At 43.4% G+C, this 133,386-nt stretch overlaps 3 protein-coding genes across 9 annotated transcripts; all 3 read left to right on the plus strand.

Moving 5' to 3' along the window:
* Positions 1–3,270: 3,270 nt before the first annotated feature.
* Positions 3,271–73,908, plus strand: ADARB1 (adenosine deaminase RNA specific B1). Of its 3 annotated transcripts, none has more exons than XM_072341729.1 (12): positions 3,342–3,420; positions 4,427–4,490; positions 27,177–27,213; positions 30,118–30,192; positions 35,026–35,960; positions 44,041–44,155; positions 47,690–47,858; positions 48,273–48,421; positions 49,353–49,521; positions 59,533–59,714; positions 66,158–66,336; positions 66,839–73,908. In XM_072341729.1, the coding sequence occupies exons 4-12, from the start codon at positions 30,165–30,167 to the stop codon at positions 67,013–67,015; spliced, it is 2,103 nt and encodes a 700-aa protein (XP_072197830.1). In that variant the 5' UTR covers positions 3,342–3,420; positions 4,427–4,490; positions 27,177–27,213; positions 30,118–30,164; the 3' UTR covers positions 67,016–73,908. The 3 variants fall into 3 exon arrangements, with proteins under 3 accessions (XP_072197829.1, XP_072197830.1, XP_072197831.1); XM_072341730.1 differs by having other exon boundaries at positions 3,343–3,420; positions 30,118–30,191; positions 34,978–35,960; XM_072341728.1 differs by lacking the exon at positions 4,427–4,490 and having other exon boundaries at positions 3,271–3,420.
* Positions 73,909–80,438: 6,530 nt separating this feature from the next.
* Positions 80,439–84,286, plus strand: LOC140255003 (uncharacterized). The gene is made up of 9 exons (XM_072342229.1): positions 80,439–80,541; positions 80,699–80,760; positions 81,063–81,216; positions 81,395–81,651; positions 81,852–81,937; positions 82,429–82,553; positions 83,017–83,128; positions 83,428–83,741; positions 83,940–84,286. The coding sequence occupies exons 1-9, from the start codon at positions 80,439–80,441 to the stop codon at positions 84,104–84,106; spliced, it is 1,380 nt and encodes a 459-aa protein (XP_072198330.1). The 3' UTR covers positions 84,107–84,286.
* A 2,443-nt stretch (positions 84,287–86,729) lies between these two features.
* LOC140254924 (ciliary microtubule associated protein 1A-like) lies at positions 86,730–92,452 on the plus strand. 5 transcript variants are annotated; one of them, XM_072342081.1, is made up of 10 exons: positions 86,730–86,991; positions 88,026–88,163; positions 88,574–88,711; positions 89,333–89,638; positions 89,804–89,933; positions 90,184–90,384; positions 90,764–90,865; positions 91,207–91,328; positions 91,496–91,636; positions 92,174–92,452. In XM_072342081.1, exons 5-10 carry the CDS (start codon positions 89,816–89,818, stop codon positions 92,255–92,257), a joined length of 768 nt encoding a protein of 255 aa, XP_072198182.1. In that variant the 5' UTR covers positions 86,730–86,991; positions 88,026–88,163; positions 88,574–88,711; positions 89,333–89,638; positions 89,804–89,815; the 3' UTR covers positions 92,258–92,452. The 5 variants fall into 5 exon arrangements, with proteins under 5 accessions (XP_072198182.1, XP_072198181.1, XP_072198183.1 ...); XM_072342080.1 differs by having other exon boundaries at positions 88,574–88,699; XM_072342082.1 differs by lacking the exon at positions 89,333–89,638.
* The last annotated feature ends 40,934 nt before the right edge of the window (positions 92,453–133,386 follow it).

Raw genomic sequence — 133,386 nt, forward strand, 5'->3', positions numbered from 1 at the left:
AACCTTACTGCTGATCCTGAAAAAATAAATACATAAATTGAAAAATATCCTCCAATAGGAGCTAGTGTTAAATTTCTTCAGTTGAAAATTAAATACAGTAAGAAAGGTGAAGGTTTCTTGGAGGTGAAGGTTCCCCTAACCAAGAACTGCCTGTCTACAGCCTGCAGGTGATGCTGCTCCCAGGCAGGGCAGGTGCATAGGACTCTCTTTCTGAAGGAGGATGTACAAAAACAGGTTGTTGTTTCCAGCCCAGCCTTTCATGCTGGCCTGTTTCGTCCTCCCCATAAATCTGTGCACGAGTCCTTACCCTGCCAGGAGCACATGGGGTGAGGGAACAAGCCAAGCGCAAGCAGAGCAGCTGCTTGATGCTGGCGCGTGTGCTTGGAACGAGTAGGGAGGAAGCTCAATGCAATGCAGTAGCACACATGCTACCACCTTAGTGCTCTACAGAAATGGGTGAGAAAGCAGAGTAAGCATTTAGTGTGAGGTCTTAATAATACTGAGGTGTCTGATACAGCAGTACAAATCATTTTTATCTGAAAGATGTATGTAAGACACTCCTCTGACAGCCAGGTGGTCATGCTTCTCCCTGACACAGGGCATGTAGCTTGCAGTCCAGGTGCACACTGCAGCAAGATTGCTGACAACTTTCCTTTGCTGTTCCTTATGTGCCCACTTGCCAGCTTGTCCAAAAGTACAAAACAACAGGGCTCAAAAAACATAGAAAACCACTGTTAAAAGCATAATCAAGTTCTGTTCTTCAAATATTTGCTCTTTTTTGTTCCTCACTACCTTAATGAACAGTTTATTTTTCTGGTGGCTGGGTTGTGGGCAGCTCTCTTGCAGTTGGAGGACGTATGTGAGCAGTGGTGGCTCCAGGAGGGCCTCTCACCCCATAGCATTTTGGTCTCAGGTGTTGGCTATTGCATTATTTTATATTCTTTACTGTAATGTTTTGTGGCTCCCGGGTTTGCTTATGTCTTGGCATCAACAGCAGCTCAGATTTCATTTCAGGTGAGGAAACTGTTTCCTGTGGTGGCTGTGTTTGCAGGACAGCTCTACTGTGGAGAGCAGGCAGGCTGCAAAGCTCTGCAGCCATCCTCTCCACTCCATCTGTCTAGTACTTTCTGTGGTTTGGGTCTATTTCACCCTTTTCAGAGAAGCCTGGTGCTGGTGCACGTGATGGATGCTCCCCTGGTAGAAGCATCTTCTATTTCCAGTATATATTCTGCATTTCACCGAATTGACACCTAGCATCTTTTCTCTAGAAATACTGGCATGCAGAACAGCTATTACTTTTTTACAGTGTTGAGGGCAGCGTTGACTCCTGGACTTCCTACAAATGGATGTACACAGTGTCTTTCCTTCCTTCCTCTAGTCTGCCAGCTCTCACTTTGCTTCTGGGCACAGAGCTGCTGCTTTTGCAGAGGGGTCTACCTTCACCGTGAGCTCTCTGTGAATACATGCTGCTGAGGCTGGGCTCCTCATGTACTGGAGTTCTTCCCTATCACTTGGGGGGGGCAGTCTGGCCTGCAGAGAGGTGCTGTGCTGGGCAGCTTGGTGACTCCCGGGCTCTGAAGCAGCGCACCAGGCAAAAAGGCTGCAGTTGGTAGTGTTTAATGTGGCTTCTTGGATGAAAAAAATATGATCTGAGGGCAAATTAAATAAGCTCATAGCTTATTTAATACATTTTGATGTTCATTTGGTAGCCTCAAAGGGATAAAAAGCTGGGAAATTAAGATTTCTGCCTGACAAATCAGTGTCTGTGGTCAGCTGTGGCTGGGAATGAGATGATGGGGCCTGATGAAGTGCTCAGATAGATGTGAGGAAAGGAAGTCTTTGGGGCTGAGAAGCTGCAGAATTTGGAAGAGTGAGGCCAAAGATGTGTGGAGCTGCACCACTACTTTCTGTTGTGTCCTGTTGGGCTTGTTTTGAGATCTGCAAACACTGACAGTAAAACAGAAGTCACACTTCAGAAACCTCACAGCCCCAGATGAAGACATACTTCCCTTAGAAGCTTGCTTTTGCAGGCAGACTGTACAAGAACCCATTTTTCAGCTCATTATTTAAAAATTTTCCAATTCTATTCAGCTTGAGCACCCGAGCAACAATTTGCACAGCGAGCCATGAAATGCTCATGCTACAAATACAGCTGAAACTGATGGCTGTCTGTGTGGAGGTACTTGGACACAAAACACTTTGGAGCTGCGTGTTGCTGGATGCACTTATCTGTTTCTGAGGTGGTCTTGGAAACAAAGAGCACCGACCTCCTGACGCTACTGACCCTCTGAGGTCAGCCGCAGCCCCAGGGCCAAAGGTGGGAGGGTTTGGGTGGTTTGCAGCCTTTTTAGATTTAGAATTGCTATTTCTGTGGCTCTCAACAACAACAACAGAACCTTGCTGAAAAATAAAATGGAGGCTTTCGAAGGCATTACGGTATGGAAGGTAAAAGAAGCCGTGATCTCCTACTGCCCTACAGATGCTTGGAGACTGAGACAGGCTCAGCAGGTCTCTTGGCGCTTCTGATAACTGCAGGGGCCTGATGCAAGCCAGGCATCCGATGCAGAATCAGCAGGGTCCCGGTGGGATTACTGCAGCGTTAAACTGTGAAGTCACCTTCCACCTGCTAAAAGCACCTTCCTGCATCTGAGGCGCGTTTTGTTTCTCGCTTTCCTCCGAAGGCTGCTTTCAACCATTTCACCAGCGGCCGTCCCCGCACTCGGGCTCCCATCGGCTTCTTTGTCCGCTGCTTCCTCCTGCCGCCTGCCTGGGATTTCTGCCGGGCAGCAGGGAGGGGAAAGAAAGGGAAGGGAAATAGAGCAGATGGTGGCTCCGTCAGGGGATCGGGCGGGCGGACGCGTACCTTAGCGAAGAGGCCAGGCACGCTACGCCCTGCCCTGCCGTGCCCGAGCTCCCACTGGAAGATGACTTCTCCTCACGTTCCCGCGTCACACAGCCTAGATCCGACGCGGTGCCAACACATACACATATACACACACATACACACACACATATACACAAACACAACACACACACATATACACACACACACACACACACATATAAATATACACACACACTCTCCCTCTCTCTCTTTCTCTCTCTCACACCCCGCAGAAGCACCGAACCACCATCAGCACCGCCCCCCGCAGCGCCGCGCAACCCTGCGGGCCCCGCCCCTTCGCGGCACCGCATCGCGCCCCGCCCCGCCGCCTTCAGCCAATCCGCGTCGCCTTCCGCCTGCGGGGTTCGCGCCGCCGCCAGGCCGGGCGCGGTTTTGCACGTTGGCAAGGGCGCGCGCGCGCGGCCATCGTCCCGGTCGCGCGCGGGCACGCACGGATCGCGGCGGAGGCGGCGGCGGCGTTGGTGTTCGGCAGGGGCCGCGCATGGCGGAACGGCGGCGGCGCGGCTGTGAAAGAGGTGAGGCGAGGCTGAGGCGAGACGGGGGGAGGCGGCGGGAGCGCTCCGCGGGACCTGTCCAGGTCCTAACGTGGCGGCAGGTGCCGGGGCCGAGCGCGGCGGACCCTCACCTGTGGAGCGCGGTGTGGCGGGCGCAGTGAGGCGCGCCCGGCGTGGGGGGGGGGACGGGCACGGGCGGCCCTGCCTGGCGAGGGGCCGCGGCGGTGGCGAAGCCATTTTGAGGGGGTGGTGGCGCGGCGGCAGCTCCTGCCCCGGAGCCCCCTGGTGCGGCCGGGCTCGTAGCCCCCTCTCTCGGACGACCGGAGCTCGGCCGCCCGGCATCGCTGTCCGCGGCCCCTTCGAAGCGGCGGAGCCCGCGGTCGGGGCCCGCGGCGGCCGGTACTGGGCTTGGGGTCCAGAGGGGCGGCTTCGGCGTTCCGGGAGGGCAGGAGCCGCGATGAGGGCCAGCTCAGCCCGCACAACGCCTGGCGTATCTCCGGCCGGCGCTTTTCCTCAGCCCTCACAGCAGACGCGTCTGCGTGCGGGCGCCTTGACCCTTCCATTTCCCGCAGGTTCTTTCGGGCAGAGCCCTGGCGGTGTTTCTGCGCTGCGCCGCCTGAGCGCGATCCTCTTGCACCGCTGCGGCGCTGGGTTCTGCAGTGGCGCTTGGGGCGCTTTTATTCCTCGGAAAACCTTGCAGCGATCAATTAGAACTTGCTTGTTCTGTAGCACGACCAAGAATGTGGCCTTGTGTCTTGGTGCGTGTGCTGTGGCAACAGCCCTGGCCGTCTCTGTTCTGCCAGCTGTCTGCCACGGAGGCTGGAGCACCACGCAGCAGCAGCGAGGCAGCCCACAGGGAACTGGAGATGTTGATAATAATTGGTAACGGAACACCTTTTTAGTGTAGTTGTTTAGGTTTATCTATCACTCAACTGTAGTGATATCTATCTAAAAGTAGGCAAGCCTCCTGTGTAATGAGTCTTGTAGTGTAAACAGTCGTGTCTTGAACGAGTGTTGTTACTTTTAGGATGTCTGTGATATTTCTTTGAGGGCTTTGCCAAACCTTCTGCCTGCTTCACTTTCTTCCTACGGTGAGTAATGTACTCTTGGCCACTCGTGCACGTACACTTGTGATGATCGGAGGAAAAGCTTAGTAATGCCTGCAGCTGAGGTGGCACAATAGCATGGAAAAATCCCACCAGCCCTTTAGCAGCCCATCATCTTCCCCACTGACTGCATACTGCCATGTTCGCTGGAATTCTGCTTGGAGGCACTGCCCTCAGTTAGTTGAAGGGAGGTCTGCAGGCTGCTGTTTGCCTGTGCTGCAGCTCCCTGCACCTTGTGTGGAGAGCTGCCTGGAGCCAGCCCGTGCTCGGGGTCCATTGTCACAGTGCTCAGTTTTGTCAGGCAGACCTTCTGCTATGGCTTCCCACTGCTGTGTGGGACAATCCTTGGGTTTCAGGAATTAAGGGAAAGGGGGAAAGGGGTTGTGTGAGGTGATTTCATGTTTTCCCACACAGTTATCAGTACACAACAGACCCTGGCACAGAAGTACTTTACAAGTTTCTTGTTTGGTGTGCTTGCTGAAGCTTCTCCCTGTGTGCTGAAGCAGCAGCTCCTCAGCTCCAGGGAGTGCAGCATAGCTGTGCTAACTCTATTCTTGTTTCGTCCTTTTGCAAGAGGCTTGTGTGGTCACATGCAGTAGGAGAATTTGATTTCTGAGAACTTGTGTTCTGAGAAGGTCCTGAGGATGTTGTTCTTGACGTTTGAAGAGGAACGTGTTGCGCAGCTCATGAGCACAGTTTGCCCTTGGTTTATTCTGAATTATCTGCTCTAGTGAAAGCTCTATGGCCTTTCTGTGCTAATTGGTTTGTGAACAGAAGTACAGAGCCACAGCTTCTGATGGTACGCCTCTCTTGCTATAAGCACGTAAGTCTTCCCTGGTGGGTTTAACTTGTCATGATAAGTGGGAGTTCATTTTTTTTCTCTTTTAAAAGCGAAGTCTGTTTTGACTGAAGTTGGTAAAATCTTTGAGGTGACTGTGTTTATTAGCTCTGACCTGGCGTCATCACAGCATGAAGGCACTAGAATCAGTTTGGGCACTCCTGCTTTTGGGCAAACTCATCTCTGCACACAGTCTGCCCTTTGCTGAGACCTGGCTTGTTTGTAGTCTGGTCAGACATCCTACCTAGAAATGGCAGACTTCTGTTAGGTAAGGAGACATCAAGTGTTTGTACTGGGGAGCCATCTAAGAAGCTTGCACTGATGTTTTTGAGGCATGATCTGTGTCTTCAGAAGTTTGGGATCAGCTTGTCAGTGATGGATATGCCCTCAGAGAGACATGGTGAATCAGGTGGATTGGTGGCTTGGTGCTTCTCTCTGCCACGGTGTTGTGATGGAAACAGACTGGCATTGGGTGCTAACAGTGGGTGTTGCTTCTCAGGATAGTACCACCCATCAGATTTGAAACATTGGAGGCCGTGGTCTGATAAAGGAGTATAATGCACACTGTTTCTGCAGCTTCTGAAACCAGTGCTTAGCATTCTGGCCATCCAGCTGCCATGCTGTGGATTTCAGTTTAAGTACCAAAGATTAACCGTTCTTTGAATTGTATTTATTAGTAGAGGCTGTTGCTTATGTACCTCAGTTTTATAGGAAATGCCTTTATGATATAAATGCTGCATGACACAAAAAAACAACAACAAACCACAAAAATACACCAACAATGTGTGATGAATAGATTATGCAAGCAAGCAAAGTTATGCTTTTTAGCAAGCTTCTTTCCTGTTTGCACGCAATGTGGCTGTTTTTGGGGGGAGTCTTGCTACTATCTTAACACCAGAGTGATTTTTCTTTTGTTCTATCCTTTCATTGAATCTTGCTTACATGATAGGAATGAGAAACGCTTGTTTTTGCAGCCTGAGTCCTTGCAGAGGCCGTTAGTAATCTTACGACTCTCATGGGAATCGACTGAGTGTTGGGGTCTGTAGGTGAGCAGCAGGACATGTGAACATTAAAAAGAAACAAAACAAGCAGCCATTTAAACAATAGGAAAATGAACAAATAAATAAAAACAACCCAGCAAGCCACAGAGGTAAGAGATATTAAATTGCTTGAGTACAAAACCTGACTGAGACCACATCCTTCTGAAGGGCATCTGGCTGCAGAGGGAACTGGGATCTTTCTGCTTTCCCTGCGGTTGGGCAGTTCCCATGCAAAGGGAGCTTGGTGCAGTGACTGGAGAGGTTACCTTGAGCTGTGCACTGGAGCCCTGTGTCGGTGGCTGTGGCGGTTAGTTGGGGCTGGCTGCCAGTACTGTGACTCAGTGCTGTCACCTCGGCTACATGTCCAGCCTCTGCCAATGAGCTGAAACAAGAAGCTGACTGCAGGGGCGTCTCCTGGTTGTCTGCTGGCTGCAGATGTTGGGCTGCTCTCAGCATGTGAAGTATCTGCTGGTGGAACTGTAAGCACTGATTTTTTGTATGTGTGATACAGAGCATCTAAAGCACTGGGAAGTGTGGAGACTGCAAGCTTCTTTCCTTTATACTTGATGAATTTACTTACAGTTTTGTATCTTTGTGGCTTGTGATTTTTTTAAATTATTTCCACTTTAAAATTTATTTATTTATATGCCTGAAGTGGAGTGATGATAAGTTAGCCATGTGTGGGAACAAATTTATTCTCTAATGCGGTAGGATTAATAGCTTAAAGGGGCGAATACTTGAAGGAGCCGGGGTGCAGATGATCTTTTCTTCTACGCCCGTGGTGTCAGGAAAAAGTACAGGGAGGATCCATAAAACCCATCTCTTAAATAGATGGCTTAAGAGCTGGTGCAGACACAAGAATTTCGGTTTTTTTGACCATGGGGCAATCTACACTGCACCTGGCATGATGACTGCTGATGCACGCAGCCTGTCCCTGAGGGGTAAGAGGGTATTAGCTGAAGAATTAGCGGGACTCATTGACAGGTCTTTAAACTAGAAACGAAGGGGGAAGGGGGCAAAACAAGGGCTGCTGGGGTTGAACGGTTCATTCGAGGGATTGTACTGAACTCTGCGGGCAATGATTGCAAAGTGCAAAAGGAGGGAGTAGGGCAGGGGGATGCTGGGGATGCTGCTGTTCTAGCAGATCCTGGATCGCTTATGAAGGTGGTGAGACAGACAGTCCGGCTGAAGTGCCTTTATACTAATGCACGGAGCCTGAGTAACAAGCAGGAGGAACTGGAAACTGTGATGCACTCTGAAAGTTATGACATTGTTGCTATCACAGAAACATGGTGGGATGACTCCCACAATTGGGATACTGCCATCGATGGCTATAGACTCTTTAGGAGAGACAGGCGAGGTAGGAAGGGTGGGGGAGTCGCTCTCTATGTCAGAGATTGGATAAACTGTGAGGAGCTCCCCATGAAAAACAGTCAAGAACAGGTTGAGAACCTGTGGGTTAGGATTAGAGATGGGACTAATAAAGGTCAGCTGGTATTAGGGGTATACTACCGGCCACCTGATCAAGGGGAGGCTGCTGATGAGGCTTTCTTGCTCCAGATGCGTGAGCCGTCTGGCTCACGGGCTCTTGTCCTGGTGGGGGACTTCAACCATCCGGACATTTGTTGGAAAAACCACACGGCGAGCTGCAAGAGCTCCAGAAGGCTCTTGGAATCCATTGATGATAGCTTTCTGGTTCAGGTATTGGACAGACCGACCAGAGGTCAAGCGTTGCTGGACCTGCTGCTCACCAACGCTGAGGAGATCATCAGAGGCGTCAAGGTTGGAGGATGCCTGGGCTCCAGCGATCATGCCCTGATTGAGTTTGTGATCTCAAGTGATGTGGGCCTGGCAAAGAGCAGGACCAGGACGCTGAACTTTAGAAGAGCAGACTTCAAGCTACTCAATGGAATGCTGGCCAAGATCCCCTGGCGCGCTGCCCTCAAAGACAAGGACGTTGAGGAGAGCTGGCTGCTCTTCAAGGATGCCCTCCTGGCAGCACAAGAGATCTCCATTCCCCTGATTAAGAAAGTGGGCAGGAGAGGTGGAAAACCGGCATGGCTCAGCAAGGACCTGCTGAGAGAACTGAGGGTGAAGAAAGGGGTGTACAAGCTCTGGAAACAAGGCTGTGTCACCTGGGAAGAATACAGGGATGCCGTCCGGATTTGCAGACGTGGGATCAGGAAAGCCAAGGCGCAGGCAGAACTGAACTTGGCGAGGGACGTGAAAAACAATAAGAAAACCTTCTACAGGTACATTGGCCAGAAGAGACAGGCCAAAACGGACATACCTACTTTGGTAAATTTAAAAGGAAAAATGGCTTCAACAGATGAAGAGAAAGCTGAGGTGCTGAATGAGTTCTTCACCTCGGTCTTTACTGGTGGCCAGGATTCTAGTCTTTTTCACGTCCCTAAGTCTTGCACCCCCATACCTCTATGTGGGGACCAAGGAGGTAAATCCCTCCCCACTGTAATGGTAGAGCAAGTCCGAGATTGCCTCCTTAGACTGAATGAGTATAAGTCTATGGGGCCAGATGGCGTGCATCCCAGAGTCCTGAAGGAGCTGGCTGAGGTGGTTGCTGAGCCGCTCTCCATCATATTTGAGAAGTCGTGGCTGTCAGGTGAGGTCCCGGATGATTGGAGGAAGGGTCACGTCACTCCCATTTACAAGAAGGGGAGCAGGGAGGACCCGGGTAACTACAGGCCAGTGAGTCTCACCTCCGTGCCTGGGAAGATTATGGAACAGATCCTCCTGGACAACATGCTTGATCACATAAAGAACGAGCACGTGATCCTAGACAGCCAGCATGGCTTCACCAGGGGAAGGTCATGCTTAACTAATCTTGTGGCCTTCTATGATGGAGTGACGGCGTTGGTGGATGAAGGGAAGGCGACTGATGTCATTTACCTGGACCTGAGCAAGGCCTTTGACATGGTCCCCCATCACATCCTCATCTCCAAATTGGAGGGAAGTGGATTTGATGGGTGGACAACTAGATGGATAAGCAATTGGTTGAAAGGCCGCAGACAGAGGGTGGTGGTCAATGGCTCTATGTCCAGGTGGAGGCCGGTAACGAGCGGTGTCCCTCAAGGGTCTGTCTTGGGACCGGTGCTCTTTAACATCTTTATTAATGACATCGATGAGGGAATGGAGTGCACCCTCAGCAAGTTTGCTGATGACACCAAGCTGAGTGGTGCAGTCGATACGGTGGAGGGAACGGATGCCATTCAGAGGGACCTTGACAGGCTGGAAAGCTGGGCTCGGGTGAACCTAATGAGGTTCAACACGGCAAAGTGCAAGGTTTTGCACTTGGGCCGGAAGAACCCCAGGCACTTGTACAGGCTGGGAGGAGTTGTCCTTGAGAGCAGCTCGGCAGAGAAAGACCTAGGGGTCCTAATAGATGAGAAACTTAACATGAGCCAGCAGTGCGCTCTGGCAGCCCGGAAGGCAAATGGGATCCTGGGCTCCATCAGGAGAGGGGTGGTCAGCAGGGATAGGGAGGTGATTGTCCCTCTCTACTCTGCTCTTGTGAGGCCCCATCTGGAGTACTGTGTCCAGGTGTGGAGCCCTCAGTACAAAAAAGATATGGAGATTTTGGAAAGGGTCCAGAGGAGGGCCACGAAGATGATCAGGGGGCTGGAGCACCTCCCCTATGAGGACAGGCTGAGGGAGTTGGGTTTGTTCAGCCTGGAGAAGAGAAGGTTGCGGGGTGACCTCATTGCAGCCTTTCAATACCTGAAGGGAACTCACTCCCAGGAGGGGAGCAAACTCTTCGAAAGGGCTGATAATAGCAGGACTAGGGGAAATGGTTTTAAGTTAAAAGAGGGAAGATTTAGGTTGGATGTTAGGGGGAAGTTCTTTACTAGGAGAGTGGTTAGGCCCTGGAACAGGCTGCCCAGGGAGGTTGTGGATGCCCCGTCCTTGGAGGTGTTCAAGACCAGGTTGGACGGGGCTCTGGGCACCCTGATCTAGTAAAGACGTATGTTTGGTGGCCCTGCTAGGCAGGGGGGTTGGAACTACATGATCCTTGAGGTCCCTTCCAACCCGGGTCATTCTGTGATTCTGTGATTAGGTCTCTTTATGTTTCTACTTCACACTGAGGATACCGCCTGTGCTTTTAAAGCAGAATTGCCTCTGTGAACAAATGCTTTTCTTTCCCTATCACCCCCATATATTTCTTAGGTTGATTTCCTGCTGCATAAAGCTTCATGCTATCAATATTCCTGAAGGAAATTGGTCAACAGGCTGAGGAGGTGATGATGTCTGACAAGAGGGTAGAGGTTTCAAAAGTAAATGACAAGGCTTTGTGTGGGGTGGAGGAAATTATCTGATTTGCTCCAGTGAGAGGAAGAGCTGTTGGCTGAGTGCAAAGATACTGTCAGACATCAGAGGATCTTGGTGGTAGAAAGCCAAACAGGAAAACACATTTCACAAGGCGATCCAAGAGAAGCCAGTTTCCTTGTTTTCTTTCATGGGGATAGGGAGGAGCAGCCTGCCAGCAGTCTTGCATTGCCATGGGTTATGAGGAAACAGACCAGCTCTGGCCACCTTCTCTTTCCTTTTGGCCTTGGGGGGTGAAGGCAGAGGGGATGGGAGCAAGCGTGCTTGTGTGTGGGAAACAAGGGAAAATTTAAAGTATCGCTGTAAAGATTTCTGCAGTTGTCCAGGAAAGTGGTCTTCTGTAGCCATCGTGTAACCCTGTGGATTAGAGTTTTTCTGCATGGAGTGCTTTTTAGCAAAGATGCAAAAGGAAAGTTTGCTCTGGGGATTGAAGAGGATTGTCTCTTTCCTATTTTCATTAGCACAGATTTAAGATGTTTATCTGGATGTTCTTTTCCAGTTTCATTTCTGAAGCTTTTCTCTTATTGTGGTATACTGGAACAAGAAATCCAACTTTTGCATTTAGTTGTCTTTTTCTTTTAAAGAGATTCTGGCACAGTGGAGCTTTTGGTCCTGTGTTTCGAGCCTTGTGGCTAAGATACTGAATATCTAAAGTGTTCTCATTTTGAGAAAGTGGAGGAGAAATATACTAGAAAGAAAAGTAGATGTCCTCATTTGGTGAGGAGCTTGAATTTGCAGCAGCACGCCCAGATGTACTGTCTAATCATTTGCTTTGCTGTCTGTTACTTTTGTTGTTATAATACTATCAGTTTTATGAGGGGGACTTTGGTAATGCAGGGTGCCAGAACTATACCAATGCCAACTTACAATTGCTCCAAACTGCATATACCAGTTCTCTTGGTTTCCCAGTGACTCTCCATACTCCTTTCTGCTGTTAAATTTGTCGCATCAGCCCTGGGAAGAGATGAACTTTTAAAAACTTGATCAAAAAGAGAAGAAGAAAGCATGGGAAACATCTTATTTCTTTCATTTGTTAACCGTAGCACATGAAAGTGAAGTTTTTACATGAGGGTTTTGAGGCAACCTCAGCTAGAAGTTGAGGCTCCTGTTCTGTCTGTTTGAAATAATTATTGCCTTCCTCTTCCATTCAGGAAGACTTCTGCTATTCAGTAGCACAGTACATCTAAAATTAGGTAGATTTTTATTTAGGACATTAGGTTTATTCTGCTTTTCATCTTTATTAACAAGTGAGTCTTTAAATTTGAATGCTCACTAACTTTTTTTTCCCTAGTTTAATTTACTGTAATATTTGGGCATAGTTTGGGAAACAAACTATTAGAGGGGAAAATTATCTTTGACTTCTTTAAATGCAGATTTTTATAAAAACTTGCTTATGAAGTCCAAACTCTGAATTAAAATGAGCTTTATTTTTTTTTTCAGCTCAAATATTGAATGTACTTAATGAAAAATATAATCTTTATGTGAATCCTAGTAAGAGCATAATAGGATCTAGGATTCAAAGGTGCTAGTGACCCTGTCTTTTTATTGATACAATTTTACACACACATGCAGATTAGCTGGAACATAAATGTGGATGGTCTGGTAGAGGAATCCAGATGGGGGCAATACAAACACCAGGGTACAAGCAATAAATTAGGAGGTTTGTGAAGCAGCTATTGCTGTGGAGTGGGAAGGAAAATGTCTCTGCAGAATTTCCCTATTCCTTGTGAAGCAAAAGTGTAGCCCTCCCCAACAGGCAGGAGGTGGCCTGGCTCACTGTAGGTGCTATTAAAGGGTAATAAGGAAAAAATGCGTGCATGTTCCTAGACTTGCTGCATTTAGGTATCTGAAAAAATGGGAGTTATGAGCTTATGCACTGGGTGTTAGATGGCTGAGCTCTGCTTTGCTTGTGGGAAACTTTTAAAATGCTAGCTTGGTAGGGAAACCTGATTTATAATCTTTCTCTGCTACCCAGGCTTTCTAGCTTGCTCCTGGTTCATAGATGTAGTTCACAGTGGGAAACTGAAGGAAACTGTTTTGCTGGGCATTTGCCTTTTTTGTTTAGTCCTGGTAGTTGGTTGAACATCCCATTTCAGATACTAATCCTTGGAGGTTTTCAGCCCTTTGAACCTATTGTGTCTGTAGTCTGTGCAGATGTGGCAGGTGTGGAGGCACAGACAGGAGGGAAGGCTGTGCATTTGCTCTGAATTATGATCATATTCCATGGTAAACCAAATAATAATTCTTTCCAAGTAGGAAATTCCTTTTTTATTTATTTATTTTTATTTATTCTTTATTTATTATTTATTTATTCTTTATTTTTCTTCCCCGCAAAGGTTTTTGGCACTACATTTCCATTTCCCTACAAGAGCTGGCTTTGTTGTCTGCTCTTGAAATGCAGCCTGTCTCTGGGTTAAGGAGCATTCTTACATTCAATAAGTTCATTTCTCAGGCGCAGAGAGCAGGTGAGCTTTCCTCTTATTTAATGTATGTAGACATTCCTGTAGCAGTATCTTTACAGATGCTACCTATCTAGGGGAATTGGAACTTGATGATCCTTGGGGTCCTTCCAACCCACCCATTCTGCCACTGACCAATGCCAAACAATATTCTGGAGTTTGATGTGATGTAATACTGTGTTTTGATAACAAAGAGGAACTGGAAATTAATGCTTAACTAGAAACAGTGATTCTGGCACTTTGGGTGCCAACAAGCACAGAGGTGAGCTCTGGGGGCTACATCTGCGATCTGTAAGTTTATGATAGTCTTGTAACACCATCACTAATAAGCCTGTGAGAAATCAGAAGCTGACTTGGGACTGTTTGTTTGTTTGCAGCTCTGAAGAATGTGAAACAGGAGAATGTGACTGAGTTGAGCAAAGGCATGGAGGTCCAGTTTGAGAGCTAGTAAAAGCTTTTAATAAAGTGCAGTCAAAGTGAAAAAATCACCCAGGCTAAAGAGCTTCCAAGAAAGTTCAGAAAATCCTATTTTGACCCTGTTGCCTTCCCTTATAGGCTTGGTCCAATGGCAATGTTGTAATGTCAAGAACTGTGTGAAGGCAGCTTTTCCAGTGCGTTTGAGTCTTCTTGCAAAAATCTGGGAAGTTATGTGAAACCCAGCTCTGTTTTTCTACAGTGATGTAAAGTTGGAAATAAATCTTAGAACGTGTACTGCTATGCCTGTGCAAAGTGATCGTTAGCATGAAAGCCTTTGTGTTGTTTATCCTGTTGTATCAAAATTGATTTCCGTAGACTCCAGCACTGATGAATGCAAGTAATGAGAGGTAGTGAATACTACTGTAGCTGTGTCTGTTTTTTCTGGTGCAAACTAGTTTTTCTTCTGTTATCCCCTGAAAGCTATTATTGGTAACTGAGTGGTTTTGTTTTGTTTTGTTTTGTTTTCCTTTTTTGAATGGAATGTATAATCAGAATTTCATTTACTGTCCTTACATATGCTTAAATGTAGCATTAACTTAATCTTCTTACTTGCTTTTCCTCCTGCTTCTGAGTTTACAAAAGAAGGAAGCTCACAGTTAAGATGTTGTATAGACTTTATTGCCTGGAGGTAAAATAATTCTGGTCTTCAGCTCATTTTTATTGCCAAGGCGATACTTTGTTTATATTTTTGAAAGACAGTGTAATTGTACTTGCATGAAGGGTTTTCTGATACGTTTATTTTGCTTTTTTATTTTTTCTTTTGTGCTTCAAGAGTAATTTTTCTGTGAAAAAAAAATTCCGTAGATAAAGCATGAAATATTTTTCACGACTTTGTCATTACATTTGTTTTTCTTTCCCGGGAGGGTCGATTGGCTTGAGAAGATCAAGACGACTGACTTATGCCTGTCTCTCAGTACAGGCGGTTATCACATATCCTCTGCTGTGTAAAACCCTGCCGAGAGGTTCAGGAAGAGCTGTGGAAAGGAAAGGTTGCTCCTCTTCTGTACTGCTTTTGCAGCGTGGCAGGAGCTGCGCAGTCGGGCAGTGGTGCTACGTGACACGCGGGAGCGCGCCCCAGCCGTGGTCGCTAGTGGGATGCTCGCGGTCGTGCTAGACCTCGGGAGGGCTGGGAGCGCTCCATGTTGCTGCTGCTCCGGAACCGGAGCTATCCGTGGTGCTGAAGAGTCGTTGCGGGAGTTCTGCAACGTGCTCAAGCACATTTTCCTGCTATGTGTCGTCTAATACTAAACCTCTTGAAAGAGAGCAGGAAGGAGTCTCTATTTCATGTCAGCATGGGTAGTTTCTTGGCAGTCCAGGCACTACTCAGCATTTTTAGACGGTATCCCCAACTTTGATATTCCTTTTCAATTTCCTTTTACTTCCTTGTTTCTGTTGGCAAAGCAACCTGTGTTTCATGTAGAGTTCAATTTTTTTTTTTAACAGTCATCATGCAAGATCTCGGTCTTGTATGGACCATGGTACATGATACTTCTGAGGCCCATTTTGCTGTTACTGTTACAAATGTATATGGCTTCCCTCAGCATTAGTGTTTTTGCTGTCTCTTTAAGCACAAGCCCACTTTACCATAGAATTCTCAGAGTTGGAAGGGACCTCTGAGGGATATCTATTAAAAAAATCCACAAAACCGAAAAACTTTTTTTATTACCTTTTATCTCCTTTGCTAGCTTTAGGTGGGCCTTAGCATTCCTTGATGTGTCCCTGTAGGCCCTGACAACACTCCTATACTCCTCCAGAGAGGACAGGCCCTATTCTTCCATTTCATAGACCACCTTCTTCCCTTCAATCCTATCTGTGAGTTCCTTGTTTATCTGTACAGGTCTCCTGCATCCCTTCCCTAATTTCCTACTCTTGGGGGTGTGTCAATCTTGAGCTTGGAAGAAGTGCAGTTTAAATGTTGCCCAGCTCTCACTGGCTCCCTTATCTTCTAGCATGCTAGCCCATGAGACACCTCCCAGTTAGTCCTGGAAAAGGTGAAAGTTGGCTCTCTGATAGTTCACAGTAGCAATCCTACTTTTTGCCTTACTTCTTCCATTCAGGATATTGAACTCCACTATCACACAATCATTGCATCCCAAGCTGCCTCCAGCCTTCATATCCATAACAAGCCCATCCTTGTAGGTAGGAACGAGATTCAGAAGCACCCCCCCACACCTTGTTAGCTTCTCCTCCGCCTGAGTAGAAAACTGTCTATAATGCACTGCAGGAACTGCGTGTGCCTGGCTTTGTTGCTTACCCAGCAGATGTCTGGATAATTAAAGACCTCTATGAGAACCAGTGTTCTGGATTGTGAGGTTACTTCCAGCTTCTTATAGCAGGCTTAATCGATTTCATGCTGGTCTGGTGACCTGTAGTATACTCCACAATAGTGTCACTCATACCAGCCCACCCCTTAATTCTCACCCACAAGCTCTCCACACGTTCTTCATGGTCCCCCAGGTGGAGCTTGATACATTCAGGGCAACTTTCCCACATTGCTTCCCCAGCCTGTCTTTCCTAAAAAGGATATAGCCCCCCATGACAGCATTCCAGTCATGCAAGCTGGATTGTGTGATTGCAATGAGATAATGGCTCTGTGACCATACACAGATCTCCAGCTCATCCTGTTTATTTCCCATGCTGTGTGCACTGGAATACAGGCACCTTAGGGAAGCAGCAGGTGCAGTTACCCCTAGGGGATGCAAGAAGATTTTAGACAGGGTATTGGCAACATGACCTTCTTTAAGGCCCTCCCATGATCCTGTGGGACAACTTGAGAGGTTTTTTCCCTGCAGTCACCCACAGTGACAACATCCCTCAGCCCTTCCATGTCATATCTATCTCCTCCTCCTTTCCCTGTTGTACCTAGTCTGAAGCTCTGGTAATCAATCCAGAGACTTTGTTCCCCAGAACACATGTGCCCCACTTGCTCAATTGGAGTCCATCAGAAGCCCACTTACCCAGTTTCTCAAATGTCTGCCCAAGGTCAAAATACCCAAAGCCTTGATCAAGATACCGCTTCTTCAGCCAGTCATTTACCTGACATCTTCTTTCTGGGTCCCAGCTACCCATCAGGAGGACAGAGGAGAACTGTACCTGCACTGCTGATCCCTTCAACATCTATCCAAGGAATGCAAAGTCCCTTTTAACATTCCTTAGTTTCCTTGCCATAGCATCCTGAGACCCAGCCTGAATTGTGATAAAAGGATGGTAATCTTCTGGTTTAATGAAGGTAACATCATTGCATCACCAGGTAACCTGTTCCGATGCCTTACCACCCTCACTGTAAAAGGTTTTTTCCTTACATATAACCTAAGTCTACTCTTTTTAAGCTTGAAGCCATTTTTCTTTGTTCTGTTACCACAGGCCCTGCTAAAGACTCTGTCCCCTGCTTTTCTGTTCCATTTTTCCTTTAGGTGCTAACAGGATACTATCAGGTCATCTCATAGCCTTCTCCTCTCCAGGCTTAAGAGTCCCAGCTCTCAGCCTGTACTTGTTCTATTCTGTGGATCATTTCTGTGGCCTTTCTCTGGATGCGCTCCAACAGGTCTATGTTTCTCAGCGTTCTGGCTTTGTTGGTAGTGAATACTATTTTAGTATCTGTGGGATGGGTAGTTTTGAACAGATGACTTCTGGGGACCTGTATTAGGAGACTGCTGGCATCCTTAGTTGAGTTTTTTGTCCCTCAGAGCTGAAGTCTTGGTTTCTTGGTTCAGCGTGTGTTCAGATTGTTTTGGTTATCATTCAGAGAGTAGCTAGCTGCCTGAATTTCTTAGTGAATGGCTTGCTCCCTACTTCAGAGAACGTGCATGCATATATATGAAATCACACATTTGTAGAAGTTTTTAAGTTCAGTATTAGAATAAAAGTTAGTCAGAAAAATAATTTACATACAGTGAAATGTCTCCAAGGCATGTGCATAATCTTAAGTCCTACTTGATAAGTACAGTTTCTTCATATATGAATTGCTGTACTCCTTGTTTTCATTGTTAGTCTTGGTTTCATGAACTTACTGTGTTTTCCACTCTGTAGTTCTGTTGTAGTGAACTTCAGTCAAATTTTATGTCTTTTTTGCTCACCTGCAAGCAATGGCAATGGGGAATTTCCCCAGTGTTTCAGGAGTGTTGGGTATTGGGTAGATGGTGCCTGCATGCACCAGGGGTGGAGTCAGGGAGGTCATGGGTATCTGGTAGGGGCGGTCACCTGTATCACTATATAGGGTTTGTTGCGAGGCATTAAACTGGTACTTTTGGTGTTATGCACTGTGTGTGAGTCCCATCTGTTCCCCGTGCGCTGAGGCACGGTACTTTCACTAGGCAGCCTTAACTTGTCGCCGGATCGGGAGGCGACACAGGAGCAGATGTAACATTATCTGTACAATATCTATACAGGAAGCTGTGTTTGATTCTGTAAACCATTCACTAATTCTTGAGGATTCATGGTTAAATCTGGTATGTGTTCACGTATGCCTGGGAAGTGGCAGAGGCAGAGGAGAGAGATTGTAGTCATGCATAAGTTTGTGTGTCCTGTTAGGTGGGAGGGATAGTTTAGGCACCCTTACTCACTGCAGGCAGTCGAGACAGCACTGCAGTACTTTGGCTTTGAACAGAGTGGTGTGGGCATGGAAGGAGAGAGAGGGACAGCTGTCCTGGTTTTCAACAGAGTCATGGGAGATGCTTCTCCATGCTCAGGCTGCTCTCAGCTTCTTTCTCTGGTGCACATTGGTGCACAGAGCAGGCTTGCCATATTTCTCCAAGCTGGCTTGGTGGCATAGTGCAGCAGCCACCCAGCTGCTGACTGTCATGCTACATGTGGGAAGCTGATGCTGCTCTTCCTTTGGGATCTCTTGGAAATGCTTTCCAGAAGGCTGTGGGAAGATAAAGGAACTCCTGGCTCATCCAGTGTAATCCTTGCTGTACCATCATCTTCTGCCCTTATCACTTCTGCCTGAAAAGCATTGCTTATTGCTTGCCTTTGTACAAAAAGCTTTGTATTGCTCTCCTTCAAGTCAGATAATTGCTTTTGTTTTTCCTCCCCATTTCAATTTGGCATGGCTGTGTTCTAGTTTGTTCTCTTAGAACATACAACTCTTGGGATGCTTTCCTGAAACTCCCTGCACTGCATATCACCCTGTATTTATTCCATATTTGCATTGTGCTTTGAAACAATGCCAATTTGATTGAGGTGGAAAGTTGTGCAGGATCCTCTGTAAGACTTTGCTATGCCTTATGCAATGATAAGTTCCTGATAGGGCTGTATCCAGTACTACTGCTTCCTTGCTGTGTCTGTATGATGACCTGCACACCGGCTGAGAGAGCTGATTGGTATGCTAGTGCTCTTTCTAGTCTGCTCTGGTTCTGAGCTACCAGTTCATGACAAAAGTCTGGTCATATATGTTCCAGTGCAACAACAGAGAACAGCTTTGGGAAAAATCTTTGGCGATCTGTCATTCAGCCTCCTGCTCAAAGCAGGAATAACGTCAAAGTTGGATTAAGCTGCTCAGGGCCTTCTGCGATTGGATTTGGAAAATCCCTGCTCTGAGGAACTCTATTAATAAAGTTTCCTCCAAACGGAAAGTCCCCCTTGGCACAACTCTGTCCTCTCTTTCTAGCTCCTTCATTCTATCTGCAGAACTAGTTAATGGAGTTCTATCAGATTCCATATTGATTTATAAATGCAAGTTATTAATTCCAATTCTGTTACTTCCTCAGCTGACTGATAATAGTGACCATTTTGAAAAATAAGTCATCTCTTGAGAGAGGGATGCTGGCAAAGGCCATGTGAAAATCTAGTGCTACTTCTTCTAACTAATGCTCCTCCAATACACTCAAAGCAAACTGACAATGCACAACTTTTTTTGAAGCCAAAGGCAGCACTTCTTCTTAGAAGTCCAGCAGCTGGTTCTTTCAGAAATGTTTCAGTGATGAGACAGCAAACAAATCCTGAATCTGCCAATATGTAAGTAGATTCTGCCAACAAGACTCATTTAGAGATGTTGAATGTTTCCAGTTTGGATTGCTTAGCTGTGCGCTCTCCCTGCATGCAATGCTGACCTGGTGGCAGCCTCACAGGAGAGCAAAACCCATTTTAAAATCGGATGCAGGTTTCTGAGCATGTACAGGCTTGAGGCAGTTCCTGCAATGCCTTTTTTCCCTTGTGCCTCTGCCCAATCTCATGTGGTGAGGCAGGCACAGGACCTTCAGGTAGGCTGGGGTCCCTGTCCTCACTCTGTCCCACTCCACCACTTGGACTGGGAAGACACTTGCAGCCAATCTGGAAGAACTGCTTTGGGCTGGTGTTTGGGTGCATGATAGAAGGGGATAAGTTGGGCTCAGTTGGCCCCTTGAGCCTCATGCAAAATGGACTGAGGCCTTGCTGGTTTTCAGTTCCCCAGTAGTTCAGCTTGTCATCTTTCACTGTGCCAGTCCCCATGATCCCTAGCTGTGTTCAGAGCACAAAAGCAGTGTTTGCGTAAGTAGGGAAGCAGAGGAAGAAAAATCTGACCGAGAAAGGTGATCTCTAGCTAATTGCACCCCAGTCCTTTGTTCAGCATAATAGTGTGATTCATGCACCTTTCTTTAGTGGTATTTTAGCTTCCTTATGCAGTCTAGGGCTATTGTTATGTGTGTGCAAAAACCGAGAGATTAAAGAACTCTGAAACCTTCCCACATTAAAAGCATAACATTTATTTCAGGAAGAAATCTAAAAATAAAGCATACCACATGCCTTCAGTGACCGAGTGATGTCCTCTCTGTCTGCCTGCTTGAGCAGTTTGCTCTGACAGCAGAAGGCTGACTGCTGTTGTTGGGTGCTTGGGCTTTTGGGATATGACTGCAATCCAGATTTTTTCTTTCGTGCACTTAGCTTGTGCTTCCTTGCTTTTTGTGCTCAGTGGATGCAGTTTTTGTGCTGCTTTTCTCCCATGGGAGAAAATGTTGTCTGGCTGCAGACTGATGGAAGATGGTTAGCATCATTATTTGTATCAAAGGATGCTTTCTGAATGTACAGATACAACACCTGTAGGTAAACTCCGTTTCCAGCCTCTACATTTTATCTTATATCAAAAGATAAAAAACACTGAAGCTGCAGCACTCTTTACTGCTGTTTTATTCACGTGCATATTGTAAACTTCAATCAAGTTGCCTTCTAATCTTCTCACTGATAAAATGATTTAAGTTCTTAGGTTGGGCTACCTAAGATGTCTTTCCTGCAGTTGTTTGAGGGGGAGATGCATTCATACCCTTTGGATCTTGTCACTAGGCAGGGTTTTTTGATCTTCTCTGTTGTAGGTGGAGAACCCTGTATTCACACAGTGCTCTGCTTTTAAATCAGGCACTAAATAGTGTTTGTTCCTGAAGCTACAGAAACATCCCAGGAGCTCCCAGCCTATTGTGCCTTGTACTAAGTGCTAGCAGTTGACACTTGACACACTCTATTTGTCTGATCCCTGCTAGTCAGGGGCTGTGTCTCGGCTTTACCAGGAGCTGCCATTGCAGTCTCGGTTTCAGAGTAGAAACCTGTGACTGAGATGTTGCTCCAGCAGTCCTGATGCCCCAGGTACACAGTGAGAAGGACAAATGCACCAGTATGAGTGGAAAATGTTGTGGTTGTACACTTTATTTAGGTTCTGCAGGGTCTGCCTGTGGTTGGCTTTCTGCTCCCTTGATACAGAGGATGGAGGAGACAATCATATGTTCTAAGTGCAGGATGTCACCTGCTGCTTTTGAATGTTGTGTGTTAAATATTTTGCATCCTATTACTGAACTTGCATTTTTGAACCATTTTAATGAAACCTAATATTAGGGTGTAAAACATCCCTGTGGCTCACATGAATCACCTCTTCCTTAACAGAGGAAGTAAGATTGAAAGTAATGAGTCTGGCTTGTTCTGAAGACACCAGTATTGTTCAAACAAAGAATGATTTCCACTTCACTACTGTGTGTTAAAAATACACTAAACATATTCTGGAAGTTTTCTAGGTGTCTGTTTCAGGATGTTTTGAGCAGAACCTCTCAGTCACTCACTGTAGCAAGGACAGCCACTTCAGCAGCTTTCTTGGTTGGTACAGTAACATTGATGTCCTGATGGAGGATCTCTACCACCAGAACTAGCTGGTTAACCTGGACAAGTGGATTGTCCTCTCCCCATGGGTCCTCTAGCCTGTGCTGTCACCCACGGACCGTAGTCCAGACTCATTTATTTTTGTAGCTCTTTTCTCTGAAGCACTGGTAAAGAAGAGGTAAATTATTTTCAAATTATTTTTTGAATTCTTTTGTATTTCCAAAGTTTCTGCTTATTCTTGAGGTTGTACTATTGTACTGTTTCAATTTGGCTACTGTCTAAAACAGCAAAATGAAGAAGTCAATGTTTAATCATCAGCTATAGTGAAATCAGACAAAAAAAAAAAAAGTGAGATTAAAGCTGTTGAAGATGTTTTGCTAACATGAATAGCTCTTGACTTCAATCGCATTCTCTTCTGAAGTAGCTGTTCTTAGAAATGGAATGTTGTGATCCCATGGAAAGTAAGAAAGTTCCTTTTACTGTAAGTCTGCAAAACTGTTTTTGGTGATGGAATGCTTGAAAAAACAGTTATCTGTATTTGTTCCCGAACAGTTTAGTATCTTTGAATGTTCACTCCTGTTTGATATCTGTAGTTAAAGCAGTGCTATCAGTAGCTTGGATATTACTGGATATTTACAGAAAAACATCCTTATTTCTTTTTTTTCTCTTCTTGTGGAAGAGAACCCAATTCCCGTTGTATAATGGTTGCACTGAACTTTTGGGTGCAACTTGTTCTTGGACAGTCAGTATATCAAAACATGTCATGCCTTCAATTCTAGGCTAATGCTATAGTCTAAGGGTTCAGAAACAAAATCTGCCATGAAGGCATCTCTTTCCTGGGAGAAAGTGGGAGAAAGCATGGGGACCAAAGCCTTGGTAGTTGTTCAGTTTGCATCAAACTGAAGGCAGGCTCTGTAACCTATCTCTTTGGAAACTGGTGATGGGAATCTGAAGTGGGAAGAGTTCCTTCTTTATTCCTCCTTGAAGGAGAAAACGGTGTATAAAATGCCCAGTGGGCACATTCTAGAAGTTAAATCCAGCCAACATAAAATCTCAGTCAGCTGCATTGGCCTAGCAGCTGGTGTGTGCTTGTACTTGCATGTGTTCAATCAGGGGAATGAATGTGTGTATAGTTGTCTTCATTTCAGCTGTGGCAGAATTGTTTTCTTCCGATTGCCTGGTATGATGCTGTTTTTTGGTTCTAGGAGAAAAGCAATGTTGATTACACAGTGATGTTTATAGTTGCCTGCTAAGCAATGCTGTATGGAACCAAGGCCATTTGTAATGAAAAACCCAAGGAGCTGGGAGGAAACAGAATTAGGACAGTGGACTTAAACTGGAAGAGGGCATATTTCCTACCATATGACATCGTGTGGAAGGAGTTTTGAGGGGAGTGGGAGTTAATCTTGCTCTCTTCTGCTGGTTGGGGGCCTGCTGGGCATCAGCTGGGGGGTGGAAAGCAGTTACTTGTGCATTGCTTCTTATACACATTTATATATGTAGGATATAGGAGGATGTAGATCAGTAGAAAAAGTTGTATCTGCATGAAAAATACACCATCTTCTGAGCTTGTTGTTTGATCTCCCTGATAAACTTTTTGAAATAGCTTGGGTCAAGATGTAAGCTGGGCAAAAACTGAGTGGTGGAGCTGGCTGTCTGCCTCTCAGCTGTGTTACTTCCCGAACCAACAGATGATGGTAGATTTAACATAGTTGTGAGATGTTTATGCTTAACCTGTACTTTTCAAACGAGAAGGTGAATGCGTAAAGATAGGAACTGTCATTTTTGTCCTGTCTATTCACATGGCTTGTGGCGAGTGTGTCCAGGCACTCACCTTGCATTTGTGTGGTCTTTGCAAATAGTTTTATTTCTTGATATAGGAGTCCCCTGCTTTTGTGTGTGGGCATTTAAGAGGTCTGTGTAGTTGGACATCCTTTTTTCTTCCAGAAAATGTGTTTTCCGACAAATAACAAGAGGCAAGATCACTTTTTATTTCTCTTAAGTGGTATCCACCATGGTTATGGGTACCGATGTAACATTCACTAATGAAACTGATTTCAGATCTTACCATATGGTTAAAGGCTTGAAATGTTTTCTGCTGAGCAGTAAGATGTCCTAAATCCCTTTGAAGTATCCTTTGCTACACTGTACACATCTCCTAATTCTGTGAATAAACTGACCAGCTGTCCTTTGTTTTAGACATGAAGCTGTTTGGAAGTCTCTTGATTTCCATCTTCTTGTACTGGAGTGTTTGGCGCTGATGAATAAAGTTGAAGTTGAGTGAGTGGAGGAGGTGGTGGGGAGACAGACTGGATAAAACACTTTTCCCAGTTCTTTTATTTGTGTGGTTTCTCTGAAAACCTGTTCGTTTGGCAGAAGTTGAACATGTGCTAGCGTATCACAGATCTGTGTTTGATAGTCAAACAGCTGCGGTGAGTGCTGCCTAGCTGCTATCCCCAGCCTTGTTTGCTTTTGCTGGTGATTGCTTTGCCTTTTAGTTGTTATTCTAGCCATGTGATGAAAAAGAGTGCTTTGGCTTCTGTTTTCAAATCTGCTCTACGGCTCTGTAACTGTAGGTATGAAAATGGCAATCATATTTCCATTAAGAAAGCAAGTGCCAACATCTGTCTTCAGGGCATTTCCAGCCATCTATCGGGAACTAGGAATTTATTTACTGCTTTTTGGGAAGTAGCAGTGTGGATGGAGCTGCTGCTTGGAGGAGTCCCTTCTGGCAAACAGATGCCAGGCTCTGCCTGCAAAAGGCAGTGGAGGCAAATCCTGGAGTGTGCAGCTGCTACCAGGCAGAGCCAGGTAAGGAGTGTGGAGTATGAGAAGTTTGCTTTTATAACCAAAGGGTGTTTTCCTCTCTTTCCTATTCAGAGTGTTTACAGGTTTGAAGTGTTACAAGTCTGATTTTTCCTTCCACCTCTCTTTATAACTTACATTCCTATGGCAGAAAATTTCTGCCTCACCAAACCCAGCACTTGCTGCAGAGATGGATTTGTACAAGGCTTCAGGATTAGTGCTGGAGGCTGAACTTCAGGTGCATATTTGTGCTGCTGACCTTGGTGTGGGAGCCATAACGTCTCAAAACAGGGCTATCCCTTGCTGAGAGAATGCACCCAGAGTCCTGAGCTGGTGTCTGAACACATGGCTCTGCTGGGAGAATATTAAAGGAAAACTGAGAGAACTAGGGCTCTTCAGTCTGAACAGTAGGCTTCAGGGGAACCTTAGGGTGGCTTCCCAGTACCTTAAGGGGGCCTGCAGGAAAGCTGAGGAGGGACTTTTTATAAGGGCAGGTAGTGACAGGATAAAGGGAAATGGTTTAAAACTGGAAGAGGGGTGATTTAGATTAGATATTGGGAAGAAATTATTTACCGTGAGGATGGTGAGACACTGGAACAGGTTGCCCAGCAAGACTGTGGATGCCCCCTCCCTGGAAGCATTCAAGGCCAGTTTGGAAGTGGGTTTGGGCAAACCTGGAGGTGTCCCTGCCTATAGCAGTTGAAACTAGGTGATCTTTAGGGTCCCTTCCAACCCAAACCATTTTGTGATTCTATAAAATGTAGATGCAGTATTCAAAGAAAGTTGATTCACAGTTTGGTGTGCTCATTGCTATAGACCATTTCCTCTTCAGCAAAGCAGAACAGGCATTTTCTTCAGTATTCCATCTTGCCCGGTCCTGTCTGCTGGTGTGGTCTGTAATAGCAGAGCAGGCAACAGTGCCCACCCCACTGTTCCATTTATCCTTTCACTCCTTTCATAGATTTGAGCTGTTGCCTTTAGCCACAGAGCTATAATAAACATTGGAATTATTTTACATTCTTTGTTAGGCTCTTAAATAAGGTAAGGACTGTATAATCACTCTGTACGTGTCATGCCCTTGGGATTATTCTTATGCTGTAAAATTGTCTACAGCTGTCAATATATATATGGGTTTTTTGCACTTAGTTGTAAACCCAATTGAAATCCTGGCTCTCCTGAATTATGCTTGTTTAGTTTATTTGAAACTCATGAAATTACAAGCTGGGGTGATTTGGCACATACGGAGTATGATTTGTGGAACAGCTCCAGTTCATGTTAATGTAAAAACTGGACTCCTAGTTAACAATTAATAACAATTTTGTCTACAGATAAATTATAAGTTTATTTAAATAAATGCTTATGTAGAATAAGATTTGTTAAAGTCTTTTAAAAATACTATTGGATCATCAGTGGATGATGCAATAAAACATACAGCAATTTCATGTAGCTTATAGCTCATATTCTTAGCATTACCGGTGAAGGAGTTCTTGTAGGTATGGGGCTACTAGTTTGAGGGGATATTAAAGGGGGTATAAATGCAGCATTGATAGCATGTCGATTTACTTCCTTGTGATTGAATATACCCTGTTGCAGCGTGGAAACCAACTTCAGCTGACACTGAATTCAGCTTTTGAATGTTTTTTAGTACTTCATGGTATGACCAAATGATTTTTGCTTCATTTTTCTTGGTAACTGATATTACTGGAAAATGCTGCCATGCAGTGTTGGGAAATTGAAATGCTGTGCTATTTAAGGTGTATAACTTGGATTTAGTTTGCTTACTGAAAAGATGTGTGCCAGCACCCTCTTGTGGGCAGTGGAATAGAGTGGAATTTTGACTTGCATGGAGGAAATAGCAAAATGCTTTACCAGGTACAGGTTGTGTCCCCCACCCTAAAGAACTAGTGGACTGCAAGTGTGTTTACACAGAACATTGCCACTTGACTGAAAAGCTCTATTGCTTTGAAAATGACTTCTGTAATTTACTGAATGTCAGGACTATTTTAGAATTGTGCATCCTCATATTGATAAATTCACATAAATGCTTTTTTTGTACCTAGGAGTTCATCTGTAATAGCAAAATCATTCTGCTTCTGATTGAGAAAGAATGCAATTTAATGTGTATGTGTGTGGAAATAAGGGCAGTTTTTTTTCCAGAGCTAGTCCATTCTGTTACCCCGTGTCTTTCTTTCCCGAAGCCTGCCTTTTGTTTCCCTTTCCAGTGCTGGTAGCTGAAGGGTTTTTCAGTCTTACAGGGGCTTCAGGAGAACACAAGATGGTGTCTATAGTATCAAGAGACTGATGATTTTCAAAAAGGGTGTGTAATGTGAGGTGTTGTTCATATGGGTTAAAATCAGCCACTGTAAATAAAATTTAGTATAGAAATAATAAGAATCAACCTGGGATGTTTTCCTTGGCCCAAATACTAAACAACTTGAGTCCTTTGTTTTTCTTTTGCCCCAACCAGGAATATCCAGAATGGTGTTTCTTCTGCTCTCTTTGCTGGATTTGCTCTGAGACTGTTGTACTGCTTATTATTGTTTATGTGCAGATTTTTACTGTTTGTTCTCACAAATCAGAAATTCGTCCCTTTTAAGGTCAGGAGTTGCCATCTGTGAAAGATAAAATTGCTGTATGTTCTTTCTTTTTGCAGGTTTCAGACTCAGCACGTGTCTCTAATAGTTAAAAAGGTAAGTGGGTCACATTTATAAGTATATGGCAAGGTGCTTTGTATTTTAATTGATGCATGCATATCATGACAGTGAGGAGATATTTCAACTTCATGTGTGAATGTAGTTGTTCAATACCAAACAAGTTGGTGCACTAAACCATTTCAAGAATAACCAATCAAAAGAATTTGAAAGCATAAAAATATTAAGAAATATCCAAATATATCAAGTCGATGCTTATCTTATGTAAAAGTTCTTACCCATTTAACAAAAAAATTGTATCCAGTTTGTATCAATAAAATCAATACGTAAAGATGACGTACAATCATGGAACTATTAAGGTTGGAAAAGACCACTAAGATCACTTAGTCCAACCATCAACCCATACCCACTAATTATGTCCCTCAAGTAAAGTACAACAGAAAAGAGTGAACTGTGTAACTCAGAAATGTTGAGTTTTGTTCAGCGCTGCTGCCATTTTATCTTCATTCCTGATTTTTTAAAACCCACACATCTTCTTCACACTGGGAGAAGGCTCCAGGGGAGACATTCTTTCTGTTTGCTTTTTACCATGCCAGGCATGTTCTTGTTGCTGTAGAATCACAAGTAATGTGAAGGATATTGAGCACAAATTTGATGGGGAGTGGCTGAGGGAGCTGGGATTGTTCAGTGTGGGGAGGAGGATGTTCAGGGGAGACCTTATTGTTCTCTATAACTGCCTGAAAGGAGGTTGTGGTGAGGTGGGGATTTGTCTCTTCTCCCAGGTAACAGCAGTAGGTCGTGAAGTAATGGCTTTAGTTCTGCTAAAGGTTGAGGTTACTAACTAGGAAGAATTTTTTTTCTCTCCAAATGAGTAAGACATTGGAGCAGGCTGCCCAGGGAGATGGTAGAGTCACCATTTTTGGAGGAATTTAAGGAAAGAGAGTGTGTTTTAAAGTCCTGAAGATCATTAACAGGTACATAATTTACAGGATGTACTGTCTACACGTGTGCAGTATATTCTGTAGGCAGGGTTAGGAAAGGGAGATTAATTAGTTTCCATCTGAATTTAACACTGTGTGCTTCATGCCTGTAACATTTTGGAGGTGGTAGAATTTAATTCTTATTCCAAAATAGCTGGTGCGTCCATGAGCTGATTTGTCGTTAAATAAGCACTGCCATGATAAAACACCTGGGCTTTCACAGTCATTTTAAATATTTTCCTTTGCCTGAAAAAAAAAATAATAAATTGACTTTCCATTGATGATTATACTTTGTGGTACCTGAGCTGTGTGTCTTCACAGAATCAGTGTTACTTCTTCTGTTACTATAGGTAAGTTTTTCCTGTTAATTACTGTATGTAACAGTATGTAATGCTGTACATGTTTTATGCAATTGGTATTAGTATGCCAGGGGTTTTAACCTTACTAGTAGCACATAACGTTTAATAAAAAAATCTGCAATTTCTTGTTTAGCATAATTTTCTAGTTGCCCCATTAACACAGTGGGGGTGTTTTCCAGTATATGCATGTAATCCAGAGGCAACTGAAGTCCAAAAGACACAGTTTTCTATGGGGATGAGCACATGGAGGGAAGAAAACAAGTGTGTAGAGCACAAGTATACAGATTTGTGCATGGCTCTATACCAGGCTTGAGCAATGGGCTTTTGAATTACACACATTAAATGGAAAACAGGATTTGTTACAGGCCAGTGGAAAGATTGTAGTATGCAGTGTGAATGACTACAGGGGCACGGAAAGAGAGATTGTCAGTCGGAAACCCTATTATGTCTGCAAAATAGAGTTTATATAGTCCTTTTGTACATACTGCCTTTGAATTGGGGGGGGGGAAAGTGGAGGAAATTCTGTAATTTGTTTTAGGTGCTCCTGGGAATCTTGAGAGAAACTGTGTGTGTAAGCCTAGTATTTTAACTTCGTGCCACTTGAAAGCTTGCGTTGCCCCTAACAAATGCATGGAGGAGTTTTACTGCTGGCCTTATTTGTCACGCTCTTTTTCATGAAGGAAAAATAAACAAACAACAACAACAGCAATACAACAGAACAAATCACCCCATAACTAGTGCTTTTGATTAGGGTAAAAGTGTTGTTTTCTTTCAAGAAAAATGCTGAACATATTATGTTCTTATGTCAGGTGCTAACATTCACCTTTAGATCTGTCTCTCTTGAGCGCAGGAGCAGAAGTTTCAGTCATTAACAAAACTGTTTTCCCATAGCCAGATAATCTATATGTAATTTAGTATGAATGTTTTGATTAAAAATAAGAAATGAGCACAATTCATATGTAGGAGAGAAGGTAATATCACTCACTCAGTACTTCAGCTGATGTTGGGCTTATGTCTTTTGTTTGCTGAATATCATCTCAGTTTAGCAGCTCTAGATTTAACCAAGACAACCAAATAAATGTACATCAGTATGGTGCTGGGTAAGCAACTGTATCTTCAGTGTCTTAACTGCTTGAATTGCTTGTGTGTCAACCTGCAGAATGGATTTGACATAAATTTGATGTTGAGACATATTGCTGTTTCCCCATGGGAAAAGCATTGCTTCATTTAACTGCTATGAAAATTGTCATCCTTAAAAATACAAACAACAGAAAAAGAAACAACAGCAACAACAAAAAACAAACCCACCACCACTAACTGATAGTGAGATCAAATATTTTATATACTCTTTCAGATTAAAAAAAAAAAAATTGCTGTATGCAAGAAATAAATATATATACAAAATATAAAATACTATACAAAAAACAAATGCTTGCAAACTGCAGAATTTGTAGTTCTGCAACATATACCTCAGCTTACAGAAGTAGCCATGGACAGCCCAATTCAAAATTAGTGCCCAGACCTCTGGTTTTAAAGGAGATCTAATGCTTCGTCTTGTATGTAGGTTATGTTAAACCTTAAATATCCCACTTCCTGTTTTTCAGACAGAAGCAGTCTCTGCCAGCCAAAAAACCAGCAAAAGTATTTCACAATGGATGTAGACGATGAAGAAAACATGAGTAAGATGTGTTTGTTTACTCTACTGAACTATGCAGTCATTTCGAAGGTGACTTTTTCTCATAAGCCACAGAGATGACTGAAGGAACTGAAGCATGAATTAAAATGATTTTTGTATGTTTTTAAGTATAGGATATAAGTGTAATTCAGAGCTTTTGAGCCAAAAGTGTTATTGAAATATACATCATGTGCTAGTCTAGTTATAATTTATGTCTACAAAATATTTGCCTGTTTTGATAAATAGTTTGGTATACTGCATTGACACTGTGTGTCCCACCCTGAGTGGCACATAAGACCTGTTCTGGGTTGCAGGTGTACTGTGTCTCAGCTGCTTTTCTGCAAATTCCTTTACCTCACTGAACAGCTGGCAACAGAGTTGCAGGTTACCCAAGGTAGGCTGTGTTAACCTGAGAGCAGACTCGTGCAAAACTCTCAGGATGAGAGCCTTCCGTGCAATTCTTGTAGGCAGATCATTGTGAGACTTGATGGAAATAAAGATCGTTATGACATGAGAGAGCCAGATGATTAGAAAGGTTGAAGGCCAAGACTGTACCATGTGTCAAGTGAGTATTTTTAACAGAAGACATTTCATGTAGCTGGTAGTATACAAGCCATTTTAGTGTTGGCTAATGCGATACCGGGTTCCATGAGCTTTTTCAATTGAATAATCTGGTATTATGTGAGGTTTGATTGTCTGCCAATGGTGCTTTTTGTGCAGGATATCTCAGCATCCTGCCATCAGGATATTTGTACTGAGTTCTAGGAGGCTAGTATTAGGAAAAAATGTCTTATTTTTAAATCATAGGTATCTGTCCTGTTTAATAAAACAAGATGCTCTTGTTAGATGTTTGTATCTATATTGATGCTGCTTCAAAGAGCTGAATACACAATTGTGATCAACTTGAAAAGGCTGCCTAAGGTGTTCAGTACTAGAGAACCTGAAGACTGGAAAATGTATAGACTTGAATATACATACATATGTAGAATCATAGAATATGCCATGTTGGAATGGATCCATAAAGATAGATGAGTCCAACTCATGGCTCCATGTGGGACCACCCAAAAATCAAACTGTATGTCTGAGAATGTTGTCCAGATGCTTCTTGAACTCCAGCATGCATATATAAAATATAGCATTAGTTTCTTTTCAATGTCTGTTACTGAATGGAGAGGGTTTTGGTTTTTTTTTAATAGTTCAGATGGTAATCTTTTTTCCTATCTGCCCTCTCCTAAGTACTGTACTTGCTTGACAGTACCTGCCTTGTATTAGCTGTGATACTGGCAGCTAATCAGACACATGAAGTGAGCTAAGCTGTGTTTTAGAAAGCTCATGGAGTGATGGTCAGTGCCTTCTGTGTACTCTCCTTTAGAGCAGCAAAATTTTGTTTTGAGTACTGCTGCTCCTAGCTTGAGCTTTGATGATATCTGGACTCAGACAGAGATCTCAGGGTTTCTCATTCCCTTCAGAGTGTGTGGGAGACATCTCAGAGTCTTATGGTCTCTAAAACATTGTGTTAGCAGAACAAAAAAAAGTGCAAAATAGAGCAAAAAAAGTAAATCTATAGTGTGTCCTTCTCCTTAACACCTGATGGATGTCCACTCAAAAAGTGGTGGATGGGGGGGTGACAAGGTTGAAACGCTTCATATACATGTAAAATCAGGGGCATTATTATTTTTAGAATAATAAAATCAAGAAATCAACAAATTAAAAATGACATATTAGGTGAGATTAGCAGATGGGGATTCAAAGTAAGCAGTGGGATATGTTTTCATTCAGTGTATAATGAAACTCAGAAGTGATACCAAGTGTGTATGGTCATGAAAAGCAATTGGCAAAAATGTGAGAAAGACATCTGCAGCTCTCCATCATGCCCCCTCAGAACACCTCAAGAGATGCAGCTCCCTGAAGGCCTGGAGGTTTCTCTGGGGCTATCCCATGGTCTTTGTTCTAGTTTAACCCTTCTTTTGCGGTCTACAGGCAGTCAGCTGTTGGGCTAGATGAGGTAGTAAGCCCATTCTGAAGTCCTCCACCAGGGTAAGTCCCTGCAATAGAGGCCTGCTGGAATGAGAGCCCTACCTGAGCAGCAGGGAGGAGCTGGGTTGGAGGAAGTTTAGGATATCTAAATATGGGAAAGATTGTGAAATATGATTTCTTTGATTTTAGCAGGTGGTGCTAGCAAATCCTACTTTTTGACTAACCTTTCAGTTCTTTTTTCAACCCAAAGGTAATTAGGGGAATTCACAGCTGCTGAGCAGGATGGACTAAAGGAAAGATCTGAAAGGAAATCTTCAACCTTGTCCTGAAAGACAGATTTTCTTTTTTCCAGTTCAGTATTTAATGGGATGAAACAAACCAGAGCTCTCTGGTTTACAGAGAAGGAATTTTTCTTTCTGCCATGTGCAGGGTTTTGATTTGGCTCACCTTAATGATGTGAATATTTGCCTACTTTCATGGTGTCTGGGGTTTGACACCAGCTGCGAGCTCCCTACTTGATCTCTTTCCTGATTTCTTCCACCCTACAGATTCTCTAAAGTTAACATGCGTAGTGATTTGCAGGCAAGCAGTAGTTTTCTTCCCTTCTTTTTCTTTTTTAAACCAAGGTAAGCATGCGAGTTTCTTTCATGCTTCCTGCATGAAATCCTCCCTCTTTGACAGGACATCGTTTCCAGTACTTTTGTAATGAAATTGACTAAATAGGTCCTCCATTTATTTGGAAATAAAACTTTTTTTTTTTTTTTATGTTCAGTTGCATTCTGTTCATCTTCCTTATGTGGCTTCCAGAAGACACTGATTATAAAGAGGAAAATACAAACAGAAGCTGTTTTTTTGGTTTTAACTGAATGAAGAAATCTGTTTAGCTGAAAAGTTATCTTGTTCTGTAGCAAATTTATGTTGCTACTAGTAAGAACAATGTTTGAAAAGCACTGCTTTAGATCATTCTAGATAACTTTTGGAGGTTACAACTTCAGGTGAGAAGACCAACGTAAGGAAGTTTGAACATGTGTTCTGTTTTCTTTAAATTCTTTCACTGTAGTGAGTTGAGTGATAAGCATGAACTCTGTGTATTGACTGTTGTGTCTCTACAATCATGTGTTCTGCAGACAGTGTAATTTGTGGCTGAATATTACAAGAGATTCTTTATTAAATTTAGCAGATTTCTAGCTCTGAAATACTCCCAAAGGTTTCATGTTTCTGTACAGTATTTGACTGGAATTCAGTGTTAAATACTGTACAATTCCTTGTTATGCTATTGAAATTTAACAAAATATGTTTTACTTTAGGATTTTTCTTTTGATCTTTATTTTTTCTTCTTCTTTTTATTTCTTTCTGAGCACCGAAAGGAGTAACCTATCGAGCTTTTGCTGAAGGATGTTATAAATGAAAATTTAGTAACCATTCCATCGGCTTTGTAAGCTGGGCAAAGTGATGTGTGCATGGTAGGGAATACTTAAGAAAGCATGTTTGAAATTTGTTGAGATCTTCCATCTTCATTTGCTCTGGTTTCAATAAATATTTCTTACTTATTATCAGTGTGAATTTAATATAGTACTAGATATTCTAAAGTCTTGGAATGGAAGAGTTAAAAACATTTGACCGAATAAAGTTGCCTTTTCATTCATGAATGTTGCTATGAAGCACAAGTAAGTCATTTCATTCGTTTGTTTTTTTGTTTTTTTGTTTTTTTTTTTTTTAATCAGAGTGATCAGAGTGAAAATGAGATCTTTCCAGTTACAGCAAATATAATTCTTGGAATATATATCTAACTTTATCATTGCCCCAATTTTCTAATAGAAAATAAATAACAAAATTAATCATTAATACTGCAGTACCACATTGTGGTGTTTTTTTCCCCATTGTGACTGTGCAGATTTAGTCACACATTTTGTGTTCTTAAAAGAGACAGTTTTCATTATTTGTTTTTGAACCTGAGAAAGCGGTTTTTTTACTTTGCAAGAAATTTAAAAACTGCATATAAATGGCAAATAAAAGGTTTCTCAATCAAAGGCTGTGTGAAAACGAGTATATAGTAGTTTTCTGGTGCAGCCTAAGTTAAGATTTTTTTACAGCTGTGTTCAGTGTATTCTGCTAAAGGGTCAGAGCTGCTGTGAGAAAGGCTTTGCTCTATTCTGGCCTCTGTTGTATGAGCCCATCCTTGAAGCTGCTGGGTGTTGGGTAGGTAGTCATCCCAGGGCAGATAAATCTTGAGCAAATTGAGTTGAGGTGAAATGAAGACTGGGAAGAACATAAAAAAAGGATTGAATTTGGAGAATATGGCATAGCTATAGAGAAGCAAAACATACAGTTTTCAGCCAAGGTGCCTAACTAACAAAGAATTGCTTGGTTTTCCATGACTCAGATTTTGTTTATGTTATTTCTTGAATTGAGCAAGTAAAATCACATGGGACAGAAATGCAATATGAATAAAATAAGGCATAATTAAATATAAATCTCCTAGTATTGGTCTGAAGTATCCATTTTTATTTTGCTATTGTTAGTTTATCCTACAAGTAACACAATTTGTTTTTCTGTTCTACATTTTCACTTCAAATGTAATTTCACAGTAAGAAATTTGTTTCAGCATTAGTTTGTTGGAAAAAAAAAGCTGCAATGTTTTATTGTCATATGAAAGTATTAAGAGCAAGTTTGAAAGTCTTGAATGTGTTCTTTCTTGAGTTATTAAGAGATATTGCTCTTCATTTACGTCACAAAAGCTTTAATCTGTGAGCACACATCACTTAACCAATTACAAAGAGAGATAAAGGAATCTATAAATTTTGCATTTACAAGATCCTGCAACAAAGGCATTGTAAGTTACTCTTTCTGGGCACCGCAGGTTCAAGCAGCACTGATGTTAAAGAAAACCGCAACATGGACAACGTTCCCCCCAAGGATGGCAGTATGCAAAGCACCGGGGAGGGGGCTCAGCTCTCCAATGGTGGCAGCAGCAGCAGCAGCAGAAAGCGGCCTTTGGAGGAAGGCAACAATGGCCACTCCAAATTTCGCCCTAAGAAGAGGAAGAAAACACCAGGTCCTGTTTTGCCAAAGAATGCCCTGATGCAACTTAACGAGATCAAGCCTGGTTTACAGTACAAGCTGCTGTCCCAGACAGGGCCAGTTCACGCCCCAATGTTTGTGATGGCTGTTGAGGTTAATGGACAGGTGTTTGAGGGTTCTGGCCCCACAAAGAAGAAAGCCAAGCTCCATGCTGCTGAGAAGGCTCTGCGATCATTTGTCCAGTTCCCAAATGCATCAGAAGCACACCTGGCCATGGGGAGGACTCTCTCGGTCAACACGGACTTCACCTCTGACCAGGCAGACTTTCCTGACACGCTTTTCAACGGATTTGAAACTCCGGTTCCTTCTGATGCTTCCTTTTACCTAGGGTCCAATGGGGATGGCTCCTTTGGCTCCAGCAGGGAGTATGGCCTGTCATCAGCTGCTGTGGCAAGTAGCCTTACCCAGTTGCCTCTCCCTGCATCGCTGCCATACCCGACTGCAAGTGGGAAGAATCCTGTAATGATCCTGAATGAGCTGCGACCAGGCCTGAAGTATGAGTTTCTGTCAGAGAGCGGGGAGAGCCATGCAAAAAACTTTGTCATGGCTGTTGCTGTGGATGGGCAAACATTTGAAGGATCGGGAAGGAATAAAAAGCTTGCAAAAGCTCGGGCTGCTCAGTCAGCCCTGGCATCCTTGTTTAACATGCAGCTGGACCAGACTCCATCTAGACAGCCCATTCCTAGTGAGGGGCTCCAGTTACATTTGCCGCAGGTGAGAAACCCTTTAATGTTTGTCAGCATGTTTAGATAATTACCAAAAATAGCCAAAATGAATTGTTTTGAATCAGCTTCAACATTTCTGCATATTCTGCTTGTGTGAATGGGAGTGTATGTGTGCATGTTTGTGTGGACATACATGTATTTGTAAATACGCACACTACATTAGCTGATTGTGGCTTCTGACAGTTGTGTGCAACATTCCTATTCCTTTGGGTGGAGATGAGGCTTTGTTGCTGATGCTTACAGCCTTTATAATCTAATGTAATAGGGCACAAAGCACAACATGGCATCAGTTTACATTACTGTTTGTGCCGAGCAAAGATTGAGCCATGGTTTACTTGCCATAGGCAGCTGTGGAGAGGTGGAGTTCAAGTCAGGATTAATGCTTGAAGTGGTATTGTTTTCTGACACAATAATTTTTCAGGGCAGAAAATCATTATCTTCTTCAAAGTGAAATTGTTGATGTTAGTAGAGCTAAATCATAGAAGTCAAGGGCAGGTTAGATGACACTAATGAAGCCATCACTCGTTTCCAGGGTCTGAATGAAAAGCAGACTGGCAATGCTCATATCTTGAGCATCCTAACCTGTGGTTACGTAACTGTCATCTTAAAGACTGTGCTCTAATAAAATTAGATAATAACTATATGCAGATTAGTTAATAACTATATGCAGATTACTTAGGCAAATAAATCTGAGTGAGAAATAATTTAAATCAAATAAATAATAAATAAGTAGAGAAGGTAACAAACATACCAGACAGAGACCAAAAAATGTAAAGAAGTTAGAATGGTATAATTCTTACGTTCTTCAGGAAGAAAAATTTCTCACTTGTTTGCTTTTGCTTCACTCTGTATAAGTGTAGTAATAAATATTTTACCACCCTCTTCCTACTATATCCATATGGTCTTTTTAAGGATGTTATATGCCTGCATAAATTCATATACTTTCCCATGAATTCCCTGCAACTTTCTGTTTGCCTTAAAGATAGCTTCGAGGCCTTGACCTTTTCTATCTTTAAAATATCATTTTAAATTTCATTTAAAATATTGTATTTGTTTGATTCATTGTTATTCAGTAATGTCAAGTTAAAGAATAGATGAATAAATGAATAGATGTTGACTGTTTTAAGTGAGTTGTTTCCTCGAATTGCATGGACAATATGCATTGTTAAGCAATTCCTAAATGCTCTCTCTCTCTTTTTTTCTTGTTTTTTAATTAATAATGTTGCACAGTATTGCATTATTGATAAATGTTTCCTCCTTTTTGAAATCTGAGATTATGCTGTTCCAGGGAGTAGTGATTTCTTCAGCTACTTCAGACTGCTTTTAAAACAGAGCTTTTATAGGTGGATTTGGCATCAGACACCAAAAATATCACTGCCATGAATCATTAAAATGGTTAAAATTTGAACTGCAATAGGAAGGAGAACAGAATAAGAGGTGATACGTACCACAATTGTTCAGGGCAACAACAAATGTTAAGTCCAAAATGAGGATAAGTCATTATATTCTCTCTCAGCTCACTCTTTCATCATTCTAAGGGCTTTAAGATGTTTTTCTGTCTGGCAGATCAATGTATAACTTAATAAGGGACTTTAATGGACCTTGGGACACTGCTCGGTACTTCTGATTTTCTTGTTCATTGAGGTTTTGTCCTGCAGGTGGGCTGTTGCTGTAGGTAGGTTGTGCAAGATATGTGGGAATCATTTGCCCTGACAGGGATGGTCTGTGGGTCTAAATAATAAAAAAAACAACACATGCAAACAATTTACTACCCCCAGCTATCATAAACTGACCTTGATACCCATACTGTGTATGCCAAATCATAACTTAGGGCCAGCTTACATTTTACCTCTCTTATGGCACCTTCAAAAAGGCTGCTCCAGTATGAAACAGAGATCGGTAGCGTCTATAGGAGTAATTTGGATTAAGCAGGTTGCTGGTGCTCTGTCATGTAGACCCCATTCAAAGCCAGTTATTGATTTTGAGTCTTTTGGTCAGTTTATGATTAGGATGTTGTTGACTTCTTGCCATGTCACTGTGTTTTATTATCTTACTTTTACTTATAATTAACTGTGAAGTTATTGGAATTGCATCATGGTCTGTTACAAGTGGTCTGGTACATTATAGAGAATAATCAAGGATTTAAGCATTTGTGATTTTTCAGGGGCTGATGTTATGTTGTAGAATCATAGAATAATAGAATGGGTTGAAAAGGACCTCAAAGATCACCTGGTTTCTAGAAACCCCCCTGCTATGTGCAGGGTTGCCAACCACCAGACCAGGCTGCCCAGAGCCACATCCAGCCTGGCCTTGAATGCCTACAGGGATGGGGCATCCACAGCCTCCTTGGGCAACCTGTTCCAGTGCGTCAGCACCCTCTGGGTGAAAAACTTCCTCCTAATATCTAACCTAAACCTCTCCTGTCTCAGTTTAAATCCATTCCCCCTTGTCCTATCACTATCAACCCTCATAAACAGTCTTTCCCCGTCCTGTGTATATGCTCCTTTCAGATACTGGAAGGCTACTTTGAGGTCCTACTTCATTTATGGGTTTTTTTGTTTGTTTTTTAACAGTGATTGCTCTTATTTTTTAAACTGTGTTTGGTGAGTATGCGTATGGACATTAAATTCAGATATTGTCTTGAAGTGGATGGAGTCGTAAACATTGGAGCGTACAGGAGCGATGTAAATGAGGGTGGGATTTGTGATAACTCTCAGACCAAATAAAAATAAAGTAGATATGACTATCCCTTTTTGGTCAGTACAGTGGATTAATCAACATCCTGTGATTTATAACATTTACAACCATTCTGTGTAAAGCAATCTTGTTTACAGTTTGACCTTTTGTGAGTGGTGAAACACTTGTCTGCAATGAGGAAAATGTCTTTGTTAAAAAAATGACTTAAACCCAGCAAGAATCTTGGCATGTACCATGGAGCAGACGAAGGCAACCCGCTGAAAATCAGGCCTTGAGCTTTTATTACCTTTTCAGCTAGTGTGCTAAAGTGGGAGAAACTCAGTCCTGCATGGTAGGGCTTCACCTCTCCAAAACAAAGAAAAAATTTTTATAGCCAGCTACATTTTGTAAACTGATAGCCATCCTCACTTTCCTCTCACTCCACTCCAGCAAGCTGTCCTGTATTGTGCCATAAGTCACAGCAAGTACTAAAGGGTCTTAAAATGTGTGCTTTGGGTTTTATTCTTTTCTGTGAATGACAGCTGTATCTTTCAACATACTCAGGTTAATATCATTAGAACATTTAAGTGTCTGGTTTGGCATTAGATCAGACTTGCTGGACCTGTGGCCCAGCACAGCTTGCAATGTAGCCTGCCTCACACTATAAAGGTGGTAGCTTTTCCCTGCCAAGTGGCACAACCTGGCCCCAGGTGTGCATTCAGCAGCAACTAGACACTGGTGTGCAATCAACATTGTCTTAGCTGAAACCAGAACACAGGAAGAGCACAGTGCATTGTCAGCTGTAGTTACGGCAAATGATTGTATGCATTGGCTAAACACAGTCAGTGTCTCTGCGATCAGAGAAAAATATGAGGATTGCAAAAAAAAATTGTCAATTTATATTTGCAACTCCATTTTCTGTCAGTATAAATACATTATGTGAAAATTTTCAGATGGAGTCTATATCTGCAGTCATATATTCAACTAAAAAAAATTGGTATGTCCCTTTAATAGACTTCCATAAGACCTCTCTTAATAGAGAAAATATCTCTCACTTCACAGTAACACCTTATTCATGTCATTGCTTTTGGGCAGTTCATACATTTGTGAACAGCTGACAAGGATGAAGTGCAGAATGAGTAATATTTCATCAGAAATCTTTGATGAACTCTTTATACCTCACTAAGAATTGCAGCCACTGCCACTGAACCAGATTTGTGTTAGTTTCATAAAAACAAGGTCAAACATCTCACTTTTTTTTTTTTCTTTTTCATTTTGTTGCTTTCCTTTTTAAAACATTTCAATAAAAATACTAACAATTAAAATGTTTTGTTACTTATGTATTAAATATATTGTGTGAGGGTTGCTTTGAAAGTAATGCCTCCTGTTTTATTATGTTTGCTTATGATCATAGAATCTTTAGAGTTGGAAGGGCCTCTGAAGGCCATCTGGTCCAACTCCCTTGCAGTGCACAGGGACACCACAGCTAGATCAGGTTGCCCAGGGCCTTTTCCAACCTTGTGTTGGAAGTCTCCAGGGATGGGGTGTCATCCAAATCACTAGGCTACCTGTTCCAGTGCTTCACCACCCTCACTGTAATCCTTATATCTACCCTCCCTGTGCTTGAAGCCATTTACCCTTCTTCTGTCACCACAGACCCTGTTAAAGAGTCTGTCCCCTTCTTTCCTGCAGCTCCCCTCACAGGCTACTTACCCTGACACTTTGCAACCTTCTCCAGGCTGAACATTTGCTCTCTGCTTGTCCTCACAGGAGAACTGTTCCATTCAGTGGATCATTTTTGTGGCCTTTCTCTGGACATACTCCAACAGGTCTGAGTCTGTCCTGTACTGAGAAATCCCCATCTGAGGTCTCACCAACACAGAGCAGAGGGACAGGATCACCTCTCTAACCCTGCTGTCTTCACTGCTTTTGATGCAGCCCAGGATACGGTTGGCTTTCTGGGCTGGGAGGGCACACTGCTGACTCATGTACAGCTTCCCATACACCAGTGCTTACAGATTTCTTTCGGAAGGACTGCTCACAATCCTTTCATTCTCCAGTTTGTATTGGTCATGAGGGTTGTCTTGACCCCAGGTGCAAGACCTTGCCTGTGGATTTGTTGAACCTCATGAGGTTCATCCAGGCCCACTGCTCAAGCGTGTCTAGGTCTGTCTGGATGGCATCCCATCCCTCTGGTGTGTTGACCACACCCCACAGCTTGGTGTTATCTGCAAACTTGCTGAGGATGCACTCAAACCCACTGTCAATATCATTGATGAAGATACTGATGAGCATTGGTACCAGCACCAACCCTTGAACCATTGACCACCACTCTCTTGGTACAATCTTGCAACCAGTTCTTCATCCATTGAACAGTACACCCATCAGATCTATATCCTTTATTCCAATTTGGAAAAAAGGATGTTGTGTGGTACTATGTCAAAGGCCTTACTGAAGTCAAGATAGATGATGTCATTGGCTCTTCCCTTGTCCATTGATGCAGTGACACCATCATAGAAGGCCAGTAGGTTGGGCAAGCATGATTTGCTCTTGGTGAAGCCATGCTGTTTCTTTCATATCACCTTGATGCCTTCCATGTGCCTTAGCACAGCTTCCAGGAGGATCAGTTCTATAATCTTCCCTGGCACAGAGATGAGACTGACATGTTGGTAGTTCCCAGGCTCATCCTTTTCACCCCTTTAAAAAATGAGTGTGATGTTGCCCTTTTTCCAGTCACCACAGATTTCACCTGATTGCCATGTCTTTTCAAATATCATTGAGAGTGGCTTTGCAGCTACATCAGCCAATTCCCACACAACTCTGAGATGCATCACATTGGGACCCATAGACTTGTGGATGTTCAAGTTCCTCAGGTGCAATCACATACTGTGATTTATTTCTGGATACTCTTAGTCCATGCTTTCCTAAGAAATTCAGGTGTTCAGTTGTAGTCTCTTTTACTTTCGATTTTTCTGTTCCAAATAGTAACAAGTGATCTACATGTTGTAACAATATCATTGTTTCTTGAGCCTGAAATGATTCTAAAATTTTTTCCAATACTCTTCCAGACAAGTTAGGTGATTCAGTAAATCCTTGGGGTAAAACAGTCCTATCTGTATTGTTGCTAAAGACCTGTTGAAAAAACTAATGTATCCACCCTATATACAAGCATCCTACCCAGTTACTGTCTTAGTTTCTTTCCAGAAAAACCTTTCTGTTTTGATTCTACCTCTTGTCAAGAAGTTTCTTAAGCAAACTCTGGTTCCCACAGGGTGTGGGGGGTTATGTGCCTCTGTAAATCTGCCTTCATTTAGCCAGATAGATTGAGGGTCGGTGCAGCATATGATCTATGTTCAGGGAGATGCACTTGTGTATGTTCACCTTTTGCAACAGGTTGGTTTTGGTTCAGAATTTCAAATTGCAATTTCTGATATGGATTGCTCAACAGAGTTTTAGTGTAATTCAGTGTTGGAGAAGACTCCTCAGATCTTCACACTCATGTTTTCTCTATTCATTCTCTATTCACTCTATTCATTTCCTATCCCTGCAGTGATTTGCAGTAGTGACTGTAATAAAGTAATTACGTGATGCTAAATCAGACTGACAGTCTTCAAGTCTGCTCTTTTTACTTTTCATTTGACCACGATAGTCTGATTTTGGAGCTGACTGTGTTCAAATTCATCAGTACTGCAGATTTGCCTTGGGCTGCCTTTGGAGGTGTGTGTGGGGGGTGATTTTCTTTCCATATGGAAAGGGCATGAATAGTTTGTAAACAGAAGCTTCTCAGCCCCCAGTTGGGCTTGATTTTGTTGCCTCTGTGTGTGTTTAGCAACACATTAGTAGCTTGGGTATCTAAGATATTCACATGGCACTGGCGGATCTGACAGAGAGCCTGTGCCCTTTGGAGGTGGACCAGGCTGTAACTCTAGAGTGTCTCAGATACCACAGGCAGGCAGCAGAATCCAGTCATATACCTGGTACTCCGGTGATGGGATTTGGCTGCAGGGAGCTTCACAGAAAGGCTTTTAAACACAGTTTTTCCTGTGCATAATGGAAGTCTGAGTTCTTGATATGATCAGTTCTGTTCATGTCTGATGGTTGTGGTGGTGACTGAAAGAGCCATTGGTCTTAAAGGGCCTCAGGGATATGATTTAGCAGAGGTTTTTTTGTTTGTTTTTTTTTTTAGAGATGGGGTACTGGTTAGGCTGCAGTTGGACTTGATGATCTTCAAGGTCTTTTCCAACCTGGGTAATTCTATGATTCTATGATTCTTTTATAAACACTGAATATCTCTAAAAGGAACTGTGAGAGGGTTTTCCTGCATTGCAACTGTTTCTGCGTTACATTTAACTTTCCTTTGGAACTATCTGGCTGTGCTGCTGGGTGCACCACTGAGGTGATGAACTTTGCACAGTACATGTGGAAGCCAGCTAGTACCAAGTGTTGTTTACACAGTGGCTTTTAGTCAAAAGTAATATTATTGCATAGATTGCTCTAGTTTTCAGTTTCTTTGGAGGCGAAAATTCAAGAATTTGATTTTGATTAATCTCCAGCTCTTATGGTTTCAACTACCTTAAAAGCAGCAGTTGAGATTAACTGAACACAGTTCATTGTTGGAATTCAGCAGGAGCTTGAAGTTGTCGTCAATATCAGAGGTTAGTCCCCCCTGCAGTCTGATGGATGTTGCTTGTCAGCCCTGCCAGCAGGTTACAAGGCTATGACTATTGTTCAAGTTTTCCTTAAGGTGAAAGAGATAAGTCTTCCCAATTTTGGAATAGGTATGCTATACATGTGCCACTCTTAAATTTGCACTATCTTCTTTTTTGGAAAAGAGAAGAAAATTTAACTACTGTTGAAAACAAATTAATTCTTAATATGTAGTAACCAATTCGTTCATATGACTGTTATAAAAGGTTTTCAGTTGCCATGTTGGTTTGAAGAGGCTGGTTTTTTGCACTTCATTCTTCCTGCCAGGTCCAGTGTTGATGCTGAAATGATGTATTTTGAGGTTTGAGAGTGAAAATATTGACTCATTTGTTTATTCAGGTGTTCTCCTAAGCCTCAGTTGTGCATACTATCTTGAACATCAGGTACTTTGATGCTTGTCCTAGGTCTGTGTGACCCTGTTTTAAAAGGCATAAAGCACACAGAACTCTACTCCATATTAAGAGCTGTGAGTGTTCTGCGTGCCTGAAAATTAGACCTGGCTGCCTCCTTGACATACTGAAGATACATCAAAATCTTGGCCTAGTTTCAAAATGAACGATTCAAGCAGTTTTAATATGTTGTGTTGAATCATTCAAAAATGCAAATCTTTATAACATAGCGCTGTTTTTTTTTTTTTTTTTAAAGTTGTTTAATTTTCTAATGTGCATTTCTGTGTGATCCAACAGGTTTTAGCTGATGCTGTTGCACGCTTGGTTGTAGATAAATTCAGTGATTTGACAGAAAATTTCACATCTCCACATGCACGTAGAAAAGTCCTTGCTGGAATTGTCATGACAACAGGTAAAGAAAAAAATGCTGTTTTAACTGTCTAAATACCAAAGCTTTGTTTGTATTCTAAGTCAACCAGTACTGAAGTATATGCTACTGTTTAATCTGGAATGTGCACTAAATATAGAAATTAAATATTGGCTACAGATGATTAGTCTGTTTCTGGAGTTGCTATCTTCTGCATAGTTGATACTTCTGAGGTAACTCAGTCTACAAAACAGATCTTTTTGAAGTATTTTTTAAAATGAAGTATGGAACTTTTTGAAAGTAAGTCTAAAATACATTTCGTCACATTGTTCACAAAGATGGCATTCTTGTTTTTGGCATATTATGTAAGATACTATGCTTGTTTTCCAAGTCCTTAAAATTCTGCACTTTGTTTAATTAGTTGTGCTGTATTTTATTCTTAGTGCTTTGTGTCTCGGTTGTTCTAGTAAAAAAGAAAGCAACTTGTGTTTCAGCAGCTGCATCTACTGTGCATGTCTGTGCATGTGCAAACAGCAATACTGTCACAGGTCTCTGACTGCTGTCCTGAGACAGCTCTGCCAGAACACTGAGAACAGTGAATCTTCATCCTAAACTGACTGATGTTCATTCTTTTTCTTCAGTCCAGCTCATCCTTGACTGGACATTCATTTTGTGCCTGTCGCCAATTGGCAATTCATTTTGTGCCTGTCATGAGGTGCCTCCACTTAGTTAGTTGTACAAGTCAGACCAAGATCACTGATAAATGTGCAGCCACAATTCATTTGGATGGCCTTTATGCAGCCATGTGCTGTGAGCTTTTTTCTCGTTCTTTTGGTTTACATGTTGACTTCTATTTTCTTGGATAGTAGCATCCCTTTCCTATTCTGGGGATATTTATAGGGACCTTTCAATTTCATTTCTGAGGTGTGAGGGTGCTAGTTAAAGTAGAAAGTAATGCATACTCTAGAACAGGGAGTGTGACTTGGGGACCTTTGGCCCAAGCCATGTTGCCAGATATCTCTGGCTGGGTTGACCCTGTCCAGCAGCCAAACACCCACCCAGCTTCTCACTCAACACCCTCTCTCAGGGAATGGAGAGAAGATGTAAGGAAGGTGAGAAGTCTTGAGGGCTGAGATAATGATAGCTTAGTAGGGAAGCAAAAGCTGCTTCTAGAAGCAAAGCAAGATAAGGAAACCACAAAATTACAAAATGGTTCTGCAACATTGACTGTTGTAGAAGTCTGATAAGTATGACTGGAGTAAATGCTATAGTTCTGACCATTTTTGATCAACTGCACCACTCAGCTTGCAGATGAAACCAAGCTGAGTGATACAGTTGACATGCTAGAGGGAAAAGATGCTATCTAGAGGGACATGGACAGGCTTGACGGGTGGGTCTGTTACAACCTCATGCAGTTCAAAGCCAAGTGCAAGGTCCTGCATCTGGGTAGGGGCACTCCCAAGCCCAAATACAGAGTGGGTGGAGAGCAGCCCTGAGAAGAAGGATTGTCCATTGATGAAAGCCTCAACAGGACCCAGCCATGTGCACTTGCAGCCCAGAAGGCCAACTGTGTGCTAGATTGCATCAAGAGAAGCATGACCAAGGAGGTGATTTTGCCACTCTGCTCTGTGCTCATGAGACCTCACCTGGAGTATTGCATCCAGTTCTGGAGCTCTCAGTGCAAGAAGGGCATGGAGCTGTTGGAGCAGGTCCAGAAGAGGGCCACGATGATGATCAGAGGGCTGGAGCCCTGAATTCAGAGGACTGAAGCTTACTTCTCTAACATCCCTAGTTTTCATGAAGTATAATATGACCCATAAAAGCAAGTGGTGTGTTTTTAATACAGGTCCTTAAATGTAAGCTTGTAAAAAATTCTGCTGTCTTCTGGATGATTTAAAAGAAGCCCTGACTGTGGATGTGATTGTTTTCTATCGCTGCCTTTATACTCCAGGTAAATTCCAAGTGTATGTGGAGTAAGAAACCAAAATACTTCCTGAACCTCATTTGATGAGAAACTGCTAGAGAGGAAATGGCTCTGGGAGATGTTATAGCAGCAGCCTACAGGAAAACTGGGAAGGGTTCTTTATCAGGGAGTGTAATGATAGGACAAGAGGTAACAGTTTTACTCTATAAGAAGTGAGCTTTAAATTGGGTATAAGGAAGAAATTATTCACAGTGAAGTTGGTGAGGCACTGGAACAGTCTGCTTAGAAGTTATGGGTACCGTATCCCTGGCAATATTTGAGGCCAGACTGGATAGGGTTGGGCAACCTGGGCTGGTGGGTGGTGCCCCACAGGTAGGGTTCCCACCCCATGACGGGTTGGGGGCTGGGACTGGGTGAACTTTTAAGGTCCATTCCAACCCAAGTCATTCTGTGATTCTATGGTTCTGTGATTCATAACAATGACCTATCTGTGAAGAACATGCTGTAAAACTGTATTTCTTTTCTCTTTTTGTAAAAAATTTCATTGTACTTAGCAGGGTTTTATTGTATCTGTGTCCAAAATTATCAGAAAGTATGTTTGCCCAAAGAATCAAGACTTACTTAGCTTACATGCAAGCACATTTTAATTAACTGAAGAACGAGCTTTACATGGAGTTAGAAACGGGCTTCTCATAAATAAGTTCAATACCTGGAGGATGCCTGGACTCCCTTAAACAGCTGTTCTGTGTTGTAGCAATGAAATGGCTCCCCACTTCTCCTCTGCCTGAAGGAGATGGGGCAGCTGGCCTCATACATTTTTGTCAAGGCTGTACTTTGATGAATATTTATTTCATAAGCAGTGAGAGCTGGTAGGGCTGTCCATTTTATGGTGTTATTTACTTTATTTAGGTGGATGCAAGGTGGATGTAAGGCTCTGATCTATCTTTCTGAATTCTTAATGGAGCTGACTTTTTTTTTTAGTTTAATGAAGATAGTTGTTTGTATAGAAAACACAGAAAACATTTTTAAATTCTATTGTGCTGAATTATTTAACACCAAAGAATACATCTCAAGAAGTCCTGTGCTGCTGATAAGTTCTGCAGCAGCTTAAGCACTTTCTTCATTCTCTAGTTTTACCTTCCATGTTGATGGCTTAATACCCTTTCATTCTGTGTCTTTTCTTAATTAATGCATTTCAACAATAAATTTCTAGAGTTGCTGTGAATATCTGCGTATATGGCCAAAGTTACATGCTATAAATCAGCTGATTGTTTGGGCTCAGATTAAAAAAAAAAAATAAAAAAAAAATAATCATCTTTGGAGCTTGAGCTTGAATAATAATTCGTGAAGCAGTGATTTTTCACTACAGATTTTCAATTTCTAACTAATCCACACTCCAAAATGAAGAACTGTCAGGAACCATAGACCATACTGGATAAGTCTGTGCAAACCAGTTGGACTAGATGATCTTGTAGGTCTTTACCAACCTTGTGATTCTATGATTCTATGATTGCTTTTAAGAAAGAAGCATAAGAAAAATTTTTTTTTTAAAAAAGGAACAGAGTAAAAAAGTGCCTTGTTTGTGTTCTACAGGAAGTTCTCATCCTAGATTGTTTGTGATTTTAACTGTATCTTCTAAAATGTTGTTTTTCCAGGTACAGATGTGAAAGATGCTCTGGTAATAAGTGTTTCTACAGGAACAAAATGCATCAATGGTGAATACATGAGTGATCGTGGTCTTGCATTAAATGATTGCCATGCAGAAATTATATCTCGACGGTGCCTGCTTAAATATCTGTATACACAACTTGAGCTTTATCTAAGGTAAGCTTATGGGAAGACAAGCTGGATCCATTCAGCTGAAAAGCAGTAAAAAATGTATCTTTTAGTAATTTCAATGTGAAACACTTGTTCTAAAGCGCCCTGCTGAAACAGACTGATGTATAAAGTACCACTTGTTGCATTGGGATGTTTAATTGACAACTCATGACCTTTACCGTAAAGTTTGGTATGAACAGAACACATATTTGGTTCACTGTCAGTCCTGAGAAGGCAAACATGTAGTTCAAAGTCATCTCAAGTGGTCTACTGTGTGATATTGTTTTGTTTTCTGAAAAGTCTCCAAAGCCCACTGTGAAGAATGTAAAGGGCTCTCTATTTATCTTCTCCGTTGACTTTTAGCTTATGTTATTTATGTATTAATTTTCTTTTTGACTTAAACTTTATTCTCTGTTTCAGCAATAAAGATGATCAGGAAAAATCCATTTTTATCAAATCAGAGCGAGGAGGTTTTAAACTGAAGGAGAATGTGCAGTTTCATCTTTATATCAGCACATCTCCTTGTGGAGATGCTAGAATTTTCTCACCACATGAAGCAGCACAAGAGGGTATGGCAGCAGTAATATTTTAGTGTTGGTGTTTAAAGTATTATTTGAGCACGTGGAAGTGACATGGTTGAAATTCAGACGTCTTCTTTCCTTTTAGTGCAGATGTGTATTAGTCAAAGTTCTGAGCTGTTTGTATTGTATTGTAGAATTTATAGACTGATCATCCACATGGTCCACATTATTGGCCTTCCAGTATTCAAAGGGAGCATATAAGCAGGAGGGGGAACAACTGTTTGCGAGGGTGGATAGTGATAAGACAAGGGGGAATGGTTTTAAACTGAGACGTGGGGGTTAGGTTGAATATTAGGAGGAAGTTTTTCACCCAGAGGGTGTTGACGCACTGGAACAGGTTGCCTAAGGCGTCTGTGGATGCCCCATCCTTGGAGGCATTCAAGGCCAGGCTGGATGTGGTTCTGGGCAGCCTGGTCTGGTGGCTGGTGACCCTGCACGTAGCAGGGGGTTGAAAAGATGATCATTGTGGTCCTTTTCAACCCAGGCCATTCTGTGATTCTATGATTTTATGATTCTGTGGTCTTCAAGAGGCAAAGATAAGCCAGTGATTCAGCAAACATAAGCAAAGTGAATCAGCAAGCGTTCTTACAAAACTAGTCAAGCCATCTCAGTGTTTCTGTTTTTAATGGTTGTTCTCTATCCTGATCTGTTAATTGACTTTATTGTAATATTAAAATGCCCGAAACAGTACTTAAGAAATTTCTGCTGACTGTGCTTCCTGATGGAAAGCTTGGTTTAATTGCAGTTTTAGAAGACATAATGTTTATTGCTGTAACTGAAGTGTAAGGAATGATAGAAATTGTTATGCAAACAGCAGCTATGCAGTCAAATGACTTTTATAGACTCTTCTCATTAATTCTGTATGTAAAATACTTTGAGAATGTTTCTTGGTTGACTGTAAGTAACTTTTGTCATTTAGATCAAGGGGACAGACATCCAAACCGCAAAGCAAGAGGACAGCTACGAACGAAAATAGAATCTGGGGAAGGGACGATCCCTGTGCGCTCTACTACCACTATCCAGACATGGGATGGAGTATTGCAAGGAGAAAGGCTACTTACTATGTCATGCAGTGACAAGATAGCAAGGTGAGAGACTACTTTTCTACTGTTGCCTTTTATTGCTGAATAAGAAAGGAGGGATGCATGGCAGCTATAATGAATGTGCAGGTTGTTGATTGCTTTCATTGCTTAGCTGTAACATGCCTGTAATTCCAGTGATTCTGATTCCTCACCAGCAGTTGTTGTCAGACCTCCTGCTGGCTTCAGAAGTGAGATGAAAACATCTGTCATTTCAGGTACTTCAAGTCATGACAGCTTTCTTTTGTATTTATATCACAGGAAAATATCGGAGGAATTCCTATTCCCCCTGGTCCAAACACAGCATTAACAAAAGAGTGTTATAAATATATTACATTAGTTAAATTTGAATTAAATCTTCTGATGGTATAAATACTTGTATATCAATGGGACATATATATTACATGGACAGATTTAGATTTATGCTATTGTAATAGAGAGAGTATATATAAAAATAGAAATATATATAAAGTGTGAATGAAAAAAAAACAAAGTATACTTTATAGTGTACGTATATACTTATGTATATATATGTGTCCAGTTAATTGATGAGCACTTCTAATTTCTAACGTCACAATCATTTGAATATTAGTTTCAATATTTTATCGTAATTAAATATTTTGTTTCCAGTGCAAGTACTTTTATTTATATTTTATTCAGTACCTCCTTTCTGGTCATTTGGAGAGGCAAATATTGAGAGATCGAAAGGCTTCTTAAAAATTGGTAATGGGCAGACGATAACCCACCAAATTTAGAAGTAGTTTCCTTAAAAAAAGCATCAGAAATCTACTAGAGTTACTGGAAAATTGTAATTTTTTTAAAAACGAGTCTGTGTGTGCAGACTCTTTTTTTCTTGTGAAACAGATAGGAAATACCAAGTTTTTTGGCTGAATATATTTCAGTTGTTTTGTAAGTAAAATAGCTGTGCTGTTCTGTCTAGTCACAGTCTGATGCAAAATTTATTAAGCATATTTTAACACAGAAAGACATATTTGAACTATAATTATGAACTGCATGCACCAAATTAAAAAAAAAGTACAGGGATGAATTTTAAATAATTGCTTTTTTCCTCTAGTCTTGCCTAAAGTGAACACCATCCCCACTGAAGAAAGACATTTTACTCTAGTACAAATCCCTCTAACGTAAATGATTAAGGCCTTTCAGAAGCTAGGGTGGTAGGCTGTTGAAAAGTAGTTCTACAGAAGTGACACTGAAATTTTTTTAATAATATTTTCAACAAATCACAAAACAGATTTCCCAGCTTCTTATCAGTTACTTCTTCTAACCATCCAGTGTGGCACTCAAGCTGCATTCATTGACTTCTTTTATCACTTCATCATTGCTGTTAGTGAAAGTAAAAAAAATGAAGTCAGTTATTGAAGCTAGAACACATTTGACTATTTTGTTGATTTTGTGTGATGCAGAACAGAATCCATCTCTCGCTTGCGTAGCTAGCTGTCACCTCTCCTTGGGGCTAATGGGAATAATTTTGTTTGTGCCAGTGAAGGAAGCAAATAGAACCCTTTGACACAGAACAAAGACTGTATGACGGGTAAGGAGGCCCAAATTTTCATATTCTTTTTTTTCTTTACTTTTTTTTTTTTTTTTTTAACATTTCCCTGACACTTATGACCATGTTTTGTACATTTGAATTTGAAAGAATGCATTGCTTTGTAGTTTCCAGCAGTCAGTACTCCAGAACACACCTGCCCTGTGTGCTTCCACTGAGGTTTCCCAAAGGTTCACAGTGCCAGCCTGGAAAATGTATGGATAAGTACTGTGTGGAGGATTACATAGGCAATCCAGAGCAGGAAGACTCTTTCTGTATGAACAGCCATATATGTGTGGATTATATGCATAACCCAAGCTATTATTTTCAGCCTCTGAATGCTTTGTTAATGTGTGCTTTCCAGCACCCTCCTTAGCTTGGTAGGAAGATCCAATGAACTTGCAGATTTTTGCTAAGCTTCTTTATCCTGCAAAGAAGTGCTAAAAAGTAGAATTTCTCCAGTGATTGCTGCTCATTACAATGATGGCAAAGCCCACCATTAGTAATGGGTGAGATCTAGTGCAAGAGCATCCTGGGCTGACTGTACATTGGCAGGCTTAGCCATCTCCAGCCAGGGCTTGTGTTGTGCCATGGGCTGAGGTAGCACATGTGAAACAGCTCTTGAATCTGCTGCCTTGCTCCAGCTAGCTCAGCTTACCTCGTTCTTCCTTAGCTGTGGCAGATACTCAGCATCCCTTTCTCTCCCTAAGTAACCTCCTGAAAGCACTTTGTGCTTGTGTTGGAAGAGGCAGGAAAAAAGAGAAAAAGTTAAGAGATCGGTATCTGTGCTTTAGGTAGAAAGAAATTAAGGGATGCTAAATTCTAACTCTTAATGATTTCTCCAAGTAAAAACTCTGGAAAACAGCAACAGGCCCGTGTGGATAAAAGAGAATGTACTCTAATCTGAATCAGGAGCATTCGGACAGGATTATCCTGGTGTCTTGGTGACATTTCAGAGCAACTTTATTCTATGACAAGAATACCTGTTTGGTGGCATTATACGCATGCATTTGTTTTAAAAAATAGATCCTAAGCTTGTTCCACAGTACTTCATTATGCACATTTTTGTCCTTTTTTGGTATTTTTTTTCCCTACATTCATTTCAAGCTTTTTGGCTTCAAATAGTTACTTAATTTCTCACAAAACATTCAAGTTATGGTTTGCTATCTTGATAAGAAGAATTAAATTCCTTTTTTTACCCTTTTTCCTTGCTAGGAAGGCTCTGGGATTTGAGAAGTGGTTTAATTGAGAAGTGGTCAGTTGTGTAAAGGGGAAGTCATTGGTGGTCTTCTATCATAGAAGAGAGAAAAATATTACTTCTTGTTCTGTTGTGCCATCATGTACCTGCGTACTGACTTTGTTTGGTGTTATTTACAGCGTCTTGTCCAAATGGAAGTTTGTAACTCTCTTGCTGTTTATTCCCTTGATGGCTTCTCCTTCTTGACCCCACAACCTAGGTGGGGACTGATGAGGTCTCACAAAAACAACTTGAAAATTCTCTGTGTGCTCACTAGAGGCTGTATGTTCAGCAGCTGCCTATCCAGCTTTTTTTGTTTCAGAGTTATTCTAAATGCAGAGCTCCATGGCAGATCTGGTATGCTTTCTGAACAGCAATCGGAAGAATGTTTATTCTGAACAGATCTTAGTCCAAGTGGCCGATTTGAATGACTTACTTTTGGTATGTGATGGTTGTGCAATGCCTAGATTAAAAACCTCAGAGCAAGAGGTAGGAACAAATCAGAGCTGTCTGGTTGACAGCCTAGATGTGCAGCTGCAAGTGAAGATAAATATTATTGTCTGTAGTTGACAATTTGATCTCAGGATGAGTAGAAAGATGCTTTTGAGAAGTGCTGCTGTCAAAGACCGTGGACTTGTTATGCTTATTGGTCTAAATTGTGGTGACTATGCCACCTGAAGAAAAAGACTGGCTGCTCTACATGAAGATGTTGCTGCCAGTTGATACAGCGGCTCAAGGAAGGAAGACTGATCATAGACTGAGTTAATCTTTTCAGAAAGCAAAGAGAAATCAGGTTTACACGTGAGAGGTTAGGTGAAGGAAATCAGCTCTGCCTGTTCCATCTGCAGGGAACAGCATGTAAGTGGTGAATATATAAGGGCTGCTCCAAAAGTAATGCTTACTTTTATGATGTTGGCGTACAGTGTCAGAGGCACGATGTCAGATGGTGGTTGTATGGCAGTAGAGGTTGAACCTTCCCACCAATATTCTGTTACATTTTGATGCTGTGTGACAGATGGCAGCAGAAGGGTATCTGACATGGTATATGAAACAAGGGTGTGCTATTAAATTCCTCCTTAAGGAAAAAATTGCACCCACTGACATTCATTAATGCTTGCTGAATGTTTATGAAGACCAAATGGTGGATGTGAGCACAATGAGGCGGTGAGTAGTGCACTTCAGCAGTAGCAACTTCTGGTGCAGATTTTGACACGTGGCATTGCAGGCTCTTGTTTATGGCTGGTGAAAGTGCATAGCTAATGGTAGTGATTATGTTGAAAAATAGTGTTTTGTAGCTGAGAATGGGCTCTATCAAATAGTGTTACTGTGCTCTTTGTAGCTGTTGTAGTTTCTGTGGAAATGATACCTGTAAATAAATGCAAGGTGTTCAGCAATTAATTCAAGCTCATCAGCAGAACTGTTCTCTCGGGAAAGTTTTTATTCCTGGAGAAGGAGGACATCTGGAGCCTAAAAAGCAAAGTCACCACATTGTACCAGCTTTGAGAAGGAAGTAAACTGTACCCTGCTAGGCTTGATAATAGGTGCCATAACAAGAACACAGCGCCAGTTGAAAACCTAGTCAACAGCCATATACATTTGTATGGCAAAAGAGGGTGATGTCTGTGCCTTTGAATGAGACACAGGCACTATAGAGCGATAGTAGGTAATAAAGAAGGAAAATTGGCTCACCCCTTTCAACAACCTGTTGATGCTTGGGTGCAAGGTTACTTCCTAGATGAGGTAGAGGACATAGCAAAATCTTGGTGACAAGGAAAATCTGTTCTTCAAATCTCACTTATACCTAAGTGTGCACGGGGAATTCAAAGCTGTAGAGTAAAGTACAGACACAGGGTGGCCTGAGCTGTGCTCCCAAGGAGACAATTCAGCAGCACTTTTGGATTGGAATAATTTTTGTTTGCATCTGAAATTTTTGAGGTAGTTGAACCTTTTTATGCAAAACAGACGCTTATTGTGAAGCAGGATTTCTGTGCAAGAAATTTCTTCATCAGAACAGATAATCTGTCAGTGCAAATTTGATTTTAACTTTTCAACAAAATAATAAGCCTGATACAAAGTGAGAGATGTACATTATGCATTATTTCTTCTTCATAGCAAACAGTGAATATATGAATGCATATAAAATAATAGTGAGTTTAGAGAAGAAAGACAAATATACTTATTGTAAGGATACATATAATGTGCAGGTCAGGCTGAGCAAATTGTTGGTCCTCACACAGTTTGCTGCATCTTGCATTATCTCAGCAGAATGACTCCACTGAAACTGCTGAGATTATCTATAGGAAGAAGTTTCATTGGTTCAGTGCTTGCTTTCTTTCTAAAAGCTATCTTACTCTAAGCTGACTTTGGGAGTGTGCTTTCCATGGTGTATTTTCTAATGGCAAAAGAATTCTAGGAGCTTACCACTACCTATGCTCAGCTGCTGAACCTCCCCTGCATGCTGCCTCTCTGCCATTTTTTGTGGAATTGTGCTGTAAACTAAACAAAGCTTTCACAGTACAAGGCCAGGGATGTTTCAGTGCTGTGACACAGCACAGCTGTGGCAAGCCACAATGCAGGGATAGGACCTGATAGTGCTTTTGTGTTCTGACCTTTGAAGAGTCAAGCTGCTGCTCTTTCTTCTCCTCTTTTCAGAGTTTTTGCACTTGACAACCATCTCATTGACAGAAAGCTGTTCAGTCAAATAAAAATGGCCTTACTTGGATACTGATACCATTAACTGTAATGAGACTGAGACAGTTGACTCAAGTAGAGACAGCTCTATTTAAGTGTCGTCAATCTGTAACTAAATCTTGTAGCTTGTGCTTTGTATCAGAATAAAAGCTGGTATTTAGAATGTCAGTTTAGCTTGTAATTTTATAAAGCTTGTGAAAGAGAATCTTTTGATTCTTAAGGTAACTTTAAGTCAGTACACTATCATCTATCATTTATATCATATGAGTGAATATCATCAGAATATGCTACAGAGGGCATATCTTTTATACTCAGATAGACAGGCTTTTCCTGCAAAAAGTTTTACGTGGGAGGATGTCTCTGTGCCTGCTGAGGCTCTCTTCTTCCATGAAACTCTTGTCTATGAGCCTGTAGACATGTCAGTATTTCCATTGGCATAATGCAACAGCCAGTTTCTGCTTAATCTTGTGCTTTTTTTTTTTTTTTTTTTTTTTTTTTTTTTTTAATTGTAAATGTGGTGCTGTTTTTCTGTTTTGATGTTAAGAAAAGGTACTGCCTAGGTCTGGTTCACTCTGCTCTTCTGAACAAAATTTGGATGCCGGATTAAGTCATTTTCTGTGGAAGTTTTATATTTTTGCCCATGGCTGCTGCAGAAAAGATTTCAATTACTGAATTAGTGGTGGAGAATTTTCTTCCATTACCCCTTTCTCAAGCCACCAAACCAAACTGTTGTACCTGAGCACTGTACCATGGCCAGGATCTGCATCCAGTCTGCTGCAGTCTGGTGCTGCAGTGTGGCATCGCTGTGGAAAAGTTGCTTTCTGTGTTAGCAACTCAGCGTGAGCACTAAAAGATTTGAGTTTGCAAACTTGATTTACGCAGCTTCTGTTACTCAGCTTTTTTCTCATGCTAATTATATACTGACGTGAAGAAAAAATCGTATTTTTAAATGTTTCACTGGCTTGGTAGAAAAGGTAGAAAAGCTGAATTTATTAACATTTTTTGTAATAAATCTTGCACTCTGTGCTCTGCACCTCATGATTTAGAGTGAACCTATGTAGAATTTAGTCCATTCATTTCAAAAGAAATTGTGGTTTTAGTGAATTTTAGTGCTAAATTGATAACTTTTGTTGACAAGTGTTCTGACAAGTCCTGCTTGTGAACTGGGATGAGACAGTTTTACCATGTCAGGTTTCAATAGACCTGTGGCTGTTGGAAAATCAGTGCATTGTATTGTTATAGCTTATTCTCAGTATGTATCTGTCTGTAGAGGAGTTTTTAGTGCATGTACTAATGGGAGCAAGAAATTATTAGCCAGAAAGGAATACAGCTAAATAGGAACAAGAAAATCTCTGTGTAATCCTTCCTTTCTGCCACTGTTGCAATGTATAGAACTTGTTTTAAGTTTTGTATTTATCTGAGTCACTACCAGTTTCTAAAAGAATTATGTATTTCTATAGATAATTACATATTATTTCATTGAAACAATTGAAATTTAAAGCAAATTTTATAAATTCAACCCCAGCCAATAGGTTTTAAGAGCTTAAGGCTTTGCACATATGAATGTTTTCTGCAAACCTTGTACTTGCAGCAGGCCAGTTGCACTGAATCCAGTAGAGACACACCAAGGTGGTAGAAGTGATAAAGTTCATTCCAGCAAAACCAGAGGCATGGGCATGTTACTACAGGATAGCTACCGTAGTACAGCTGTCATTTTCTGTGCCAGCCAAGATCACTGGGTGTGGGAGGTGGGAGGAAGCAACAAAACACATGCTCTAGAAATACTGAACATGGAAGCCAGGCAGAGGATCTGGCAAAAGTTTGATTGAGGGAGCCAGAGGTATACTATGGCCTTTAAAAAATGTCTATCCATCACTCAAATACTGTTTAGGAAAAATAAAACCTGATATGCCTAACCAAAAGAAGCTTAAACTGTATGTCTGTAAACTTCAGATGCAACTGTGAGAACCTAATTTGCAGTGTTTACTCTTGATTTTTTTCCAGATATTTCTTACATAATATCTGCCTGAGTTAGTAGTCCATATGCTTCTCTATGCTTCTTGTAGGTAATACTGCCAATATCAAGACACTATTGCAGTTTATTTGGCACTTGAAGTACCTCTGTGCTTATAAAACTCTAGTCATGGCAAGATCTGTAGAAGGGTGTCTAGATTCTGGGAAGTAATAGTTTTCTCTTGATACATTTAATCTTATGTTTGACTGTTTTGTGCATTTTCACCATCACAAAAGATAGATTTTTATTCAATGTAATATATGTACCTTATTTTCTGTTAGTACGGTATTTTTATTCATACATTAGAGCAAACTTTTTTAATGACAGGTGAGTAAGCTAATGCACACTTCTTCCATTTTCATCCTCAGTAAAGATATGTAAATAAATTGTTTCATTGGGGTACAATTTTTTTCTACTCTTTTTTCAACATTTTGCAAGCCAAAATGTGTAGTTCCATCTTTCAAAGTAATGAAGCAGTTGTAATATATACAGTTACTAGCCTGAACTGATGATGTGTAGCCATGCCATCCCAGGACAAAGTACAAGGCACACTGTTGACACACTCCTCTTTTCTTAGGGATACCTTGTAAGACAGTTTAGGGCATACATTTTGTTAAGGATGACAACCAGTCCATCTGAGCACAAGAACTTCTGTTATGCTATTTTTTATTTTTATTTTTATTAAACTCCAAAACAAACTTGCCTTCTGCTTGTGTACCCAGTTTTCTGAGTGTTGCTGTTGTACTCAGTTGAACAATTTTAGTAGTGCCAAATTGTTTGCAAGTATACCTCAGAAGAGAGTACAGTGGAAATACTCTATAGGAGACTGAGGTTTTAAAAGGTGTTTCATGTGATAGTCACGTACAGATTGAGAGCTAAAACTTGATCAAATTAACACAGACACAAAAGCTCTTCAGGATTTTGCTCTTATACATGTCAGATTCCTGCTGCCAGACTTGGTCCAATGTGGATCACAATTATGCAGACAGATTTATGGTTGGAATCTATGGAACAGCTAAAGTAGGCCAAGAGTATATTTGCCTGGAGATTGTTTTCATCCTGCTCATGAGTATTGCAGCCAAGTACAAATATCCTCCTTGGAAGCAGGATGCAGACAGTTTGGTTAGGATTTAAACAACAAGCTTTCCTGTACAATGATGAGGTACTGAGGTCTTGCAGTTGCAATGCTTACATTCTGGGATGAATAGTTTGTCCGCTGCCAGGTATCTTGGAGGCACCAGCTACTGTTTGTGACTGAGGATCATAGAATCACAGGATCATTAAGGTTGGAAAAGATCTCTAAGATCATTTAGTCCAATTGTCCACTTAACACCAATATTGCCCACTAAACCATGTCCCTAAGTACCACATCTAGACATCTCTTGAATACCTCCAGGGATGGTGACTCCACCTTCATAGACAGCCTGTTCCAGTGCCCAGTCACTCTTTCAGAGAAATTTTTCTTAATGTTGATGTTACAGTTTGGCTTTCTCTGACTGAATGATCCTGTCCATCTCCTGCATTAGGCTGCAGCTGCAAAATGAATCACCAGACATGTTAGCACAGAAGTAAGGTAATGGAATTTGTTCCTGAAAAGGATTGCTTGGTTGCCTTGCTCAGGATTTTGCTAAGCTGATCTCTGAAATTCTGTCAGGTGTCATAGCTATATTACCGTAGTCATGTTCTTTTCAAGAAAGGAAGGGTTGAAAGTCCTGCAGAGAAAGACCTGGGGGTTCTGGTGGATGAAAAACTGAACATGAGCCAGCAGTGCGCTCTTGCAGCTCAAAGGGCCAGTGGTATCCTGGGCTCCATCAGAGGAGAGGTGGCCAGCAGGGACAAGGAGCTGACTATCCCTCTCTACTCTACCCTTGTGAGGCCACAGCTGGAGAACTGCATCCAGATCTGGGGCCCTCAATACAGGAAAGATGTGGAGCTGTTAGAGAGGGTCCACAGGAGGGCCATGAGGATGATCAGAGGGTTGGAGCACCTCTCCTATGAAGACAGGCAGGGGGAGCTGGGCTTGCTCAGCCTGGAGAAGGCTGCGAGGTGACCTCATTGCAGCCTTCCAGTATATATACTGGGGGTTATAAACAGGAGGTGAGTCAACTTTTTACAAGGGTAGACAGTGAAAGGACAAGGGGGAATGGTTTTAAGCTTGAGGAGGGAAGGTCTAAATTGTATGTCAGAGGGAAGTTCTGTGCAGAGAGAGTGATGAGGTGCTGGAAGAGGCTGCCCAAAGAGGCTGTGGATGCTTTGTCCCTGGAGGTGTTCAAGGCCAGGTTGGATGGGGCCCTGGGCAGCCTGGGCTGGTGCCAGATCTGGAGTTTGGTGGCCCTGCCTGGGTGGGGGGATAGAACCTGATGATCCTTGGGGTCCCTTCCAACCCAAGCTATTCTGTGATTCTGTGATTCTGTGAAAGTCTGGTCCGTTGTGATTGACTGCTGTTATGTCTGGCAGATGTTTCTTGTTCCATTAAAAAGAAAGTTTTTTGTTTTGTTTTGTTTTGTTTTGTTTTTCCCTTCCTCTTAGGTGGAACGTATTGGGTATTCAAGGAGCCTTACTTAGCCTCTTTGTGGAGCCAATTTACTTCTCTAGCATCATCTTGGGGAGTTTATATCATGGGGATCATCTATCCAGAGCCGTATACCAGAGGATAGCAGAGATAGAAGATCTACCACCTCTTTATACACTCAACAGACCTTTACTTAGTGGCAAGTATCTAATGGAGAGAGCCGTACCGGTAACTAAGTCTGTTCCAGTAGCATTGTGATTTTGCAGTTCTCAAAACCTTGGAAATTAAGTATTGTGAGTAAACTGGTTTCTGGTTACAACACAGAAGATGCAGTGTAAACCTAGTAGGGATACACAGAGATACCATAGCAAAAACCCGTCGTCAGTTAAAAGATGCCAAAAAAAGCCAAGGTATGAACTGAATGCACTTTCACGTAATTGCCATCTAGATTGTGCCTTAGCAATAGGTGAGACAAGTTGAAGGCCCTGGCTCAATGACACCTCTTATTATCTATGGGTTAGTGCCTTACCTCTCACTTTCGCTTCTCTTACAGTTGCAGATATTTATTTATTGAATAGCTACATCATTTATCAGTTTTCCAAGATAAAAATATTTGGCTCACAATCTTGAGGCCAATACCCAACTAAAAGTGGATGAAGGGACAATCTCAGATGTCACTGATTGTATTTTATTTTGTTATCCATCGTTGCAGAATTAGCTTTAGTGAGGACGGCACCCAGCTTGTTTGCATGACCTAGTTGTGACCATATTTTCATTTTCACTTCTTAGTTAATGCACAAATGCTGCATTTAGAGCCTGCTGGAATGTCCCTGAGAAATATTTTTATGCCTTCTTAAGTATTAGCTGACCGACAGCAAAACAGCCAAACCTAGCAGGTATCTAGCAGCTGCCTTTGAAACTTCAAGGATTATTCTTTAGCACTACACAGATTCTAGACTCTAGTGGGGCTGGGAGTATTTGAATTAATTTAATAAAATAATAATTTGAATAATTAAAAAAGGAAAGCTCTAAATTGTCTTAAAGAACATATAACAAAAGCTAATTACAGTAATGTTGTAGAAGCTTTAAAACTGAAATCTCTTATACTTCATAACTTATATCATGTGCTTATAATACATTGTGTGCATTACATTGTTCTGCAGAGCCAGGCTTTTGTCATGTCTGTTTATTTTCCAGGGAAAAAAAAAAAAAAAGAAAACATCAGCATTTTAAAGCATGTTTAAAGTTCGACATAGATTTTAAAGATAAACATAGGGATCTTGTCACATATTTAATTTATTTCATAAGGATTCCCTGAACCAAAATGTACTATGATGTTGTGACATGAATATCCTTACAGTAGCAAGTAAGTAATAGAGACAATGTGCACAGTTCCAAATACTCAGTTGACCTACATTGACCTAATAGCTGTATTGACCTATTAGCTGATGCGTGGAGTGCTGCTGATATCTGATGTCTGGGAATTTTAAGAAATTTTTCAAGACAGCAAATTTGGAGGGCGGCTGTTATCTTTTTCACAACATATAAGAGCACCTTGGCTTTGTAAAAATCTTTTCTTCTGAAAAAGTGTTATCATCTGCCTGTCGCAACATAGCATCATCTGTTTAAACAGTTCAGCCAAAACTCACTGGGCAGTAGAGAGAGTTCCAAAGTGTTCTCGGCTGTTGAGTTTCATGAAAATGTATGTCTCAAAATGCACAGGAAGCTTGTTTGAGTGGAGACACTAAGGAGAATTCATCTGATGATGTTCCTTCTACTGGATTAGTCTCGAAAGCCAGTTTTCTGATCTATGATGCTGAATTCAACTGGGGCCTAAGCATAGCTACACATCTACTTGACTCACATATTCACAGTGCATTCTTACACAGAAATAAGCACTGTGGGAGTACCTCTCCCAAATTCCAGTCTCTCCCTTATTTGCACAAGTGTGGAATCATTACTTATTTTTAACAAAGGAGTCAGCTAAAACAGGAATAACTGTTCAGTTATGGCATTCTGTCTTTCCCCACTGTCTCCCAACTGGTTTAGCTGAGAAAACACTGTAAAAACTATTCTTTTTATCTCTTATAAGACAACTTTTATATCTGCAGGGATGGTTGCGTTAAAATGAAGTTACCTACTCCACTGGTAAAAAGTAATCTTTCATCAAATGTTCTTTCTTTCTTCATAGGAGATTTTCTACTTAAACATCCTTTTTTTCCATTGAGTTAATTGGAAGCATGCATATCAGAGCAGCAGTTTTTCACCTGAGAGCGCAGGAAACCCTTATGTTGGCAGAAAATTCCTCATATGTATTACCAGTTATTTATCTATAGTGAATTTCATCTGCCTTGAAGAGAAGCTCCAGCCTGTCAACGTACACACATTCTTTTGCAGGCGGTCCAGATTCAAAAACTTAATTCGTTTTTTTTGTGTTCAGCAAGATGTTGACAACCATGGAAGGAATTCCTAAAGATTTTAAATATTCATGATTCACCAGTTTTCTGAATGATTACTATGTTTGCTTTTTAATTTTATTGAATTTGCTTGTTTGTTTTTTACCAAAAAAAAAAAAAAAAAAAATCCTTCAGCAGAATCTTTGCTGATTTCTGGTGTTTTCTGGTCCCTTACCATCTCTTTCACTTTGGTGTTTTAGCCCCTTACCTTCTTAGGATGAAGCTTGGTGTGAGCTCTGTCAGGCTTTGTTAGTATGTACATGCTGGCCTAAAGAAGTGGTGACCTTTGATTTTATTAGACCTGGTTATAAGAATATCCAACAAGAAGTTCAGAGCAGTGTTCTCTAAAATGTCGTAGTTGTAGCACTTTTCACAGGAGAATAAAATATTTTACTTTCTATTCTATCTTTCCCTCCCATTACTAGTTTCAGTTTGTTGTGTTGCGTTCATGTCTAGCTTTTGAGAGAGAATATGTGATCCTCCTAAAGTACTGTCAGATGCTTTGCTTTTGCAACCTTAGTTTCCTATGCATTCTGCCTGTGATCTGCCTTCAGAAACTCCTTTGGCATTTTTCCACAGTTCATGGAGATAACTGCTGCTTACCAAGGTGTCATCTAAGTATATTTGAGATTCAGAGTCATTTTTGTTTGCTATTACATCAAAATAGCCTAAGAAATGCAGTCATGTAACTGCTGCTGAAATATATTGCATGCTGGATGATTGAAAATCCCTTCTATACAGCCTCCACTGTGCATGAGCAAGGTGGTAGAGAAATGTTAGTTGTCTCCAGTGTTTGCTGAAAGAGTTGCACACACTCTGGATGTGTCGGTCTGGGGAGAGAATCACTCACTAAAAAAAATGTGAGGCAACATTTTGTTTGTTAAATGGAAATAATGCTCTTTCACAGTAATAAGAAAAGGAGCAAAAGGCCTTTTTTGCAATACTGAATGTATGATATCCAATCACCATACTTCTTCAGTGGCACATGAAATGAGCAAAAGTAATAGTATAGATCATAGTATCATAGTATCATAGTATCGTGCGAGTTGGAAGGGACCTTAGAGATCATCGAGTCCAACTCCCGGGTTTCGAGCCCCCTGTGTAGCGAAGTGGCACTTCTACCCCCTGCGCCACAGGGGGGATTCGAACCCGGGCCCTCCAGTGCCGCAAGCAGCAGCTTATACCACTGCGCCACTGGGGGCACACAAAAAAAAGATATTTTTAAGTTAAGTTACAAATATCTCATGTGGTTGGCATTTTTAACCCCTCTTGCCTCAGTAGGTTTGATAAGTTCTCCAGTATGTGCTGCTTCAAGCAAATGACTCTGTTTCACATAAGGTTCATAAAAAAACAAGCTTAAACGTACACATTTATGAAGTCAGTGTTCAGATTCCTTTTGTTCCTGCTCTCAGTTAACAGTTTTTTTAGGTGTAGACCTTCTGTTGTGTGACTCACGGAGCGGTAGGGTTTCTTTGCTCTGCAGTGCTTGGTCTTTAATGGCACAGAAGCAGCTGTGTTGTGCATGGTTGGCTCCAGTTTTCATGTGACTCGATGCACAGATTTTTTGGCAACCGCTCAGAATGGACGGCAGAAGTTGTGACAATCTCACCTGAAAGAAAGTGGAAAATAATAATAAAGGAAACTATCATTCTAATTCAATTATTTCAACTCCTATTTTAAGCAAATGTTGAATGGTGGGACTATGGCACTATTTATTATTTATTTGGCTTACTGTCTGTTACAGTGACTAGGTTGATGTAAGTCAAGCATAAGAATATATCAGCATCAGAAAATTCAATATGATCAATATTTCAAAATGTTTATTTAGTAAGTGAGGAACTGGTTATCTGAATTTTGCTTTATTTTGAATCTAGGACCTCATAGCTCTCACATACTCTCATCTTTGTATCCTACAGGGGGCTGTAGGACCCAGAAGTGCTATAAGACCTGGGTCAATAAACAAATCTTGTGTTTATCTGCTTTTGGCTGACTTAACTTTGCTTATTAGATTGTATTTCAAATACCATCAAGAAATGTATCTTGCTGCAATGCCTATATTGAATTCATACAAATTTACTAGATTATTTTAGATGTAGGACCTAGCAAAGACTCAGTACAAAATAGACTTTCAAAGAGTTATATTAAAGTAAGATGGGATTTTTATTTATCAGAAAAAGAAAAAAGCAAACATCCCTGTCTCCTGTCCCCTTTCTCCTCCCCTTCTCGTGAGACAATTGAGACATATGAAGTTTCACCACTGCTGTAATGTGTGTGAGGCCACCATGCTGCACAGCCACTCCATGGTGCTTAAGTTTAAGTGCAGCTTAAACCACTTGCTGTACCACTGGCCCTGGCTGCTGCCTAACAGCACTGGGGACATGCTGAGAGCATTCCTGAGACATACAGGAAATGGGCTGTGACACTTGAGTCACAGTTACTGGTTTTGGACATCTTAAGCAGTAATGAGCATGTGGAGTGGAGAGGCTGCTGAGGCTGCATTTATGACAAAAGAGTCAAGGGTCTGCTGGTTTTGGCTTTCTGCATGGGATGCTGAGTTTGGGTCTCACTTTGTCTAACTTGGATTCCCACAGCATCTCTGGCTGTGCCTGTGCTAGCTGCACCATGTCCCTGTGGTAAGAAGGAAGTGCTGTCACGTGAGACATCCTTTGCTGATGAGAACCAGATTAAGATCAGACCCCCCTGAAGCATTCCTCTTCTCACAGCTATTAGGAGGGAGGTTAATCAATAAACAGAAGTGTTACTGGTTCCTGGCTTGTCTTTCAAGCACTAAGGCTTGCATTTGAACATGAAAAACATTTATGCAGCATTTATTCAGCACGGAACAACCTTTTAAGGCAGTTGTATTTATGTAGAAATATTATGTAGGAATAATGGTAATTTTAATGAAAGATAGTGTACATCTACTGAAATGTGGATGCCTTGATGCCTTAGTTTGCAAAACTTTGTCAACTCATAATACCGCTCTGATCTAACTCCATTTTTTTACAAGGGAAAGGGAAAAAACACATTGTAGACACTTATAAATAGGATTGACAGCTTTAAATAAGACTGCAGTTCCAAGTTGTTAGTTGAATTGGAATTGTATGTGCTGAGACGTGATGAGAGTTCATCATTCTGCACTGGTTTTAAAATGAGAAGTAAAGCATACACTTACTTGAACTCTTACAGTAGCAGAGTGAAAGGGAATTAATTGATTGGACAGTTACAGCTAAGGAAACTTAGGAGTGGGCTTTGAGGGCAATGGCTACCTGTGCAGGACTCCAGCAACACTACTTCTTCTTTGTAGTTATTTGCAGGTTAATAACTTACAAGTTACAAGTTTGCCTTGTAAACCAGACTGGATATTCCTGAAGTGTGTGTTGATCCAGCAGGCAGCTAAGTATCATGTGGCTGCCCACTCACTCCCCCTCAGCGGGGTGGAAAAGATAATTGAAAAAGATAAACGTGTGAGAATTCCTGGGCTGAGAAAAGGACAGTTTAATGTGAAAGAAATAATAAGACGAAATTTAAAAGAGAAAAAAAAAAGGCGAAGAAGACAATTGCTCACCAGCTGCTGACCAGCTCCCCACTGGACATAGAGTGAATGGCCAGCTCATCAGCTTTCATTGCTGAGCATGACACCTTTGGTATGAAATATCCCTTTAGCCAGCTTCGGTCAGCTTCTGGTTTTGTTCCGTCCCAGTTCCTTATGCCCCCTGGCCTCCTCACTAGAAGAACAGTCCTTAATTTGGTGCAGCACTGCTCAGCAACCCAAAATGCTGGTGTGTTACCAGTGTCATTTTCATCCTGAATCCCAAACACATTGCTGTGCCAGGTGCTCTGAAGAAAATTAACTCTATCAACCAGGACAATGTGGTATGGTCCTAATATCACTGCCCATGTGGAGCTATACTACAGTCTTATACGTAATCCTCCACTGAGTAGGCTGGTTTCTCATAGCTCCACCTATGCTCAGCTGCCGAGCTAGAAATGACAGAGTGAGAGATGATTTTTAATCACGATGAGGTTGAAATATGCATGGCAGTATTTCCATGATTCGGTGAGAAATCTTCAAGAGAACGTCCCCATAGAAAAAGAATTGTTTGTGGTGTGATTTCAGTAGCCTATTAAGAAGAATGATCAGGAGTTAGTGCTTACTGTTGTCATTAAATGTCTCTTCCTTCAGGTATTAGCAATGCGGAAGCACGCCAACCAGGGAAAGCACCAAACTTCAGTGTAAATTGGACGGTGGGAGACACTGGTCTTGAAATTATTAATGCTACAACTGGCAAAGATGAAATGGGACGTGCATCTCGCCTCTGTAAGCATGCTTTGTACAGCCGCTGGATGCGTATTCATGCAAAGGTATATACTCCTGACTGGAACATTTTTCACTTTTGATTTATTCCTTATAACATGTCCTGAAATCCAGCCTATCGAGTTTTCACTCTGTCCTTAAACAGTCAAATAGTATTTGACTTTTCACTGAAAATGGCTTTTCAGTATCTAGATTTTTTCTGCCAAAGGATATGGGTAATCCAGAAGAAGCTAAGGGCTTGCTAAGTGCAGTGGAGCTACCGCAGCACTGCTGAAAAGTGAAGTCCAAAGATTGCTTCTCTCTGTATGTGGTTTGGTTCTGCAGGAGGGTATGTTTTGCGAGAGGAGAAGTGTAGATGGTTGCAGTGAAACTGAATACAGAGCTGCAATAGCTCGAAGTAGTACATTGTGGTTTTGGCTTGTTGCCTTTGCCTGTAGTTGAGTAGTTCATTACCTTGTTTTCTAATTGGTATTTTAATAACTCAGTTGCTTTCCAAATGTTTGTCTGAATAAATAATTTCCTCTCTTCTTGTCTTTTTCATCTGTACAGCTTTCATCCAGCTTGCGCTTGAAGATCTTCAAGCCCAACCTGTACCACGAAACCAAGCAAGGAGCCACCGAGTATCAAACTGCCAAAGAGTGTTTATTTAAAGCATTCCTGAAGGCGGGACTTGGAGCATGGGTGGAGAAACCCATAGAACAGGATCAGTTTTCACTCACTGTCTAATACACAGACTGCACAACAGTTTGGAATGGGAGTCACTTTGGAAATTCTGGTGTCCAGCATTGCTTTCTGGCATTTCCACGCCTGTTAAAACATCTTTTTACTGTTTGGAGTCATCACTTTTTCTTTTTTGAAAATTGGTAGTAACTGTCTTGGTTTTGCCTAAGTATTGAAACTCAATAATAATCTGACACATAGTTGTATATTTTGTTATGGGAAAGTAATTTCTGGTGTATTTCTAGAAATACTTTTACTGTAGAAAATCTGCAGTAAGGGTGTCCTCACAGTATACAATGACTCATTTTTTCTGGGTTAAAATAGTTGCTTTTTTAATTCAGTGTCATCAAGTGCATGAAGAAATGAATATTTCTTTAGATTTTACACCACACTTTTAAGAAGTAGCTTAGTTTTTTAAAAGGAAAATAGGCAACAAAGTTGATCCTTCACCTCTGTTTTTGAATTGCAGGTGTTGCTAGCATATAGACCACTGAGCCAGAATGAAATCTGGACAACTAGTTTTCCCCACTCCTTCGCTCTTTAAAACCAGCTGCTGAGAAATTCATGTCTTTGATGTATGTATTTATTAGTCTGTGATCCCATTTTTAACATGCAGCTTTCTATTCCGGTTTTAAAAATACAGTTACCTCTCATTTACACACATTGTGAAGTCTTTTTTTTTTCAACCATTATAAACTGGAAACAACAAAATGATTATTTGTAAGTTAAGAAGTTTAGTCTATAATGTGCAGAACTCTGTTTAGAAGTAGATGATTTGTATATCTTTTGAACTCATTAGAACACAAGAATAACTACAACATGACAACTTAAAAAATTTGCTCATTTTGAGGTCACTAAGCTTGAATGGCCAAAAAAAGTCACTCAGTGAACACTAATTGCTCTCTTTTTGAGGAAACGAAAAGCTCTTGTATGGACAAAAAAAGTTGTTAAAACTTTTCTGCTTTCATTCAAGTTGTTGTGTCCCTTTTAAGATTTCATTACCTTTTGGCTTTACATGTGTGGTGGTCTTCATGAAACTAATTAGGTAAGTCACTCTTAACGTTGTTTAATTTGCTCTGACAATTAGTTAGGTCTTTTTCATAAAGGTGTAAGCACTTCAGCTTTATGTAAAAATGTAAAATAGAAAGAAAATATTTTGAGATTTGTTTGACTAGCTGGTGTACTGAAGGCACTTTTAAAAACTCTTTTTAGTATTTGGTTGTGGATTAGAGAATGTCTGAAACCAATTATCTGCCCCCAAAGTCTATGTCCAAACATGTCCTGTGGCTCAACCTATTCAAGTGTCATGCTTGCTTTCTGGAAGGTCCCTTGGTGATCATCGTTCTTTTGCAAACAGTGAAGGTGATGTTCCTTGACACAGAAGTTTGCGACACAAAGCCTAAGCCAAGTATGTTTAAGCTGATGGGCCCTGTCCCTCAGCTCTACCTCCCCACTTCTTGCCTGTGCTGCGCTGGACATCGGATCCATGGGTTGAGCCATACTTTGAAGTCAAGTTAGGGGTTGCTTTTAGACCCATGCTGGGTCAGATATGCACCTTTGGGTTGTGTTGGAACATCTGTGGAGGAAGTGAAGTTGAGCAGAGCAATCCCTTCAGCCAGCTCTATGGCTAAAGCCTTTGCCTTCTGAAACTTAAATTACCGTTCCTCAGACCAAGCATCTCTGGAGGAGTTACCTACTACTTGGGCCATCAGAGGCTTTGTAGAAACCACTTCTGTCTTATCATGAACGCCAAAGAGACATGCTGCTTTGTTACTGAGGAACCCATTTTCAACTTCAAAAAACGGTCAGGCCTGGTAAATCACTGCTGCGTTAGTTTCAGCCTCTGGATTAGTGTCTTGGAAGTGGTGTGTTGAGGCACGAATGGTGTGCTTTTGATGATATTACAGATAATAGCAAGTACTGCTACAGGATGGCAATAAATCCGTGGTCCAGTGATCCCTTCAGAAAAGACTGATCCTTCCAGAGGCTACCAAGATTTCCAGGTGCCAGTGAAACAAATGTACGCTGTAGTAGACAGGCCGTGTTGGCAGCTTAAGCTGTCCTGTCTGTTTCTGCATTAAAACCAAGAGTATTGTCATGGCCTCTGCCAGCCCCACGAATCAAGAGGACAGCAGTTTCTGAATGCAGTCTAGGCTTTTGCCATTGTCATCTCACTGAGGCTCAGACTTATTCTAAAGCTAAAAGTAATCGAATGGTTTTTGGTTGGAATTTGCAAGTGGTTGGGCATTTTCTTTTGAGATCAGTCCCATCTTGTTCATGTTGCAGAAATGCCTTTATGGCTGTAGATAAATCTGTGCATACATGTTGCAGGACCGGGGGAAAGCTGGTTGCTCTGTGTGCGTTGTCTTGGGATCATTAGTGTTACTAAGTGAAATACACATTTTTAAGGGACTCAGTCTGTTGATAAATGGCTTGTTTATAATTTCAGACAAATAATTTTTACCCATCTTTCTGAAGTACTCGATCTGTCTTTGGAGTTGTTTTGAACACTAGGAAAGTACTAGCTCAAACTATTTTTTTTTACAGAGTCACAAATATGAGCAATATATTTCAGTATTATTATAGACATAGTTTTTTAAGAGCTGTTCAAATGAATAATTTTAATTAAACTGTAAAGGAAAGCTGTTCCATGCCACAATCTTTTGATGAAGGAATGGTGTCAGGTTATTTATGAGGAATGAGTTCTCTCGTTTATAATTCCAGGGTTTTAAAAAGTATGAAGTTTTCTAGGGTTGTATGCAATCCATATCTGTCTTGTGGGAGTCAATAAAATACTGCTTGGCTTCCTTCACTTGTTCGTTCCTTTTTGTGTAGTTAACTTCTGAAAAATTGTGAGGGAACCCCTCAGTGCCCCCTAGGATGTGACCTGTCACACTGCCCCAGCCTCTGCTTTGCCCTTGTCTGTTTCACTTGACACCTTGTGCCAGGTGTGGTTGCTGATGCTCCTGTGTTCCTCATGAGTCACCATCACTGGGCATATGTGAATAGCGATGTGTGTAATTTCAAGCAGTTATGAAAGATAAGAAAATTCAGCTTCCAGCAGCTGCTGAATTTTGTGGCTGTCCTTTCTCTTCAGAGCTTGCATTTTGGAAGGCTGATCTCTTTGGGAGAAGCCTCATTGTGCTGCATGGGCCAGGTGAGGGGGTGCTGGCCTGAGCAGCAGTCTCTAGTGCCACTCTGTGAGCTGCTTTGACTTATTTGTATATTATTTCTCCTCATTTTTGAGTGAGTTTTGAGCTTCAGGATCTTCAAAGGATTTACATAAAACTAAATTTTAGTGCCAGTGAATACTTGAAAGCTAATTTAAGGTGTTTTTCTTCATTTGACAGTCCAGCTATAATAAAGCTTGTCAGTAAAATAGGACATCTTTCATTTGGAAGTTTGATACGTATTTATTCTGCTGTGCCATTTTAAGAAATCTGACCATCTCAATTTCCTTTCTGCTCCCTGCTGTTCTGTGCTGGGGAGCCCTCTGGGCAAGACACAGGGTGCTTGGTCCAGATTTACAGCAACAGACTGTCTACAGTATTTGCAAATTGACCACTGGGGAAGAAGGTTGCAAGAGTCTCTGTGGCATACAGGCTGGGCATCACATGATACGTGGTATTTTACCACTAGGCAGGTACACACAACTGGATAAAAATAAAGACCTGGTTTTCCTGTGATTATCTATTAGATGAAACACCTTTGAGGCTGTGCATACAGATTTCTGCAGGACTTAGGGAAAGCTGCTTGCTTAGATTTTAAATCATGTATGAGCATTGCACTGTCAAGAAGAAATGAGCCCGTGAAATCTGGATACTTAAAGGTGATCTGCACCCTGCTGTTAGTCTGTGTTGTTAGAGTTTGCATTTCTTATCTCACTGGGTTTTAAAGCTTTTAGTAAACTTAAAAAGATGGGAGTGTTTGTTCTTAAAATAGGAATATTGTGTTTTTCTGAGCAGAGCATCTCTGAAGCCCAAGTGTGGCACTTTGAAAAAGGAAATTCTTCCAAGCGTGAGTCACGTGCAAGCAAAACAGGGCCATAAGTAGGCTAATGTAAATACCTAGAATGGAGCTGGGTCCCAGTGATCCTTCTGTATGAGATATATCAAGAGGATATGAGCAAATGTTTAATGACTGTGAAATTCCTTTTTGGAAATTAATTGAGGAATTTCTACTGATAACCAATAAAGCTTTTTTTCATTATTTTTATTTTTTTTTCCCCCAACAGTAAGGAAAAAGGAATAATTCTTAGCCTAGAATTGTGCTGTTCATGGAGTAGTGAAATAAACACGCGAAAATAAGCTCATCTGGAGTTATAAGCTCAATGGTGCCATGCTTATTTGGAATTTCTTAAATTATTTTTTAAAGAAACTAAGGAGTATTTAAAAAACAAACTGATAGAAACACACACAAAGAAGAAAAGAAACAAACAAACAAAAACAAGAACAAAAAACCCCTAACCAATCCAGACTCCTATCTTATTTCACTGGAATTCACTTGATAAGCATTAACCCTTGGCAGCTGGCTTTGCCATAATTGCTTCCCAGAGCTAGGCCTGTGTGCTCCTTAATAACATTACGTTTGGGTGGCTGTGGGTGGTGATGTCAGTCCTGAGATCTGTTAAACTTCACACTTGGGTTAACACAAACAGTTTTTACAGGTCGTCCTGGCTCACCAGCACTCCCTGCACCGTGGTACCATTCCTTTTGACCCCTTCTTTCATTCCTTTTATCAACCTGATGATGATTTACATGTAACTATCCATGGTATATCCAACTCCCTAACAAACTGGGATATGAATCAAGGGACCTATCTATTATCTGTTAGATGTGGTCACAGAAGAAACCCATCAAAAAGCCCTTTGCAATGTGATGTAGTGCATTGGAGTCATTGACTGTAACACCAGTCCAGGAGTTCCATTTGGAACACAGTTGTTGGAAAGTGTCTGAGTTTTGATAAGAGATGTGTATGTGCTGAGGTTGCCCTCTTGTAGTTCATATTGTGGGGTGCCCTACGCATGCTGTTCTCTGAAATTTCTATAGACTATATCAATACCTGAACTGGCCAAATCAGTATTTATCCTGAACCATTTGGATTGCCTTGGAGATGCTCAAATGGAAAATTCTATTTGTATTTAGCCTCGGAGCAATGTTCAGAGTTGTAGTGCGGTATAGTGATACTGCTGCCCAAATCGAGTGTTCAGTTCAGTTCAAAGCTGACTGCTGGACCGAGAATCAATACGATAGTAGAGAACATATTTGCTCTATAAATTGTCCTGGCAAAACATCGTCATCTTTGAAAACACCACCTGGCAAGTCCACATGTTGTCAAATTGAACTAGACATGCTTTTGAAGAATTAAACTCACAAGTGCAACAAGTATTGCAAATGGCATTGCAACAACAGTTAGTGCTTGATATGTTAAGGCTTAACAGAGTGCATGTGGCATGTTAAATTTAACCAAAGGTTGTTGTTTAGCAATAGGGATTAGCACATCAGTTTAGGAACCTATGTATTAGTTTAGCAAAAGGAATCCACGAGTGATAGTTCTGAAAACTCTCAGTTTCAGCTTTAGTGGGTGAATAGTCTTCTTTTCCTCAATAATTTTACACTGGGGACGTAGTAGAATGCTTTCATCTTTTGCCTCAAAAGGTGCAAAGAAGAACATTTCCCTTGGGCTCCACATACACTGTTGTTAAAAAGTGGCTCACTGTGTCCTAATAAGTAATGGGAATCTTCCAAACTGGGGAAAGTGGGTGGCAGTGGGTCAGAGGTCTCAGTGGTAAAGCTGATGGTGGAAAATGGGGAAGAAGTAGGTGGGCACTTGACCACCCTGGATAGCACTAAGCATCCAAAGGGACATCAGCACATATCTATGAGTCCGTGGAAAACAATGAATTGGTATGCCAGCAAACTGCATATGCGTGTCTGAACTGTTCAAACATGGAACCTGAGCTCTGAGAGGGTGCACTTGCTTGTCATGTCACCTGTTATGTATTGTGAGGAATAAAGGATTGGCACTTTCTATACCACACTGCAGTTAGTTTTCTTCCTGGATTTCAGATAACACTGCAACCAACAGACTGATCTGATGGATTCTCACCCGGGTCCTGGTTTACCATCCTTTTACAGATACTGGGACTCATGGCATGGCGAAAATGACTGGCACAGATGAGACTAGCTGTGATAATCGGACCTCTATTTTTCTTACTTAGTGTAGCTATTGTTAAATGTATGATTACTCAGCTACTTTCTTTTATCTCTTCTCACTCTCTCCCTTCCATTTGTCATATAATATCTAAGTCACCTCTCTTGAAGATGAACATTTTGCTGCTCAGTGATTTGAGTCACCAGGTGGTGTCTGAGACAGGTGGGGAGCATCTCAAATCAACATGAGGCCATCAACATTATTTTGTAGACAGTTTTACACCTGAAAGCATTCCTTTGCTTTGGAATGGGAGGGCTCAGGAGTGTTCATTGACTGAAGACTGGGCCCGGAAGCAAGTGAAAGCAGCTTAATACAGGAGGTTGGGAGATGATACCATTGTATCCCGTGAAGGCAAGATACAGGCTGGCATCTCCCTGCTTCCTCTTGACTGCTGACTTAGATTTGCAAGGCCTGGAAGACAAAGGAATTCCTGCTGAGATCCCAAAGCTGGAAACTTGGCTGCTCTGGACCACAAGTAAGAATTCGTACCATCGGTTTTAGTTGTCAGCTGAACAACACAACCTCCAACAACCCATCACTACTGAAGATCAGCACCTGACACCACGATACCACTGATCGAGGAGAGGTGAACTGCTTTGCTTTGCTGGGTTTGTAACCTCTTTGTCTGCCTCTCTGTTTTTTAACCTTTTCTCTTTACCTTTAATTTATCTATTTATTAAATTCTTTTTGTAGTAGCTGTTGCTATACTGAGACAATATTATTGTCTTACCTGCAAGACTTATTGCTCATAATTAGCAAATAAGCCAATTTTGCCTCCAAGTAGAGTAGCTGTTGTTAAGAAAGCTCTCAATAAATGGCTGTGCATTGTTCCTCCAGGTCTCCAATGAGTCCGTTGTGGTGCCAACTATTGCCGAATATTCAGCATGCTGCAGAACAAAATGCATGTTAGTCTGGAAGTAAATTTTAAAAATATTTGTTCCAAGTCTGTATGCAGTTCAGTAACAAATCAAGTCATGCAGCTTGTCGTGTTTCCATGGCAGGAGACACACAGCAGTGGTTCAGAAGGTTGTCTCTTGATTCAGCTTTCAGTGAGCAAGTTCTGGGCCTTTTAACTTATGGCAGGGACCGAAGGCCCCTGACTGTCAGAGTGTTTTGACAGGGAACTGAAATTTCTGGCCATAGCTGCAGGATGGGATTGCACACATTTGTGTGAGGAGTGTGTAAAGGGGTGAGTTGCACATGTAGTCACACACAAATTGATGTTAGCTGGAAGGTGTCTGCACATAGGTGTGCAAAGTGATGAGGTTGCACATGTGTGGGTGTGTATGCAGGGACAGCCTGGAACATATGTGCAAGTGCATAGGAGTGTGCAAAGGAATGGGGTTGCATAAATGTGTGCATGCATGTGGATGTGTGCAAGGATGAGGTTGCACACGTTTTTGCATGTGCATTTGTATACAAAGGGATGGGACTGCACGTGTATGCATGCATATGGAGGTGTTTGCACATGGGTATACAAGGCCTGCACATGGGTTTGTGCAAGGGCAGATTTGCATAGATGCAGGCATGCAAATGGATGTGTGCAAGGGAGGCCTTGCACATAGGTATGCAAAAGGGTTGAGTTGCACAAGTACAACTTCATCCTTGCACACAACTATGTGCACACATGCACTTCTGCAACTCTATCCATTTGCACAACATTGTGTACACACACACATGTATGAAGCTTGAGACCCTTCTGTCTACCCATGTGTACAGACACCCATATGTGCCACCCAGATCCCTCTGCATACCCACATGCATGCACAGCCTTGCACACCCTCATTTGCACTTAGACGTATGTAACCCCTCAAATCCCTTTGAGAATGCACATGCAAACATACTCCAGAAAACATCCAATTACATGTGAACATATGTGAAACCCCACTCCTTTGTACATCCCTGTGCAAACACGTTTGCCACCCCGTCTCTCTCTGCTCCTGCAGGCTGTCCCATATCCTCCCCAAATCCTCCTATCTTCCTGTGCCCTCCATGTCCCTTTCACCCACATCTGCGCTCTACACCTTCTCCAGCTCTGCATTACTTTTCTGCAGCAGCTGCCCCTGCCCCCAGATACCAGCTCTAGGGGGGGAAATAGGGGTCAGGAGGGGTCCTAGGTGTCCTATGGGGTCCTCAGATGTCAATGGAAGTCCTGTCAGGTACTGTGGTAGTCTGTTATATCCCAGGGAAGTCCTGGATGGGGTTAGGGAGGTCCAAGGGAGTAAATATGGGGTTCAGTGGGAGTCCCAGTGGGGATATGGGGTGCTGCTGGGGACTCTGGTGCTGTGTGAGGTCCCAGGCTGGCTGTGAGGGAGGTCTCCTGTGTCTGAGAAGGTCACCAAGGGGCTAAGGGGCGCTGCTGGGGTCTGTGGGCTGGCTACATGGGTATAGGGGGGGGAAATGTTGGGGGAGGGGCTAATCATAGAATCATAGAATTACCCAGGTTGGAAAAGACCTCAAAGATCATCAAGTCCAACCGCAGCCTAACCAGTACCCTATCTCTAAAAACCCTCTGCTAAATCACATCCCTGAGTACCACATCCAAACGGCTCTTAAACACATCCAGGGATGGCGATTCAACCACCTCCCTGGGGAGCCCATTCCAGTACCTAACCACCCTTTCTGTAAAGAAGTTCTTTCTAATATCCAACCTAAACTTGCCCTGGCGCAACTTGAGGCCATTTCCCCTCATCCTGTCACTTGTCACCAGTAAGAAAAGACCTGCCCCACTCTCACTGTAAGGACCTTTCAGGTACTGGCAGACGGCAATAAGGTCTCCCCTCAGCCTCCTTTTCCCCAGACTAAACAGCCTCAGCTTCCTTAGCCTCTCCTCATAGGGCTGATTCTCCAAGCCCTTCACAAGCCTCGTTGCCCTTCTCTGGACCTGCTCCAGTACTTCCATATCTTTCTTGTGCTGAGACGCCCAAAACTGGACACAGTACTCGAGGTGAGGCCTCACCAATGCCGAGTACAGGGGTAGGATGACTTCCTTAGTTCTGCTCACCACACTAATGCAGCTCTGAGGGAATTACAGGCGGGCTGTCATGGGACAGCGAAGGACTACCTTGGGGAAAGCAATGGGTAGCCTTGGGGATCGAAGGAAAACCTACAGGAATGCAAGGGGAATCCAGGGGGAGGCAAAGGGACAGCTAGGGGAAGAAATGGGAATGTCACAAGAACTGTGTTCTTTCAAAATCCACACGTTCAGTTTCCTGACTTAGCTGGAAAACTCCTGGAGGAGCTGCAGTACCATTGCCTGTCACCTGCCTGTGTTAGAAAGAGATGAGTTAAAGAGAGTTAGTGGGGTCCATTTGCCATTAGATTTTAAAAAGCCAACTACATAATTTCATTCACAAATCCATCACCTTCAGTATCTGTCACAGGTAGACGACCATGCCCTTGCAAAGAAACTTCCTACAGAGCAAGAGAAGTCCTTCGCTATCTTAGGATGTGAGTAACACAGAGTAACACAGGCCCAAAAGCCTTCAAAACATGCTATCAAACCACCAACTTTGGATGCTAAATACATGCTGAGGAGAGTTTAATTAGACAACTTTAAGAAAACATTCAAAGGAGAAAAAATCCCTGCTCCTCCCAGTGAGACCAGGAGAACTCACATCGTGCCACGTGTGTTTGTGGAAAGAAGCCTAAATTCTGTTTTATATATTTTTAATTTTGTTTAGAGAAAATTGGGAACCACCAAAATTTAGCAAAGGAACCTTAATGGTGTGGTTGTATCAGGCGCATCTGATTTCATGGTGATGCATAGTTTTTCTTGTCACAGAGGAGTGATGCACTGCACCGAGACATTCCTTTTTGTTTGATGCGGTAGATGCTGTTACATAAGAACGTTAAGGCACTGGATCTTAGCTTCAAAGCCCAGTGAAGGCAGTTGAAAGGTGACAAGCTGGAAAAATAGCATGAGCTCAAATTCAGCAAACCATTACTGCAAAACAGGGGTCTTAGGCATATGTTTTAAGTTTCCCTGATTCCTACAAGACTTAATTATCTGCTTATTCCTTCACAGAATCGATGCCCAATTGGCCTGTTTTGCCTGGGAGGATGGCATGCTTGTGGATCTTGTGTGCTCTTCAGCAAGGACATGATAAAACCAGTCCTGGATGTTTGGTGAGGGAGCAGCAGTGAGAGAGGAGGCCCCAGGTAGTGATTGGAGTTCTGAGTCACTGTGTTTCTGTGCCTCTGTCTAGAGCAAAGAGGTTTGGAAATGTTCAGATGAGCTTTGGTTAATCCTCTGACCTTCTGGATGCTTCTCCTAACCAGGATTTCCTGCATATTGCACTTTAAAAAGCACTATATTACACAACATGCTCTCACATGCAGGGGCCGAAAATATGAAAGAATAAAACCTTGTTTGATCTTGAGAGCTGAATGGATATCATTTGACCCATCCATGATGCAGTCCTAGACCCTGGACATACTAGATGGTTTTCCACTCAATGAGTGTCTGCAGCACTCACTTCTCTCTTCCCTGCCCTCTTGTTGGACAGGCAGTGCTGAGATACTTCCTGTTATGGGCTGCCACTCTGGCTCTCGTGGCTCCTGGCAGGGGTAAGCAAAGGGGTGGGAATGCACACGTACACACACAGATAGATGTTTCCTGGATGGTGTTTGCATGTGGGTGTATGAAGCTGTGTTACACACGGTAGGCATGCATGTGAGTGCATTCTGGCATTCTTCCACAATGCTGTCAGTTTTCTCTGGAGACTTCTTTGGTGTCTCAGGAAGAGGTACAAAATAACTGGGTTTTGAAAATGATGGTACTTACCATTTTTGGTGATGAACTGATGATGCAATATTGGCATTATCAGTTCTCGGAGGACTTGAAAGTTTGTACATGGATTCCAGACTGTGTGTGTATATGTGTTCTATTGAACAAGGCCATGAACTGGGATCAGCAGCACTAGATGGTAAAATACTGTACTGAAATTCATTGTCGAAATTTCCTTGTATTGTAATTTCCAAGACTCAGGTAACTGTAACAATATCTCCGTAAGTCAAATACTGGCATCCTGCCGGGAGCTCCATCTTTCTTCCTCTGGGCTCAAAGTCCTCTGGGGAAATGCCACTCCTCCCCTCCCTTCTGAGAGCCACAGTGCCCAAAGAAGGCAGGCCACAGGACCAGAAGGTGAACTCTTGAACTGCCACCGCTCTGCGTGATGTTCTGATGTGGGATATCTACAAAACATCCCCAAACCACAACAGGTAGCACGGAGCTGCAATGGGCAATGCCCTCCACACACGGCCCTGTCGGTGCACGATGCTGCAGGCACGCTCCTTGCCACCTGCACACACGTGGGCCGGCTTTGCACGGCCGGGCACATCATCTGGCCTGGGCACTGCAGGTACCCACACATGATGGGGTGCAGACACGGCAAGGCCAACCCTGGCTGATTGTGCATCTCATTCCCACTTGGTGTGGGAAGAGGGACTTCAGTGGGACACAGTTTCTCCAAAGGAGTTTTGGGGCTTGGTTCCAAATGTTGCCCTGACCTGCTGGCCTTGTCTGTCACCAGTTGCAGTGGTTACAAAGCACATGGAGGATACATCGGATTGTGTAAGGTGAATAAAACTCGGGATCACACAAAGTACAAACATCTGAGTTACAACAGCACACATCACCAACTTGTCACAGACACTAGCCCGTGGTTCTGCAGGAGTGGTGACACAAACATTACAGACCATTACAGATGTCAACATCTTCCTTTCCCACCCTTCCCTGCACATGAAGCAGCAAGCTGCTGGCCATCAGAGGGCTTGCTGTGACATCAGAAGGTGGCTGCGGTCATCTGAAGGCTTTGTTGGTTGTCAGAGATGTTCACTGACCATCAGAAGGCTTCATTGATCGAGACGGGATGTCACCGGTCATCAGAGGGCTTCATTGGTCAGTGGGAGATTGGAGGTGTCCATGGGAGGGGATATGCAGCCCTTGTTCTGGGTGATGGGTAGGGGGCTGGGGCACTGAGGCACGCGGCCTAAAGCAGACCCAAAGGAGTGACAAGTGGCTGCAATAAGAGAGGGGCTAAAAGTAGGGTGTTGTGGTCACACTGTGTCCATGCAGAGGCGGATCAAAGGGTGAAGGCTTTGGGAGGAAATGTACGGAGGAACTGAGAGAGAGCAGAGGGAGGGTACTGGGGTTGATGGCAGCACGAGGAGCTCCATCCTTTAGGACTTTGGAGCGGATGATGAGTGAGGGAGGGGAAGCCCACAGGGGTGCAGGACATGGTGTGCATGGCATGGAGCTGGGGAGGCCTCCCAGAACTATGAGGTGGCCAGTCCCTGCTGAGCATGAGAACAAGGACACGGACACAGAGAGTGTAGGTTTGCTGAGGGATTTATTGATCATCAGAGGGTGTCACTGATCATCGGGGTCTTCACTGCTCACCAGAGGGCAGCACTGGTCATCAGAGGATGTCAGAGTGCAGCACTGGCAAGGAGGAGCCTTGTCCCTGCAGGGTTTGTCCCCAGAGACTCGGGGCAGGAGAAGGACTGGCAGCAGCCAAGAGACCCGGGGCAGGACGTGGGTCCCCTGGGGACAGAAGCCACCAATAGGGCACCCTGAGCCTGCCCCCTCCAGATCCATTCCTCTTCACAGCCCCATAGAGCGCAAAGGAAGGGCTGGAGGTGACAGTGCCCAGGTCCCCCTGGAACAGGCCACGGACAGTCCCCTCCATGCCATCAATTAATTCCCAGCCCCTGATGCCCGGTCCTCAGGGCTGCGGAGACACCCAGGGTCCCCCAAGTGCCCTGTGGTGCAGGGACCCATTGTGAGCACTAGAACTACATGGCCAAGTCACGGTCATGTAGCCTGCTCAGCCCCAACTGCCCCCATTGCCTCCTTCCCCTTCCCGTTGCCCACCCATGGCAAGAGGGAGCCCTACAGAGGCTTTGGAACACCAGGGGTGTCCCCAAGGCCCAGGGGAACTGAGAGAACAGCAACACATCCCATCCCCATCCTCGCCCCAGGGTCACCCCTCAACTCACAGGCCCGGGAGAGGGAGAAAGCAGAGATGGGTCAGCAGTGCCAGGCGGGGCAGGCAGCAGTGCCAGCATCATAATGGGCAGCTGGCCATGATGTCACTGCGTTGCCGTGGTGGTGTTTGTGACACGGCCACCCGGGAGGGGGGTGAAGGCAGAGCACGGAGGTGGGTCCTGCATCCTGAAGGAGCATCTGGTACAGAGCAGACGCATCTGAAGGATGAGCTCCAGCATGGCTGACGCCAACAAGGAGCAACATGGGATGAGCGAGGACGGCCCCATGGTGGGCTGTGCCTCTGGACAAATACGCAGTGAGACTGAAGGTACACGGGCCCACAGCCACCATGGGAGCGCTGCTGCAACCAGTCTTGGGATGGAGATGACACTTTTCCATCTGCCACCTCCATCCTGCCCAGCAGTGGAAGGGGTGCCAGGTAGAGGCAGATGCAGAGTGTGACCTGCTTTTCCTTTGCCCTCCAGAGCGAGTTGCCGTCTGGGATGCGGTGGCCGCCTTCATCCGAGAGCAGCTCCTGGTGCACAAGGTGTGTTTGTTGGCTGTCGGGTTCCTCCTAGCCCTGTCTGGCTCAGCCTGGACTTCCTCTGAGCCTTCCCCTGCACACACAGCAGGAAACTCACCCCGTGTTTCCCTGCTGAGCTGCATTTGGGAGGAAGGGAGAAGGGAAGGAGTAGGCTGTGCAGCCCCAAAGCCGTCCCCACTGCCCTGGCTTGTGCCTCTGAACAGCAGGAGTGGGCTCCTGAGCACTGTCCCCACACAGAACCACCTCCAGCTCTTCCTCCAGCCAGACCTTAACTCTTCCACCGTTTCTTCCTCCTCCGCTTGCAGGGGGTCTGGATTCCCACCTTCGGCTCCTTTGACATCATCTCCAAGGAGATCAGGATGGAGGACAGGACCGTGACCCTGTGCTGGCCCGTGTTTCAACTGGCCAGCAACCTCATTGCAATGCACCGCCTCAGGTCCCGCAGGGGGTCCCTGGCAGGTAGGAGGGGGGATTAAACCCTTGCTGGCTTCATGGATGGGGCAAACAGGGCCACCGCCTCCCTTCTCCCTCTGAGGAGCCCGTCCAAACACGGGGCCGTTCTGGATGATGTCCCCTAGAAGCAGTTCTAGGTGGAAGAGAAACCTTATCATCAACCCCATCCCTGGTATTTTCTCAGTTGACAGGAAGGTGGAGGCCCTGAAGAGCAGCCAGGTGGCCGCAGCCGCCTCTGTGAGCTGGAAGACAGCACAGAAGTGCATCCAAAGCACCGTGTCACTGCTCTCCAGCTGCCTGCAGAATGGGGAGAACGTGGCTGTGGTTCTGAAGGATGTTGGAGTGCTCCTCATTGACGGGCTGACCTTCCAAATGAAGTTCTATTACGACTTCCTCGAGAAGCTGTCGGGGAAAGAGAACTTCAGGAGAGCCGTCCGCAAGGTGAGCCGTAGGTTTCTCCATAGCGCGGGCAGTGCCGTGAGCCTCACTCAGCCCGCACATGGCCCACCAGGACCTGGGCAGCTGCCCGAGCCGTGCAGGTGCTGCGGTGCTGTCAGCTCTCCCTGCCTCGGGCTCCTCGTGTTCCCAGTGCCTCAGCCATGACCAGGACATCTCACAACCTCCCTGTTCCTCCCCTGCAGGCCCCCTCGCTGCTGGACATGGGGGTGTCCCGTGTGACACCGGTGGCTTCCCTGGTGTTCTCTGGTTGCCTTGTCGTCTTTCCCAAGTGAGTATTTTTCTGCTGCTTGATGCAGCTGCTCAGCTCTCATTCTGTAGCGCTTGTGCCTCGTGTCCGTCAGTGTCCTGCCCAGGAGGATGTGCCAGAGAATCACAGAACGATTGGAGCAGGAAGGGAAAAAAAGAGCACCCGGTCCCACTGCCCTGCGGGAAACAGGGACACCAACCTCCAGATGAGGTTGCTCTGAGCCTGGTCCAGCCAGGCCTTGAATGCCTGTCCAGGCACCCAGCATCTCTCTGGGCAAGACATCCCAGTGCCTCAGCACCCTCCAGCCAAAACCTTCTTCCTCCCATCCAAAGCCAGTCTTCCCTCTTTCCGCCTGAAACTGTTTCCCCTCCTCCTATCCCAAGTGACCCTGCTAACGGCTTTAGAAAGCCTTCATGCAGCACGAAAACGTGCCTGTGAGCAGACAAGCAGAGCGAGCAGCAAGGATTGCTGTTGCACTGTCACACCATTCACTGCCTTTTCCTCGCTTACAGGTTTCAAATGGAGTTGGTCCCCAAACTGCCGCCCCTGATACGCCGCCAGTCCTCCGGGAGCTTCTCTGGGTCAGGGAAAGCAACCAAAGTAGAGACTTTGCCACCTCTTACTGGGGGCAAGAAAGGTAATGTGGCTTCCAGCTCCTTTCCACAGCACGGGCAACCAACTGGAGGTGGGCAGTCCCTTGCTGACCATCAGCCCAGGGCTCTGATGTGCATCAAACCTTTGTGCCGGTTCAGCACGGCCTCTTCCCCTTAGGTTATGGTTGGCCTGCCCAAAAGGAAGGTGCAGGGTGTGACGTACCCCCATCCCTGGCTATGGCAGGAGGATGTGGGGATCTCAGGCCCTGCCCTCCCCCAGTGGAAGGGCAGGGACCTCAAAAGTCACCCTGCCGCCTTATTGTCACCAGACAGCTCCTCTTTCCCAAAGCCAGCGTCCCTCCTGCAGCCCCAAAGCAGAGCTGAACTGCAGAGAGGAGGAGTGGGGACAGAGATGGTTTCAGGGCAGGTTCTGGGAACAGGCCTGAGTGCTGCTTGTGAGCGAGCCAAAGGCTTGATGGCGAATCTCCTCTTCCTTCCCAACTGCAGTAAGATTTGACAAGACTCCAACCTTCATCAGACGCCTGAGCACTGCAATTGTTGATGGAGGGCAGTTGCGAAAGATAAAGAACAGACTGCGGAGGGAGAGCATTGCCTGCAGGTGAGGCTGGCGGCTGTGGGCTGGGTTGTGCATGGAGGTGACCCAACGAGAGCCCATTCCCTAACACCAAAGGGTCGCTGCTTGTTTGTGGCTGCCCGAGAGTGCTGGGATGGGGACGCCAGGATCCCCCCAGCTCACAGGGCTGGCCCCTCTCCACATCTCTGGAGAGCCCCGGGGCAGCCGGTCAGCTGTCTGTGGGGAAGGCTGCATTACAGCCCAGGGTCCTGGCTCAGTCTTGAGGGATGCGGCCCCAAAGCCATCAGCCACTCAGGCGGACCCCTCCCGCTCTGTCCTTTCAGTGTTCTGCCCCCCATCCGGGCAGTGCATGCAGCCCCACAGCAGCCGATGAGCTGCCAGCTGCAGGGCCAGGAGGAAACGGATAACCAAGAAGGGCTGGGCCGAACAAGACGGGTCAAGTTCCTTGATGAAGAAGGAGAAGCAGAGGAAGCCCAGCATGAGGGTGCGCTGCCCGAACTGCAGGAAGATGAGACCCCAGACAAACCATCCAGGCTGGCGCTTCGGGCATGCGACTCGGTGACACTTCTGAGGAAGAGGGTTGAGAAGAGCAGGGAACAGTGGGAACAAGCCAAGGAAATGGCAGCAGCAACATCCCGTGGTGAGACCAGCCTGCCCGAGGAGTCCTCCGACAGATCTGTATTGCTGCCTCCCATAAGGGAAAAAACGGGGTCTCCCACTAAAAAGATGGCAGCAGCACCATCTCATGGTGAGCCCAGCTTGCCCAAGGAGACCTCTGTTGTCCCATCTGGGTTGCTGCCACCCATAAAGGAAGGAACAGAGTCTCCCACGCAAGAGATGGCAGCAGCAGCATCTTGTGCTGAGTCCAGCCAACCACAGGAGTCCTCAACCATCAGATCTGGATTTCTGCCTCCCATAAGGAAAGAAACGGGGTCTCCCAGACGTCAGTCTCCAAAGACCAAAGCCCCACCCCGCAGGAAGAGCACACCCAACACACGCTGATGCGGGCATGGGGTGCCCAGGACAGACAGAGCTCCACCGGAGGCTGCTTAACAGCTACTGAGTCCCATTTGGGTCATTGAGACCCATTTGTGTCATTCCTGCACACCACCTCCTTGAAGAAAAGCAAAGGAACAAGGAGAGAGAGTGAGGACTCTTCCAAGACCCCTTGCCTCTTTAGGAGCAAAACCCTACTGCTGGAAGTGTTTGAGACAAGGGATAAAGACTGTCATATAGTCTTATGTAATATTAGTATAATATTTGTATAATATTAGTAATATTTGCTCTTGCTATTCTACATCACAACATCATACTCAATATAAACATCTACCTATAAATAAACAATAATCAAAACACCATATGCACACGGGTCTGTATACATATATATACACAGAGTTACCGACTACTTGGAGGTGGCCACAGCCAGGCAGGAACAGATCCCAGCAGTCCCTGCTGAGCATGACAACAAGGACATAGACACAGAGAGTTTAGGTTTGCTGAGGGATTTATTGATCATCAGAGGGTGTCACTGATCATCGAGGTCTTCACTGGTCATGCGAGGATGTCAGAGTGCAGCAATGGCAAGGAGGAGCCTTGTCCCAAGGACTCGGGTCAGGAGAAGGACTGGCAGCAGCCAAGAGACCCGGGGCAGGACGTGGGTCCCCTGGGGACAGAAGCCACATCCCCTGTCCCACCTGCATGGTGACTGGGCCATCCAATAGGGCACCCTGAGCCTGCCCCCTCCAGATCCGTTCCTCTGCACAGCCCCATAGAGCACAAGGGAAGGGCTGGAGGTGACAGTGCCCAGGTCCCCCTGGAACAGGCCACGGGCAGTCCCCTCCATGCCATCAATTAATTCCCAGCCCCTGATTCCTGGTCTTCAGGGCTGCGAAGACACCCAGGGTCCCCCCAAGTGCATGGGGCAGCCATGAGGGAACTGTGAGACTGGAGGATCAAAGGGTGACCCCATCCAAGTCTCCTGGCTTGTCCCAGGGCTGCCCTCATCCCCATGGCTGCCAAGGTCTGTGTGCACCTCTGCCCATGGAGGAGCCCGAGGCTGGAGTTGGACATAGGGACATGGCAGGAGTCTGGGGGGCCCAGAGGGAATTAGGGGTGCCCAGAGCCTTGGGGGTGCCAAATATAGAGGAAGGGGGATCTCAAAGGGAGGAGAATGGGGGAAAATTAAACACAGGGGGTTGGGCACCTAAAGAGATGAGAATCGAGCTGCCAAAGAAAGGAGACCAGTTTGTTCCACCTCAATATGGCACAAACAGCTGTGTTTTTGGAGTGATGCACTGCCAGGCCAAACAAATGTGGGCAACCTGTGCCTATGCATGGGGAAAATGGGAAGACTGTTGCCCTCATCTCATCATAAATGAAGAGACCTGGCTGGGGAAGGACAGCCCCCCCAACTTCCCTCTCCATTCTGGGTCCTCACCTGCGTGGTCTGGCTGCGCTCCTTGGCACACTGTGGCAGAACTGTCTGACATCTCAGGGCAGGCAGCAGCATCTCCTCCCCCAGCACCTTCCTGATCTGACACAGAAGGCCTGGAAGGAGGTGAGGAAGCAGCTGCAATTCCTCTCCTCTACCGGCAGCCCGACCACTACCATGCAGACTGCACAGGCAAGCTACAAGGAAATTCAACCAGGAACTGCTGTGGGGATGGGCACCAGGCAGGGCACGGGCAGCTGAGGGGAATCGCATCGGGTCACTGCGGCCAGAAGAGGCTCCAGGAGCAGCAGTAGGGGCAGCTCCCATGGAGGGGGGAAGCAGGGGCAGCTGGGCCTGCCGTGCAGATACACAGACAGGCATAAAGATACCTCACATGGCATCGTGGCTCCTCTGCCTCGTTCGGGGCCTGGCAGGTCTGTCTTCAGACAGGCACTCAGACAAGCCTGGACACCCAGAGCAGCCTTTTCCAGCTGGCGGCCGGTCACCAGTGGTGTCCCCCAGGGCTCGGCACCGGGGCCGCTCCTATTGAACACCTTGATCAGGGATCTCGGCCAGGACATCGAGTGCACCCTCAGTAAGTTCACAGACAGCACCGAGCTGGGACGGAGTGCTGATCTGCTGGAGGGGAGAAAGGAGCTGGAGAGACTGCATTGATTCGATGGTTGGGCTGCAGTTGGACTGCAGGACCTCGAAGCTCTTCCCCAGCTGGAGCAATTCTAGGATTCCATGATCCCAAATGCATCCCAAGTCCATCCCATATCCAGAGCCCAGCCCATATCTATCCCATTTCCGATATCCCATCCCGTATCCATCGCATATCCACATCCCCACAGCCCACGTGCCAATCCCAAATCTCACAGCCCAATCCCAATCCCAATCTCATTCCCAGTCCCTCATCTCCAACCCACCTCCCACCTGTCAATCCCAATCCCTCATTCCTAATCCCAATCCCGATTCCCATCCCAATCCCCCATCCCGTCCCCGGTCAAATCCGAACGCATCCCAAGCCCCGCCCCTGCCGCCGCTCCGCCCCGCCCCCGCTCTCTCATTGGTCATGGGCAGCTCCGGCCCGCCCCCGGCCACTCTTTGGTCAGAGGCAGTTCCGTCCCGATCGTACTTCTCATTGGTCAGCGGCAGCACCGCCGGCTCCGATTGGCTGAGGCTGCCCGGGCAGCCCCGAGGCGGAACCGCGGCACGACGGGAGCGGTGCTGAGCACGGCGGCGCCGGAGGTGTGCGGGAGAACGGCTCCGGGCCGGGGCCGGGAAGAGGAACCGTGCGCGGCCCGAAGCGGCCCGCCCTGCCCTCCGGCGTGGGATGCGGGGATTTGGGGCGGCTGAAGGACTCGGGGCCCCCACCGCCGCAGCGCCGCTGCCCGCATCCGGGCCGTCCCCCCCGAGCCGTCCAGAGCTGCTCCCGGTGCCTCCCGGGGCTGAGGTGGGCTGTGGGTGTAGGGGGCAGTGGGGGAGGAGTGGGGGGGATGGGGGAGCTGAGGGGGCTGTGGGGTAATGTGGGGCTATAGGGAGGGTATAGAGTAATATGCAGGTACGGGGGGAGGGGGCGGGGAATAGGGTAATACGGGGCTGTGGGGGGCAGTGGGAGGGATATAGGGGTGAATGGTGGGGGATAGGTGGTTGTAGTGGGCTGTGGGGGGATATGAGGAATTGGGTTGCTCTGAGAGGAATATGGGGGCTGTCGGGGGATGTGGGGATGTAGGTAGCTGTTGTGGGAATGTAGGGGGGTGTGGAGGTATGGAGGGGCTATCGGGAGAGATCTGGGGCTATAGGGAGCTTTTGGGGGGCTATAGAGGGATATAGAGCAGTGCGGGGTTTATAGGAGGATATGGGGCTGTAGGGAGCTAGGGGGACTGCAGGGGTAGATGTAGGTGTATATGGGGCTATGGGGAGCTTCACAGTGGCCATAGGAGGGATATGGGGTTATAGAAAGTTGTCTGGAACTTTTGACGTGGTATAGGAGGATATGGGACAGCAGGGGCTCTGGGGAGGATATAGGGGACTGTGGAGGGGATACAGGGCTGATGCTGGGCTACAAGGGATCATGGGGTTATAGGGAGCTGGGGGGCTGCGACATTATATAGGGCTGTGGGAGAGCTAAAAGGTTCTAAAAGGGGCCGGTAGGGTGCTCTGGGTGGGTTATAGGAGGATTATGGGGGATATGTGTCTCTAGGGGGCTGTGGGTGGGCAGTAAAAGGATTCTAGTGGGATACAGGGCTATAGGGGATGTATGGGGCTATAGGGTGATATGGGGCTACAGAGTGGGTTATAGGGGCATGTGGGGCTAGAAGGCTCTCCGTCGCTTCCCCTTTCCCTTTCCCCCTCCCTTCCCCCTTCCATAGCAGGGTGGGTGAAATGCTAGTCCCGAAATTTAAATCAGAATTGGAATTGTATTGGACTAGAATATGACTGTTTTGTGGTCTTGGATCTGAACTGCGTTTTCTCCTGGGGCTTCAGGTCCAGGTACTGTTTAATAATGACTGTGGAGAAGGTTTCAGCATCCAGTCTCCTGGTCAGGAAGAAAGAAGGAAGTTTCTGGAGGACTTGCTGACTAGTGGAGCTGCTGCTGAACCTCCCCTTCCAAGAAGGCAGCAGGTGAGGCCGTGGTGCATCTCAGCCTCAGTGCAAGGTAGCAGCGATTCAGGCTGTGCTTTGCGCTGCTCCTCCAGCAGCACTTGTGCTTCTATCTGAGCAGCAGGCGGCCGCCAACGTTGTCTGCTGGCTGCAGGCTGGGCAGGCACGGGAAGCCCTGCCTGCAGCAGCAGCAGCTGCCCTGCTTTGGTTCAAAGCTGTCAGACCTCTTTGCGTCTTTGCTCCCCCTCCAGCCGGTTGTGAAGAGCCCTTCCATTGTGGAGAGGGCTGCGGCTTGAGTTGAGCATCTCCTGATGTGTCACACAGATCCAGGGCTTTCAAGAAGCCGCTGCTTTCAAGTGCTTCAGATGGTGAATGTTCCTAGACAGAGCGCTTGTCTCCTCCAAGCTCTGAAGCCAAGGTTTGTTCTGCAGGTCCCGCTGATGGCACAGGCATCAAACAGCCCAGAGCTCATGGCTGGGGAGAGACTGCGTATTGCTTTGTGAAGGGAGAACTGGAGGAGGGCTTTGAGCAGCGCTGCGCAGGGATGCAAGCAGCTGGTAAGAGAAGAGGTGTGTGTGCTGAGAGCAAGGGCTGTACGGCTCATGTCTGGGCGCTGACATGGAATGCAGGCAGAGCTCTTTGCAACTAAGTGTTGGCTTCAGTTTAGCTCCTCCTTTCCTCTCTCCCTTTGAGCAACCTCTGTTACCATTCTGCTGAGAATGGCTAAAGGTGCACCCGTGGCTGGCATCAAGACTAACTTGATCAAGCCATAGGAGAGCTCCAAACAACAAGAAGCAGAAAATTGTTGCATGTTCTAGGGGAATATGCAGACATCACACGTGACAGGTTATGCATAGATTACTGAATTTTTTTGAGATAAATCTGTCCCCTGTTCTTGCTGCATTCTTTCCTCTTTTCCTCCTTTCCAGCCTCACTAAAGGTAATTCTCATCTCTGCTGCACCTTCTGTCCCACCAGGACCTCTCACTGCCTGGACAAACGTTTTCATAACACTTCTGGGCATGTGACATTTCCATAACTGACCGATCCTGACTGCACAGCAGTTCCCATTCACACGTGTTATTCCGTCAATTAAAAAGAAAACGAGAGAAAAACTACCAATCTGAACAGCCAGCAGGACCAAGCTGAGCTCTGCTGTGTGATCTTACTAAGAGCTCGGTCCACCTGCAGGTGTCGGCAGTGTGAGCTACGACTTCTTACTGGTTGGGGTGCAAGGCCGAGAAGGCGTGGAGGGCGCGGCTCCAGGCCAGCCAGGAGATGTCACAGCACGGATGGCATCACCCGGAGCCTGTGTGCTGTCACAGTGCGCTGCCATGACGACGCCGGGCCCTCCCCAAGGACAGCCGGCCACTGGCTCCAGGCACCTCATTTGTGAGCTGTGCTGCCCGCAGCCGCTCGCCGTGCCCTGTGCCTGAGAGCAGCCCCAGCAGCAGAGCAGCTCAGCCTCATCGCGCTCATTCTCCAAGGCTCAGAGAGGTGAGGGAGAGCTCCTGCACACTTCAGGCTGCAGAGCCCAGCTGCAGGATGCGGGCTTGGCTGCAGTGTGTGTGAGGGGCGTGTAGCACGAGACTGGCAGGACTGGCAGTGAACACCTTCCTGCTCAGGAACTCCCATCAGTAACTGCTGTGCTCTTGCCTTTAGGTTTGGAGGCACATGCCTGCCAGCATGGATGGAGCTTGGGTGGGGACCTGGAGACCTCATCGTCCACGTGGCCTCATCTCAGCCCAGTTCCCCAGCCCCGGGCCCCAGTACTCCATCCCGGGGACAACAGGTACAGCGACCATCCCTGTGAGGCGCATTGGGGACATCACGGGGCAAAGCAGCTCCCCAGCCTTGCCCCGTTCTGTCAGAGCCTCCTGGCTCTGGCACAGCTGCAAGCCAGGCCTGGCCGAGGAAGGCCAATGCTGCTGGCGCTGCTCCTTGTGACCTGAGGACAAAGGGGCCTGCTTCTGGTCTGGGTCCAAAGGAGCTCAAAACATGCAGCTGCACAGGGGTGTGCTCTCTTCTGCTTTTCCTCCTAGGTTATGTGGGCCACAGCCCCACCAAAAACCGTGCCCCCGCATACACGTTTAGAGGGACCAAACGGCCTGCGGCAGAGAGCTGTGGGCCAGGTCCCTGCTACTTTGTGGAGCCAGCCATCACTAGGAATGGCAAGTACGTGGTTCCAGGCACCCATCTCCGGGGACGACCCACGACAAAGACCACCATCACCCCCGGACCGAGTGAGTAGCACTGCTGCAGCACTTCTCCCAGACAACACGAGCACGCAGCACGTTTGCCTGGGGTCAGCTCATGCCCTGATGGAGCTGTAGGTCTTTTTTGAGAGAGAATGAGCTGCTCTGAGCAGCGATAAATGCCCTCGGAGAAGGACAGCTGCCCAGCACCATGGGCCCAGGGCACAAGGCACTATGTCTGAAAAGTACAAGGAGCAGGGGGCTGACAGGGGGGACAGCAAGGCAGGACATAGTGGCGGGGCACAGAGAAGTGTCCCTGCGTGCTGCCTGTGTCCCCCAGCAATTCTGCAGCTCTTCAGAGGACCCTTTCTGGCTGCAGAAGGAGACCAGCCCTTCACAGCTTTCTTCCTCCTCTCCTCTGTCCCAGGTGACTACTGCACCGAAGCTGCCAACAGGCACGTCTTCAAGTGCCCACCGGTGCAGTCCATGGCCTTCCGGCGGGAGCCCCTCCGGACAGACCGCCCTCCAGGTACGTGACCCTGGCGAAGGCAGACCCTTCAGCCTGAGCATCCTCCAGGGACGGGCTGCTGCTCAGCACCAGCAGAGGGCCTACTGCATGGCCTGCGCTGCAAGATGTGGTGCTGGGCCACAAGCTTTCTTACATGACCACCACCTCTCGGCCAGCAGCGTCTCCAGCTGCTCATGCTCAAAGCTGCTGGCACTGGCCCTGTGTCAGAGGAGAGGGAGGAATTGGCAGAGGGGCAAGATGTCCCTCCACTTCCCACCAGCGGGCTATGCAGGCTGCCCCTCGCTGCTGCTTCCATCTCCTCCATCCCCTCACGCACACACTCTCTGCTGCTCCTCCTGCAGGTCCTGGCACTTACACACTGCCCAGGCTGATGGGGCCCAACACAGCCTACACATCGGCCAGCCCCTGCTACTCCATGAGGGGAAGGAGCCAGCGCGGTCGCTTTGATGAGGACCTTGCCAAGGTGAGCTCCGCTGCTCCTCTTTTCCATGTTAGTGTCTGAACCTGGGCTGCTCTCCCTGAGCCACAGGGGCTTCCAACCCTACTGCAACTTTGCTTAATGCAGCCTTCCAGGGAAAGAGAGAGCCTTGAATGTGACCCCAGCCCTGTGTGGCCATGCCTCTCTTGCAGACTCCAGGTCCTGCGGCGCTCCCCAAAGTGGCTGTGGATGCCTACAAGACCAGGGCACCCGCATACACCATTGCAGCCCGACCAAAACATGGAGAGGGCAAAGCAGTGAAGCCCGGGCCAGCAGACTACAGCGTAGGCCGGGTAAGGCCTCAGCTCAGCTCTTCCCCTCTGCTTCACAAGCACAGCCTTCATGCCTCTCCCCCTTTCTCTGAGGCTTCATCCAGCCAAACAGCTTCTGGCTGCAGGAACCAAGTGCAGGACAGCAGGCCTGCTCCTTGCCCTCATGCCACCTCCAAGTAGAGGAAGTGAGGAACAGCGCAGCAAGCAGCTTTTCCTCCCTTTGCTCCTATTCCCTTCAATGGGCCGTGCTGGTCTTTCACAAGCTCTTCTGGGGGGATGCAGCTCAGAGGGGCTCCAAGCAGCACACCCCCAGCATAGGAGAGTTAGCTGTGAGGTCCCAGGTGCACATGAGGGGCCCATAAGAGCACATGTAAGGCCAGCACACCTCCCTGAGCCAGCTCTGCTCTAGCAGGGAGCCACACCAGCTCTGCACTGGTGCTCAGCCCTTCCCAGTGAGGCACCAGGGACTGTCTGGGATTGGGAGGGGTGCAGGACAGCAGGGAGCAAGGGCAGCAAAGAAGGGCCCTTGCTGATCTGCCTTTCTGCCTGCCCTTCCAGGTGACGCTGATCAAGCCCCAGGCACCTGCCTCCACTTTTGGGATCCGGCATTCCCTCTACACAACACCTCTCATCGTGGAATAAGACAGCAAAGTCTGGAAGGCTGTGATTGCTTTCCTGGAACGGGAGGGGAGGAGAAGAAAGAGCAGCCAACTGCCAGTTTCCTTCTGATTCCATTTCCCTTCATCCAGTTGGGCTTTTGCCCATTATACTGTTAATGTCAGTGTTAGGAGTAAGTCATTAATAAATTAATTTAGTACCTTTATGTATACCTTCTTGTTACTCCTTTTTCCTCACCGCTGCACACAGGAATGCGCTGCCGCTCCCTGAAGCCTTTCTAACATCAGCGCATTGCAAACCGCTGATGCTTTATCAGCCATTTGCATTACTGTGGTCTGCCACGTGCTGAAGTAAGGAATCAATGCAGCAAATAGCAAAGGGAGGCCAGCCGAGGGCAGTGCAGCCCTTCCAGCGCCATCAGGTAGATGTCAGTGAGATGCCTGGGGCTGGGCGACTTAAACACCTGCTGGTGATCATCTGCCAGCTTACAGGATGGGCAGCATTTCCTGTACTCGTGACAACACCTGGCTTGGCCATAAAGACATTCCTGGAACAAAGGCTGAAGGGAAAATCATGAAACATGGAGGCAAAAAGAGAATAAAATGTAATGGATAGCAACAAAGACAGAGAAAGCAAGTAGGAAAACTAACCACAGCACAACAAAGGAAAGCAAAGCAAAGCAAGGCAAAGAATGGAAAAAAGCAAACTTGCAGGAATGGAGGAATGTGGGAAGAGCTGGGCCCCTGCTTGCCACAGGAGCTGCATGGGAGGAAAAGAATCTGGGCCAGAATGTAAGAAGAACTCCTTTGGGTTCTGGGTTTGAAGCACAGCTGAGAAGCCATGCCCGGGAGGAGCTGTGGGCCGCTCCAGGCCACCTTGCTGTCTCCCCAAGAGATGAGGTGCATAGGCTTGGCAGTGGCTGAAGTGCTGGCCAGAAGCAAGCATCCGTGTGGAGGAAGGCAAAGAGCGGAGGAGGATCCAGGGTAGCTACCGGGCATGGCCTTGCTCAGCAAGGGGAGGAAAAGCCTGGAGAGCATGAGCAGGGAATAGAGAAGGGCAGGCAGTAGGTGTGAAGCTGGGAGCAGAGAATGGTTTGGGTATAAAGAGACCTCAAAGATCACACAGTTCCAACCACCCTGCAGTAGGCAGGGACACCTCCCTCTACACCAGGGAGCTCCAAGTCCCACCCAGCCCGGCTTTGTGCACATAAACAAAGACAAACTAGTCTACCCCCTGAAACCTGTAACAGCCACTCAAGGGGACACACAGCACCTCTCATCATTTCATTACTCTGCATGCAAGGTTTAAAAGCAGAGCGCTCACCCACAACCAGCAAAGCATCTTCCAGGTCTCCTGACCTCCCAGATTTAATACTGTCTGTTATGTCCTTGTTAGCAATGCCTCTGTACACATCAAAAACTAGGAGGAAGAGTCCATGGTAGTGAGTCAGAGAGATCCAAAGGACCACTTTGCAAGAACAAGCTCCTCACGTGCTGCATGAACATCCTATCATTCCTGCAGCACTGCCAGCTAAATCAGGACCTTCCCACTAGAATAATTCGTTTCCATTGCTAACATGCTTACTAACTGGCCTACAACAACTGTTCCCATTTTCAAGGCCTGGCAGATGAATTTCTCAGCTCCTCCCCCCCCGCCCCAATGGTGGTCACACTCCACAATCTCTGCTTTCCATGCTAGAGCAGCAGCAAATTGTACTTAGGTTTCTGAAATCCCTTCCAGTCTCAGAAGGGAATAAAACAGACCGAAGGGAATGGATGCAATGGGGCTCTCGCTAAGACACCTGTTGACCCAGAAGAGCTTGCACTTACTTAACACCTATGAAGCTCCTACACAAGCATCACACACAAACAAGGAAGGGAAGAAAAACCCAGGACGCTGTGGAGGGGTCCTACCTCTCAGTAGGTGATGCCTGTTCCATGTATAGAGGACAGACATAAATTGCACCTCATCTGTTCCCCATTTCTTCTCCCTCGCTTCGTACAGGCACTTATTATGGATGACAAAGTAAGGCTCATGGAGAAGACTGGGTATACATGAGATCTTTAATTCATTGGTGCTAAAGAACTGCTGGAACATACTTGTCCAGATCATGGATATTTTCCAACAAGCACCAACCAGGCACGGCAACTTACAGCTGAAATGTCATTGCCCTTTCCAAGTAACCAGTCTACCTACAGGCTTCTCATCAGAGACTTGCAAACGAGACCAGAACCCATTTATTCCCATTTCAGGGGTTGGCTTCTTTTCACCACACATCACATGCACAAGAATAGATTGCTCTTGCAAGGAAGCACGTTCCAACACACCTGAGCATCCTGCTGAGCAAGGGCATCATCCACATACATTCCCTCATCTCTGTTACCCTGCAAAGGTATAAGGACAGAAGACACAGCTCACCACAGCATCTACTGGAAGCAACCCTTGAGAATTCCCCACTCAGAAACAGCTGCAGGAGATGGCTAATGGAGTCCTTCAAAGGGAATACTAGCTTACAAACACAGTGACAACAGGCCCAACGCCCTCCCTGCTGCCGGCCCTCCCCCATGCCCATGTGCTGCACCCACACCCCTCCTGCAGGCAGCACAGCCCCAGGCACCGGGCTTGGCCCCAGCCCCGAGGTGCTGCTGCACGGGCTGAGCCCAGACCTAAGATGCAATGACCACTCCGAAGTATTGGGTTTCCCTCCTTCACAGAATCACAGAATTATCAAGGTTGGAAAAGACCTAAAAGATCATCCAGTCCAACCACCACCAGTACTTCCCAGCTAAATCATATCCCTCAACGCAACATCCAAACGTTTCCTGAACACCCCCATGGTCGGTGACTCCACCACCTCCCCGGGCAGTGCATTCCAGTGCCTGACTACCCTTGCCGAGAAGTAATACTTCCGAATGTCCAGCCTGAACCTCCCCTGGCACAGCTTGAAGCCATTCCCTCTAGTTCTATCAGTGATTACACGAGAGAAGAGGCCGACCCCCAGCTCACTACAACCTGCCTTCAGGAAGTTACAGAGAGCTATAAGGTCTCCCCTGAGCCTCCACTTCTCCAGGCTGAACAATCCCAGCTCCCTCAGCCGCTCCTCATAAGGCCTGTGCTCCAGACCCCTCACCAGCTTCGTAGCCCTCCTCTGAACACGTTCCAGGGCCTCAATGTCTCTCTTGCAGTGAGGGGCCCAAAACTGAACACAGCCCTCGGAGGTGCGGCCTCACCAGTGCCGAGTACAGGGGGACAATCACCTCCCTGTTCCTGCTGGTAACACTGTTTCTGATGCAAGCCAGGATGCCGTTGGCCTTCTTGGCCACCCGGGCACACTGTGGGCTCATGTTCAGCCGAGCATCAATCAGTTCCCCCAGCTCCGTTTCCTCCACACAGTCCTCCAGCCACTCCAACCCAAGCCTGTAGCGCTGCCTGGGGCTGTTGTGGCCAAAGTGCAGGACCCGGCATTTGGTCTTGTTGAACCTCATCCCATTGGCTTCAGCCCAGCTCTCCAGCCTGTCCAGATCCCTCTGTAGGGCCTCGCTACCCCCAGGCAGATCCACACTCCCAGCCAATTGAAACGTGGGACAAGCAGCTCCATTTCCAGGGAGGGACGTGAAGCCGACCGCTTCATGGCCCTGCGATTGCCAGCCTGAGCCAGGCACCTTTTGAGCAGCTACTGAAAGAGGCAGCACCACTATTCAAATGTTTGTTTCGCTTTTATTTGCAAGAAAGAGATGCTAAATGCAACCAAAATGCATTTCAATGGGAAATCAAATAGGCGGGATACTGGTAATGACTAAAGACATAGCTTCCTTAGTTCCTCTCCGCAGTCCACAAAAGGGAAAGCACGGCCATGCCTGAAAACAGGACCACGCAGTCTGTGTCCTTTGGTGCACCTCTGAGGAAGCATTCCAAGCAATTCTGCTGTCCTTTGCGCCTCACTGCTCAAGCCCTTATCGTTTCTTTTTGCTTTCCTTCTTGGCTTTCTTGCTCAGCTGTGCAGCACTTGCCTTGGGTTTCTTCACTGTCTCCCAAGTCTTAGACTCAAAACCCTCCGAGTCCTACAAGAAGCAATTGGGACACAGTCAGGGAGCTCCCTAACAACTGGCTGACAGCTGGCTTTGGGAGCTCAAGTCACCTGACCGAGCAGCTTTGGGGACCAGCACTGGAAATCGCCTTCCTGACCTCAGGGCACATTAGAAACTCCCCCTCTGTCTAGTTCCCAAAAATCCCATGAAAACAGAGCCTGAAGTCCTCTATAGCAAGGCTGTCCGAGCTAATCGGGTGGACCCCCTGCCTGGCAGCTCATAGGGCGCAGCAGCAGCTGCAGGATAGGACAAGCTGGCACCTCAAGCCTGCTGGAGTGCGGAAGGAAGGACAGAACCAAGTGCGGCACTCTCAGCAGTGCCGGGGCACACTGCCGTAGGCAACAGCCCACTGCCTGAGCATTGCTATCAGTCTCACACAGCGCTACTTACTGCCTTTGGGGACTTGGAAACTGGCAGGATGATGGCCAGAACACACAGGAGCTGGAAAAGGGCTCCAAACAAGAGTCCGCAGCGCAGCACGTTCTCCATTAGTGTGGGCTCAGGGATCTCAGGTGGCGAGAAATGCTGCTCCACTGCTCTCACGGAGGCTGCCTGCTGAGAGGGGGAAAAAGGCACCGTTAGTCTCAGGCACTGCGACGGGGTCACTTCCTGCTAGCAAACATTTCCAGGCTAACTTAGAGAGCTGCTCGGAAGAGATCCAGGGCCTACTGACCCGAGAACAAAGAGGGACATCAAACTTGCATTCCAGTTGCCTTTGCCCGCCTGCCTAGGACAAGAGCCCTCAGCCTTCGGTACTGCTGCACTTGCAGGTGGGGGAAGAGAAGCAGAGAGGACGGGTGGACGTCAAATAAGGGAAGAGCTTACCAGGCAAGATTAAACCTATCCCTGAGCTCCATCACACACACGTAACCACTGCCCTATTACTATCACAGCAATGTTATTCTTACCATTAAAGTTACCCATGTTCACGTACCTGGTTGTGGACGTGTTCGCGGCCTTGCTGCTGCTGTGCTCTACACCACCAGCCACGGAAATAAAGTGAGCAGAAAGCTGATCTGTTGAAGACAGAGGAGTGAGCCGTGCTTGACCAGCACTGCTTCAGAGCACGCTTACAGTAAGGCACACCTACCTTACAATGGCATCTCCAGACGCAGCTCCAGACTGCTCTCCTGAAGCCCAACTGCATTTCACAGCCACTCACGCGCTGCCCCTCGACAACCTGCAACACAAGAGTCACAAGCTGCAAATCCCATCCCTGGGAGATGTCAGCACATCTCCGCACTCGTGGAGCAGCGCTCACGTCTTCGGGTGAGAAAGCAGGCGTGTGCTTACCGAGTGAGCGCTGTTTGCTGCCAGCTGCTGGTAGGAACCCACCCAACTCTAAGTACGAACAGTAACCTAAGCCTAACTCTAAAACAGGAACAAAAACCTACACCTAACAATAAAACACCAACAGTAACCTAAGCCTAACTCTAAAACAGGAACAATCGTCTACTCCTAACACTAAAACATGAACAGTAACACCTACTCCTAATCAAAAACACGAACAATAACCTACTCCTAACTCAAAAACATGAACAATAACCTACTCCTAACCCTACAACTAAATTAACAAGAAAACCAACAATAAAAACAGGGCTAAGATGGGACATAGGAGGGTTAAGATGGGACCGGGGACCCGCAGAGGAGGAGCAGATGTTAAATGAAGCCTCCCGGCTAACGCCAGGGGTGGGGGCCGCGCAGATGGGAAGGAGCCCTGCACCTGGACCAGCGATGCTGCAGCCCTGGTGGTACTGATGCGGGGCCTGGCACGGTGCTGTGGTGCCAGGCCAGCTGTGCTGCGGGCGGATCCACCTCCATGGGCTCGTCCAGAGGTGGATCCACCTCCATGGACTCGTCCAGAGGTGGATCCACCTCCATGGGCTCCATGGAGGTGGTCACGGGGCTGGTCCAGGCGCGATGGGAACGGGCTCTCTTGCCTGTTTGCTGCCCGATGGTCATGGCGGGCCCCCTCTTCCTCTTGGATCCTGCGGTCCCCGGCTCCATCTTCCCACCTCCATCCTGCCCATCGTCCAGCCTCGCTCTCTTGGCTGCCCACATGGCTGTTGACGGCCAGAGCTCGGAGAGGCGAGTGCGTTGCGTGGGGCAGCGGTGACCAAGGCGACGGCTGTGACATGCCCAGGGTTCTAAAATGGCGGCCGCGCTGCTGGCACTGCTGGCACTGGCGTTCCACATGGCATGAGGAACGGCCATCCCCCATGCCCATGTGCTGCACCCACACCGGCTGCCCCAGCCCCGCAGCCCTCCTGCAGGCAGCACAGCCCCAGGCACCGGGCTCGGCCCCAGCCCCGAGGTGCTGCTGCACGGGCTGAGCCCAGACCTAAGATGCAATGACCACTCACAAGTATTTGGGTTTCCCTCACTTTCCCCCTTTGCTGCACCCAACCCGACAATCCTGTCTCCCATCTCCAGCAGCACTTCTTGCTGCCAGGCAGGCAGGCAGGCAGCAGGAGGCAGTGCCTCGTGGCTCGCTGTACCGAGTCCACCGTGCAGGCTGGAGGAAGGAGGAAGAAGCCAACAAACCAATTGAAAATGGCCACCAGACACTCTTGTCCTCCAGCCTCTCCTCTTTTGGCTCTCGCTCAGCAATGTGCCCTTGCTGCCCCCTGGCACTAAACACGCGGCACTGCCCATCATGAAGCCATTGGACTGAAGCAGCGCAGCACGGTGTAAATGGGTTACCTAGATTTACCTGTGATAGAAGCTGCTGCCCCTGGAAGGAGGGGAATGGACAAAAACAGTGGCAGCAGTCTAAGGAGAAAACTTATTTTACCAAATACGATATTGGAATACAAGATAACACAATATGATACAATATAATTGCGGCTAATAAATTGAACATGACAGGGAGAGAGACAGAAAGAGAGAAAAAGAGTCCCCGAGAACAGGGGGGCCTACTATGATCTAGGCAACGGGCTGGAACGTTGCTGATAGAGGGAGACGGCAGGGATGGAGCGCTCCAAAACGATAGACAGAGCGAAAAGAAGGACGTTCCAGCCTGGGAGTGAGATTATATATGTGTCCTCCTCCGGTGATTTGTCTCTGGCCGCGTCGTCCCCTGGGATATGTAGTTTCCTCCAAGAGCTGAGTACTCGGGATGCTGCCATTCCACAGAACGGGAGCATGAACCTTCCACATTTCCACATACCCTCTGTTACACTTCCACATACCCTCTGTTGCACTTCCACATACCCTCTGTTACACTTCCGTATGCCATTAACAACTACACTTTCTTATACCATCAAAACAGTTTGCCACTATTTGTACCCTCAGTTAACGATTCATACTGCACATGATGTCATGATGTAGAATATTGACAGCAACAGCACAAAACCATGACACACGGCTCGGGGTCCTCCTGGCTCCTGGTGGACTCTGCTCCGATCCACTCGGTCGTTCCCCGGCAGAGGCCAGGTGTCGCTTCCGTGGTGGTTCGGGTGCGCCGGCACAGTCTACCCGACTCCAAGTGGCTGTCCACAGCTGGGCTGGCGGTGTGGTCTCCATTAGGAGAGGGGTGGCCAGCAGGGATAGGCAGGTGATTGTCCCTCTCTACTCTGCTCTTGTGAGACCCCATCTGGAGTGCTGTGTCCAGGTATGGAGCCCTCAGTACAAGAAAGACATGGAGCTGTTGGAGAGGGTCCTGAGGAGGGCCATGAGGATGGTCAGGGGGCTGGAGCACCTGCCCTATGAAGACAGGTGGAGGGAGCTGAGCTTGTTCAGCATGGAGAAAAGAAGGCTGCGGGGTGACCTCACTGCAGCCTTTCAGTACCTGAAGGGAACCCATATGCTATATCCAGGGGGTGATCTCATTGCAGCCTAAAGTACCTGAAGGAAACCTATATCCAGGAGGGGAGTAAGCTCTTGGAAAGGGCTGATAATAGCGGGACAAGGGGAAATGGATTTAAGTTGAAAGAGGGCAGATTTAGGTTGGATGTCAGGGGGAAGTTCTTTGCTATGAGAGCGGGGAGGTCCTGGAACAGGATGTCCATGGAGGCTGTGGATGCCCCGTCCTTGGAGGTGTTGAAGGCCAGGTTGGATGAGACCCTGGGCAACCTGATCTAGTCAATAGTGGAAGTTTGGTGGCCCTGCCAGGCATGGGGGGGTTGGAGCTTCATCATCCTTGAGGTCCCTTTCAACCCAATGAGGCTGAGGTGCAGCCGTGAGGGGTCTGGAGAACCTGATGGGGCTGATGGGGAGCCAGGATGGGTCAGCGTGGAGAAGAGGAGCACAGGGGAGACCTCAAGGCTCCTGAAGGGAGGTTGTGATGAGCTGGAGGTCGGCCTGTGCTCCCGTGTAACAGTGATAGGATGGGAGGGAACGACCCTGAGTTGTGCCAGGGGAGATTCAGGCTGGACGTGAGGAAATAGTGCTGCTCCTAAAGAGTGGTTGGGGGCTGCAATGGGCTGCGCAGGGGGTGGTGGAGATGGAGATGCCGCGTTGAGGGCCGTGGTTGAATGAGAGCTATTGGTGATGGGTGGATGGTGGGGGAGCTTGGAGGGCTTCTCCAACCTTGGTGATTGTGGATGGGGGGTTGGGTTAGAATGGTAAGAGGATTAGAATGGGGGAATAGGAGGGGTGGGATGGGGGAGGGACCCTTCAGGAAGGGACAGGGGGACTCACTGGGGTGATTCTGGGAAGACAACAGGGGACTCTATGGGTCAGAATGAGGGAACTGAGAGGGATATGAGAAGGGGTAAAAGGATAATAAAGGGAAATGTGGAGAGTGTTTATGCAGAGTGGCTTCGTGAGAAAGGACATGATGAGATTCCATTAGTTAAATTGTAAGAGAAGGTATGTGACTAAAGGCAACAGTGAGGAGAAATCAGGATGTGAAAGACAGGATATGTAGCTAAAGACAGAATATGTAGCGAGAGGCAAGGACGGCCTAAAGGGAAAAACAAGATGTGTAGCAATGTGTAGGCATAGCTATGAAGAAAAGTAACCATAAGACTAACCACAAAGGTCAGATGAAGTAATATATAACCCACCAATCCTGAGCTTTACTTTTGCAATATGCATGAGCTTATTACTGACTGTATAAACAAGATGCTGTAACACCTAATAAATGAGACCTGTTGACCATGATATATGAGGCACGTCTCCCGCAGTCTTTTCCAACAAATGGCGCCCGAACAGGGACCATCTTCTTCTGCTAAGTAAGAAGAGACGGGATCCTTGCCAGGGAAAAAAGAAGTTGCCACGAACGGGGACTGCATTGGGTTCGGGTCCTTTAGCAGCGAGGACGACTAAAAGAGCCGAATTAAAGCTCCGCGTCTCGAGCGACCATGAGAGGTGGGCTCGACCGATACGTGCTGCCGAAGCCTGGAGGGCTGCAACGGTACCGACGTGAGTAAACTTGGATAGGCAAGCAGCATATGATTTATTTTCCGAAGGTTCGGATCCTTAAGCAGCGGGGATAGCACGCGCCAGGAAAAGAAGGTGCAGGTGCTCTAGGTGACCTTATAGAAGGGCCTAGCCAATACGGGCCGCCAACGTCCTTTAAGGCTGCAACAGCGCTCTGACAAATAGGAATGGAAAGGCAAGCGGCTCATGAATTATTTTCCGCTTTTCTTAGGCGGAGACAATTTAAAGGTATAGACTTAGAAAAGGAACTCCCCGAGTTATTAGCGTATGAATATGCTAAAGAGTTATTTCAGAATCCGCATTTGGTGCATGATCTTACTGAGCAGGGAATGACAGAAGGGGAGAAAATGGCTAAAAAATGCGGAAAGTGGTGGCGTGTGTTTATGTGTGTGTGGATGAGTGTGTGGATGAGTGTGTGGATGAGTGTGGTTTATAATGAGTTGTTGCGATATCAGGCAGAAAAGAAAGCAACAGAGCAAGCTAGTGTTGTGCAGGGGAGGAATAAGAATTATAGTGAGTGGTCAGATTGCCCGATGCCCCCTGCTGTGTCCACCGTAAATTTGCCGCTGGCCGCCGAGCCTGCGTTGCCAGTGGCCCCGGAGCCGAGTGCCCCGTCTCCGCCTCCAGGCACGTCTGTATCGGACGAGCCGCCTGCATCCACCATGGCGCTACAGCTGGCCCCCTCGACCCCCCTTGGCAACGAGCCGCTCCCTGGGGCAGGGACTGACCTAGCGGAGGCTGTCGCGCGGGAGCGGAGGGGGGCCTGGGCTGCGCTGGCACAGGCTTGTTTAGAAGCAGGGGACGGTGAGGCGCTGGAAGCTGCGCAACAGATGGCATTTCCGGTGGTGTATGCACCTAATCCTGCAGGTGTGATACAGGCTGCTATCACTGCTTTAGATTGGAAATTGTTGTCACAATTGTGGTCTACGGTCAGTCAGTTTGGAGTAAAAAGCGAGTCAGCAAGACAGATGTTGGATTATATCTGGAGTACTCAAGTTTTGTTGCCATCAGATTGTCGGGCTATAGCTAGGCTGATTTTTTTGCAGCACCAACAACTGCTGTTTAATGCTTATTGGCAGGAGATGTGCCAACAGAGCGCGGCGATAGTTAGGCAGCCGGGAGATCCCTTGTATAATGTAACCGTTGAAGAACTTTTAGGGGTGGGTCCTTTCATCTGGACGGGGGCCCAGGCTTTATTAGGGCCAGTTAAATGTAGGGAGTCAATGTATCTGGCCAGACAGGCTATGGATAAGATCAAGGCACCAGGTGGACTGCCGTCTTATATGGGAATCCAGTAGGGAAGAAATGAGGATTTTGGAGCGTTTATAGATAAGGTAGCTGGAGCCATAGAGAAGGCTGGAGTATCAGAATACATGAGGGAAATAATGCTGAAACAGTGTGCACTTCAAAACTGTAACGCTACAGCTTGTGGCATTATAAATACTTTGAGGAGTAATTGGACAATAGAGGAGGTGTTAGACAGATTATCGAGTGTGCTCACAGGGGCTCAGGCTTTCATAGTTAAGGCTATTAAGGAGGTAGGGGCAGGATTAAAGGCACAGGCTGAGGCTTCTCAGAACCAAGTGTTAGCAGCTCTTGCACCCTTACAAGCGTCTGCGGTAACCAATTCAGGCCCAAGCACCTATTACAAATGTTTCTGGTGCGGCATCAAGGGACATATGCGACGGAATTGCCAAGCCGCCGGTGTATGGTGCCAGAACTGCCGCTCGGACAACCACAACACCGTCAGCTGCCGACACTGGTGGGGAAACCTCCAGCCCAGCGCAAGAAAGAACAGCGGCCGCGCTCCGACACAAGCAGCCGTTACCAGCCAGCTGCCGCCTTCCGCCCCGCCCACGTCACTCGTCGGGACGCTGCCTCTCTCCACCGCGGCTATGACTCCTGCGTCTGCGTCTCTGCAGCCCGCATGTAACGTGGTTAAAGACACAGACGGATCGAAACCAGGGGATCGTTGTGACCCCGGTCCAGTAGATCCAGAAAGCGAATCGGACGCATTTCCTCCTGATGATACTTTGAAGGGAGCAGGAATGACAAATTTCCCTACGGCGTACTGCGGCGTTTTAGAGCAGTGCAGAAAAGAAGCAATATTAAGGGGTGATGCTGACACGTTGCAAGCCTTTCCTATGTTGTATCAGCCGAATCAGGTTCCCCGATGGGAATCCCTGCCTTGTGAGGCAGTGAAGGAATTAAGGAAGTCAGTGAGAACATACGGAGTTCAGTCAGCCTTTACATACAATCTTTTGGTTGCAAACAGTGACAGTTATGTTATGACCCCTCATGACTGGAAAACTGTGTTACGAATGATCCTCTCTCCTATGCAATACACTGCGTTTATGACTGAATACCAGCTACATAATTTGACTGATATCCCCCTTGCTACTAATGCTTTACTTTCACATGCTCCAATACCTAATGCTGTTACTGTATTTACAGATGGCTCCAGCAAGACACACCAAGCAGTGGTTCTCTGGTGTGCGACTGCTACACGATGGCAGTCAGATGTACATGTTGTTGATGGATCACCTCAAGTTGCAGAACTCACTGCAGTAGTTCGAGCTTTTCAAATTTTTTCAGAACAGAAGCTTAATAACTGACTCTTTGTATGTTACAGGTATCATTCAACGGATCGAAGAATCCTTTCTTAAGGAAGTTAATAACCTGGTTTTGTTTGTACAGCTCAAGCAAGTTTTGCATTATGACACTCACCGTACTTTTCCTTATTTTATTATGCACATTTGATCGCATACTACATTGCCTTGTCCTTTAACTGAGGGCAACTGCAAGGCTGATCGAGCCACAGTCACTTTTGCTGCCCCTCAATTATTTGAGCAAGCACGACTCTCCCATCAAATTTTCCATCATAACAGGAGAGCCTTACAAAAACAGTTCCAACTGACAGTGGATCAGGACCGTAACATTATTCTAACATGCCCAGACTGCCAGGAAATTGCCCCTTTGCCTCAAATTGGGACAAATCCACGTAACACAGCACCTCTTCAACTGTGGCAGGCAGAAGTCACTCACATTCCTGAATTTGGCTGTCTAAAATATGTACATGTAACGATAGATACTCATTCTTCTTACATATTTGCCACAGCACATACAAGTGAAAACAGTCACAATGCCCGTAAACACTGGTTATCAGCTTATGCTGCTATAGGAATCCCACATATTACAAAAACAGATAATGGGCCTGCGTATACCTCTAAGGCCACTCAAACTTTCCTCCAAGAAGGGGCTGTTGAACATACTACAGCCATTGCTCGTTCTCCCACTGGACAAGCTATCACTAAGCACGTTTATCAAACATTGAAATCCATTCTTGTTATTATTAAACAAAAAAGTGGGAATATGGGAGACACACTACAAGAAATATTATGCAAGGTTTTGCTTGTTTTGCTTGTGCTGAATTTTTTGAATCATGTTCGTACAGATACAGCTCATGTGGATCGTTCTTTTGAAGCTTCCCCAGTGCTCAAGGAACAGCCTATGGTTAATGTTTGGAATATGGCCACAGGACTTTGGGACTGTCCCCTACCACTGACAACTTGGGGTTGTGAATATGCTCATATTTCCACAGAGACTGGCCTTACATGGGTTCCAGCATGATATGCTCAGTCTCATTTGAAGGCAGAAAATAGCATCCAGCCTTTATAGTAACTGTAGTTGTGTGTTTCTTACTTAGTGGTATTGTTTTGTAACTTGCTGTGTTAGAGATAATATTAGTAATAGTTTAACATAGTGTGTGATTTTCTGTTTTACCAATGCAGTCTCAAGAATTAGAGAGTTTAAGACATTAGCTAGGATGTGTGCTTCTTCTATTTTTAGTAATAGTTCAAATGTGTATTATATTCTATAGGCTTCATTATATCCTATGGAACTTGCCGTTATAGCGCCCCCTACCTGCAGGAGGACTCTATTATGGCTCCCATTATCCCCTATGGGCTACATTATCCCTTATGGGCTCCATTATATCCTATGGGCTCCCATTATTTCCTATGGGACTCTCTGCTAGAGCGCCCCCTACATGCAGTAGGACATCATTGCAGGACTCCATTATCCCCTATGGGCTCCATTATCCCCTATGGGCTCCATTATATCCTATGGGCTCCATTATATCCTATCGGCTCCCTTATATCCTATGGGTCTCCCCATTATGGCGCCCCTACCTGAAGGAGGACTGTATTTATTCCCTATGGGCCCCCATTATCCCCCATGGGCTCCATTATATCCTATGAGCTCCCATTATATCCTATGGGGCTCGCCGTTATTGCGCCCCCTACCTGCAGGAGGACTGTAATTATTCCCTATGGGCTCCCATTATATCCTATGGGCTCCCACTATATCCTATAGGCTCCTTTATATCCTATGGGCTCCCATTGTATCCTATGGGGCTCGCCGTTATAGCGCCCCCTACCTGCAGGAGAACTGTAATTATTCCCTATGGGCTCCCATTATATCCTATGGGCTCCCATTAAATCCTATGGGACTTCCCGTTATAGCGCCCCCTACCTACAGGAGAACTGTAATTATTCCCTATGGGCTCCATTATATCCTAACGGCTCCCATTATATCCTATCGGACATCCCGTTAGAGCGCCCCCTGGTGGCAGGAAGTTGCCATTGCAGGACTCCATTATCCCCTATGGGCTCCATTATACCTTATGAGCTCCCATTATATCCTATGGGCTCCATTACATCCCATGGGCTCCCATTATATACTATGCGCTCCATTATATCCTATGGGCTCCCATTATATCTTAAGGGACTCGCTGCAAGAGCGCCCCCTACCTGCAGGAGGACGCCATTGCAGGACTCCATTATCCCCTATGGGCTCCATTATCCCATATGGGCTCCATTATATCCTATGGGCTCCATTATATCCTATCGCCTCCATTATATCCTATCGGCTCCATTATATCCTATGGGTCTCCCCGTTATAGCGCCCACTACCTAAAGGAGGATTGTATTTATTCCCTATGAGCCCCCATTATCCCCCATGGGCTCCCATTATCCCTTATGGGCTCCATTATATTCTATGGGACTTGCCGTTAGAGCGCCCCCTAACTTCATGAGGACCGTATTGTTGGATCCCATTATCCCCTATGGGCTCCATTATCCCCTATGGACTCAAATTATCCTTTATGGGCTCCCATTATATCCTATGGGACTTCCAGTTATAGCGCTCCCTGCCGGCAGGAGGACGCTATTGCTCGCTCCCATTATATATTATGGGCTCCATTATCCCCTATGGACTCCATTACTCCCTATGGACTCCCATTATTCCCTATGGGACTCGCCGTTATAGTGACCCCTGGTGGCAGGAGGACGCCACTGCAGGACTCCATTAATCCCCTATGGGCTCCCATTATCCCAATGGGCTCCATTATATTACATGGGCTCGCCGTTAGAGCGCCCCCTAACTGCAGGAGGACCGTATTGTTGTATCCCATTATCCGTTATGGGCCCCATTATCCCCTATGGGCTCCCAATATATCCTATAGGGCTTCCAGTTATAGCGCCCCCAGCCGGAAGGAGGGCGCTATTGCTGGCTCCCATTATCCCCTATGGGCTACATTATCCCCTATGGGCTCCATTATATCCTATGGGCTCCCATTATTCCCTATGGGCTCCATTATATCCTATGGGCTCCATTATATCCTATCGGCTCCCTTATATCCTATTGGCTCACTTATATCCTATGGGTCTCCCCACTATAGCGCCCCCTACCTGCAGGAGGACTGTAATTATTTCCTATGGGCTCCCATTATATCCTATGGGCTCCCATTATATCCTATAGGCTCCATTATATCCTATGGGCTCCCATTATATCCTATGGGGCTCGCCGTTATAGCGCCCCCTACCTGCAGGACCCCCTGGTGGCAGGCGGTCACCATTGCAGGACTCCATTATCCCCTATGGGCTCCAATACACCTTATGAGCTCCCATTATATCCTATGGACTCCATTACATCCTATGGGCTCCCATTATATCCTATGCGCTCAATAATATCCTATGGGCTCCCATTATATCCTATGGGGCTCGCCGTTATAGCGCCCCCTACCTGCAGGAGAACTGTAATTATTCCCTATGGGCTCCCATTATATCCTATTGGCTCCAATATATCCTATATGCGCCCATTATATTCTACGGGACTTCCCATTATTGCGCCCCCTACCTACAGGAGAACTGTAATTATTCCCTATGGGCTCCATTATATCCTATCGACTCCCTTATATACTATCGGCTCCCTTATATCCGATGGGTCTCACCGTTATAGCGCCCTCTACTTGCAGGAGGATTGTAATTATTCCCTATGGGCCCCCATTATCCCCTAAGGGCTCCACTATATCCTATGGACTTCATTATAGCCTATGGGATATACCGTTAGAGCCCCCCCTGGTGGCAGGCGGTCGCCATTGCAGGACTCCATTATCCCCTATGGGCTGCAATACACCTTATGAGCTCCCATTATATCCTATGAACTCCCATTATATCCTATGGGCTCCCATTATATCCTATAGTCTCCATTATATCCTATGGGCTCCCATTTTATTCTTGGGACTTCCCGTTATAGCGCCCGCTACCTACAGGAGAACTGTAATTATTCCCTATGGGCTCCATTATATCCAATGGGCTCCCATTATATCCTATGGGACATCCCGTTACAACGCTTCCTGGTGTCAGGAGGTCGCCATTGCTGGACTCCATTATCCCCTATGTGCTCCATTATACCTTATGAGCTCCCATTATATCCTATGCGCTCCAGTATGTCCTATGGGCTCCCAATATATCCTAAGGGATTCGCCGTTATAGCAACGCCTACCTGCAGGAGGACTGTAATTATTCCCTATGGGCTCCCATTATATCCTATGGGCTCCATTATATCCTATGGGCTCCCATTATATTCTATGGGACTTCCCGTTAGAGCGCCCCCTACCTACAGGAGAACTGTAATTATTCCCTATGGGCTCCATTATATCCTACGGGCTCCCTTTTAATCCTATGGGATATCCCGTTAGAGCGCCCCCTGGTGGCACAAGGTCGCCATTGCAAGGCTCCATTATCCCCTATGAACTTCATTATACCTTATGAGCTCCCATTATATCCTATGGGCTCCATTACATCCTATGGGCTCCCATTATATCCTATGCGCTCAATTATATACTATGGGCTTCATTATATCCTATGGAACTTGCCGATAGCGCCCCCTACCTGCAGGAGGACTCGATTGCTGGCTCCCATTATCCCCAATGGGCTACATTATCCCCTATGGGCTTTGTTATATCCTAAGGGCTCCCATTATTCGCTATGGGACTCGCTGTTTGAGCGCCCCCTACATGCAGGAGGACGCCATTGAAGGACTCCATTATCCCCTATGTGCTCCATTATCCCCTATGGGCTCCATTATATCCTTTGGGCTCCATTATATCCTTTGGGCTCCATTATATCCTATCGGCTCCCTTATATCCTATTGGCTCCCTAATATCCTATCGGCTCCCTTATATCGTATGGGTCTTCCCGTTATAGCGCCCTATGCCTGCAGGAGGACTGTAATTATTCCCTATGGGCCCCCATTATCACTATGGGCTCCATTATATCCAAAGGACACAATTATAGCCTATGGGACTAACCGTTATAGCGCCCCCTACCTGCAGGAGGACTGTAATAATTCCCTATGGGCTCCCACTATATCCTATGGGCTCCCATTATATCCTATTATATCACTCCTTATCCTTGCAATCAATATAGCTTTCTTTCCAAAATGACGCCATTCCTCCCTAAATATAGCATTTTTTCTCCAAATACTGATTTTCATCCCTATAAGAGGTCATTCTATCTACAGAATGCTGCTTTTTAGTATGATATGACACACTGTTGCCAGAATACTTCTTTTCCTTTACAAATTAAGGACATTTCCACCCTAAATATCAGTCTCTGTCAAAATTTGGAAAATTTTCACAAGACTATCAATAGTGACCCCAGAAATCAGAAGTTCTTTCTTAAGTATCACTCTTTATCTTCGCAAAAGTAGGATTTTCTTTCCAAAATAATGCTTCTCAACCTTAAAAACATCATTTCCTCCCCAAAGTGCTGGGTTTTATCCCAAAAGATGACATTTTCTCAACAAAATGAAGCTTTCTAGCTCAGTTATCAAGCATTGCTTCCAGAATACCTGCTTTCCTCTACAAAACAAGGAGATTTCCACCCGAAATATCAATTTCTGACAACATTTAGGCAATTCTTCACCAGAATAACAATACTTATCCCAGAAATAAGAAGTTCTCTCCTAAGTATCACTCCTTATCCTTGCAATAAGTGGAATTTTCTTTCCAAAATAATGCTTTTCATCCCTAAAAATAGCATTTTCTCCCCAAAATTCAGGTTTTTAACCACAATAGAAGATAACTTTCTCTACAAAACGATGCTTTCTGGGAGAATATGACGCATTAATTCCCGCATGCCTGTTTGTCTGTACAAAAGTGGGGCATTTCCTCCCGAAATATCAATTTCTGTCTACATTTAGACTATTTTTCACCAGAATAACAATACTTATCCCAGAAATAAGAAGGTTATCACTCCTTATCCTTGCAATAAATGGAATTTTCTATCCAAAATAATGCTTTTCATCCCACAAATCAGCATTTTATTCCCCAAAATGCTGGTCTTCATCCCTGAAAGAAGACGTTTTCTCTACAAAATGATGCTTTCTAGCAGAATATGGCACTCTGTATCCAGAATACCTGTTTTCCTCTACAGAATAGAGACATCTCCACCTGAAATATCAATTTCCGTCAAAAGTTTGAAAATTTTCACACGAATATGGATACTTATCCCAGAAATCAGAAGTTCTCTCTTAAGTATCATTCTTTATCTTGGCAAAAATATTATCTTTCCAAAATAATGCTTTTTAATGCCTGCATATAGCGTTTTCTCCCCAAATTTCTGGCTTTCATCTCCAAAAGAAGACATTTTCTCTACAAAATGATGCTTTCTAGCATCATATGACCCATTGTTTCCAGAATTCCAGTTTTCCTCTACTAAACCAGGACATTCCCACCCGAAATTTCCATTTCTGTCAACATTTAGAATAGTTTCACAGAAATATCAAAACTTCCCCACAAATTACAAGGTCTGTCTTAAGTATCACTCTTTATCTTGGCAAAAGTATGATTTTCTTTCCAAAATAATGCTTTTCACCCTAACAATAGCATTTTATTCCCAAAAATGATGGTTTTCATCCCCAAAAGAAGACATTTTCTCTAGAAAATGATGCTTTCCATCGGAGTAGGCCACATTGTTTCCAGAATTCCTGCTTTCCTCTACAAAATAAAGACATTTCCACCCGAAATATCCATTTCTGTCAACATTTAGAAAATTTTCACACTACTATCGATACCAATGCCAGAAATAAGAAGTTCTCTCTGAAGTATCACTCCTTATCCTTGCAATCAATATAGCTTTCATTCCAAAATGATGCCATTCCTCCCTAAATATAGCATTTTTTCTCCAAATACTGATTTTCATCCCTATAAGAGGTCATTCTATCTACAGAATGCTGCTTTTTAGTATGATATGACACACTGTTGCCAGAATACTTCTTTTCTTTTACAAATTAAGGACATTTCCACCCTAAATATCATTCTCTGTCAAAATTTGGAAAATTTCCACAAGACTATCAATAGTGACCCCAGAAATCAGAAGTTCTTTCTTAAGTATCACTCTTTATCTTCGCAAAAGTAGGATTCTCTTTCCAAAATAATGCTTCTCAACCTTAAAAACATCATTTCCTCCCCAAAGTGCTGGTTTTTATCCCAAAAGATGACACTTTCTCTACAAAATGAAGCTTTCTAGCTCAGTTATCAAGCATTGCTTCCAGAATACCTGCTTTCCTCTACAAAACAAGGAGATTTCCACCCGAAATATCAATTTCTGACAACATTTAGGCAATTTTTCACCAGAATAACAATACTTATCCCAGAAATAAGAAGTTCTCTCCTAAGTATCACTCTTTATCCTTGCAATAAATGGAATTTTCTTTCCAAAATAATGCTTTTCATCCCTAAAAACAGCATTTTCTCCCCAAAATTCTGGTTTTTAACCACAATAGAAGATAATTTCTCTACAAAACGATGCTTTCTGGGAGAATGTGACGCATTAATTCCAGCATGCCTGTTTGCCTGTACAAAAGTGGGGCATTTCCTCCCGAAATATCAATTTCTGTCAACATTTAGACCATTTTTCACCAGAATAACAATACTTATCCCAGAAATAAGAAGGCTATCACTCCTTATCCTTGCAATAAATGGAATTTTCTATCCAAAATAATGCTTTTCATCCCACAAATCAGCATTTTATTCCCCAAAATGCTGGTCTTCATCCCTGAAAGAAGACGTTTTCTCTACAAAATGATGCTTTCTAGCAGAATATGGCACTCTGTATCCAGAATACCTGTTTTCCTCTACAGAATAGAGACATCTCCACCCGAAATATCAATTTCCGTCAAAAGTTTGAAAATTTTCACACAAATATGGATACTTATCCCAGAAATCAGAAGTTCTCTCTTAAGTATCATTCTTTATCTTGGCAAAAATATTATCTTTCCAAAATAATGCTTTTTAATGCCTGCATATAGCGTTTTCTCCCCAAATTTCTGGCTTTCATCTCCAAAGGAAGACATTTTCTCTACAAAATGATGCTTTCTAGCATCATATGACCCATTGTTTCCAGAATTCCAGTTTTCCGCTACTAAACCAGGACATTCCCACCCGAAATTTCCATTTCTGTCAACATTTAGATTAGTTTCACAGAAATATCAAAACTTCCCCACAAATTACAAGGTCTGTCTTAAGTATCACTCTTTATCTTGGCAAAAGTATGATTTTCTTTCCAAAATAATGCTTTTCACCCTAACAATAGCATTTTATTCCCAAAAATGATGGTTTTCATCCCCAAAAGAAAACATTTTCTCTAGAAAATGATGCTTTCCATCGGAGTAGGCCACATTGTTTCCAGAATTCCTGCTTTCCTCTACAAAATAAGGACATTTCCACTCGAAATATCCATTTCTGTCAACATTTAGAAAATTTTCACGCGAATATGGATACTTACCCCAGAAATAAGAAGTTCTCTCATAAGTATCGATCTTTCTCTTTGCAAAAATATTATTATTTTTACAAAAGAATTATTTTTAATACTTGGATATAGCATGTCATCCCAAAAATACTGGATTTCATCCCCTCATGAAGACACTTTCCCTATAAAATCTTGTTTTCTATCAGAATATGTCATACTGTTTCCGGAATACCTGTTTTACTCTAGAAATTAAGGACATTTCTAAACTAATTGGCAGTTTCTGTTAAAATTAAAACATTTTCACATTAATATCAATACATATCGCGGAGATTAGAAGTTCTCTCTTAAGAATCATTCTTTATCTTTTCAAGAATACTATTCTCTTTCCAAAATAATGCTTTTCATCACTCAAGACAGCATTTTCACCCCCAAATTCTGGATTTCATCCCCAAAAGAAGACATTTTCTCTAGAAAATGATGCTTTCCATCGGAGTAGGCCACATTGTTTCCAGAATTCCTGCTTTCATCTACAAAATAAAGACATTTCCACCCGAAATATCCATTTCTGTCAACATTTAGAAAATTTTCACACTACTATCGATACCAATGCCAGAAATAAGAAGTTCTCTCTGAAGTATCACTCCTTATCCTTGCAATCAATATAGCTTTCATTCCAAAATGATGCCATTCCTCCCTAAATATAGCATTTTTTCTCCAAATACTGATTTTCATCCCTATAAGAGGTCATTCTATCTACAGAATGCTGCTTTTTAGTATGATATGACACACTGTTGCCAGAATACTTCTTTTCCTTTACAAATTAAGGTCATTTCCACCCTAAATATCAGTCTCTGTCAAAATTTGGAAAATTTCCACAAGACTATCAATAGTGACCCCAGAAATCAGAAGTTCTTTCTTAAGTATCACTCTTTATCTTCGCAAAAGTAGGATTCTCTTTCCAAAATAATGCTTCTCAACCTTAAAAACATCATTTCCTCCCCAAAGTGCTGGTTTTTATCCCAAAAGATGACATTTTCTCAACAAAATGAAGCTTTCTAGCTCAGTTATCAAGCATTGCTTCCAGAATACCTGCTTTCCTCTACAAAACAAGGAGATTTCCACCCGAAATATCAATTTCTGACAACATTTAGGCAATTCTTCACCAGAATAACAATACTTATCCCAGAAATAAGAAGTTCTCTCCTAAGTACCACTCTTTATCCTTGCAATAAGTGGAATTTTCTTTCCAAAATAATGCTTTTCATCCCTAACAATAGCATTTTCTCCCCAAAATTCTGGTTTTTAACCACAATAGAAGATAACTTTCTCTACAAAATGATGCTTTCTGGGAGAATATGACGCATTAATTCCCGCATGCCTGTTTTCCTGTACAAAAGTAGGGCATTTCCTCCCGAAATATCAATTTCTGACAAAATTTAGACCATTTTTCACCAGAATAACAATACTTATCCCAGAAATAAGAAGGTTATCACTCCTTATCCTTGCAATAAATGTAATTTTCTTTCCAAAATAATGCTTTTCATCCCTAAAAATAGCATTTTCTCCCCAAAATTCTGGTTTTTAACCACAATAGAAGATAACTTTCTCTACAAAATGATGCTTTCTGGGAGAATATGACGCATTAATTCCCGCATGCCTGTTTGCCTGTACAAAAGTAGGGCATTTCCACCCGAAATATCAATTTCTGACAAAATTTAGACCATTTTTCACCAGAATAACAATACTTATCCCAGAAATAAGAAGGTTATCACTCCTTATCATTGCAATAAATGGAATTTTCTTTCCAAAATAATGCTTTTCATCCCTAAAAATAGCATTTTCTCCCCAAAATTCTGGTTTTTAACCACAATAGAAGATAACTTTCTCTACAAAACGATGCTTTCTGGGAGAATATGACGCATTAATTCCCGCATGCCTGTTTGCCTGTACAAAAGTAGGGCATTACCACCCGAAATATCAATTTCTGTCTACATTTAGACTATTTTTCACCAGAATAACAATACTTATCCCAGAAATAAGAAGGTTATCACTCCTTATCCTTGCAATAAATGGAATTTTCTATCCAAAATAATGCTTTTCATCCCACAAATCAGCATTTTATTCCCCAAAATGCTGGTCTTCATCCCTGAAAGAAGACGTTTTCTCTACAAAATGATGCTTTCTAGCAGAATATGGCACTTTGTATCCAGAATACCTGTTTTCCTCTACAGAATAGAGACATCTCCACCCGAAATATCAATTTCCGTCAAAAGTTTGAAAATTTTCACACAAATATGGATACTTATCCCAGAAATCAGAAGTTCTCTCTTAAGTATCATTCTTTATCTTGGCAAAAATATTATCTTTCCAAAATAATGCTTTTTAATGCCTGCATATAGCGTTTTCTCCCCAAATTTCTGGCTTTCATCTCCAAAGGAAGACATTTTCTCTACAAAATGATGCTTTCTAGCATCATATGACCCATTGTTTCCAGAATTCCAGTTTTCCTCTACTAAACCAGGACATTCCCACCCGAAATTTCCATTTCTGTCAACATTTAGAATAGTTTCACAGAAATATCAAAACTTCCCCACAAATTACAAGGTCTGTCTTAAGTATCACTCTTTATCTTGGCAAAAGTATGATTTTCTTTCCAAAATAATGCTTTTTTATTCCCCAAAATGCTGGTTTTCTTCCCCAAAAGAAGACATTTTCTCTAGAAAATGATGCTTTCTATCGGAGTAGGCCACATTGTTTCCAGAATTCCTGCTTTCCTCTACAAAATAAAGACATTTCCACCCGAAATATCCATTTCTGTCAACATTTAGAAACTTTTCACACTACTATCGATATCTATGCCAGAAATAAGAAGTTCTCTCTGAAGTATCTCTCCTTATCCTTGCAATCAATATAGCTTTCTTTCCAAAATGACGCCATTCCTCCCTAAATATAGCATTTTTTCTCCAAATACTGATTTTCATCCCTATAAGAGGTCATTCTATCTACAGAATGCTGCTTTTTAGTATGATATGACACACTGTTGCCAGAATACTTCTTTTCCTTTACAAATTAAGGACATTTCCACCCTAAATATCAGTCTCTGTCAAAATTTGGAAAATTTTCACAAGACTATCAATAGTGACCCCAGAAATCAGAAGTTCTTTCTTAAGTATCACTCTTTATCTTCGCAAAAGTAGGATTTTCTTTCCAAAATAATGCTTCTCAACCTTAAAAACATCATTTCCTCCTCAAAGTGCTGGATTTTATCCCCAAAAGATGACATTTTCTCAACAAAATGAAGCTTTCTAGCTCAGTTATCAAGCATTGCTTCCAGAATACCTGCTTTCCTCTACAAAACAAGGAGATTTCCACCCGAAATATCAATTTCTGACAACATTTAGGCAATTCTTCACCAGAATAACAATACTTATCCCAGAAATAAGAAGTTCTCTCCTAAGTATCACTCTTTATCCTTGCAATAAGTGGAATTTTCTTTCCAAAATAATGCTTTTCATCCCAAACAATAGCATTTTCTCCCCAAAATTCTGGTTTTTAACCACAATAGAAGATAACTTTCTCTACAAAATGATGCTTTCTGGGAGAATATGACGCATTAATTCCCGCATGCCTGTTTGCCTGTACAAAAGTAGGGCATTTCCACCCGAAATATCAATTTCTGACAAAATTTAGACCATTTTTCACCAGAATAACAATACTTATCCCAGAAATAAGAAGGTTATCACTCCTTATAATTGCAATAAATGGAATTTTCTTTCCAAAATAATGCTTTTCATCCCACAAATCAGCATTTTATTCCCCAAAATGCTGGTCTTCATCCCTGAAAGAAGACATTTTCTCTAGAAAATGATGCTTTCTAGCATCATATGACCCATTGTTTCCAGAATTCCTGCTTTCCTCTACAAAATAAGGACATTTCCCCTCGAAATATCCATTTCTGTCAACATTTAGAAAATTTTCACGCGAATATGGATACTTACCCCAGAAATAAGAAGTTCTCTCATAAGTATCGATCTTTCTCTTTGCAAAAATATTACTATTTTTACAAAAGAATTATTTTTAATACTTGGATATAGCATGTCATCCCAAAAATACTGGATTTCATCCCCTCATGAAGACACTTTCCCTATAAAATCTTGTTTTCTATCAGAATATGTCATACTGTTTCCGGAATACCTGTTTTACTCTAGAAATTAAGGACATTTCTAAACTAATTGGCAGTTTCTGTTAAAATTAAAACATTTTCACATTAATATCAATACTTATCGCGGAGATTAGAAGTTCTCTCTTAAGAATCATTCTTTATCTTTTCAAGAATACTATTCTCTTTCCAAAATAATGCTTTTCATCACTCAAGACAGCATTTTCACCCCCAAATTCTGGATTTCATCCCCAAAAGAAGACATTTTCTCTAGAAAATGATGCTTTCCATCGGAGTAGGCCACATTGTTTCCAGAATTCCTGCTTTCCTCTACAAAATATGGACATTTCCACCCGAATTATCCATTTCTGTCAACATTTAGAAAATTTTCACACTACTATCAATACCAATGCCAGAAATACGAAGTTCTCTCTGAAGTATCATTCCTTATCCTTGCAATCAATATAGCTTTCTTTCCAAAATGATGCCATTCCTCCCTAAATATAGCATTTTTTCTCCAAATACTGATTTTCATCCCTATAAGAGGTCATTCTATCTACAGAATGCTGCTTTTTAGTATGATATGACACACTGTTGCCAGAATACTTCTTTTCCTTTACAAATTAAGGACATTTCCACCTTAAATATCAGTCTCTGTCAAAATTTGGAAAATTTTCACAAGACTATCAATAGTGACCCCAGAAATCAGAAGTTCTTTCTTAAGTATCACTCTTTATCTTCGCAAAAGTAGGATTTTCTTTCCAAAATAATGCTTCTCAACCTTAAAAACATCATTTCCTCCCCAAAGTGCTGGTTTTTATCCCAAAAGATGACATTTTCTCTACAAAATGAAGCTTTCTAGCTCAGTTATCAAGCATTGCTTCCAGAATACCTGCTTTCCTCTACAAAACAAGGAGATTTCCACCCGAAATATCAATTTCTGACAACATTTAGGCAATTCTTCACCAGAATAACAATACTTATCCCAGAAATAAGAAGTTCTCTCCTAAGTATCACTCTTTATCCTTGCAATAAGTGGAATTTTCTTTCCAAAATAATGCTTTTCATCCCTAACAATAGCATTTTCTCCCCAAAATTCTGGTTTTTAACCACAATAGAAGATAACTTTCTCTACAAAACGATGCTTTCTGGGAGAATATGACGCATTAATTCCAGCATGCCTGTTTGCCTGTACAAAAGTAGGGCATTTCCACCCGAAATATCAATTTCTGTCAACATTTAGACCATTTTTCACCAGAATAACAATACTTATCCCAGAAATAAGAAGGTTATCACTCCTTATCCTTGCAATAAATGGAATTTTCTTTCCAAAATAATGCTTTTCATCCCTAAAAATAGCATTTTCTCCCCAAAGTTCTGGTTTTTAACCACAATAGAAGATAACTTTCTCTACAAAACGATGCTTTCTGGGAGAATATGACGCATTAATTCCCGCATGCCTGTTTGCCTGTACAAAAGTAGGGCATTACCACCCGAAATATCAATTTCTGTCTACATTTAGACTATTTTTCACCAGAATAACAATACTTATCCCAGAAATAAGAAGGTTATCACTCCTTATCCTTGCAATAAATGGAATTTTCTATCCAAAATAATGCTTTTCATCCCACAAATCAGCATTTTATTCCCCAAAATGCTGGTCTTCATCCCTGAAAGAAGACGTTTTCTCTACAAAATGATGCTTTCTAGCAGAATATGGCACTCTGTATCCAGAATACCTGTTTTCCTCTACAGAATAGAGACATCTCCACCCGAAATATCAATTTCCGTCAAAAGTTTGAAAATTTTCACACGAATATGGATACTTATCCCAGAAATCAGAAGTTCTCTCTTAAGTATCATTCTTTATCTTGGCAAAAATATTATCTTTCCAAAATAATGCTTTTTAATGCCTGCATATAGCGTTTTCTCCCCAAATTTCTGGCTTTCATCTCCAAAGGAAGACATTTTCTCTACAAAATGATGCTTTCTAGCATCATATGACCCATTGTTTCCAGAATTCCAGTTTTCCTCTACTAAACCAGGACATTCCCACCCGAAATTTCCATTTCTGTCAACATTTAGAATAGTTTCACAGAAATATCAAAACTTCCCCACAAATTACAAGGTCTGTCTTAAGTATCACTCTTTATCTTGGCAAAAGTATGATTTTCTTTCCAAAATAATGCTTTTTTATTCCCCAAAATGCTGGTTTTCTTCCCCAAAAGAAGACATTTTCTCTAGAAAATGATGCTTTCCATCGGAGTAGGCCACATTGTTTCCAGAATTCCTGCTTTCCTCTACAAAATAAAGACATTTCCACCCGAAATATCCATTTCTGTCAACATTTAGAAACTTTTCACACTACTATCGATATCTATGCCAGAAATAAGAAGTTCTCTCTGAAGTATCTCTCCTTATCCTTGCAATCAATATAGCTTTCTTTCCAAAATGACGCCATTCCTCCCTAAATATAGCATTTTTTCTCCAAATACTGATTTTCATCCCTATAAGAGGTCATTCTATCTACAGAATGCTGCTTTTTAGTATGATATGACACACTGTTGCCAGAATACTTCTTTTCCTTTACAAATTAAGGACATTTCCACCCTAAATATCAGTCTCTGTCAAAATTTGGAAAATTTTCACAAGACTATCAATAGTGACCCCAGAAATCAGAAGTTCTTTCTTAAGTATCACTCTTTATCTTCGCAAAAGTAGGATTCTCTTTCCAAAATAATGCTTCTCAACCTTAAAAACATCATTTCCTCCCCAAAGTGCTGGATTTTATCCCCAAAAGATGACATTTTCTCAACAAAATGAAGCTTTCTAGCTCAGTTATCAAGCATTGCTTCCAGAATACCTGCTTTCCTCTACAAAACAAGGAGATTTCCACCCGAAATATCAATTTCTGACAACATTTAGGCAATTCTTCACCAGAATAACAATACTTATCCCAGAAATAAGAAGTTCTCTCCTAAGTATCACTCTTTATCCTTGCAATAAGTGGAATTTTCTTTCCAAAATAATGCTTTTCATCCCTAAAAATAGCATTTTCTCCCCAAAATTCTGGTTTTTAACCACAATAGAAGATAACTTTCTCTACAAAACGATGCTTTCTGGGAGAATATGACGCATTAATTCCCGCATGCCTGTTTGCCTGTACAAAAGTAGGGCATTTCCACCCGAAATATCAATTTCTGACAAAATTTAGACCATTTTTCACCAGAATAACAATACTTATCCCAGAAATAAGAAGGTTATCACTCCTTATCATTGCAATAAATGGAATTTTCTTTCCAAAATAATGCTTTTCATCCCACAAATCAGCATTTTATTCCCCAAAATGCTGGTCTTCATCCCTGAAAGAAGACGTTTTCTCTACAAAATGATGCTTTCTAGCATCATATGACCCATTGTTTCCAGAATTCCTGTTTTCCTCTTCTAAACCAGGACATTCCCACCCGAAATTTCCATTTCTGTCAACATTTAGAATAGTTTCACAGAAATATCAAAACTTCCCCACAAATTACAAGGTCTGTCTTAAGTATCACTCTTTATCTTGGCAAAAGTATGATTTTCTTTCCAAAATAATGCTTTTCACCCTAACAATAGCATTTTATTCCCAAAAATGCTGGTTTTCATCCCTGAAAGAAGACATTTTCTCTAGAAAATGATGCTTTCCATCGGAGTAGGCCTCATTGTTTCCAGAATTCCTGCTTTCCTCTACAAAATAAGGACATTTCCACTCGAAATATCCATTTCTGTCAACATTTAGAAAATTTTCACGCTAATATTGATACTTACACGAGAAATAAGATGTTCTCTCATAAGTATCGATCTTTCTCTTTGCAAAAATGTTATTATTTTTACAAAAGAATTATTTTTAATACTTGGATATAGCATGTCATCCCAAAAATACTGGATTTCATCCCCTCATGAAGACACTTTCCCTATAAAATCTTGTTTTCTATCAGAATATGTCATACTGTTTCCGGAATACCTGTTTTAGTCTAGAAATTAAGGACATTTCTAAACTAATTGGCAGTTTCTGTTAAAATTAAAACATTTTCACATTAATATCAATACTTATCGCGGAGATTAGAAGTTCTCTCTTAAGAATCATTCTTTATCTTTTCAAGAATACTATTCTCTTTCCAAAATAATGCTTTTCATCACTCAAGACAGCATTTTCACCCCCAAATTCTGGATTTCATCCCCAAAAGAAGACATTTTCTCTAGAAAATGATGCTTTCCATTGGAGTAGGCCACATTGTTTCCAGAATTCCTGCTTTCCTCTACAAAATAAGGACATTTCCACCCGAAATATCCATTTCTGTCAACATTTAGAAACTTTTCACACTACTATCGATATCTATGCCAGAAATAAGAAGTTCTCTCTGAAGTATCTCTCCTTATCCTTGCAATCAATATAGCTTTCTTTCCAAAATGACGCCATTCCTCCCTAAATATAGCATTTTTTCTCCAAATACTGATTTTCATCCCTATAAGAGGTCATTCTATCTACAGAATGCTGCTTTTTAGTATGATATGACACACTGTTGCCAGAATACTTCTTTTCCTTTACAAATTAAGGACATTTCCACCCTAAATATCATTCTCTGTCAAAATTTGGAAAATTTCCACAAGACTATCAATAGTGACCCCAGAAATCAGAAGTTCTTTCTTAAGTATCACTCTTTATCTTCGCAAAAGTAGGATTCTCTTTCCAAAATAATGCTTCTCAACCTTAAAAACATCATTTCCTCCCCAAAGTGCTGGTTTTTATCCCAAAAGATGACATTTTCTCAACAAAATGAAGCTTTCTAGCTCAGTTATCAAGCATTGCTTCCAGAATACCTGCTTTCCTCTACAAAACAAGGAGATTTCCACCCGAAATATCAATTTCTGACAACATTTAGGCAATTTTTCACCAGAATAACAATACTTATCCCAGAAATAAGAAGTTCTCTCCTAAGTATCACTCCTTATCCTTGCAATAAATGGAATTTTCTTTCCAAAATAATGCTTTTCATCCCTAACAATAGCATTTTCTCCCCAAAATTCTGGTTTTTAACCACAATAGAAGATAATTTCTCTACAAAACGATGCTTTCTGGGAGAATGTGATGCATTAATTCCCGCATGCCTGTTTGTCTGTACAAAAGTGGGGCATTTCCTCCCGAAATATCAATTTCTGTCAACATTTAGACCATTTTTCACCAGAATAACAATACTTATCCCAGAAATAAGAAGGCTATCACTCCTTATCATTGCAATAAATGGAATTTTCTTTCCAAAATAATGCTTTTCATCCCTAAAAATAGCATTTTCTCCCCAAAATTCTGGTTTTTAACCACAATAGAAGATAACTTTCTCTACAAAACGATGCTTTCTGGGAGAATATGACGCATTAATTCCCGCATGCCTGTTTGCCTGTACAAAAGTAGGGCATTTCCACCCGAAATATCAATTTCTGTCTACATTTAGACTATTTTTCACCAGAATAACAATACTTATCCCAGAAATAAGAAGGTTATCACTCCTTATCCTTGCAATAAATGGAATTTTCTATCCAAAATAATGCTTTTCATCCCACAAATCAGCATTTTATTCCCCAAAATGCTGGTCTTCATCCCTGAAAGAAGACGTTTTCTCTACAAAATGATGCTTTCTAGCAGAATATGGCACTTTGTATCCAGAATACCTGTTTTCCTCTACAGAATAGAGACATCTCCACCCGAAATATCAATTCCCGTCAAAAGTTTGAAAATTTTCACACGAATATGGATACTTATCCCAGAAATCAGAAGTTCTCTCTTAAGTATCATTCTTTATCTTGGCAAAAATATTATCTTTCCAAAATAATGCTTTTTAATGCCTGCATATAGCGTTTTCTCCCCAAATTTCTGGCTTTCATCTCCAAAGGAAGACATTTTCTCTACAAAATGATGCTTTCTAGCATCATATGACCCATTGTTTCCAGAATTCCAGTTTTCCTCTACTAAACCAGGACATTCCCACCCGAAATTTCCATTTCTGTCAACATTTAGAATAGTTTCACAGAAATATCAAAACTTCCAAACAAATTACAAGGTCTGTCTTAAGTATCACTCTTTATCTTGGCAAAAGTATGATTTTCTTTCCAAAATAATGCTTTTTTATTCCCCAAAATGCTGGTTTTCTTCCCCAAAAGAAGACATTTTCTCTAGAAAATGATGCTTTCCATCGGAGTAGGCCACATTGTTTCCAGAATTCCTGCTTTCCTCTACAAAATAAAGACATTTCCACCCGAAATATCCATTTCTGTCAACATTTCGAGAATTTTCACACTACTATCGATACCTATGCCAGAAATAAGAAGTTCTCTCTGAAGTATCTCTCCTTATCCTTGCAATCAATATAGCTTTCTTTCCAAAATGATGCCATTCCTCCCTAAATATAGCATTTTTTCTCCAAATACTGATTTTCATCCCTATAAGAGGTCATTCTATCTACAGAATGCTGCTTTTTAGTATGATATGACACACTGTTGCCAGAATACTTCTTTTCCTTTACAAATTAAGGACATTTCCACCCTAAATATCAGTCTCTGTCAAAATTTGGAAAATTTTCACAAGACTATCAATAGTTACCCCAGAAATCAGAAGTTCTTTCTTAAGTATCACTCTTTATCTTCGCAAAAGTAGGATTTTCTTTCCAAAATAATGCTTCTCAACCTTAAAAACATCATTTCCTCCCCAAAGTGCTGGGTTTTATCCCCAAAAGATGACATTTTCTCAACAAAATGAAGCTTTCTAGCTCAGTTATCAAGCATTGCTTCCAGAATACCTGCTTTCCTCTACAAAACAAGGAGATTTCCACCCGAAATATCAATTTCTGACAACATTTAGGCAATTCTTCACCAGAATAACAATACTTATCCCAGAAATAAGAAGTTCTCTCCTAAGTATCACTCTTTATCCTTGCAATAAGTGGAATTTTCTTTCCAAAATAATGCTTTTCATCCCTAACAATAGCATTTTCTCCCCAAAATTCTGGTTTTTAACCACAATAGAAGATAACTTTCTCTACAAAACGATGCTTTCTGGGAGAATATGACGCATTAATTCCCGCATGCCTGTTTGCCTGTACAAAAGTAGGGCATTTCCACCCGAAATATCAATTTCTGACAAAATTTAGACCATTTTTCACCAGAATAACAATACTTATCCCAGAAATAAGAAGGTTATCACTCCTTATCATTGCAATAAATGGAATTTTCTTTCCAAAATAATGCTTTTCATCCCACAAATCAGCATTTTATTCCCCAAAATGCTGGTCTTCATCCCTGAAAGAAGACGTTTTCTCTACAAAATGATGCTTTCTAGCATCATATGACCCATTGTTTCCAGAATTCCTGTTTTCCTCTTCTAAACCAGGACATTCCCACCCGAAATTTCCATTTCTGTCAACATTTAGAATAGTTTCACAGAAATATCAAAACTTCCCCACAAATTACAAGGTCTGTCTTAAGTATCACTCTTTATCTTGGCAAAAGTATGATTTTCTTTCCAAAATAATGCTTTTCACCCTAACAATAGCATTTTATTCCCAAAAATGCTGGTTTTCATCCCTGAAAGAAGACATTTTCTCTAGAAAATGATGCTTTCCATCGGAGTAGGCCACATTGTTTCCAGAATTCCTGCTTTCCTCTACAAAATAAGGACATTTCCACTCGAAATATCCATTTCTGTCAACATTTAGAAAATTTTCACGCTAATATTGATACTTACACGAGAAATAAGATGTTCTCTCATAAGTATCGATCTTTCTCTTTGCAAAAATATTATTATTTTTACAAAAGAATTATTTTTAATACTTGGATATAGCATGTCATCCCAAAAATACTGGATTTCATCCCCTCATGAAGACACTTTCCCTATAAAATCTTGTTTTCTATCAGAATATGTCATACTGTTTCCGGAATACCTGTTTTACTCTAGAAATTAAGGACATTTCCAAACTAATTGGCAGTTTCTGTTAAAATTAAAACATTTTCACATTAATATCAATACTTATCGCGGAGATTAGAAGTTCTCTCTTAAGAATCATTCTTTATCTTTTCAAGAATACTATTCTCTTTCCAAAATAATGCTTTTCATCACTCAAGACAGCATTTTCACCCCCAAATTCTGGATTTCATCCCCAAAAGAAGACATTTTCTCTAGAAAATGATGCTTTCCATTGGAGTAGGCCACATTGTTTCCAGAATTCCTGCTTTCCTCTACAAAATAAGGACATTTCCACCCGAAATATCCATTTCTGTCAACATTTAGAAACTTTTCACACTACTATCGATATCTATGCCAGAAATAAGAAGTTCTCTCTGAAGTATCTCTCCTTATCCTTGCAATCAATATAGCTTTCTTTCCAAAATGACGCCATTCCTCCCTAAATATAGCATTTTTTCTCCAAATACTGATTTTCATCCCTATAAGAGGTCATTCTATCTACAGAATGCTGCTTTTTAGTATGATATGACACACTGTTGCCAGAATACTTCTTTTCCTTTACAAATTAAGGACATTTCCACCCTAAATATCATTCTCTGTCAAAATTTGGAAAATTTCCACAAGACTATCAATAGTGACCCCAGAAATCAGAAGTTCTTTCTTAAGTATCACTCTTTATCTTCGCAAAAGTAGGATTCTCTTTCCAAAATAATGCTTCTCAACCTTAAAAACATCATTTCCTCCCCAAAGTGCTGGTTTTTATCCCAAAAGATGACATTTTCTCAACAAAATGAAGCTTTCTAGCTCAGTTATCAAGCATTGCTTCCAGAATACCTGCTTTCCTCTACAAAACAAGGAGATTTCCACCCGAAATATCAATTTCTGACAACATTTAGGCAATTTTTCACCAGAATAACAATACTTATCCCAGAAATAAGAAGTTCTCTCCTAAGTATCACTCCTTATCCTTGCAATAAATGGAATTTTCTTTCCAAAATAATGCTTTTCATCCCTAACAATAGCATTTTCTCCCCAAAATTCTGGTTTTTAACCACAATAGAAGATAATTTCTCTACAAAACGATGCTTTCTGGGAGAATGTGATGCATTAATTCCCGCATGCCTGTTTGTCTGTACAAAAGTGGGGCATTTCCTCCCGAAATATCAATTTCTGTCAACATTTAGACCATTTTTCACCAGAATAACAATACTTATCCCAGAAATAAGAAGGCTATCACTCCTTATCATTGCAATAAATGGAATTTTCTTTCCAAAATAATGCTTTTCATCCCTAACAATAGCATTTTCTCCCCAAAATTCTGGTTTTTAACCACAATAGAAGATAACTTTCTCTACAAAACGATGCTTTCTGGGAGAATATGACGCATTAATTCCCGCATGCCTGTTTGCCTGTACAAAAGTAGGGCATTTCCACCCGAAATATCAATTTCTGTCTACATTTAGACTATTTTTCACCAGAATAACAATACTTATCCCAGAAATAAGAAGGTTATCACTCCTTATCCTTGCAATAAATGGAATTTTCTATCCAAAATAATGCTTTTCATCCCACAAATCAGCATTTTATTCCCCAAAATGCTGGTCTTCATCCCTGAAAGAAGACGTTTTCTCTACAAAATGATGCTTTCTAGCAGAATATGGCACTTTGTATCCAGAATACCTGTTTTCCTCTACAGAATAGAGACATCTCCACCCGAAATATCAATTCCCGTCAAAAGTTTGAAAATTTTCACACGAATATGGATACTTATCCCAGAAATCAGAAGTTCTCTCTTAAGTATCATTCTTTATCTTGGCAAAAATATTATCTTTCCAAAATAATGCTTTTTAATGCCTGCATATAGCGTTTTCTCCCCAAATTTCTGGCTTTCATCTCCAAAGGAAGACATTTTCTCTACAAAATGATGCTTTCTAGCATCATATGACCCATTGTTTCCAGAATTCCAGTTTTCCTCTACTAAACCAGGACATTCCCACCCGAAATTTCCATTTCTGTCAACATTTAGAATAGTTTCACAGAAATATCAAAACTTCCAAACAAATTACAAGGTCTGTCTTAAGTATCACTCTTTATCTTGGCAAAAGTATGATTTTCTTTCCAAAATAATGCTTTTTTATTCCCCAAAATGCTGGTTTTCTTCCCCAAAAGAAGACATTTTCTCTAGAAAATGATGCTTTCCATCGGAGTAGGCCACATTGTTTCCAGAATTCCTGCTTTCCTCTACAAAATAAAGACATTTCCACCCGAAATATCCATTTCTGTCAACATTTCGAGAATTTTCACACTACTATCGATACCTATGCCAGAAATAAGAAGTTCTCTCTGAAGTATCTCTCCTTATCCTTGCAATCAATATAGCTTTCTTTCCAAAATGATGCCATTCCTCCCTAAATATAGCATTTTTTCTCCAAATACTGATTTTCATCCCTATAAGAGGTCATTCTATCTACAGAATGCTGCTTTTTAGTATGATATGACACACTGTTGCCAGAATACTTCTTTTCCTTTACAAATTAAGGTCATTTCCACCCTAAATATCAGTCTCTGTCAAAATTTGGAAAATTTTCACAAGACTATCAATAGTTACCCCAGAAATCAGAAGTTCTTTCTTAAGTATCACTCTTTATCTTCGCAAAAGTAGGATTTTCTTTCCAAAATAATGCTTCTCAACCTTAAAAACATCATTTCCTCCCCGAAGTGCTGGGTTTTATCCCCAAAAGATGACATTTTCTCAACAAAATGAAGCTTTCTAGCTCAGTTATCAAGCATTGCTTCCAGAATACCTGCTTTCCTCTACAAAACAAGGAGATTTCCACCCGAAATATCAATTTCTGACAACATTTAGGCAATTCTTCACCAGAATAACAATACTTATCCCAGAAATAAGAAGTTCTCTCCTAAGTATCACTCTTTATCCTTGCAATAAGTGGAATTTTCTTTCCAAAATAATGCTTTTCATCCCTAACAATAGCATTTTCTCCCCAAAATTCTGGTTTTTAACCACAATAGAAGATAACTTTCTCTACAAAACGATGCTTTCTGGGAGAATATGACGCATTAATTCCCGCATGCCTGTTTGCCTGTACAAAAGTGGGGCATTTCCACCCGAAATATCAATTTCTGACAAAATTTAGACCATTTTTCACCAGAATAACAATACTTATCCCAGAAATAAGAAGGTTATCACTCCTTATCATTGCAATAAATGGAATTTTCTTTCCAAAATAATGCTTTTCATCCCACAAATCAGCATTTTATTCCCCAAAATGCTGGTCTTCATCCCTGAAAGAAGACGTTTTCTCTACAAAATGATGCTTTCTAGCATCATATGACCCATTGTTTCCAGAATTCCTGTTTTCCTCTTCTAAACCAGGACATTCCCACCCGAAATTTCCATTTCTGTCAACATTTAGAATAGTTTCACAGAAATATCAAAACTTCCCCACAAATTACAAGGTCTGTCTTAAGTATCACTCTTTATCTTGGCAAAAGTATGATTTTCTTTCCAAAATAATGCTTTTCACCCTAACAATAGCATTTTATTCCCAAAAATGCTGGTTTTCATCCCTGAAAGAAGACATTTTCTCTAGAAAATGATGCTTTCCATCGGAGTAGGCCACATTGTTTCCAGAATTCCTGCTTTCCTCTACAAAATAAGGACATTTCCACTCGAAATATCCATTTCTGTCAACATTTAGAAAATTTTCACGCGAATATGGATACTTACCCCAGAAATAAGAAGTTCTCTCATAAGTATCGATCTTTCTCTTTGCAAAAATGTTATTATTTTTACAAAAGAATTATTTTTAATACTTGGATATAGCATGTCATCCCAAAAATACTGGATTTCATCCCCTCATGAAGACACTTTCCCTATAAAATCTTGTTTTCTATCAGAATATGTCATACTGTTTCCGGAATACCTGTTTTACTCTAGAAATTAAGGACATTTCCAAACTAATTGGCAGTTTCTGTTAAAATTAAAACATTTTCACATTAATATCAATACTTATCGCGGAGATTAGAAGTTCTCTCTTAAGAATCATTCTTTATCTTTTCAAGAATACTATTCTCTTTCCAAAATAATGCTTTTCATCACTCAAGACAGCATTTTCACCCCCAAATTCTGGATTTCATCCCCAAAAGAAGACATTTTCTCTAGAAAATGATGCTTTCCATTGGAGTAGGCCACATTGTTTCCAGAATTCCTGCTTTCCTCTACAAAATAAGGACATTTCCACCCGAAATATCCATTTCTGTCAACATTTAGAAACTTTTCACACTACTATCGATATCTATGCCAGAAATAAGAAGTTCTCTCTGAAGTATCTCTCCTTATCCTTGCAATCAATATAGCTTTCTTTCCAAAATGACGCCATTCCTCCCTAAATATAGCATTTTTTCTCCAAATACTGATTTTCATCCCTATAAGAGGTCATTCTATCTACAGAATGCTGCTTTTTAGTATGATATGACACACTGTTGCCAGAATACTTCTTTTCCTTTACAAATTAAGGACATTTCCACCCTAAATATCATTCTCTGTCAAAATTTGGAAAATTTCCACAAGACTATCAATAGTGACCCCAGAAATCAGAAGTTCTTTCTTAAGTATCACTCTTTATCTTCGCAAAAGTAGGATTCTCTTTCCAAAATAATGCTTCTCAACCTTAAAAACATCATTTCCTCCCCAAAGTGCTGGTTTTTATCCCAAAAGATGACATTTTCTCAACAAAATGAAGCTTTCTAGCTCAGTTATCAAGCATTGCTTCCAGAATACCTGCTTTCCTCTACAAAACAAGGAGATTTCCACCCGAAATATCAATTTCTGACAACATTTAGGCAATTTTTCACCAGAATAACAATACTTATCCCAGAAATAAGAAGTTCTCTCCTAAGTATCACTCCTTATCCTTGCAATAAATGGAATTTTCTTTCCAAAATAATGCTTTTCATCCCTAACAATAGCATTTTCTCCCCAAAATTCTGGTTTTTAACCACAATAGAAGATAATTTCTCTACAAAACGATGCTTTCTGGGAGAATGTGATGCATTAATTCCCGCATGCCTGTTTGTCTGTACAAAAGTGGGGCATTTCCTCCCGAAATATCAATTTCTGTCAACATTTAGACCATTTTTCACCAGAATAACAATACTTATCCCAGAAATAAGAAGGCTATCACTCCTTATCATTGCAATAAATGGAATTTTCTTTCCAAAATAATGCTTTTCATCCCTAACAATAGCATTTTCTCCCCAAAATTCTGGTTTTTAACCACAATAGAAGATAACTTTCTCTACAAAACGATGCTTTCTGGGAGAATATGACGCATTAATTCCCGCATGCCTGTTTGCCTGTACAAAAGTAGGGCATTTCCACCCGAAATATCAATTTCTGTCTACATTTAGACTATTTTTCACCAGAATAACAATACTTATCCCAGAAATAAGAAGGTTATCACTCCTTATCCTTGCAATAAATGGAATTTTCTATCCAAAATAATGCTTTTCATCCCACAAATCAGCATTTTATTCCCCAAAATGCTGGTCTTCATCCCTGAAAGAAGACGTTTTCTCTACAAAATGATGCTTTCTAGCAGAATATGGCACTCTGTATCCAGAATACCTGTTTTCCTCTACAGAATAGAGACATCTCCACCCGAAATATCAATTTCCGTCAAAAGTTTGAAAATTTTCACACAAATATGGATACTTATCCCAGAAATCAGAAGTTCTCTCTTAAGTATCATTCTTTATCTTGGCAAAAATATTATCTTTCCAAAATAATGCTTTTTAATGCCTGCATATAGCGTTTTCTCCCCAAATTTCTGGCTTTCATCTCCAAAGGAAGACATTTTCTCTACAAAATGATGCTTTCTAGCATCATATGACCCATTGTTTCCAGAATTCCAGTTTTCCTCTACTAAACCAGGACATTCCCACCCGAAATTTCCATTTCTGTCAACATTTAGAATAGTTTCACAGAAATATCAAAACTTCCAAACAAATTACAAGGTCTGTCTTAAGTATCACTCTTTATCTTGGCAAAAGTATGATTTTCTTTCCAAAATAATGCTTTTTTATTCCCAAAAATGCTGGTTTTCTTTCCCAAAAGAAGACATTTTCTCTAGAAAATGATGCTTTCCATCGGAGTAGGCCACATTGTTTCCAGAATTCCTGCTTTCCTCTACAAAATAAGGACATTTCCACCCGAAATATCCATTTCTGTCAACATTTCGAGAATTTTCACACTACTATCGATACCTATGCCAGAAATAAGAAGTTCTCTCTGAAGTATCTCTCCTTATCCTTGCAATCAATATAGCTTTCTTTCCAAAATGATGCCATTCCTCCCTAAATATAGCATTTTTTCTCCAAATACTGATTTTCATCCCTATAAGAGGTCATTCTATCTACAGAATGCTGCTTTTTAGTATGATATGACACACTGTTGCCAGAATACTTCTTTTCCTTTACAAATTAAGGTCATTTCCACCCTAAATATCAGTCTCTGTCAAAATTTGGAAAATTTTCACAAGACTATCAATAGTTACCCCAGAAATCAGAAGTTCTTTCTTAAGTATCACTCTTTATCTTCGCAAAAGTAGGATTTTCTTTCCAAAATAATGCTTCTCAACCTTAAAAACATCATTTCCTCCCCAAAGTGCTGGGTTTTATCCCCAAAAGATGACATTTTCTCAACAAAATGAAGCTTTCTAGCTCAGTTATCAAGCATTGCTTCCAGAATACCTGCTTTCCTCTACAAAACAAGGAGATTTCCACCCGAAATATCAATTTCTGACAACATTTAGGCAATTCTTCACCAGAATAACAATACTTATCCCAGAAATAAGAAGTTCTCTCCTAAGTATCACTCTTTATCCTTGCAATAAGTGGAATTTTCTTTCCAAAAATAATGCTTTTCATCCCTAACAATAGCATTTTCTCCCCAAAATTCTGGTTTTTAACCACAATAGAAGATAACTTTCTCTACAAAACGATGCTTTCTGGGAGAATATGACGCATTAATTCCCGCATGCCTGTTTGCCTGTACAAAAGTAGGGCATTTCCACCCGAAATATCAATTTCTGACAAAATTTAGACCATTTTTCACCAGAATAACAATACTTATCCCAGAAATAAGAAGGTTATCACTCCTTATCATTGCAATAAATGGAATTTTCTTTCCAAAATAATGCTTTTCATCCCACAAATCAGCATTTTATTCCCCAAAATGCTGGTCTTCATCCCTGAAAGAAGACGTTTTCTCTACAAAATGATGCCTTCTAGCATCATATGACCCATTGTTTCCAGAATTCCTGTTTTCCTCTTCTAAACCAGGACATTCCCACCCGAAATTTCCATTTCTGTCAACATTTAGAATAGTTTCACAGAAATATCAAAACTTCCCCACAAATTACAAGGTCTGTCTTAAGTATCACTCTTTATCTTGGCAAAAGTATGATTTTCTTTCCAAAATAATGCTTTTCACCCTAACAATAGCATTTTATTCCCAAAAATGCTGGTTTTCATCCCTGAAAGAAGACATTTTCTCTAGAAAATGATGCTTTCCATCGGAGTAGGCCACATTGTTTCCAGAATTCCTGCTTTCCTCTACAAAATAAGGACATTTCCACTCGAAATATCCATTTCTGTCAACATTTAGAAAATTTTCACGCGAATATGGATACTTACCCCAGAAATAAGAAGTTCTCTCATAAGTATCGATCTTTCTCTTTGCAAAAATGTTATTATTTTTACAAAAGAATTATTTTTAATACTTGGATATAGCATGTCATCCCAAAAATACTGGATTTCATCCCCTCATGAAGACACTTTCCCTATAAAATCTTGTTTTCTATCAGAATATGTCATACTGTTTCCGGAATACCTGTTTTACTCTAGAAATTAAGGACATTTCCAAACTAATTGGCAGTTTCTGTTAAAATTAAAACATTTTCACATTAATATCAATACTTATCGCGGAGATTAGAAGTTCTCTCTTAAGAATCATTCTTTATCTTTTCAAGAATACTATTCTCTTTCCAAAATAATGCTTTTCATCACTCAAGACAGCATTTTCACCCCCAAATTCTGGATTTCATCCCCAAAAGAAGACATTTTCTCTAGAAAATGATGCTTTCCATTGGAGTAGGCCACATTGTTTCCAGAATTCCTGCTTTCCTCTACAAAATAAGGACATTTCCACCCGAAATATCCATTTCTGTCAACATTTAGAAACTTTTCACACTACTATCGATATCTATGCCAGAAATAAGAAGTTCTCTCTGAAGTATCTCTCCTTATCCTTGCAATCAATATAGCTTTCTTTCCAAAATGACGCCATTCCTCCCTAAATATAGCATTTTTTCTCCAAATACTGATTTTCATCCCTATAAGAGGTCATTCTA

This window comes from Excalfactoria chinensis, chromosome 7, assembly GCF_039878825.1.
Source record: "Excalfactoria chinensis isolate bCotChi1 chromosome 7, bCotChi1.hap2, whole genome shotgun sequence".
NCBI lineage: Eukaryota > Metazoa > Chordata > Aves > Galliformes > Phasianidae > Excalfactoria > Excalfactoria chinensis.

Bases quoted from the DNA above. Each gene is read 5' to 3' on its own strand.
- ADARB1 (XM_072341728.1), top strand. From the start codon at position 30,165: ATGGATGTAGACGATGAAGAAAACATGA. The intron at 47,859-48,272 runs GTAAGCTTATGG...TCTCTGTTTCAG, and splicing joins CAACTTGAGCTTTATCTAAG to CAATAAAGATGATCAGGAAA. The intron at 66,337-66,838 runs GTATATACTCCT...TCATCTGTACAG, and splicing joins GGATGCGTATTCATGCAAAG to CTTTCATCCAGCTTGCGCTT.
- LOC140255003 (XM_072342229.1), top strand. From the start codon at position 80,439: ATGAGCTCCAGCATGGCTGACGCCAACAAGGAGCAACATGGGATGAGC. The intron at 80,542-80,698 runs GTACACGGGCCC...TTTGCCCTCCAG, and splicing joins AATACGCAGTGAGACTGAAG to AGCGAGTTGCCGTCTGGGAT. The intron at 83,742-83,939 runs GTGGTGAGACCA...CTCCCACGCAAG, and splicing joins AATGGCAGCAGCAACATCCC to AGATGGCAGCAGCAGCATCT.
- LOC140254924 (XM_072342081.1), top strand. From the start codon at position 89,816: ATGCCTGCCAGCATGGATGGAGCTTGGGTGGGGACCTGGAGACCTCAT. The intron at 89,934-90,183 runs GTACAGCGACCA...TTTTCCTCCTAG, and splicing joins CTCCATCCCGGGGACAACAG to GTTATGTGGGCCACAGCCCC. The intron at 91,329-91,495 runs GTGAGCTCCGCT...CCTCTCTTGCAG, and splicing joins TTGATGAGGACCTTGCCAAG to ACTCCAGGTCCTGCGGCGCT.